At 41.1% G+C, this 111649-nt stretch overlaps 7 protein-coding genes across 7 annotated transcripts; 1 reads left to right on the top strand and 6 right to left on the bottom strand.

Moving 5' to 3' along the window:
• Positions 1-18050: 18050 nt before the first annotated feature.
• On the top strand, positions 18051-24144 carry bcl6aa (BCL6A transcription repressor a). The gene is made up of 9 exons (XM_085398771.1): positions 18051-18095; positions 19894-20065; positions 20157-20378; positions 20487-21437; positions 21713-21894; positions 21980-22147; positions 22232-22362; positions 22600-22737; positions 22826-24144. Exons 1-9 carry the CDS (start codon positions 18065-18067, stop codon positions 22967-22969), a joined length of 2139 nt encoding a protein of 712 aa, XP_085254897.1. The 5' UTR covers positions 18051-18064; the 3' UTR covers positions 22970-24144.
• Positions 24145-25468: 1324 nt separating this feature from the next.
• Positions 25469-28413, bottom strand: lsm2 (LSM2 homolog, U6 small nuclear RNA and mRNA degradation associated). Its single transcript, XM_085397660.1, has 5 exons — positions 28339-28413; positions 28080-28147; positions 26736-26766; positions 26563-26622; positions 25469-25814 (listed from the first exon to the last, which is right to left on the bottom strand). The coding sequence occupies exons 1-5, from the start codon at positions 28339-28341 to the stop codon at positions 25689-25691; spliced, it is 288 nt and encodes a 95-aa protein (XP_085253786.1). The 5' UTR covers positions 28342-28413; the 3' UTR covers positions 25469-25688.
• A 942-nt stretch (positions 28414-29355) lies between these two features.
• Positions 29356-47107, bottom strand: inpp5d (inositol polyphosphate-5-phosphatase D). Its single transcript, XM_085397657.1, has 27 exons — positions 46801-47107; positions 46249-46312; positions 44298-44433; positions 44067-44208; positions 43755-43895; positions 43578-43662; positions 43422-43496; positions 43248-43325; positions 43040-43163; positions 41450-41556; positions 41254-41356; positions 40976-41172; positions 40766-40883; positions 40575-40671; positions 38128-38266; positions 37835-37943; positions 37590-37678; positions 36919-37000; positions 34863-34952; positions 34675-34785; positions 33680-33759; positions 33503-33590; positions 33273-33419; positions 33118-33181; positions 31178-31375; positions 30625-31049; positions 29356-30529 (listed from the first exon to the last, which is right to left on the bottom strand). The coding sequence occupies exons 1-27, from the start codon at positions 46938-46940 to the stop codon at positions 30498-30500; spliced, it is 3261 nt and encodes a 1086-aa protein (XP_085253783.1). The 5' UTR covers positions 46941-47107; the 3' UTR covers positions 29356-30497.
• A 341-nt stretch (positions 47108-47448) lies between these two features.
• gpr17 (G protein-coupled receptor 17) lies at positions 47449-54536 on the bottom strand. Its single transcript, XM_085397658.1, has 2 exons — positions 54318-54536; positions 47449-51858 (listed from the first exon to the last, which is right to left on the bottom strand). The coding sequence occupies exon 2, from the start codon at positions 51848-51850 to the stop codon at positions 50840-50842; it is 1011 nt and encodes a 336-aa protein (XP_085253784.1). The 5' UTR covers positions 51851-51858; positions 54318-54536; the 3' UTR covers positions 47449-50839.
• Positions 54537-58421: 3885 nt separating this feature from the next.
• On the bottom strand, positions 58422-83759 carry myo7ba (myosin VIIBa). The gene is made up of 48 exons (XM_085397948.1): positions 83695-83759; positions 83031-83068; positions 82833-82934; positions 82557-82709; positions 81915-82099; positions 79742-79863; positions 79529-79671; positions 79324-79437; positions 78898-79051; positions 78736-78812; positions 78539-78658; positions 77427-77566; positions 77136-77346; positions 76921-77056; positions 76663-76835; positions 76432-76575; positions 76168-76326; positions 75923-76015; positions 75393-75487; positions 75183-75267; positions 74876-75094; positions 74215-74421; positions 73922-74131; positions 73665-73829; positions 72408-72707; positions 72169-72329; positions 71961-72087; positions 71767-71886; positions 70869-71042; positions 69782-70009; positions 69518-69685; positions 69304-69421; positions 68782-68908; positions 68209-68375; positions 67940-68121; positions 67289-67410; positions 67040-67194; positions 65768-65921; positions 65124-65279; positions 62743-62848; positions 62532-62645; positions 62349-62433; positions 62155-62255; positions 61770-61955; positions 60006-60122; positions 59716-59799; positions 59487-59606; positions 58422-59403 (listed from the first exon to the last, which is right to left on the bottom strand). The coding sequence occupies exons 2-48, from the start codon at positions 83046-83048 to the stop codon at positions 59308-59310; spliced, it is 6693 nt and encodes a 2230-aa protein (XP_085254074.1). The 5' UTR covers positions 83049-83068; positions 83695-83759; the 3' UTR covers positions 58422-59307.
• A 1716-nt stretch (positions 83760-85475) lies between these two features.
• Positions 85476-96672, bottom strand: sap130a (Sin3A associated protein 130 a). Its single transcript, XM_085398691.1, has 21 exons — positions 96528-96672; positions 95029-95156; positions 94677-94951; positions 94064-94231; positions 93883-93979; positions 93582-93694; positions 93354-93478; positions 93076-93223; positions 92902-92992; positions 92712-92816; positions 92362-92503; positions 91867-91982; positions 91464-91751; positions 91197-91371; positions 91002-91097; positions 90558-90919; positions 90228-90473; positions 90012-90137; positions 87840-87943; positions 87503-87616; positions 85476-86320 (listed from the first exon to the last, which is right to left on the bottom strand). The coding sequence occupies exons 2-21, from the start codon at positions 95138-95140 to the stop codon at positions 86162-86164; spliced, it is 3162 nt and encodes a 1053-aa protein (XP_085254817.1). The 5' UTR covers positions 95141-95156; positions 96528-96672; the 3' UTR covers positions 85476-86161.
• Positions 96673-103493: 6821 nt separating this feature from the next.
• Positions 103494-111431, bottom strand: amotl2a (angiomotin like 2a). Its single transcript, XM_085398602.1, has 11 exons — positions 111204-111431; positions 109479-110294; positions 109216-109366; positions 108714-108858; positions 108542-108622; positions 106967-107262; positions 106506-106696; positions 106318-106419; positions 106068-106228; positions 105607-105786; positions 103494-105115 (listed from the first exon to the last, which is right to left on the bottom strand). Exons 2-11 carry the CDS (start codon positions 110204-110206, stop codon positions 105030-105032), a joined length of 2121 nt encoding a protein of 706 aa, XP_085254728.1. The 5' UTR covers positions 110207-110294; positions 111204-111431; the 3' UTR covers positions 103494-105029.
• Positions 111432-111649: the final 218 nt, after the last annotated feature.

A 111649-nucleotide genomic window follows, 5' to 3' on the forward strand; every position in this document is an offset into this window, starting at 1 on the left:
CCCATTTTTATAGTGTCATTGTAATAACAGAATCGAATATATACTCAAACATATATTTGTGATTTTGTGCATGTGAAGCATTTGCAACAGGCCCTTTGTTATAGTGCATACTATAACAACAGCAGCTGTTATGGATACAGTATAACATACAACAGTGAATGTGGTTACAGTGCATTGTTTTGAAGTTACTGGAAGACCTTTTTTTTATTCATGACCTTTATTTCAACAGGAAGTCCCATGACTATCAAAATCTATTTTACAAGATTTAACTAACCTGCCAAATATGTTCAGTAACATTAACTTGTGACCCTGAGAGAAAGCTTTACTATTTTTCCTTTGAAATATTTTTCCTTAATATGGAAATATTAAGTTATTCTTTGCACTGTGATCTCCTAATGGTAACCTCTTTCATATTACAAAAAGTCATTTGACCTATTGTTCTCAATAAAACATTGAAACACTGAAAGCTTTGAAGCCTTTTTTGTTGCTTATTTGACAACATTTCCAGAATTTTCTTTATATCCAAATATATATCTGTCTATAGGGTCTATGGCTAAAATGCATCTGAAATATACATCCATTCACTTCTGCTTATCCATTTTCAGGGTTGCGGGGCAATAGGCGGGGTACACCGTGGACAGGTCACCAGTCTGTCGCAGGGCTAACACATAGACATAGACAATAATTTGTGCTCACATTCACACCTATGGGCAATTTAGAGATTTCAATTAACCTATCCCCACTAACTGCATGTCTTTGGACTGTGGGAGGAAGCCAGAGTTCCTGGAGAGAACCCACGCAAACACGGGGAAAACATGCAAACTCCACACAGAAAGACTGATGGTGGAACTGAACTCAGGACCTTCTTGCTATGAGGCTACTGTGCTAACCAGCGTGCCAATGCTGAAATTAAAATAACCAAATTTCACTAATTTTGGATCGCTTCAAGCAAAAACTGAAGCCTTAAATTGTTGGCTGGCTAGTTTCCGTAATATGCTCTGAGATCAGTTCTAAGGACAAAAGTTCTTCACCAAAATCGCTAATTTCCAGCGGCCCTTCATCCTAAACCATCCGGTTGGATGAAACTGGGCTACTAATTATATTATCTTTATTTGACCTTTTGACCTTTATACTGATTGAGCGTCCAAGTAGAAGGAAAATTTTAATGCTGCAAAGTAAAGTTGCATGTTTTTATAAATATATTTAAATATGCCACAAGTAAGTAAGTCTTTCACAATACTGTGACTGAGTGAAATGCGTATAACATGGCATTTCCCCTGTTGGTGCCCTACGATGTTAAATAATTCAATTAGCATGTTTGTACTGAGGCTGGGTTTTCAACACACAACTTCAGTACGGCGTTTGTGAACTGACGTTGAGAAACCTTGTTAAGCTTTCTAATATCCTTGTATAATGTCCCTTTTTTATATACCTTTTCTAAATTTTTTATTGTTAAGTAATGTAGATAAGTGAGTTATATGAAAATGAAAAGAGATGAGACATCATCATCATTATTATCCAAACTCATAAAAACATGTACATAACAGCCAAATGTTTAAAAAAAAGGTTTGCTAAAAAAACTAATATCTTTAAAGCTGGTTATGATCCACATAAGGGCCTATGTAATTATTTAATTAGCACCAGTCCTCTCGTTCTGCCACGAAAAAGGCTTCCAACTGATATTTTGTCACTAATGGCATGCCACATTTTTTTTAAACTATTCTATTAAATACTATTATTTGAATATTACTCCAGCATTGTGTAGTTCATAATGGCCGAGCACTCGTTATCCTCAGCTTCACTGAAATGAACCGCCGCCGCCTCTGATGTCCAACACGAGCCAGCCGCCACCAGGCGTCCAACAAAGGCTTCGCTTCATGTGAGCTTTGTCTGACCTCAGTGAGCTCTGCCATGCAAACTACACAATTAGTTTGCATGCTCGTGATTGCATGCAAATACAATAACTGCTTTTCACCTGACTCTGTTCTCAGAGCTGTTTCGCACTGTTGTCGAGCATAATATTGACGCTGCGTATCTGTCGTGTTTGCACATGCCAGCGCGTTCAGATAGTTTGTCTTATCTCTGTTAAAAGTAAGTCTGATGGGGTGATTCATTTCAACGAGGAGGGGTAATGAAAACATTTAAAAGAAATCTTTGTGGAAGCCAAATGCAAAATGGAATCATTCACTCTGAGCTCTATCTTTCCACCCATAATTCTTACTTCACTGCGACTGATTACATTGTGCTCCAAGCTGTGAGTATACTTTTTTCAGCGTGCATGAAGAAAGCATAAACAGCGGTTGCAGATCGAGCACGCTGATAAAAACCAAGCGATTTGAGCTATTTTAGTGTCTCACCCGTGCATCCACTCATCTCAAACTTCCAGGGGAAACTGCAAAAGGTAATCTCATTTGTAATGTGTGACAGCTTATTTGCAAGTGTGTACACTGGCAATTTTTTAATGGGCCCGCCAGTAATTCTTCTTCCACTCTTAAAGCTGATTTCACAAAGACACCCTGGAACAGTTTAGATGACACATTGCCATCGCCTGTGAACTCAAGTTATCAATCAAACCCCAATTAACATGCTTGGTTAGAGGAAATCAGGGGTTCTTTGATGTTTGGCACTTAGGGACTGGGGCTACACATGTCACAGACATGATGGGCTTCAATTTTATCCACAACATACGGGAAGAAACGCGCTCACAGGCAGAGTCCAGCACAGCAGACACATCAGACTGGAGTTTTTGATCCAACTTGGTCCTGTTTTACTCATTTTAACTAGAGACAAGAATTACAACAAACAGGGAAAACAATCTCGTGTCGAGTTTTAGCGTTTCAATTGTTCCAGCATCGGATATCCTGTTTTATCTGCTGGTTGTAACACCGTCTTCTCCCCCACACCACTTCCTCTGAAGTAGGTGAAACTCAAACATTATACCGAAGGCAGCTGCTGCACGGGCGACGTGTACTTCCTCAAAAAAGTGTGAGTGAAAGGATCTATTTAGTGCCTGCGTGCTGAATAAGAAAACAAGAAACCAACTGTCATCTAAATACTGCACCCCTAGTTTCATAAAGGCTCCGTTTTCAGGAATTAGAGGCTGACGATGAGGTCATGCAGGTTATATCCTGGCAAGTGAAACCAACACGAGTGGAGTGATGTTTTTGTACATAATGTCATTTGGTTCCCGACTGCAGTCATTATCAGAAGGCAGGGAGTGCATGTGCACAAAAACAGCACTGAGATCTTTGGAGAAAGGAAACAAAAACAACAAATGTGTCTGGGAACTATGCACGCTCTGTTAATTAGAGCTCAGATAGCAGAGATTAGTCCTCATGCACAACCATATTACAGAGTCATGCCAAATAAGGAAAAACAAAAGTAGGAGACAGGCACACTCACTACAAAAACAATGTCCCAAAGCTACTAATCAAACAACTCCCGATCTAGATCCAGACCTCAGATTACACTAATGAATTCTAATTCTTATGTTTTAGCATGTAAATATGTATTAAAATTGCAGACAGAGAAATCTCTGCCTACAGCAAAGGTTTTAGCATAAATGATGCATACTTGTGAGCCTCACGCTGCACCTTTGAAATGCGTTTAAAGCAGCCGGATTTTGTCGTCGTATCCCGAAATCATCTTTTTTGAGATTTTTACCATTTAACATGGCTTCTCCCCCCCACCCCACCCCAGTGAAAACAATTAAGCGTCTCACCCACAGCAGAGCAGTTAAGCACAATGCCTGGCTGATATTATCAACCAAAAACCTATTTTTGTTTTTACAGCATGGTGTCAGTAACAATGTGAAACACAATTATAAAACTGATTTTTAAAAACCAAAGATATAAACGAACATACGCATGCACACAAAGGAGCAATCTTACTGTTGATATAAAAGATTTTCTATTGCAGCGACTCGTGCCAAACCGTAAAATATTTACAAGTGTAGGAAGTGGAGGTGGTGGTCGGGACTGTTTCTGGCAGAAAAATCAGATATATTTGCAGGGGTGTTTAATCTGTTTTTGCTCTGTACATAGAGGGCATTTGGCTTTAAAGCAAGTTTCTTGCTTGATCACAGAAGGACGACGGCCGGAGCAAGGTTGAACAGTATCGAAATTCTGCATCTGTGATGACAGTTAGCAAGTGCTTGCCACCACAAATAATCAGTTGTGCCACACAAAAAAGTCTGTAGCAGCAAAATTATCGTGCACTTGACTGAACAAGAGAAACTTTTTTTTTCTTTTTGCCAATGAACAGCTTTTAATTTGCAAGAGGAAGAATGAGTCTTTTGTTTTTGCATAAAGTTACAACATCCAACATGCCAGCATGTTTGGAGGCTGTCAGGTGCAGAGGTGTCATGTGTGTATAATGAACATCTAAATACAGAGAAAAGAAAAGCAAACAGAGGAGAAAGTCGCACAGGCCGGACGAGTGAGACGACTGCTTGTTCCAAAAACAACTCCCAATACGCTCATCCTGTGCAGCTCCAAGTTTTTGAATTCAGCAGCTGGAGGTTTGTTTTGCTGCTCAGTTTGCAAAGATTGGAATGCCTTATTGTCTCAGATGTAATAACGATGATCCAGCATGTTCGGCCCACAAACAATGCTGTTGTTTTTGTGCTGTGAAACTCCAAACATGTAGGAATGTAACTGGGAGATTCCTAAAATCTGAGGGCATTGTGTAAAAACAACAGAACATCCAAACTAAACAACAATAGGATAGGTGAAGTTAACATTCAGGCCTGCTTAAAGATCGTAATCACTTACCTCAAAAGCAGGACAAAGCTGGATTTAATACACCAAAGTATTCTTACAACACGTCACTGTTTGTTCATTGTGTTCACTCAGAAACCCTGCAAAGCTTCACATTTTCCTCACTGCAACAGTCTCATTAATCATTCATACGCTGTTTGTCTACAGTAAAAGAATAGAAAAGCTGATAGGATAGAAAATCATGGAGGATAAAAGACAAAAAAATAAAATTTGTGAGAAACAGAAACTGACAGCGTGACATAATTTTCTAGAGGCAGTTTGAAAAACATGTAAAAAAAATTTAAGTACTTAAAATGTTAAGTTTAAAAAGATTAAGATGGCCAGAAAGAGCTGGCGTTGGCATCTGATTGGCTTGAATTTGATAAATAAATAAAATCAGGTAATGAATATGTAGATAATAAAGTGTTGGTGTTACCTGGTTAATTAGATTGTGAAATTTATTTTATAATAAGTTAAATGTTAATCATTTTGGCCATTTGAGAGTCCTGGACAGTTAAAAGAGTGCAGTATGAGTAGGCTAAGCTGTGATGTCCATGGTAAGCAAGGTCAGGGGCAGCAGTTTGAATTAATCTGATGATGCTCTTTAGTATCACTGGTCTTATTCCACATTTATAGTATAGGGGTTGGACAGCAGCCATGATAGGTCATGTAACAGCTGTACATATATTGAAAAATGCAGCGGGTTAAATCCACAGAGAGCAGCAAACCGTTAGTGCAGCAGCATCAGCAACCCAGCTCTTCTGTGCACAAAGAAAATAGGTCCACTGCAGTTCACAGCAAAAAATACATTTTAGAAATTATTTTGTGGCGATTCAGTTTCCCCTGCTGCGCAGCAGCAACAGATCCAAGGGTTCCCCCACTGGCCCAGTAACGCCTGGCTATCACACAAGGATGAACCAAGTATTCAAACTAATCAGCAGCACAGTATTTCAGTTAAACAATAGCAATTAGCATAAAAGGCTTGACTTTATAAGGTCCGTTTTATGCTTTCTGATTCCAAACAAAAACAGCAATGAACCTGAAATTTGGCCTTCTGGTCTTTTAGCCTTGTGAAGCATTTTTATTCAGTTATGTGCTAAATTATATGGCTGCTGTGTGGCACAGACCCTGTAAGAGATTTGTGCTTCAGTTTTGGTGAGTGAAATTCTACTGTTTCATCAGTCTGTTAGTTTGTAGCATCAGTGTCTGTGCAATGCACCTGTAAAGTTCAGGAATGCAGCTTGCTAATGATGCTAGCTAGTTAGCGCTAGCTTATTTTTTAAAAAAATATGGTCACTTTGAGCTTCAAAAAACCCCTACACAAATTAGAATAATACTAATGTAACAAGGTAACATTACAGTTGTGTCTTCTTCAAGTTTGTTTCTGGAATAACAGTTGTGGCCATGTTACTTTTTACTATTGTGGTCACTTTTTAGATTTAGCGATTTTGACAAATCAAAAAGGGATTTCCTTCAGAAAACACACATGTATGACCCCCTTCCCGCCCAAACCACAATAATGATCCACATCATAGATGTTCCACACTTTACCTATGGGCTGCAATTCAACTGCAGAGTAGCTGAGGTGGAAGGACATAAGGAGCTTTTCCTTGTTGGCTTTAAAACTATTATTATGATTTTCAGTTTGAACTGAAAATGCCCAAAATAAATACAGCAGCTATCCAGATGACTTTAATATGTTTCCTGTGGGATGAGGCTCGGTTTCTGCTAACAAATTATACCTCAGTCTTGGCTATTGAGGGGTAATCCCTCAAATTGTATCCCTGATACTGAAGATCACAGTGTGGTTACATCTGTTTTTAAGTGTGTTTACATGAAGAAAGACAATCCCAGACTGTCACTTCAGATCACCTGTCACACGTTGCGTGGGTCATTCACTGTATTTTCTCTTCACTCCATAAATGCCAGCTAATGCAAAGCACTATATTTGGCTCTTGTGACCTTTATTACAGCTGATAGCGACAGCCATGGATGCGATGGAAGCTCCATGTCGGCACAACAAAGGCTGCTTGCTAGTGGAGCTAGATTTCAGATGTGAAAAACGTGATAGCAGGTAAGAGAAAATGACAAGCAGGTATTTTCCTTTGCTTACGTGATAATTACCTGCAGTCGACTCCCTTTAGAAAGGTTATCTGAAACACAAACATCCTGAAACAGCTCCAGGAAACTGCACCGGTGCAATGCTGGGGACCGTTTATGGGAGATCAGACATTTCAGATCTTTAAGTGTTAAAAATGATTAATATGACAGTGACACACTTGATAGATAGGCTTGGTAATTATCTACAAATTCAAGCTGCTCTTCTCGGAGTACTAAGGGTTTTAATTAAATTGGGGGTTTTTTGGAAAATAAAGCAGGTGTAAATTTTTTCTCCAGACAGAGCAGGGTCAAAATATTTCATATAAAGTCTTGATAAGAATCACTGCGAGGCATGCTGTGGCGGGCGAGGATGATCTTATATTTCCAAGGGAAAGGCCAAGCTAGAAATATGTTATGTATAAGTTTGCCTGGATAAAAATAAACATGAAATGAATTCAAGTTTGCATCTAGAAGGTTGCAACAACAACTTAAAAAGGCCTCTTTTAAAGAATTCGGTTGATCCCTCTTTTGTTAATTTGATGCAGGCCGAAATTACATCAGATGACAGCATAATCCGACATCATTATCAGCATCAAAATGTGTTTGATGCTGTTTGGCCCGGGGCGACCGGCATGTGCAGCCTCTGTAACGGGATGATATGGATTACACTTTGCAAACCGACCTTGCCCCCCTCTCATTTTTTATGCCTGCCAGTCGAACGCAGTGATGACCGCGTGCGTTACATCGCTGCCAAATAAAACCCAAATATCCCCTATGATTAAGGTCACTCATACACTGCTCAACAGAAGCCATCCTCTTATAAGCCTCAGGGTGGAAGAAGAGGGGGGGTGACCGCTTGGACCTTAGTTAGTCTTGATGTTGTTTTATTGTTTTGTTCCTTCGATGCTGCCCAGGTTCTCTCCGCCTCACTGGGGCTGCCAGTGACAGGAAGAGGACAGTACAGTAATCAAAGTTTTCCTCTGAGTCGGTGTGACCTGTTGTTGGCTTTCATTTGTGTATCACTTAAGAGGCTTAGGCTTCTTCATGGGAAGTTTATCCCTGGATCACAGGGATCTGCAGGGCTCACCGGTCATTTGCCATCAGTATCCCAAGAGCTCAGATTGTTAGGGCTGCTTTATTCTGAAATATGATGGAAATGTGTTGGACTAATTTGGCTATAGCAGGATTGGCTGAATATTAGTCCACTCATCCAGTGGATTATCCCGTGGCTGCGATGAACGTACTGAACGTGGATAGATCTGTCAAACGCCCAATACAGTATATCTTTTGCTTTTTCTCTGATATTTAGTTTCTTCTGCTCATAGAAGTGCACATTCTGATGTAGCCACGTGACGCCTTTCCATAAAGATGATAGCATTTCTATCCAACACACTGCCTGCAGCTGACATAGTAAAGCTGTGCAGCATGTAATGCTGGTAATGGTAAGAGCTTTGGGAGTTCTTACCCGGTGAGGTGAGCTTATCTGCACAGACAGCATGTGTATTCATTTAATCTGAGTTCAACATCAGGTGTCAAGTACGATTAGAACTGATGCACATGCATTTGGCAAAATGCTTTTAACAGTATGGATTTCATGCTCACAAGTACCTCATCAAGCACCAGTTGTGTTGTGCTTTTGCCATCAAATGATTACATTTTAATGAGATGCAGATATATTAGTTGCTAGTACCTTATGACAAAAAGCAAACAAACAAACAAAAAACCAGTTTAGGATGAATATCAGGGTTTTTTTTACTCCTGTCAGGGCGTTGCTCCCTAATTTTGTCTCCTGCTGAAACATTGCTGACCTTCCTGTTGGGCGTGCCGTGTTGGAGTGACAGCTGGTGTGATGTAATAACACCCCCTCCAGTAGACAAGTTATAAAGAGCAATATCTAGTTCCATGGATTGAGATAAGCTTAGGTAGATTAATGCTCGGGACACTGAAATGTCTGTTGTATAAAAGCTCTGTTTATAAAACAATGTGTCATTGCCCTATATGAAAAACTGATCTGGCAGATGGCCCGAGTTCCTCCATGTTAAAGGCACTGCTAGTCTATGGTTTGTGCTGCTATGGCTTAATGGGATTTAAGACTCTTCATTCAAATGAAATATATATAGAAAACTGGGATTATTTTACAGGCTGTTAATCTCTCTCTCTTTTTTTTTTTTTTTTTCAAAACTGAGCCTGCCCCACGGTTTTAGCATTCGTGGAAAAGTGGAGCGACTGTGAGTGCTACAATCAATGAACGCTAGAGTGCAGGCAGCCTATCAGCTCAGAGAGCCACAGAGATGCCCTGTGGACCATTTCACTAACGTGAAGCGTGCTCAGTGGATTTGACTCACTTCAGCCCCGCTGCCGTGCCTGCCTTTCCAGAAGCGTTCCCATCCTGCTCCACAACGACAGACACGAGGCTTCGCCAGAGCTTCTCCATCACCGACAACTCACCGCTTCGGTGCCCTTTTCCAGCTTCGTCCCTTCAAGCTTTGGCTGCTTGCGACTCAGGAGCGAGGCTTTGGTACCGGTCTGCCTCAGCATCCCGGATCATCCAGCTACTTGCCAGACAAATAAAACTCTGGTGAAAACAATTCTTCAAGCTACAGCAGAGGCGCTTCCGGTTCCTTAACTGAGCGTGCAGTTCAAAAATCAGCGCTGCCACCTGATTCCCACTACACATCCCATCATGCCTCACTCCTTCCAGCAGAAAAAAGGTGAGTAAAAAATAGAAAAAACTGGGTGCTGCTGCTGGTTAATGAATGACGATTGTAGCTTTGCTGAAAAGGGAAGAAATTATCAGCAAACTTTTAATTAATTGAAATGTATTTGAAATTTCTGAATCTGTTGAATGCTAATTTACTTTTGTCCATCGTACAAGAGACAAAGATATTCCAACAGGTTAAGAAATAACATTACAAGCATATGAAATAGCATTTTAGCATTTTGCTAAGTTATCATTATAAACTAAATTCCTTTGTTGGATCTTCTAATTGTATTTAATTTGGCTTCTGAGGTAGGACGAGCTAACCTGATTGAAACTATTTCCCTTTTATTCATCATTCATAAGTCAAAGTAAGAACATCATACCTCAGCAGGATGGCAGACAGCCAAACACTTTGACAGGAAGGCCAGAAACTGTTTGCTAACACCTGTATTGATAAATTTCCATATATCTTTCATGTCAGTCAGTTAATCTCTGAGATCAAATCAATATACTGCTGAATTGTCTGCGCAGCCACAATATGAACAACCATGCAAAGTAACAAAAAAGGACATACAGTGAGTGCAGGTCATGATAAAACAACTGACATCTGATAAGCAAATGGAAGTACAGACTCCAATAAATAATGCCCTCACAGCTTTTATCTGCAATATGTAAAAACATGTAAAATAGACATTTAGCGCAAGCAAAGATGCGATATGAACAATTTCAGGGACCTTTTTGATTCACTTTTGATTTTCATGCCAAGTGTAGACTCCAAAAATCTTCTCGTGAGTGCACAAAGGACACAGAACAAAACAAAGGTGAGTGGTTTAGATAAATCTATGTTCTGCAAAAGCTAAACTCTTGGGTGTAATGTTTTGTTTTACAGTTAAAAGAACGTTAGTGCTCGGTGCAATCCACACTTTGGTTGGAAAATTTAATTTTCTGTTATGTGGTGATGTGTACTAAGAACTGTTTGTGGTCCCGTGCATGCAGAGCACAGCATCTCTGAGAGTGCAGCAGATATCAAAGGTAACTGTGTGATGTAGAGCAGATAACAATTATAAGAATGTGTCGAGCGCAGGATCTGTCACAATATGAACTTCCACCTGGCATTTCCTGGGCTGTGGAGATGCTTTTAATGAAGGCACAAAGGGATGCAGTATATGTTAGTGTTACTAACTTTGAATCAAAAATGCATTCACTGCCAAAAAAAGAGAGCCTTTATTTTGAACTCGATCAAATGGTTAATGAGGTGTGACGCTTATAGGAGCAGATTTTTTTTTCCCAGCAAAAATAATCTGTGGGAGTTTTTATTTTTTTTTTTATTTTTTAATCATTCAGAACAAAGAGCTGTCTAGTTTTATATATTAACTGGGTGTGGGTGCTGATGAGGCAGTCAGTGTTGTGAGAAAATGAAACACATTTTGAGAAAACTTGCACATACGTTTTTAAGCTTTGCCTGGAAAAAAAGAGAGTCATGGCACTTTCTTTATCTGCATATTAACATTTGAAATGTAAATGTGCATTAATAAATTATGCATGATATTTTCCTTGATATTTTATTTACATTAAATGCTGGAATTATCTTCCACTTGAATCCACGTCAGCACCCAGAGTTTTCTGATTTCTGGGGCTTGGTGGGATTGCTTTCATCCCACGTTTCCACATTGGATTTAAATCCATTTACTGCTTCGACTGGAGGATAGCACATAAAAGCTGATATAAAAATATAACTGTATACAAATACAGGCTGGCAACAATGAATGCAGATGTGGACTCTCGACCAAAACATGAGGGCTAATGTCAAAGCTCCTGTGTTTATAATGAAAGGCGTTTTATATTTGCAACCGCAGTGACTTCCCATATCTGGATTTGAGGTAGTTAAAAATGTATATTAGTCTAACAAGAATTTTACCCAGGACTGCATTCATATTTTAGGAGTTTTCTAGCACAGAAGCAGCAGAGACAAGGAGCTGAAGTGCTGGATGTGTTGAGTGCACTGTTGCTGCTTTGTACGTAGCTCTTGTTGAACTGTGGCCTAGAGCTAGGTGTGTGTAATTCCTGTTTAGCCAGCCCTGTAGACCAGTATCAGCAGTTGGCACTGGATACAGGCGGCTACTTTGACCTGGCAGTGGAAGCAGTGCAACATGTGAGAATTTGATATGGTGGAAATCAAAATTGGGCCGCAGCATGATGGAGTGTGAGGGCAAGAGAGAGGAAAAACCAGCAAAGGCAGAGCTGCAACAGTTAAATGGGGGAGGAGTGGGGGGCGACGTGAGAGCTCAGTCCCCGCTAACAAAACACACTGCTGCGACTGCATCTGTGTGGAGTGAATTTCTACAAACTCATGTTTGCAGCAGTGCTCCCACTGAGTGTTCCCCTTCAGTTTTACTTTTACTTGACAAACGCTTTAGCATCGCTGTGCAGTGGGAGTGAACATTCAGAACATTCACAAGAATTCAAACTGGTTTAGCAGCTTTGAGCCCGGACCGTTTACATCCCCGCAAACCTGTTGACAGGGGAAGATTCCATCAGCACAGTGGAAATACACTCCAAATATTACCTCTGTTGCCTAAACAGTGAGAACAGCAAGGTTGGAATTAATCGTTCTGAACCTGTGCACTCGGCATTTTCACAAAGGTCTGTTTACAGTGCATCGCTTTTAACACGAGACACTAAAATCACTGGTTGCCATTAGCTGAGACAGCGTGTTTGTGTTTTCTCACTGTGTCACCAAAGAGCTGAACAATGTCTCAATTATGTCCAATCACAGTGTGAAATTAATATGCTGAACTGCAGAAGCAGGTGTTTTCCAGAGACGCAGCACAGCAGTGCTTCCCTACCCACCGCATCCCAATCAGATAAACTTAAGTTACTTTTCATCCATGCAACATTAAATTTTAATGTGGAATTAACTAAATTGATGTAAAACAGTGGAATTCTGTGCATTTTGATGCCTTTGAGGGGAAAACATTAACCTATGTGCATGTGCAGATTTTTATGTTACAATTCAGCATTTCTTCTCTGGTGAGACTCGCATGAGCTCGACTAACTGTAAAACTTATATTCTATACAGCAGATTACCAAAAAGGTGTTCAAATAAAAACAGTTTATTAAGATCAGAACAGGAACAAAAGAAAAACAACCAAATAACTAACACTATTACATTGTAACGCTTCTGTTATATACAGCAAATTACCATACCTTAAATAAGCATTAAAATAATTGTATAATGACAACCAAACAACTGATGTTATTATACTGTACATAATAAATAACCATGACTTTACAGTAAGAAATTACAGCAATTTTATTGGAACATTGAAATGAGTTTAACAGCAACTCAACAACTAGCAGCACTTTAAAGCTTGCATTTTTACACAGCAAATTACTGTCGTTGTTTTATTGAAAGAAAACGTTTGAGATAATAATAGAAATATAGAAATGACAGATTATGATACCACAGGATTCATATTCTAGGGAGCAAATAGCTGTAACTTTCTTACAGTAAGACTCAATTGAAAATATAACAGGCCCATTAAAATAATAGTATAATGTGATCAAAACCTGACAATATTGCATGGCACAGCAAATAGTTTTTTCTCTAGTAAGAAGCTGCTTATTGAGGTTATAGTGGGAACATTAAAATAACAGAAAGCCTAAAATGGAGTAGATAACATCTTAGAAGCAGCCAAATGTTGTGTCAGTATTTAACAGGAAGATCTTCTGTTCATTTTGTCAGTGTTTAGGTCAGTTTGCATTCAAAAAGCTGATCTTTTTTATCTATCTGTTTGGGATTACAGTGGTTATAAATCCAGTGCACATGCCAGAACACACAGACAAAACAAAAATGCTGCGATACGAGAAAGGAGCCTTGAAAAATTTCCAGTGCACTTCCAGCATACCAAGATCTACAGCTTGATGCTAACTAATAGGTGTTGTGACAGTAGAGCAGGAAAGGGGGGTCGATTCAGAGAGATGGTTCTTATTGGATCATTACAGAGGGTGGTGCAAAGAAATAAGACCCACTTGTTTACCATTTGAATCCTTGTGCTAAAGCTGCCTGTCAGAATGCGGATACCTCTATTAAAATACAAAACTGAATCCACATGGAGATGCATAACAAGGCTTTGAAATGTAATGTCTGCAAAAGTTGTTTCCAAATTTAACAACTCCTCATGTGCACATGGAACTCGAACGCTTTGCAGCCCTGGGCGTGTGAAAAAAAATGCAAGCCCTCAGATTGTAAAGATAAGTGAAGATGGTAGAGATTGCCGCATGCTTCCACTATTTATTCTCATGTTCCGTGGAAGAAACTGACCCATCAACCAGCAGATGGCACACTGGCAGGAGACTGTTTTCGGTATGTGTGGAAAATTCCAACAAGTTCGACTCTGCAGACTGCATTCCTGGCTCCTCTCAGCTGGCCTTGAGAAAGTCCTGAATCTACATGCTTTGATATGACTAAATTGGAATTCTGGCCTACCATCACGCCTCTGCTCTGACTATAACCTTAGCATGTAGCTTGCTTAGTGAACTCAAGGTTATCCACATAGGCGCACTGAAGAAACTTGCTCCAAAACTTACTTTTCTTGCAAGTGGAATGATATTTTTGTTTTGGAAATAACACGACAAAAAAAATCTTTCTCAAAGCTTTTCAGGACCTCTGTTGAACAGTGTAAAAAGTACACTGATGACTATTTAGGAATCACCCTTTGAATAAAATGCATTTGCAAAAATGGTCATGATCGCTTTTTGTCATGAACATATAATAATTGTTCTCCTTTTAGATAAATGTGAACGTCTGCAAGCTCTTTATCTCTGTGATTCTGAGCTGCTGGTAATCTTCCTGTGTGTGTGTGTGTGCGCGCGCACGTGCGTTTAACCTAGTCAAGGGGCACCAAAAAGCAACGTTCAAACTCAAGCGTGTGAGTGCAGACACACGCGGCAGTATTGTTGCAAACAGACATGATTTCACGCCACAATATGACTCGTCTGTTAATTAAAAAAGCAAAAGGCAAGATTCTGAGCAACGTGAGCTCATCGTTACCTGCACAGGAAGTCTTTTGAAGTGAATTTATTTATTACACCTCATGTTGCTGTAAATCATGCATGCAGTACGGTGTGTTTAGGATCACCTCATCAGACGGAGGATCAAGGAAAACGTACAAATGCATACAATAAGATGTGGAAAACAAACCCTTTTTACTGCCACGCTGCAGTCGTGCCACAATTCAGACCTGCAGTAGTGATTGTGTTTTACAAAGAGAAACTTAGTTGTGGACAAATGCAGAAAGAAAAAAAAATGCTTCTGGGATGCATGGAGTTAAAAAAGTGAAACTCAACAATATAAAAAGAAATTCTTTTAAAGAAAGGAACTAAAAAGACCTCTGTAGCTAACAGCATTATCTGTTTGGTGTTACAGTGCGGTTGCATCATGCCTCTCAGAACAAAACTCCACACTCACATCTTTGCTGACAATGAACACTGAAGTTGGCAGAAATTTGCTGTGAAACGAGACAAAAGTGTGCAGTTTATGAAAAAAAAAGTGAGGCAACCTCCGGGCCTCAGGCTTTTGTCAGTGGGCATTTCTATTCAATGACCTATCATGCTCCAAGTATAGGCAATGATACGGCTTAGAGACGTTTCACATTGTGTCAGAAGTGTACAAGATTTTTTTTAAAATGTGCAGCTGTTACCGGTCGGTCAGACTTGAATCACTGTCACAGCCTGTTTATATTGTCTCTGAACGGCGTGGTGCTCAGACAAAGGAGCCGAGACCCAGACGTCACGAACGCTTGTTTAATTGTACAGCCTGAAAGAAGATCAAGGATTAACCGATAAACTGTTCATAACGCAATAATACACTCTCTATCAGTTCAGACGGGGGCATATTGATCAGCCACTCAGCACTGTCTCTCTGTCCTCTGTAAGTGGGTCATTTATTTTTGCTAGGAACTGGTTGAGTAAAAGTTTGCCAAGGATTTGCAGTAATTATCTCTTCCTTCTATAGCCGGGCACAGCATGGGGCCTTGGTAAATTACACATCTCTCTCCGAACTCCTGGATGGTTTATGGCCGTGCATTATGCATAACTGTGCTGGAGCGCCTTAAACATCCCCCAAGTGGATTGAAATAAAGTTGACGCTGCTCTTTGTTTGGAGCTCAACATAGTCTTTATTTGGCAATGCTGAATCGGAGATTGCTGTAAAAGCGCGCGTCTTAATTATTTTGGAGACTTTTCCCCCCCTTTCCCCAATGGTTTGTGAACACCTGGAGTGTTTTTAGTGGGATGCCGGCTCCAGATGGGTGGATGCTCGGGCAATCCACGGGGAAATGATGGTTACAGAGTGTGTCGCCATGCAAAGGGTTAATAAAAAAACAAAGAAAGAAGGAAAAGAAAAGGAAACGCAGTTTGTTGTTCGCTGAATTCAGAGGTAAAGGGCTGTGAAAAAGCAATCTGTGGTGTCAGATATTTTAAAACTATTTTCTCTCAGAAAAATTTGACCTGTGGACAGTTAGAAAAAACATGTAAAATAACTCTGAATTTTATACAAATGCATTAAATTACAAAAATGTAAGATAGACTACAAGGCTTTATAAATTAAATACAAATCCACATAACTCAGCTGTATGTTCCACTAAAATGGATCTTCAGTCACTCTTTGCCCTTTAATATTTACAGTAAATGCAGATCAGATGCATTATTTGAATATTTAATCAGTGCTACCCACTATATATCTCATAAAACACAAGAGAAACCACAAATGTGAATTACTTGGAGACTTGTGTCTCTTCTTTCGAGGAGACATAAGTCTGTTATTCATTCGACCTAATATTTCCAATAATTACTGTTATTTTGTGTTATATTCTCCAGCTCAGCAAATGCTCCTTCTGTGCCAAGGAGTGAACGGGATGAGAAAAGACGGGGAATCCGTGGTTTGGAATCACCACAAGCAAAGTTTCCAGGGTGAGTCACTGACAGTAAATGCAAGCCCACAAACTCATGAAATGAATAGTACTTTTCAGTTATTGGCATCCCCTAAACGAGACACAGAAGCCAACTATTAGCGAGTAATAAGCGCATAAATTCACACCCCTTCTACCCTCGATGTAGGGATGTAACAAATCTACACACTTGGTTCTAGTTTCACGCAGACGCCCAAGTGCTGCTGCTGGTTTCAGAGAGGAAAGCACCAAGTAAAACACACTTCCAGTAGGCTGAGGAGTTTATTCTTGCCCAACTCTGTGAAATGATGCAACAGGGAGTACACATGCCTTAAATTTGAAAAAAAAAAAAAAAAAAAGTAGAGTGGGGGGAAGAAAATCACAGCAATGCATTTAATTAATTTTCCAGGAATCTTTCACTTTGCATTTAAAGTGTGCACATCACCTGACAGGCATCCTCCCCTTCCCAATTAATCCCAGTAATCCAATCAGAAAAACAGGACAAGTACATGCAGCATGAAACAGAATACAAGTTCCCCGTCTATAACATTATAATAGCGCCAAAAACACACTACCTATGAGCCTGACATCTCACCTCCTCGCATAATTTAAAAAACGTTATTAAAAATATAAATGCATTCACTCCTGTGCAGTCTTCTTCCTCAGCTCACCTCATGCTTTCTGCAAGTTTCCTACACAATCTCAAAGTTCATTTACCGAAGCTCTCAATTACTAGCAGCTGTTTTAGCGACAATCCGCTCAGATTCACCTGCTTTCAAAGCAAAAACCAAAAGGCAGAGGCAGTGCAAGAAACCGCTATGCGCGCATGAGAATATCACAAGAAAAACTCTCAACCTACCTAGTGAAAAATCTGATTAACTGACAGAAAAAAAACACCCCAAAAACAAAACAAGTGGCATCCACACTGCTCAACAGGCTGCCTACAGTACTTGTGAATAATAAATCTATCGAAGCTTTCCTTTTGCAACAAACCCCGGTGGTGACTCGATGTATTCTCCGTCTATGTGGTCACAGCAAACCTGCAGGAAACCACAAAGAAAAAAGAACCGTGGACATAGAGAGGAGCGAGCCTGTCCGCATGGGCCTAATTAAGAGGGCTGTCTGTGTGCTGTACATGTACGGGCTGTGTGTTAAATGCGACGACGGGCAGCCAAACGATGCGCTGCTTAAGTCATGGAATATAAATTAGTTCTGAGAATTTCGGGGGCCGGGTTTAAGGAACTGGTGACGTCGCCTGCTCGACGTCCTGTGACTGCGGATCGAACCAAAAGGCGGGGGATGTGGCTGCTAAATGTTCAAATTTTTAAAATATTATACACATTTTTGTGCTTATTTAAACGCTGCTTTTAAGTTTTCTCGCCGTTAGAGCCGCCTTGCGTGAAAATCGGAGGGATATCTGCTCTGGAAACGGGTTGTTTTAACTCGCAGTTCGGGAGGTCCCTCTCCCCTGCCCCGGGAGAGTGGTACGGTCCGGGGCTCAAATTCCGAGAATTGTGCTCGTCTGATTCTTAGAACTGGGGTTCTTAGAAGTGGTGATGCAAGAAGTTTCTAGGAAAGCGCTACCAGGTGATTTTTTAAATTCCATATTATTTTTTTCTGCTTTAATTTGGCGCGAAGTTGTTATGTGTTATTTGTTGCTGCTGTTTTCGACATGTATGCCGGTGCTTTGTGTGCTTGTTGGGCTGTTTGACGGGCTGTGACAGCGCGAGCGGCTGCTGCTCTCAGCCCGGTCGCGCGCTCGCAGTGAGGCGGCGGGGCTGAGAGCGGCGGCCGCCGCTGAGCTCCGGCTCGCGACGCTCGCGCTGACAGCCCGTCCTATCAGGAGGCTGTAGCTACGGCGGGGCTGGATGAGCGTGTGCCGCCCGGAGATCGCGTGAAATCAGGTGTCCGGGCGGTTGCGATCGCTCTTGCCCGGTGATTCACTTTGAGTGGGCTCGCTGCGCTTTCACACGAACTTTGCTGGCAGCGTGGCAGCCGCAGGTTCTCAGCGTTTTTCTTTTTTCCTCCGTAATTTGCTCTAATGGAGCGCAAAGAGCTGCGCACAGCGAGCCCCGCTGTTACCGTAACACTGGAGCGGAAATATTAGAGTTGGAAGGTGTGTGTGTGTGAGTGTGAGAGAGAGAGCGATTGAGTGTGTGTGTGTGTGGTTTTTTTCCGCGGCAGAGGCTACAAGTTGTCTCTCATGTTTCCACTGTGACAGCTCGCTGCATGATAACCAAACTACGCCAAGTTGAGAGCTTTTCACCCAGACGTGCGCAGTTTCGGTTGTGCAGTAATTTACGCGCAGTCTGAGACGAGAGACCCGAGAAATGAAAATAAAACTATAGATATTTTTAGATTTAAAAATAAATACAAACGCGTCCTATCACTGAAATGAAGTTTAAAAGCTGTGATACTCCTCGGAGGTTTTCTGTTTCACGGGAGGAGGGGGGGAAGTACTGAAGAAAGTACTTCATGATTGGCCATCAGTCACTTTAAGGTGCATTCTGTTCTGGTTCTATTTTCGGACGTGTCTAGTTACACTGAAGTAAATATCCGGTTATGAGTCCCCTGCCGTCTCGTGAAGCCGATTCTTCCTTCAGTTAATTAAATGTTAGTTTTTTGCTCTCGTGCAGTAATTGACCCAGAAATGCGCTTAAAGACATGCGCTGCGCAGCGCTGCGGGGCTTCACCGGTTTTACCACAGCAAACAAGTCAAACTCTCACTTGTGTTACCCTCCCAGCTGCACCGGTGTGAGTTTAAAAAAAGTGCCATGGTGAGGACATCTTGCGGATGAATTTAAAATTTGGAGGTTATTTGTGTGCCAACAAAAAGTTTAGAGTAATAACTTAGTCAATTCGCTTTTATTTGTACAGCTGCGAATGCGCTGAAGGAGAGCCCCAACTCTGAGACCACAACGCCCATCTTACAGCTCATTAATGCGTAATGCGCAGGTGTTTGCCTTAAAAATGTACAAGTTTTAATGACCAACATGAACTTTTCTCTTTCTGTGGAGTGTATTTAAACCGTGCACATTTATATCGTCTGGAGGTCTGGATGGTCTTAAAATGCTCACGTGTGCAAAGGAGTTTGTTGCATTGAGCTGTTAACCAGAGGTTCAGAGAGAGAAAGTGAGGGGGAGAGAAATGACTCCAAAGAAGAAATTTAAATGTCTAGACAGTGTTTACTTAATAAATGGCGCCGCCTTCTGGTGATGTGCGTGCTGCCTTCGGAGGATCGTCAGTAACTTGAGCCCAAGTTCATCTACTTGAAGCACACATACTCTTTGTGGCATGGCAGCCAAATACACGAATATTTTATTTAAACTTGCTTTCTTTTTTAAAAATTAGAATAATCTTTATGCTTTTGCCCTTTTTTTTGCAGAACTTGACAAAATGGCTTGCGCAGCAGACAGCTGCATACAGTTCACGCGCCATGCAAGTGATGTTCTGCTCAACCTGAACCGGCTGCGCAGTAGAGATATCCTCACAGATGTCACTATCCTGGTCAACAGGCAGCAGTTTCGTGCACACAAGACCGTTCTCATGGCTTGCAGGTGTGTGAAACTAAAATCGGCGTTTGTGCCGTTCTATTTCTTTTGAACAAGCGACTGATCTTTGCATGTCTGCTCCTTTCGTTTGCTGCAGTGGGCTGTTTTACACTATCTTCACTGACTCCCACAAGTGCAACCTTAGTGCTATCAGTCTGGACCCAAAGGTGGACCCAGAGGGCTTTGCCATCCTGCTAGAGTTTATGTACACCTCCCGTCTCACACTAAAGGAGAGTCTGATCATGGCTATCATGAATACAGCTATCTACTTGCAGATGGACCACGTTGTAGACACCTGCCACAGATTCATCAAATCCAGGTGGGTGGAAGCCAGTTTTGTTTTGTTTGTGTTTTTTAAATTGCTGATAAGAATAAATCCATGGTTATGAATACCTCCATGTTTACGGCATCCTCGTTCTCTTCACAGTGATCCGACTGTCAAGCTGCCTAGAGACGAGTTTCTGGTCAGTCCCTTGGTTTTACCTCAGGATGTCCATGCTTACAGAGCCCATGATGTTGTTGACAGTTTGCACAGCCGTGTAGCTCCGTTCAGGGACGGGAGACACTACGGTTCAAACATGTTCAGCGGGGTCAGCACCCCCAGCAACTACCATCTCTACGGGCAGTTTCCCATGCCAGGATTCCCCTTCCCCCTCTGCAAGCTGGCCGATACCAAAAATGCTTTTGCTGACCTCTCAAAGAGCAGCATCCACCACAAGCACTGTCCTCCGCATGACAGCGGCATCAGGGCAGACTACAGCAGAGCCATTGGCACAAACTCCTCCGGCATCATTCACTCCACCACCTATGCTTCCAGGGAGGTAGTGAGAGACGATGAGATGAGGAAAGAGAGCCACGAGGGGGTCAGCCAGTCTGTCGGTTTCAGCACAAGGAAGCGTGCATTTCCCATGTTGTCCCTTGAGCACCAGAAAGACTTGGGCAAAGAGCACGCTCCTCAGGCTGAGGAAGATCTCATCCATCAGCACTATCCCCTGGGAATCTCCGCTGGACGCAAGAGCCTCATGAGCAGCCCGCAGAGCCCCCTCAAATCAGACTGCCAGCCCAACTCCCCGACAGAGTCCAGCAGCAGCAAGAACGCCAGCCTCTCCCAAGCTGCTGGAGCGCAAACGCCACAAGGCACGCAGGACCCCAAAGCTCGCAACTGGAAGAAGTACAAGTTCATTGTGCTGAATCAGAGCGCCAAGGAGGACAAGGTGGGGTTAAGGGATCCTGGGCTTCACTCACCTCAACGCCTTGCCCTGCAACCCTACCTCCACCCCAACGACTCGGAGAACCTTGACCCACAAACGACGAGCAAGAGCAACAGCGAGGATCTACCAGTACCCCAGGCTAGTCGTCTCAACAACATCATTAACAGGTGGGTTTTTGTTTGACACGTACACATCTGCATGCTTTAAACAAAACAAGGAAATGTATAGTTGAGGTGATGACACACTGGGCAGATTTTAAGATTCTTTATGAGCACATAAAATTTCTTTTTCTTATAAGAAAAAACAGGCATGAAGTGAAATTCAGTGTTTGTAAATATCAGGCAGGATAGTTGTAGGATTTTTATTTTTGTAATAAAATTTATGTTGGAAGAATCTGATTTGAAATGTCTGACTGGATTAGTTTTCGATTTTGTGTCTGCAGTGCGCTTGAGGGGTCTCTGAGGAATGGCGATGGCCACCCTCCACACTACCTGAACCGCCTCACATGCTCGTCCTGTGGCTCCCAGTCCCCGCAGCACTCGGAAGTCTGTCCCAACCACTCCAGGTCCCGTCTATCAGAGGAAATGTCAGAGCTTCATTCAGAATATTCAGACTCCAGCTGTGGTGAGTTTGAGATTTCTTTTCACCTCCAAAATGAATCTGAGCGCTTTCGGAGCACAAGTCAACATCAGCTTTTTCTCTTAAACAGAAAACGGCACGTTCTTCTGTAACGAATGCGACTCCAAATTTGCTGAAGACGAAGCTTTGAAACAACACATGCTTCAAGTACACAGCGACAAGCCATACAAGTGCGACCGCTGCCAGGCTGCTTTCCGCTACAAGGGCAACCTGGCCAGCCACAAGACTGTCCACACAGGTAAAAGCAATTCACGAGTCTCATTTATCTAACTCATCGGCTTTAGGGGCTGCTGAAATCTAAAGTGCTGCTTCTTGTTTTCAGGAGAGAAGCCGTATCGCTGTAATATCTGTGGTGCTCAGTTCAACAGACCAGCTAACCTCAAGACTCACACTCGCATCCACTCAGGAGAGAAGCCATACAAATGTGAGACGTGTGGAGCTCGTTTTGTACAGGTAATTATGCCCTTACATTATTTATTTATTTATTTATTTTTTTTAAACTCAAGAGTGTCTTACAAAAATTTTTCCCTCTCTATTGTATTATCAGCTAACCGTGCTAATGAGCTGTAATTATGGGCAGCTGTAATCATATTTAGCTCGACAGGAGTGCCCATAGACGTGCTGATATAAAACATGCGATGTCTGAAAAGTTTAATTTAAGTTTCACTCCCACTTTTTTTTTTCTTCAAGGTTGCTCATCTGCGCGCTCATGTGCTGATCCACACGGGCGAGAAGCCATACCCATGCGAGATCTGTGGAACCCGCTTCCGTCACCTGCAGACGCTGAAGAGCCACCTCCGCATACACACAGGCGAAAAGCCCTACCATGTAAGAATGATACTTCAAAGTTAGGAACCTCCTGAGTCGAGTCCAACCAAAGCGAGTGAAAATAACGCCGCTGCGCTTTCTTTTTCAGTGTGAAAAATGCAACTTGCACTTCCGCCACAAGAGCCAGCTACGGCTGCATCTTCGACAGAAGCACGGCGCCATCACTAACACAAAGATCCAGTACCGTATGTCCACAGTAGACATGCCCACTGACTTGACGAAAGCATGCTGAGCCAGATGAAGGAAGCAGCTTAAAGGAGGCAATCTTGACCTTGGCATTTATGAACCCCAACTTGTACAATCATCCAAAATTGTAGTGCCACACTGTGTTTATTAGACATGTAAATTGGCTGCGTATGCCATTCTAAACGGGTTTCCACTACATGTGAACGTAGAGCCACATGGCGTCTTAGTCACTTTATTGTTTCTATATAGATATAAATATATATATGTATGTGGGGAGTGTTTTTAAGCTTCGAAGGTACGTATATAAAAAGCTTTATTTTGTTGAGAAGGATGGAATGTAAACAATCAGTTTTTTTTGAAAAAAACAGTATTTTATATCAGAGAACTTACTTTTCTGAAAGTATTGAAAATTTTGACGGGTGGTACATATATTTTAAGATAATGGGATTTGCGGCTGTATAGAGTTGTCTATACATGATTTTTATGTAGATGTACGTACATGTTGTCAAGTTGCCATATTCACGTGAGCGGGGAATTAAAAAAATAAATAATTGGATTTGGTGTAAAACATATCAGATGTCTGCTGCTGTCTGAGGATGTGCATGAGGTACTCTCTAACCGGTGTCGGGTTCTGGCGTGCACGAAGTGGGCAACTGCATAAATATTGTGACATATTGTGTAATTATATCCGTAGGATTGCTCTCTGCGGGCAGAGCCAATCTAAGTGTTGAAATGCATTTCAAGGTACTGCTTTGTAACGACCAAGAAAAACATTTTGCTTCAAATGTATTCGTATAGGTGTGACTTCTGTTGGTTGATTTGTTTTTCATAAGTGAAGGTTTACAGTTTTGCTCATTGTTCTAGATCCTACGGTAAAAGTCGTGTAAATGTCGAGGTTTTTTGTTTTTGTAGATACACTGTGTATTCAATGTGCCTTTCTCTATGGTGACTGAATTCCTCTCCATTCAGCCCAGCTCTGTTAAGGTACAACTCAAGGACGCCACTTGTCCTAGATCCCTGTTTGTGTGTGAGCGTGTGAGTGTATATTTTTAAATGCTCGTCACCAACCTTTGAACGTGCAGACTCATCATTGTAAATCTTCAGGACTTGTTTTCGGATTGGATTTTTTTTTTTTTTTTTTTTTTTTTTTTTTTAACTGCATTAAAATTATTGTACAACGTTATAGATGTATGAATGTAAAATAAAGGTATTGGATTTCTATGTATTAACTCAAGAGTGAGCGCTTTATTTTCTTTCACTTTGTGTTCATGAGGAATGTCCCTCGATCTACGGGCACAGATTTGACTGGTGTTCCTGAAACACTGGGCTGAAATTGGATGGCGAGGGTGGCAGTAAACTTAATCGAAAGTATTCACCGTGGCTTTTTCACTCAGTTTTCATGTAACATTTCAAACGATTGTACCTTCCACTCTGGTTACAGCCACAGACTCGAACAAAGAGATTGAAGAGATGATTTCAACCTTGTTTTTGGCTTTTGAACTCTTCTAAATATCCATGTATTATTAGGGTTGGCTCAGCCAGATCTTTCCATCTAAAAGGAAAAAATAAAAGCTGTCAATAACTGAAACACTCATTTACCCCTGACACTTTCACTGTTTAACCCTGAAAGTGAACGAGTCGCTGGATGTTTCTGTGCTATAGTCATTTTTTTAAAGTTAATTTCTGCCATGAATTCATTAGTACTGTATACCTCTCGTGCAAGCTTTTACTGGAATTAGGCCGTTGGTGGTGCAAGGATCAGAGGAAGCTGTATGGGAATATGCTTTAATTTTATTGTAATTTCCCAGTTGTAATCACTAGTTTGATACTCCTATGAAAAACAGCAGACGGACAGAAACAGACGTACTGCTGCAGGAAGCTTGATGCCCAAAATGCTGAAGAAAACAGCAACAGCATGAAGGAGATCAGACAGGCCAACTCCTTTTTGCATAATTGTTTTTTTTTTGTTTTTTTTTAAATGACCATTAATGACATTTGAACATCTCACAGCATGAAAGCCATTAAAGTATTCTTCTGTAAAATGTAACAGGCTCATTTCAGTCAGCTCGGTAGCTGGAAGGACAGATCACAGCCTGCAGTAGTTTAATGTCTGCGACATGGAGTAACAGAAACAAGCACCGGTACCCTGGATGTTTGACCACTTTGATTATTCACTGGAAAAAAACTTCAAAAATTTTGGCTTTAAATTGTGCTGCTTTGAGTAGGTCTAAATTTTTTTGGCTGCGGTTTTTAAAGCAGAGCTTAAATGTGATCGTCAGCCCTGAAAATCTGACGTGGACACTCCAGTACTCAAAAATACTGGAATAGAAAAACAGTTCTTCAGCAGCAAAAACTCAAATCCTCCAACATGTCACCAAGATCATCCTAAAAAAATAAAAAATAAATCACAAATGTCATGAAAATATAAATAAAATAATGTTTATTTCCAAGAGGCATAAAAAAGCCACAACTTGATAAGCAAAGCGTGCCTGTTATCATCAACATGAACATCACAGCAGGTTTCCTCTCCGGACTCTCTGATTAGTTTATTTCTATATAAAACCAAAAAAAGGGATCAAACGACGACATCTAAACCGTCTGTGAGGTTAAAAAAAAATAACAAGAAAACAAAAACTGCAAATGATTGATCCCCAGTGTCAAACACACATTTTCAGAGACAAAGAGAGGCTGCACAAACTTAACCCAAAACCAGAACTACCCATTCATTGTTCCCCTTACCCCCCACCCCCCGTCCCGCAGCCCCGTCACTGCTTCTGCTGCATGGCTTCTTTCCGTGCAGCGTCCTGCAGCAGCTGAGTGTCCACTTCGTCTGCCGGCAGCTGAACGTAACGGACCACCGATCCACGGATGAAGCAGTTTTTCACAGACAGCTGCAGCAAATGAAAACAGTGTGAAGACAGACAGCCGTCACTCGGTGCTGGAGCTGCTGGTGAGCTTTAAGGAGTGCACATTCAAGGCCTTTCCTAATGTCCGAACTCTGATTTTATGCAACTTTTAAATAAGGAGCTAAAGTTTACACTTATGTTCTTGATGCTGTATTATAACAACAACAACAACACGGGGAAAAATATCTAACTTTAGTTTCTCCTCCTGACCTCATTAAAAACTGAGCAGCAGCAAATGGAGCTCACATACATGATGAAAACAAAGATGGAAATCTTGAAAGCTTTGTGTATAATAGATGAAAAACACAATCAATGTAAAAGATATTTGTGTAAACATATTTGTATAACTCGGGAGGAGCTGTTGTCTGTGTGTCTTTTTTGGGGGGGATAATTGAGCCCCTAATTATTTATCATGCATCATTCTGTGTGGAAAACAGAAGTCCTGTGCAAATTTTCACCGCTGGAATATTCATCTAATCAAAAGATTCATCAGGTAGAAGGGCAGCATCTCTACATTCTCACATACAGCAGCAGAGAATGTAGTTTCTTTTACTGGTTGTACAGACCTCTGTAGCAGAACCTTAAAAACCTTGTAAGTACACTGCAACAGCCTTTTTTTTCTGTACACTGTAAAACTGTAAACTCCTGTTTAGCAGCGACAGCCTAATCTGTTTCTGTAGTCTTTTTTTCCCCCCTGTATGAAATGTGGAAAGTCTCCAGAAGGAAAACTTACCATGTGTGGATATTTCTCCGGATCTGTGACGCTGATGTCTGTGAGCTTGATGTTCAGGTACTGAAACACGCAAGCAGAGGACAGCGATGTGAAAACGGCATTTTAGTGAGCAATCGTGCAGAAATTTAAAAACTGAACAGCTTCCGTTTGAAAACAAATGAATTATTTCCAACCTGGTCAACAGAATGAAGCGTTCCACAGATGCTGAGGAGAGAAACACACACATTCATGAACATGACTCTGTTCACAAATACAAACCAAAATTGCTCAATTGATCTTTAGATTATGAGGCTTGGGAACAGCTCATCGGTATTTGGGTGGAATTTACAGTCAGGTGTGCCCAGGTGAAGCAAACACGACTTCTGAGGTTTTCTTTCTGACCTCAGGATTTCCATGCCAGTTATTGATTAATTTATGGGTATTTAAACATTTATTTCCACAGGTCTGGGTGGTGAAACAATAAGAATTATCACCAAAATATAATATTCAGTAATTTGCACATATTTTAGAAGCTGTACTGGAAACGACAGGCAGCAGCACAAACCTGTTGTTTTATTTTAAAACCGTCATTACTGACAGGCATCAGGACCCTGCTCCAAAGTTTAACTCTGAGAAGGGAACAGTTTGTGTTCAAGAAAGTCTCATTGTAGTTTGTTCAATCTACTCCGTCTATGAAAGAAAGCTCTGATACCACCACTGCAACACGGAAACAAAGCAGACAGGTTTGTGACTCTGATCTCACAAAACATTTTATTCCGCTTCACTTTTATCCGACATACAGAAGTTGAAGTAATGTTAAAACAAATGTAATTATGCGGCTGTGACCTGACAGGCTGCAACCTGGATTCAAAATCTTGCTTTAAGCTACATTTAGTCCAGTTTCAATCCTGTTTGAAGACACTTCAGATTTTATTCAGAAAACCCCCCCACATCATCTCCAACAAGAAGTCAACCACGACAATCATTTCATCAGTGGTCGTCAGTGTGACCAGTTACAAGAAATAAAACGTTCTGTGTTTTATGTCGACAGTTTCATGCAGATTAGTTCCATTTAAGCAGTGACAGCTACGGTAATACGTAATAAATATTTCAGTGCTGAGCTCATAATAGAGACTCAGAGCCCACTGATCGCTGTCTAAGGCCTTTCACTGATGACTGATTGCAGAAGTGCGTAACATAACGAACTAACCTGGAACTCTAACCTCACAAACTGAACAACCACAGAGTAAAACACACAGGAAATGTTGTTAGCTTGACTTTCTGAGAATGTGTATGACTGAGAGTGAGCTGTTTGTGTTGGAATATTCTTGCAGAATTCAATAAAACGGAACTAAAGCTGAGAAGTATTAAAAACTGCTGCAATGAAATGAAAACTAATAAAAAAAAATCAATATTCGAATTGTGACTGTAGGAGCGCTGCTGCGACTATTAACGAAGCTCCAAACAGCAATCGCCGACCAAACAACACAGGCCGGAAAACAGCAGGTTATGTGAGCGAATTGAACACGAATACTAACCTCAGGTCATTTTTGAGCTCCACCACGACGTCCTTCCCCACCAGCGACTTGAAAAACGAGTAAAAAAGCTGCAGAGCAGAAACACATGCTAACGTTAGCTGCACGGTTAGCGTGGCGGTGGGTTTTTTTTTTTTTTAAAGCTGAAAGAATAAAGGTTAGAGAGAAACACCGAGGTGTGCTCGGGTCAGAGGCTCTCTCCTGCCGCACCTATCTGCTATAAACTCTACAGAAAAGTCATAATTTCATCGTGATTCCTTACCATTCTTACTGCTGCCCTCTCCTAGCGGCGCGTCGCCTGTCGATGACGTAGCAAACCCTTAATATTCCTGAGACACACCAGGGTGTAATTACTAAAGTTCGCCACACAGAGGCGACAGAGCTAAGCTCAACGTTCATGCATGGGAAACGTTGCTTGCACAGTTGTTTATCTAATTGACTTAATTTTATTGCGATTTCCCCAAAAATACATTAATAAATAAATAAAAACTTCATATGAAAATATATTTTAGTTAAATAAAATAAAATATAATTTAAAGAGACAATAATTAAAAAAAGTTTAACACTGTCAGCTGACATTAACAAAATGCTTATGAAAAATACAAAATCTTTTTTTTCTGGTGCAACCAAAGAATAAATAAATATATGTTGGAAGTTTATAATTAATGCATCCAAAGTTTCAAATTACATCTTCTAGGAGAGGGTGTGGGTCCTTAATTTAAAAAAACAAAACAAAACACGAACTTAATAAAAATGACTTTTAAATTTTATTTATTTATTTTATTTAGCAGAAAAAAATGCACAATGCAAAGACAGCTGGTACCATAGTCGCTGTAATTACATTTCTGTAATTATGAATTTGTTTGTCTGTAATTTGTTTTTTCAGAATTTATTTGTATTTTTGCTTGAACTTTGTCATTTTGGGATTTTTGTTTTCAACTACAGACAGTTACTGTATAACATGAAAGGTAAGGAAAACCATGATAGGGCCTTCTAATTCTCAAATACTCAGGGTGGAAAACACAGCAACCGCTGGTGTTATTTCAGTCATATTTTAAAGTCAACATATGTGTAAAATATTTGCAGTGGAGTACATTCACACACTTGGACTTCATCAGAGACTTTGCTCTTCTCTCCTCAGCCAGTTCCAAAAGAGTTACCAACTAAACCAACAGAACTGGCTAGGCTGTTAGCCTCAACATCTACACCAAGAAAACACAGCCAATGTACACCAACGCATGTCTTCAACCATGTCTATAACTATTGGTGACTATTCCCCAAATATGCAGCATCTTCCAGCCAAACAAATACTCAAACATGGAGCTGCACAGAAGAACTGGGGTGTGTAAACATGTGTCATGAAATAAAGATGAGTTTTAAGGTGGGTAGAACATGTAGTAAGCATGACCCTTTGATGGAAAGAGGAAGAAAGGCTGATCAGAGATGAGTGTGCTGGCTGAGCTACAATAGCTGGGTCTCTGATGGGAACAGGAGCAAAGGCAGAGGCACAAAAGCGAGATGGGTGGAGGTTACAGGCTGCAGCCTTACGACAATGAAGAGGCGTAGTAGTAGAAGCAGTTTGTACTAAAAGAGCACATCAGGAACTGTGCCACCTCACCTTTTTAGTCACAGCTGATTAAAGAGAAAATGTAGATGTATTTCCAATAACACCAAGCCAGAAAGTCCCCTTGAATAAATTGCAAGTCTCAGACTGCCTGCAGTTCCTTTAGGGACCAGCAGATGGAGGCAAATCACTGCAGTGTGACCGGTCTGGTCCTCGCAGCAGATTGTAGCAGCCTACACTCCAAGTTTTAAAAGCAGTCATTTGTGACGTGACATAAAACACACACACAACATGTAATTCAAGCTTTAATATTGGAATTCATTGGAGCATCATTTGCACATATTAAAGGCAAACATGTCTGTGCAAGATAATACTGTGCGGTAAACATTCATCAGCTACTGTATAGTGTAAAAACTCCAAATGAAATGTAACAGTTAATTTAGAAGCAGGTTTCAGGTTCAAACTTACGTTCCAATGCGAGCTTTGCAGAAATCCAAGAAACTAAAAAATGAGTTTACATACATTTGAAGGCTGAGTTAGACACTGGTACACCCATTTAATGTCTCACTAGCACTCAGATAAGTAGATAGCTAAGCTAACTACAAGCTAGTTAGCTTAGCTTAGCATAAAGACTGGAAATAAAGGGGAACTGCTAGCCCGGCTCAGTCTAACTTACAAAGTGAGTTTTTGAGGATGACAGGCAGATGAATTTTTTAGACCTTTGGACAGGTGCAAAGCTAAGCCAACTGACTTCTCTATGATGACAGCACAGATATGTGATTGTCCTCTAAAATGAGAGACAAGGGTTTTTAAAAAATATTTCCAGAAATGCAGCCAGGAAGCTGTACCTCTCAGTCTCACTTCACAGGGCGACCCGTCTTGGAAACGTCTGGATGCACAAAAAAAAGACAAAGAGATGTCATTTAGTGTATTATAGCTGTCTGGAAACCTGAGTAGGTTCCTTGCTGTCTTTGCGAGACTCACCAGGTCTTCCTGGTGGTCTGTGTTTGCTGGTGAGCTCTGAGGTGTCTCTGTAGTCTCTTGGTTTGGGGGTCTGGGGCTCTGGCACACCCGGTCGGGACTTAGCAGGCAAAGGAGGGCGGCTTAGGCCCATCCCGCCTTCTGAGCGTGAGGGCACCACTGGTTTCTTTTGTGATGGGGGATGCAGGCTGACTGGTGTTGGAGGCTGAGGTTTGTTCTCAGAGCAGGTGAAGGAGCGGTTGCGTGGGGTGGGCACCGGAGGGCGATCGGTATCTCCGTCTGCTGTTTTGGAGGATCCAAATAGCACATCTGGGGGTATGAGAAGGTCCTTCTGTTGTTGGTCTTGGTCTTTAGACCGACCATGTGATTTGGTCACTGAACCATACAACGGGTTGTCAAACATCTCTGACGTCTTTCCGTTCTCACCCCTGTCAGAGAAATCATAAGTTAATGACATCGGTTTCATTTTCTATAGAATCAGATCAGATAAAGGTTTAGAGGTATTTTTAGAAATGAAACTGAAGTGTCTTCAAACCAGAAAGAGGCTAACACTTACACAGAAGCAGGCTTTCCCGTGGGGCTGCGTGTGCTCACATCGTAACCCTTCTTTGGCTCTTTTCCGGCTTGTCCACCACAGGGAACATTTCGCGGTGGCATGCTGTAACTCCAGCCTTTATCTATCACATTCCCACCTCTGAATGACACTCCCATGTAATTGGGGTTAGAAATATCATGTGGTTGGTTGCTACAAGACCTGTTAACCAGAAAAAAGAAGAAGAAAAGAAAAGAAAAATCACACTGAGTAGTTTTGATGGTCCAAACCAGCAATCAAAATTAATCAGGCAACAGAAAAACTTGAATCGCAGTCTCATAGCTGCGATTTATGCCACCAGCATGACAGTGGATTGTTTTGCTTCTCTTAACTTTGATTCACCTTCTCCCCAGAGCACACTCCGTCTCTCCAGCATCTCTTCCACCTGCTCCCAGCTCTCACTAAAGATCACAGTCTTATCTGCAAATATCACGTATACAACGACCGCCTGACCTCATCTGTCAGCCTCTCCATCAGCACTGCAAACAAGAAGGAGCTCAGAGCTGATCTCTGATGTAATCCCACCCCCACCATGAGCCCATCAGTACCACAGTTCCTGTCTTGGCACCCTATCATCAGCCTATCATATTCTCTGATCCGCAAAGGCACAGTGCAGCTCGCCCTGACCTTCCCATCCACACTTCTCCATCAACATCTTAAAACAAACATCCCATCTGTAGAGCTCTTTCTCAGCATGAAGCTGCTGTTGTTCACTGATCATCGCCTCTTTTCTTAACTAGCTTCAACAACTTTCTCCCTTATCTTCATGGTATGGCACATCATCTTTATCCCCCTGTAGTTAGAGATCTGCACGTCACCCTTGTTCTTGAAAATTGGTGCTGGTTAACCTCTTCTCCCTTCCTCGGTCATTCTCTCACTTTGCAGGATGATGTGAAACAATCTGGTGAGAAAGTCCCCTGTCCTCCATCTTCACACCTCCACAGCTATGTCATCAGGACCAAAGGATACGTCCAACACCTTCCTAGAAGTTTCCCTCACTACTTCTTCATTACTCTACTTTTCCAGTCATTTGTAACTCTTCCCTACCACCCAGAGCCTGTCTCAACTCCAGCCTGAACTCTACGCATCATTCTTCCACCATTTAATCCCTAGCCCTGTCTTCACTTACTTCCTCTTCTTGATTTTCAAAGTCATCCTACAGCCACCCATCAGATGATTGTGAGAAAACAGCAATATATGATGTCCCGTATATCGCAAAGATTCAAAAGTATTAAACATGGATCAACTTCCGTGCAACAGGCTCATCTGTGTCACAAAACTTTCTCCCACAGTCATATTTTAACACTTGTAAGTGTGGTTTATGGCTGTAAATTCAATTTAAACTCCGGTGTGCACATGTTCCATATGATAGTCTTTACAGATGGACACTGATCAAACATTTTCAGGTTCTGAAGAGGTTTTTCAAACTCTTTGAATGACTTTAATCATAGAGGGCGATCATAAGCTACACAAAAATGTTGACCATATTAGACCTATCCCACAGGGTGATTAGAGAAATTAACCATATTACACTTTTTGAAGCTTTCTCAAAGCTTTGTCAAAGAAAGACATCGAACTGGTGATGCTCCAAGTCAGGTACAGAAAAAAAAATCTGTGCTGAATAAAACTTTGACTTTTTGCCAGTGTGCGTAAAACTCATTTGTTTGCAGAGGTTAAATATGTTTTTCAGCTGTGATGGGTTAAAAATGCTGGAAAAATCTTCACAGCAAAAAGATAAATTTCTGCATGACTTCATTCAATAAATTGAAGTTATTTTCCTGAAATAAAACAACTGATTTTGAGGGTGAGAATGTTTTTCGGATGTGGTTGATTTTATACGTAACGAGCCATGACAGAACATGAGGGAATGCATAACAGGTTCACAAAACCCCCCCAAATCTTACTTATTGAGGTCTCCAGATTTGCCTTTTGAGGCGATGGGGTCATCCCTTTCAATTTTGATGAAATCTGAAAAAACAACCAAAATGAGAACAAAGCTTCAAGAACCGAAGAAGAAAAAAATCGAACAAATACGTCCTGTGTCGAAGCTCAGCCTCACCGTATAGCTTCTCGGTGGGCTTGCCCTCAGAGGTGCGTAGCTGGATGCCACCTGTCAGTGTTCCCGTCTTCTCCCCGTGGTGAGTCAGTGTGATCTGAAACTCGGTGTAGCTGATCTCAGCGGCTCGCAGCGCGACACAGCCCTCTCCTTTAGGGATAACACACCAGCAAACTGTAAGCGCTGCTGAGCCCACCGTATCCAAATTGCAAGCTGTAATGCGAGCTCATTACCGTACGACTCGTCGCTGTCCGTCGACTTCACGCATATCAGGATGTGCTGGTCCAGAAGGTACTCAGGGTCAGAGATGATAGGGGTCAGCTTTAAAAGACAGAAACAATGACTATGAATAACGACTGACTGATGCCATAACTAAGTAGTGTGTGCTGTGAGCTGTGTCTGTGGTTTACCTCTACTTGGTTGCCAAACCAAACTTTTATAGACCCATCGGAGTGCTCGCTGTTCTCTCCCTCTGTAGTCTTTACAGTTTCTGTTGGAAATGCTTGCTTTTAGTCATTGTAGCCCGTTTGATGAGACACTTCACCCAATATTCATGCATACATACATGCATGCTCTGGCCTGCAGTGCTGTTTATTCATATTGATAGTTTTTGGTGTAACCTTTTTCCCTTTGTTTTGAGAAGTCTACTGCAAAGATCTTGGCTGTGCATGACATCAGTAAGAGTAGATAACATATAATCTCAGGCACAGCGAAGGTGGGCTTCAAGGTTAAAACAGTTCATTTCAAGCATGAATAAAATATAAATAAATAAATAAATAAAAATTTAAAAAATTAAAAGATTATTTTGCATTGTGAACAATGCAAAGCTCCTCTAGTAGAGTCCCAGAATAAGAGCATGGAACTGGAAAGGAGAGGAATTGGTCTACTTTAAATAGAGTAAGCAGTTTAATGTAGGAAGTATTTTCTCTCTAGTGTCTACACACATCGACCAGAAGAAGTGTGCAGCTAGCTGACACGGCAGTATTAATGTTTACATCCTGTCACACTGTGAGCAGCGGCTTCTCGGCACGGGTAGGTGCACACTGATTTCTGCACAGTGGTACTACGAGTGGGTGTAGCTCACCAAAGAGAAAACAACTCCCAGGAGAATTTTCTCACAGCCAGGCTTGTGGGGGATTTTTGAGTAATAAAGTTGTGGTTTCAGGAAAGTGTATTTGTCACCTGGTGGCAGGATTCTTTGTATTTTTACAGATTTGAGAGTTTAGTGTTTGCTTTTTCAATTTGTTTCCCTTTGAGTGCCATCAGTGTCCATTGCATTCTGACTGTGACTCATAGACAGCACTTACAATCCAGAGGAAGCATGATTTTTATGTGATTTTGAGGCAAACTGTTCCTTTAAAGCAGAATCTAGTGAGATGCGGTCAATCAGAAAGAGGAAACCTACTCTCCAAGAAACTGGAATGGAATTCGATGAAGAACTTGGTCTTCGATTTTGTCGACAAGATGGCCACACAGTTCATGATCTGAATTCCACCAGGAGGCGCACTGCTGGGATCTGAAAAATAAAAGCGGCATCAGACTGCGGCTATTGAGCGGACTCATCTGTGGCGTAGGTTGGGTGGGGGGTCATACCTTGTTTGGAAACGTACTGCGAGGCAACTCCAACTTCAAATGAGGCGAACACCGGGGAGTGGTCACTTGTCATGATGTTATTAGTGCACCCTGCAAGTTCACACAAACACTTATAAACACTTCTGTGCATATTTTACACATATTAAGCCTGAAAGGACGTCTCAGCTGCAGTTTCACTTCAATCTTTGGACACTTTTGCGTTCAAGGGTTTTTTTCTTATTTTCTAAGTGCGAAACAAAACGTGAAAACAAAAGAAGAAGAGCGTGAGGGCCACAGAGAATGAACATTAGAACAGTGGAAATCTGACTCTGATCAGTCAAAAATCAGAGGTTCTGAGAGATGCAGAGGAAGTAAATAGATGTTAATCTGCATTGTTCTACCTCAAAATATGGAGGAAAGGGTGTAGTTTGATGGTGGGATCATCATTTGTTTTTCAGTTGGACACAGAGTGCTGCATCAAATGTTCTGTGCTGGTTTGAGCTTAGAGTGAAACAAAAACAGCTAACAAAAGGTCAGTGTGTGTGTGTGGTCCTGGTGATGAGCTCATGAAGTTGGCTGAAGAAGTGACGAGCGTATAAACTGCATTTACATTTCATTTCATACACTTGATAGTAGCAAACTCTTGAATGAGCGGGTGTGTCAAACTTTAGTCTAGTACTGTACATTTTTATACATTATTGATCTATATATAAAATTAGTGAACGATTATTCTCTATATATTATAAAAGGTCTAACTTTAGGAAATGTTCATGGTTTTGCTACAGCTCAATGAAGACTGCAGTCAGCAGCAGCAGTTGAAAGATTAATACGATAAAATGGCTCATTATTTATTTTATGTAGGCACCAATAAGTTCATATTGGCTGCTTGGTCCAGTTAAAGACAGTTATTTGGAATTAATTAAGTGAGCTAAACTCTCTTTTTCCACACACACACACACACACACACACACACACACACACACACACACACACACACATATATATATATATATATATATATATATATATATATATATATTAGGGGTGCAACGATACACAAAATTCATGGTTCAGTTCGATACTTTGTGTCACGGTTCGATATTTTTTCGATACAAAAAAATGTTCATGCCTTTTTAATTTGTCATATAAATATATATTTTAACTCAAAAGACAGAAACAATCACTCATCTTTGGAAAAGAGTTTATTACAGAGAAATGGCTCTTTCCAAAATAAAAGCTATATTCTTTTTATACGCTTCTTCTGGGCTATATTCTCAGCAGCCTATTAAACATATCAGGTCCCCATAAGGAGAATCATGTGCTAACGGCTATCTAAATGACTCGGGTAAAGTTTGTAGCATGCGTGCTTGTTGTTTTTGTCTGCTTCCACTTGTCTTTGCACTAGGATGATGTCGGCGTAAATGTGCAGTCATATTCATTGTGTTCCCACTAGTGCTGTCAGCGTTAATGTCGTTAAAATGACATTAACGGCATAACGCGGCAAATCTCTGTTAACGAGTTACCGCTGATCGCCCCGTGCGTGGGACTGGACGGCCAACACGTTAACAAGCTGACTGCGCTAACGCACTAGTTCCCACCAATTGAGCATTGCATGGCACATCCGACATACTGTTTTTTTTACTTTTGTCCATGACACGCTTATCATCAGGGTCATGCTTCACATGAAAACCAAGATAGTTCCAAAGGCCAGATCTGAATGAGGGTGGGGGAGGTTCAATTTCGGCTAGCGTTGAGGCAGTTGCCATGTTGCAACGAGCTTAGCTTCTGTCTTGCTAGCTTGCGCTGCGCTCAGTAGATCTGCACTCGACAGTGCAGCCTAGGCGGAGTAGTCGAACGCAGATTCACTGAGCGCTCAACACAGACAGCATCGTCAGAAGAAAAGTTGATAAAACAAATAAATTTTTTTGTATTGTTCATACATATGCCTACCGAACCGAAAGCACTGTATCGAACGGTTCAATATCGATACATGTGTTGTTGCACCCCTGGTATATATATACATCCCTGTATGTATAATATAGCCGCAGAAAAAAAGGTTTAACAGAAGATTACTCACCGTATGCTTGGCAGACAACATGAACCAGAGGATATGACTTTCGTAGGACGCGATCACACCAGGATGGCAAATTGTATTTTGTCTGTAGAGTTAAAATCATCTTAATTTTAATATCAATATAAAATACTTGAATTTTCAAATTGAAGACTGTAAAACAATTCAAGTATAACTCTACATAAATAGCCCAACATATAAGAAGCATGATGGGCAGTCATTTGTGGAAGAAACATGAGCAAATAGCCCTGCTAACGTGGATCGGTTCAAGAGATCGTGCTGCATGTTCAACCGTTTGCTATCAGTAAATGTGATTTTTGACTTTTCCTAAACTGTCGATGAAAGAATAATAAGCCAACAAAAATCCAAACCAAGAATATTCAACGATAGGTAACTTAAATTAAAATTAAATTCAAAAGATGAAACCTCATTAAAATGAAATAGGCTGTAAGTACACTAAAAGTATGTAGTTAAAATTAAGAGTACGTTAAAACAAATAAAATTAAATTTTATGCATAATAAGAAACTAATAACATTCGAACATGATGAAGTGAATAAAATAATTTGGGATTAAATTTAAAAAAATTACAGCAATGAAGCAGATAAAATTAAAAGTCTCAGTGAAGTGACCGTGATGCATAGTAGGGGAACAGAGATGTGATAAAACGTGAGCTTACCCCTGTCGCTTTGGCCTTTGTGTAGGCGTACCTCTCTCGTGTGTCTCTTTCAAATCGATACGTGGGCGCGAATGTGATTTCTTCTTCAGCTACAATCAAAATAGAATAAAACCCGTATGTATGCAAACACAATTATAAGAAAAAGGACAGTGTTTTGCAGAAAATCCCAAGCATGGCAACAACAGTGAAGACACTTCTTTCTGCTGTATGCCTACATGTACTGATCAGTATTCATCAAAGCTCACCAAAATGCAAGAAGACCTTGCTCTCTTTCCTCTCCATGCTGAGCTGGTCTTTGGTGAGCAGTTCCTGGTACTGCTGCTGTTTGATCTTTGACACAATGTTTTCAGCTTCCTGTGAAGGGAACAGGGGAAAGTAGTGACTGGAAGTGTTAGCAGCTGAGAGCTCAGACACCTGACAACCAGCAGGGTTAAAAAAAAAATATATATATAACCATGCATCTGAGAGAAAAACCACAACAAAGCAAAGTCCATGAATCTGTATGTAAAGTAGATATAAAACAAGGTTTATGACTTACAGAAGATGGCATTTCAACGCGGTAGTTCAGATCTCCAAGCCAGAAGAGGTGCGTGAAGCGATGTGTGATGTCAAACGGATTAAGCTTCTTGTCTCCTAGATTCAGAAATCTCAGGATGCTGGCATAGTTTTGATTCCGTCTGCAAATACAGCAAAAAATATTGGAGTAACATCAAAAATGTGAGGAATCAGTGGAGGAAGCAATAAAGTTTTCTGTTTCTACTGCCATTTAGCAAAACGTTGACTTTTAAAGCAAGGCTTCAGAAAGAGGAGGATACATATTCATCATTTATGTTGTCCAGGTTAAATATAGGTAAATAAATAAATAAAAAACATGAATAATTTTTAAAAATCCAACATGAAAAATGACAAAGATGGTTGCCATCGTGGCCGTGTGACTAGTATAAGGGGATGATGATGAGAGTAAAAAAGATGGAAAATAAATAATTTTTTTAAAAGTATAAAGTATAAAGATGGATGTAGCTTGCTGGGTTGAAAAGTGAAGCTAACATAGAATTGTCTTAAACATGGATGTTTTTCTAAAAACCAGCAGGGGGCGACTTCTGCGGTTGCCAAAAAAAGACTTGTGATTGTGTTTAAGACAGCCGCCGCCGACTCCCACTGTAACCTCAGTGAACACTCGCCTGAAGGCTTCACAGGCTCAGTCTCTAGTTTCAGATAATATTGAATAAAACAGCTGTTTTATTTTTTAAATTAGTCAGAAAGGATGTTCATCCAGGGTAACAGCTAGGCAAATACACAGATAATATGAAGGATGGACATGGGTACTGTGATGTCACTCGCTGGTTTGTAAAGTTCCATTTTGAAACCTTGAGATGAGCGTTTTCACCAACGCCATCTTGGCTGCAAAAAACCCAGAGTGATGAAGGGCACGGTACTGATTTTGAAGCCACGCACTTGGTTAGTGACTTATAAGCCATTAGGCGATGAGCATTATTTAGTGGTTGCCTTTAAACGTTTTGCACATGTGTGTTTCACAACTCTCACTGAATCGCCCTGCAGACGATTATTTATTGGTGCTTTGCTTTAGCTGAGTGCTTAGAACTACTAGTGAGTATTTGCCGTTTCCTATTGGTAGGAGTATTTTTAGTTGAAACATTTGTTTTCAGCGCTTTTGGTTTGCTGACATCTTTATTTTGTTGTGTATTTTAAATTCTTTCATAACAAATGGTAAATGGACACCTCGGGCTCTATCTGAGCACTCATAGCGCTTTGTACAACTTGCCTCATTCACCCATATTCAAGGGCTTTTTTTCCCCCATGGTTTTTCTACTTACTCTCCAACATTCACACACACATTCAAACACATTCTCAGGGTTCGTATCTTTCCCAGGGATATTTGGTATACAGACTGGTTCAGGCAGGGATTGAACCACCAGCCTACCAATTAGTAGATGACCTGAATGGACTTTTCATTTTTACTCCCATCCTCCCCTAGTTCATTTTTGGAAAGTTAGCATTATTTTAGCAGTTCTGGATCCAGATCTGGACGAAACCCCAAATTGTTGGTCTGAGGCAAGAAAAATAACAAATGTTTCCAAAAATGCAGTAGCTAGGGCAGTAATCAAGCGTTGCGATCAAATGTTGCAACGTTAATTTCTGATAATCGTGCAAATTGTTGTGTTTGATTAGAATAACTGTGGTCTGTCCAAATAAATACATACTGCACACAGTGCACAACATGAAAATGTACTAGATTGAGTATACCTACCAAGCTGCAGCTCATTTTGTCATGCAGAATGCTTGTTAAGTTGACCATACAAGCACTCAAACCTCAAGGTTCTTTTTATAGGTTAAGGTAAAGGTCCTACAATATTTAGCAGCTAGCACAATTTAACTGCTAAGCTAATATTTAACAGATAATGTTAACTGTTTTTGCAAAGACGATTAAAAAAAGTGTTTCTGGCTACATTTTGTCAATGTCAGCAGCAGGCTAAAACCAAATTGTGCTGATTGTTAGGCACATTTACATTTCCTGCTTTCCATTTACTGAACTGCTAAGTTTCTGTTAGGAAGTAGTGAATAATTGAACAGGGGGGTATTTTGCACATGTCACTAGACAATTAGGATTTTTACCTCCCCATCCATCATTGAAATGACACCTTTGTTGATATCTGCATCGGGTTTTCCCTGAAGAGGCTATAAAAATGCTAGCGCATTTCAAAGAGATTTGTGACTTCTATCAAAGGAAAGCCGCAAAGAGTTGAGTTTAATTTGTTTAAGCCTAGATACATTTTTTGTTGATAAATGTCCGGGGTATTGCCTTAACTAAAGGCAAACCAATCATGGTTATTTGCATAGTTACCCTCAAAGGTTAATTTTGAGCCCAGGAACCCTGTGTATATGTATGTTGTATATGTTTATATGATGTTACCAATCAATTCAAACTTTTTAAAGATACTTTGAAAAGTGTAACTTTCTCCTCACCTGAGCTTCTTCTCACTTCCAGAGGTCAGATGACTGTTGACAAAGCCAAAAGATGTCCCATTGAACATGAAGGACACTCCTACTGCGCCCTTGTTTCCTGCAATTGAAACCAGTAAACACTGATGGGTCATTTTTCTGTGAACTTTTATGAGCAATCATTACAGGCCTCAAGGAGAAGTGGAACTGCTTACCCAAGGTGTTGGCGATTCCTGTCTTCACGCTGTCTGAAAAAACATGAGAGATCCTGTTTTCATGCTCAGGCTTGGCCAGGACCACGATACGAATATTCCACAGTGTGTGAATTGCCACCTGGATGTTTGGAGATGTTTAGAATATTTGATTCATTAGTGCTTTGTGTTTGCATTCAGCTACAAATTCAAAACTTTGCCACAGTTACTCACTTGTTTAAAGCTAATGTTTGTGATGTTCCTCAGGACACCTTTCACTGTATCTGCCCATTCTCGCTCACCCAAAGGATCCTCCTGAGTCCCAATGACATAAAAATCATGTGGAATATGATCTGCTGTGTCATCTTGTGTCTTCCCTTGGCCCTTACACTGAAACCAGGAGTTGATGTTCGGGGGAGGGCCGGCATTTCCTGTAGGTTTGCAGATCCGTTTTTATATTATATACAGTTAAGTTAACTGAAGCACTGAATTCTGTATGACATCACTGTTACCCATGTTCCAGGTGCCAACAAACACTGTGATCATGTCTGGTTCAGGCTTTTCTGAGTGTTTGTTTTTCATTTGCTGAAGCAGCTGACAGAAGCCCTCTCTTTTCTGGATTCACAAGACAACAAAACACATCACATTTAATGAAGTGCACATGACTGAGGTCAGAATAGGGAGCATTGCCTTTAAAAAGACGCTTACCTTTGTGTCATCAAACACAAACTCTTTCCGCAGAACTTTTTCTTTCTCCGTCTCCACCGCAATGACCAGCTTGGCGTGCATTTTCTGGGATTTCACCAACTGCAGGACTGATGGATAAGAGCAGTATTCTTATTAAGTTAAGTGCTTTTGATAGTTGAAAGTAGTTCTTGACATTTGTTTTCACACATGCTATTTGCACTTGCTGCAGAGAAGGTGCAACTTCCAGGCTGAAGAATCAAGCACAAAGTCTGCAGCTCCTTTAATGAGGCTGTCTCAAAAATCAAGGGACTCTTCATAGACACTGTTGTTAAAACATCAAGTTTCACAGCAGTAATAAACATTTTTTTCCACTTCCAATAAACAAAAATACCTCCCATCTGTTCTCTTTTACTTATCCTTATCAGGGTTGTGAGAGGACTTGAATCTTATCCCAGCTATCATAGGGCGAGAGGTGAGGTCACCCTGGGCAGATCGCCAGTCTGTCCCCCCTTCACAACAACTCCGGTGAATTGATTTTTTCAAACTCATCTATCTGCTTCTTTGATTGTGCGTTCACTATCTGTCAGGCTTCACCTTTACTAACTGTAGTCACTTAACTGGATCTCTTAGCACTCATAAAAATCTTTGCTACATCGCTTCAGTTTATGTATATGAATACAGCAAAATGAACAAACTTGCAACAGAGTCATTCTCTTCTCCAAAACTGGCCACTTCTGGCCAAAAAGCTCAACTTGAGGATTAAAAACAAAGAGTCCAAAACGAATACATAACATTAGGGTGGCTACATTCATCTTTTATACTGTCTGTAGTAGCACGCACCAGTGGTCCATGTATGACGTTTTCTACATAATGATTTTTAAGGCTTACTGACTGATTAAAACTCTTATGACTACAAGTCCCACTTTATCTGTCTATTAGCATGGAAAAATTGCTTTTGTGGCACTACTTAAAGTTCCTAATTTCTTAAGATACTGACCCGAGTCAAATGTACCACCTGAATACATTTTTCTGAACTTTACAAACTCAAAGATGTTCTTATATATAATTAGTAATTTAGAAATCAATAACTGTAACTGCTTCCTCCAATGAACCAGGCTAATGTACCTTCTCTGTGGTCTCACACGTGTAAGAGCAATCTTCTAACGATTAGCGTGTTCTTGAAATATGTCAGAATGTTTGATTCTAATAATAAATGTTTCATTCTGGTAGCTAATTACTCCAAAATAAAGACCAAGTGAAAAACATTGCTTCTTTTCTTTGCAAAACAGCAGGACAGAGCACAGGGTAAAATACAAAAGCTCTGGTGGACACTATAGGCACTGTAGCCATTTAGTCGAGTCTAGAAAATATAGCAAGATACTGTAAAATATTCCGCCAACACAGAACGCTGAGTTTAACACCTTTGTTTTTCTATTGTAACGTCAATAGAGACAAGGGATCACCAAATTTTATTAAAATCCTTCCAACAAAATTAAAAAAAGAAATCACCAAAGTGATTTTGAGATTAATCCGATTAAATTAATCATTCTGATGTTTGCATTTTGTGACAATCAATTGTTTGAGATAGAAATGAACTCCTCAAGTCCTTACTTTTATTGTGCACAAAGTATTTGTCTTCGGGTCCATCTTTTGACTTCTTAAAGTAGAGCTTCCCACTTTCAATGTCCACTTTCAGGAACATCTTTGTGGAAATACCAAGAGATTCTTGTTTGACCTACCAGTGAAAGAAGAAATCGATCAAATAAACCATACACACGTATGACAAATGTTATGTAGACATAAGTACTAAAGAAAGCACCTCAAACGTAACGATTGGTATGAGAGATTTCCGTGGGCCCGCATCAAATCCAACATACTCAAAAACAGAACCTTTAACCTGAAAAAAGGAAGCAGAGTCGTCCTTTGTAATATCTTATAACATTTTCTATTATCATATAAAAAGCTGTTGTTAAAACATATTACAGTACTTTACCTTATCTTCTATCGAGTAGAGCAGTTTTGTTAGTTGCTCAAGTCTACAGGACACAGGACCCGAATCACAGAAATTCTGAAAATAAGGAGGAAATACATGAAGAGAACAGCTTTTTAAGCGCTGATAATACTGCAAAGGATTATGGGTGCCACCAACTTGTTTTGGTCCAATCCCTGGAGAGAGCTGTTGGTCGAGCGTTCTGTGAAACACCTCCAGAGTTGGCATGACGCGGGAAATTTCACTGCCTCGCAAAAAAGTTCAGCGCGTGGGTCAATCAACCCAATCCATTCAAGTGTATGTAATATTACACATTCCATTAAATGGACACCATACCTGTTTAGGTTCTTGCAGACTGCCATTATAAGCTTCTTGAGGCCAGGCAGGTTAGGGTTACCGTTTTGAACTTGTTCAGCATCTAAGCAGACTGAAGTCCTGAAGTATTCTTGGATGGCCATTTCATGCTCTTCTGGTAAGCTGGAGACATAAGAGAAATGTAAATTAAAACACTTCTAGTCTCAGTTAGCTTCAGGAAAATTCATATTAGTAATTGTTTTGGAAAGTTTGGTGCCGAATGCCTAAATTCTACTTTTATAGTGCTGTTGTAGGTACAAGAGACATTGCAACTGTCTGTAATTGTGACCATACATGGACAAGTCCATATGCTGCAGTTTCGCCAGGTATATGTCTGATAAGGATTTGGAGGCTTGCTCTGAAGTCTTGGAGTCACCGTCCTTTACATCAAGTGGGATGTTTCTGGGTGGGAGCTGTGGAGGATGACTGTTTTGTTCTGCAGAATAGACATAAAGTGTGTTTAGGACAAACAATACTTTCTCATCCATATCAAAACCAATATAGAGACAAAGTGAAGTTTTTGACCTGGCTCCTCTTCTACCTCCTCCTCCCACTGGACAGAGTACTGCAGGTGGGTGACTAAACCCATGTTGGGGCTATAATACGCCTCCACCAGCTCAGGTAGCATTGTGAAGAACCTAATAGGCACTCCTTCAGATGCCTGCAGAGAAGATAACAGCAAACATTTTTTTTAATCACTCTTTGTAAACAAAAGGATGAATTTTGTTGTTGTTACCAAAGCAGATGACATAACCTGTAAGTGTTACTTCCCATATGATGTCAGACCTGTCTACTGTCTGCGGTATTTTCCAGTTGCATTCTAAGACATTCCTTTGTAATTTTGCAATTTATTTCATTTAAAAGAACATATTATTACCCATAAATCATCAGCTATTTTAAGGAAGTAAACATATCCCTGCTCTGTCATAAGAATTAAATCGTACACTTAAACCATTAACAGAAATAGGTTTTAAAAACTATAGTCCCTTAAATAGGTTTGGTTTCTCTATATAGCTACATTGCATTTAGTCTCTTGTGCGGCTCGTAAAACTCAATTGTGAAACTTGCAGTCATTGGGCAGTTACATTATTTTAAAGCACTTTCTTTAAACTAAACTGCACAGGTGTACATTATTACCTCATCTAACAAGTTTTTAAAAGCACGAAATGGTCACATTTTACCTGGCACGTTAGAAGGTAACAGTGCTGACTTATCGTTTCCTAGAAACCTGACACGTTGCTACTTCATACCAGTAAACTTATTTCAGGACTCAGCACATTTTGCTGTTACAGAATTTCTATCTAAGGCCACGGGTTTGCATAGCAATTATACATAGCTGTTATGTCAGTGCATAAATCAGTCATTTAGAAGCTCTCTAGCATTTTCACCTTTTTTTTAATAATTACAGTATTTAAAAAAAACATACAGATGATACTCTGTTCAATCTTTCTGTCAAGCCCAAGGTGTTTATATCCTCTCTGTGGGGCCTGTTAGTTTTCTAATCTCTTCAGACTTACACTGCAAAGCTGACACTGAACAAATACCAAGATAATGAAGCATCTGCTGATCTGCTTCTGATCAGATTGAGTCTTGCTTTTATCATTACCAACTAATTTACTGCAAAACTCTTAGTTCCTGCTTCAGTTTCTGTACTGGCTCATTGTAGGGTAGTTCGCCAATGGCAGATTAAATACAAATGAGAAGCAGGCATTTGTCATTTGCTGAACCATAAAGTCTCTTTTCTATAGATTTAAAAATCATAGTAAATAACAGAGGTATTTATGGCTTTTTTAGGGTGATGTTGTTGTGCTCCCAGTCTGTAATCCTAAGTCTGTAAATTTTACATTTTAAGGCTTTTAAATTACTATCAGTGTAGCTTTGTGAGGCAGTGATATTTAGTGTATAATAAGAGAATATGTTTTAAACTGCAGCCTTGTAAGCAGCTCTGAGTTACTGAGCTAACAGACAGTTTTGTGCTGAAATCTGTATGCCTGCATGCTAACATTCAACAGAGACTACCTGCTGATGTTTAACATGTCATCTTTATTCTTTCAGTTAATGCTCATACCTCCAAGCTGAAGCTATTAATACTTATTAATACTGGGGGTATTCGATCATCAGATTGAAATTCAACTATAATGATGCATTATTGTGTTTATTAAATTTTATTCTAATCAATCTGATAACTGGAAACGTCACACGTGCGCGGTCATACACCAAAAATACATGCGGCTTCAGATTCTAGTGATCTTGAAAGTCATTTACGCATTCATCTCGCCTGTTGTTAGGATACTTCAGTCTGGGTCAAAGTGGTGGACAGTAAATACATGTGTGGGCTTACATCTTTAATTAGGTTACAACTGAGCATTGCACTAGCAATGTGTGACTAATACTTTTGAAAATATCATTTCATCTTCACAGTACCTATAATAACTCATCTGGGTTCGGACCAGAACGATGGAAACTGTGAACCCACCTGGACAGAGAGCTTCTTGTCTTCATTTGGCAGGATTCTGTATGTGTACACACAGTTCTGATATCTGTGGATCAAATAAATGCAAATGTCTGTGGTTGGAACATGGAATGAATGTAAGGTGAAGAAACAAGCGGATTCAATGTGTTGAGTGAGCAGTTGGAATCATTTTTAAATGAAGGTTACCCAATGGAAGATGATGTGCAGAGGGGAAAGGGTGGTGCTTTGTGGCTGCACTGTATGCAAATAAAAGGGAACTAGTCTTGTGTTGCAGTGTGTATGTGCAAAAAAAGAAAAAAAAATGTAATGTGATATGGTGAGACAGTTTTAGGAACTTTAACTAATAACTGTGTTATAGCTACAGTGCACAAACGATCATGTTTGGAATTGTGTTTCTTGAACAAAATATACAGTTTGACAACCAGATCGTGTCGATTCGATACGATTCACAGCTGGTGCTGCATGTCACGAAGGTTTAATGAAGTAGAAACATGAAGTATATGCAGGCATTTTAGAATCAACCGCGAGCCATAATAAAAAGAAACAATAACTTACAAAACACAGAGGGCATAGGCTCCCTGTATGGATTCACTGTCCCGGATGAGGAAGCTTCCATCTCTTGCTGCTTTGGAAAGTAGATCCTCAGCTTTGGATCGAGTTATATTGCCATGGTACCAAGGTTGATAACTTGGCATCCTGTTTTTCACCCAAGAGCTCGATCTCAGGAGCTTTGCATGTGATCTCAAAAAAAATGATCCCAGCAAAACAAAGTAGACTCAATTTTTCTTTCTGGCTATTTTCATCTTCTCATGGTGCATACTTTTTAGTTCTTTCTTTCACTTGTTCATCCACTGCCTCCGCAAATTGTAAAAGGAAGCTGCTACTAGCTCAGCCCTGAACTTCCTCATTTGTCAAGTTAAAGAGAGGAGGGCCCTAGTGCCTTCACTCGGCCTCTTCTTTAACATAGCCGCACAGCTGTAAAATGGAAATACACACTTTTGTTTGCACAGTAGAAATCTTTATCACCTTACACGAATGATTAACCAGCATACCTAACCTCTTTGGTTTACTTGTTCATGTGAACTTTCAGAAAATAATGAAGTTATATGTAAAAAATTGAGCTACAAGAAGTGAAAAGAGGAAGTAAGAAAGAAAACATGACCATGATGATTTTTAGTAGTTACAGGAAGGGAATTTACTGGATATATTTACTTTAAAACCCACACAGTAAAAAAAGAAAAAAGAAGATAAGGACCTTGATTTGTTTTTCAAACATGATCATTTTGTTCTTTGATAAAAATAAACCAAGGTGCATCATATTCAGCCTGCATACTGCTATTCTTTAAACCACAGATGAACCAAAGGGAGCTCGGGGGTTTTCTACAATATATACATTCAGGAAATACAAGTTAAAGTAGTTGCCATGTTCATGTGATGGACAGGAAGTCTTGCAGAAATAAGGGGAGGAAAATGAGCTGCTCACAAACCACAACATGTCACATGATATGAAAAGAGAACTACATGGTGACAAGTCACTGCTGCCTTCTGTCCCCGCACTTGAAATAGTTTTACCACTTTCACGGCGAACACGTCAACGCCACAGACGCGAAGGACGTGAAATCATACTTTTGCTTTCGGGAGACAGCAGCAGACATGTTGAGTTTCTGCAGTTTTTATGTGAGGGACTGGACATGTCACACAAATGGTGCATTTTTGCTGCAGTGAATTACACAATCATTCGCACATTAAAGTCAGAGCATATTTTTAACATGTTGCATTTTATCAAACTGTAGATAGAACAATAGTTATTAGTTTGTCAAGTAACAGTGCAACAGAAATGCGTAGCATCATAGGAGAGTTAAGAAACTGAAAACCCAAAAATATTTTCACAGTGGAGATTTGTCAATCACATTTAACATATACAGTGACTCATGTCAGGAATTTATAAAAAGCTGTGACTGTGTCCACGTCATTCCTAGCTGAGCTGGAGAAACATAAATACAGGAATTTTTGCATCTATGAAAATGTGATAACAGGGAAATATCCAACAGCAGTATAATAATGGGCACATTTACACAGTCCACTCTCAATAAAATTGTCACTCCATTGTAGAGTAAATCTGGACTTAATCCAAAGGGCTACAGCCTTAATAGTATCTCTGTGAAGAACAGCGTTGCCTTGAGCTAAATATTAATACTGGCATGCTAACACACAGCTGGAATATGAAGCAAGCAAAGTTTCAAAGTTTGCAGTTCCGCTAGTGACCACATGAGGATCTAAAAGTGTCATTCCCCCATAAAGATCTGCCTTAAAATGTTACTTTACAGTAACTTTAAGTGAACATACGTACAGCATACTACTCCATGCTATTCCTTCTTAATAATAAGTCAGGGGGGACTTTCTTATAACTTCTACTTCTGGTTTTTGGAATCAGAGGTGATTTTCTTAGGTCAGTCATACCAGAGTAAAAGTAGGTTGGAATATTCAGCAGCTCATGACTGACCCAGCAGCAACTGATTGAAAGTATCTGCATCAACAACTTTGGATTGCAAGGCAATCGCAGTTTGTTTTTCTGAGACAATTTCTCTGTGACACATCTTTTTTTTTTTTACAATACAAGATTCAACTGAACTGCTTCTACTTTGGTTCTATTCTTATATAAATTGTGGTTGCATGTTACAGTTAAATCACCATCCTGTAGAAACTACATCACTGTTTGTGGTGGGTTTTCTGAATTCTGAATGCAAGTAGATAATGTGAATTTCTGTTTGTGCAGTCAAACACACGTGCCATTTTACAACAAACAGATTGCTGACTCGACCTCATTCACTTGCAAACTGTTAGCAAACTGATGTCATCTTAATGCACTAAAATTGCCTTGAAAATGGCAACTGACTGCAACCATTTCAAAGGCAACAGCACCATGCCAATGACTTTGTTCATTAACTTGACTGTAGCATAATACTGGTGATAGGAGTCACTCATCTGAACTTCTGGACTGTGTTCTTTCTTGTTGTTCTTGCTTTTTTTTAGTCTGTTACTTAATTAACACCAATAAGCACTTTTCTGTGCTTGTGGATTTCACCCATACAATTTATGGATGCAGCAAACCAACTTAGCACTTCAACTTCACCTCACACAACAGCAGCCACAGTGCTAATGGTGAGTCTTCAAAATGTGGAGTCTAGAAGCTGGTGAGTGCCTTAGTGGGTATGTCCACCAGCATGCTAACATACAGTGCTAATATTTGAAAGGTATAATGCTTACCTTACCTGTAATGCTTACCCTGTTTAACTTCCTGATTTGGTGCATTAGCATGCTAGCAATGCTAATTAGCATAAACATTTTCCAGATATTTGGCCTGAAACTAAAAATTCAAACAAATGAAAATTTAACTGGATGTTTGTACTTTAGGAGACAACACATGATCACACGAGTTTTTAAAATTCTCACATGGATCGCATCACATTTCACTTATAGTGTTAAACTATGTGCACGCACATTTGATTATCCACAAAGCAAGGACAACCTATGTCACCTTAGATGAAAAAAAAACAACAATATTATCAACTGTGACTGATGCATATTCATCACATTTGGCTTACAGTATAAAAAAACAATAGAAAATATACACTGAAAGTTTACTATGTATATAATGAATTGCTGTTTTGGATTTCCAACAAGCAGTAGGCGGAACAATTAGTACTCAAGTTTAACCCCCATTAAGTATTATATATGACAGCAGAAGCAATTAAAAACTTTGCATCATTAGTTTTTTGCTTCATCTCCAGAACAAGTGAGTTGTTATGTTGCAACAACCCTTTTCTAAAGATTATTATTAAAACCGTCAGTTGTCAAAAATTATAGCCAAACAAATTCAAATAGCTTAGCTTTTGTACAGAGAGTCCCACATTAGCAGGTATTGGGCACAGTTCTGACTGGTTTGAGAGTTGGTTTCTAACATGGACCCAAAAAACTTTTAATGGAAACGACAAGAAGCTTAAACAGAACATCAAAGGCGTCACTAACCAGTACAAATTGTCTGTCTTATGAAACCAGATCTACTACAGTAAAAAACAGGGGATCTGCTGAGCTGAAAGCAAGCCAACAGTACATTTTGAAAACTCATCAAATGTCATATTTACTTCTAATTGCAGTAATTTTGCTTTTAAACATTCTCCATTGCGTTAAATTGTTAAAGAAGAATGAGATTTACTCGAGTCTTGTGTGTGTGGGAGTTATTTTGAAGCATTATCTTCAGTGGTCACCAAGATAAACAGTCTGTGCAGAATCAGAAGTTATAACTGATTTAAAAAAGTTTGCTGACTTTGCCCCAAATTTAGGTTTTAAAGATCTTTGTTCCTCTCCTGGAAGTTAAACTTCTACCACCGTCTTTGCTGCTGAATTCAGGATTCTTTGAGTGTCAAAGTGATGTCAGTTTAATTCTCTAAGGATTTGGTGGGAATGGTGTGGGGATGACACTAGAATTGGTTCTCAAACAGCCTTTGGAAACAGCATCAATCAAAGTATCATCAACCTGAAGCTGCTTGTGATGGAAAAGTTTGCACAGGTGTCTGAGTCTAGCTGCTTTTCCTCAGAACTCAGATTTGGCACTCACAGAGCTCTCATGTGTTCCCTTTAACTCTCCGCTGGTGGCCCCTGACATCCCGCCATTATCTTTACAAAACAATCGCCGCAGTGTGCCGCGGAATTTCTCCGCCCCAAACAGGTAGACCAGCGGGTCCATAGCACCATTCAGGCAGGTGAGGGAGGAGGTGAGGCGGTTGGCCAGGCTCAGGCCTCTGCGTGTCTGGCATGAGACGTCTGGGTGGCTGTAGCCCAGGATGAAGGTGGCCCTACTCATATGATAAGGCAGAAAACAGACCACGTAGATGAGCATAACCAGGCCAATGGTGCGCAGGGCCCTTAGCTTGAGCGCCGGCTCCAACCTGGAGCCGCGATGCAAGCTGTGAATGATGAGGAGGTAACAGGAAAGAGTGGCGAGGAAAGGCGGCATGAAGGCGACGGCCAGCGAGATCAGAGCGTTGCGTGAGGCCTTCTCCCTGTATAGCTGCAAACACACCGTCATGTTGTCCACCTGTGCAGTCTGATGGGTGACAAGCAGCGGTGCCATGGAGACAGTAACTAGGACCCAAAGAGAGAAGCTGATGATCTGAGCATAGCGAGCGCGACGAATCTTCAGTGACCTCACAGCGTGAACCACAGCCAAGTATCGATCCCCTGCTACACAGGCCAGGAAGTACAGGCTGGCATACATGTTGACATAAAACAAAAAACCCACCACCCGGCAGGGCACCTCGCCCAGGGGCCAGTGGCCTCCTGTAAAGTGGTAGGTGGCCCTGAGCGGGAGGATGATGACGTACGATAAGTCTGCCACAGCCAGATGAATCAGGAAGACGTTAGCTGGAGAAGAAACGCCACGCTGGTGAGAGAAAATCCAGAGAGCCAAACTGTTACCGCTCAGCGCCAGAACAAAAACCACGAGGTAGAACCATCCAAACAGCTGGTTCTCGATCGTGGTCTCCAACACTACACAGCTCTCTGATGACTGATTGGATGGCAGATGCATTGTAGCAGACTCCATTTTGGTGACTGTGGAGACAGAAAATATTATAATTATCATTACCTTTAAACCATTTCTGTAGTATAAGCAGAAGTGCATATATTCAGGACAGTTACGACGGGTCTAATTTTGCGCTGTAGGCTGCAGGGGTGGTCAGATTTCTGACCTGAATTTGAGTACTTTTGATTTTTTTTTTTAAGTTTATACACACACATACACACACACACACAAGACAGCAAAAACAGTCCCAGTAGACTGCATATTCTTTAGATCTTACAATCACCTCTTCCTTAGAAAACCCACCCACTGCTCCATCCAACCCCGCCAAGCTCCAACTGTTCACTCTTTGTATTCTTTGCTCTCTTTTCCCTGTTGCTTTAGCTCACTCTCTACACAGAAACATCACCGGGGCGTGAACAGCAAAGTCTGACTTTAATTAATTTAAGGCAAGGCTTCCTTCACTTTGGTATTTCTATTGGATCCAAAACCAACATTTCTACCGTGTTTAGCTGGGGCTGAACTGTCAACCCACACAAAAGATGTTTCTGTAGCTGATGGAAGGTTCCCAAATGCAAAAAACCCTCCTTAAATTCAGCAAGCCTGTTTGTGAGAGAGTTCACTTTAGAAGCTAAATACATGAAAGGAAGATTTGGAAAGTGAAACAGACTCTGTTTGGTACACCTGTTCAACTGCTCATTAATGCAGTTATCAAATCAACAAATCACATGGCAGGAGCTCAGTGCATTTAGACATGTAGACGTGGTGAAGACAGCCTGTTGAAGTTCAAACTCAGCATCAGAATGGAGGAAGAAAGGTCATTTAAGTGACTTTGATTGGTTGTTGGAGCCTGATGGGATAGACTGAGTATCTCAACTGGTGATCTACTGGGATTTTCCTTCACAAAGGGTTTACAGAGGATGGTCCGAAACACGGAAAATATCCAGTGAGGAGCGTGTTGATGTCAGAGGTCGACATCAACATACAGTTCATACAGACTCACTAAAATCAGACATTAGAAAATTGGAAAACTTTGCTTGGTCTTCCACGTATCAACGGTTCAGGCTGCTGCTGGTGCTGTAACATTGTGGGGAATATTTCCTTGACACACTTTGGGCCTCTTAGTCCCAACTGAGCATCATTTAACCACCACAGCCTGTCTGAGTATTGTTGCTGACCATGCCATACCTTTATGACCACAGTGTGCCATCTTCAGATGGGATAACACAATGTCACAAAGCTCACATCATCTCAAACTGGTTTCTTGAACATGACAGTGATCTCAGTCCAACAGTACAACTTTGGGATGTGATGGAATGGGAGATCATAGAGGCAACTGACAAATCTACAGCAACTGTTTGATGCTGTCATGTCAATATGAACTAAAATCTTTGAGGAGTTTCCAGCACCTTGTTGAATCTATGCCATGAAAAATGAAGGCACTTCTGGAGGCAAATGGTAGACCTACCTGGTACCATCATGGTGTATCTAATAAAATGATTTCTGCACATGATAGCAAAGAATAAGATATACATTTAAAGATATATGTTTGTTTCCTATTACTTCAAAATAAGAACTTTCTAGACTTGTATATGGAAAAGATCCATATCCAAAGACTATCAATAACATTTCCTGATTGTTTCTGTGTTCTCTTTATGTTTTAGTGCTCATACAGTTATTTTTAGCTCAAATATATTTTTTAAAAATAGCATAGAATAGAATAGAATTCAACTTTATTGTCATTGCACATGCACAGGTACAGGGCAACGAAATGCAGTTTGCATCCATCCAGAAGTGCTTTAGTGATATAGATATATTACAATATATATTAGCAATAATATAGATATGTGAGCTTATGTGCTTAAACAATGCAGAATAACCACAATGACTCACACACACAAAAAAAACCTGACTGGGCTAAATTTCACTCCCTGACTTTTGGCCCTTTAAGAAGCAGCGTGGCTCTTTTCAGTGGGTGTTGTGGGACCCACATGCCAGGGCATTTCTCAGCCAGGGCTCAGAGTCAGAGCTTTCAGTCCCCCTGAAGAAAGAGAACTGCAGTCCCAGCAGGGATAACAAACCAGAAACGGAGCAGCTGAATGGAAAATCTTCCATAAATGCAGATAATCCTGGAGAGAGACAAAGCTGAAATACGCCTTCATCACGGCGATCTGGATAAGCAGATCTGTGCAGTGAAGAGGAGACTGAGCATCCTGGTATTGGTCCTTTACACACAGCGCTTATGGAAAAGCTGCAGCAGCTGTAATGTGTGAAATCTTCCATTGTCTAATGTGAAACAGGATTAAATGAGCCCACTTCATAGTAAGCAATGATAGAAATTTGTTGAAACAGTGCAATCAGTAAAAGATTGAGCTGTTTGGGTTTGCATGAGCAAAGTGAGAAATTTACAGAAAGGTTTATTTAGTAAATCAACGGCAGAGGCAAGTATTTAGTTTAAGTTATAAAGGAACAAATAATAAAGAGGACTTACTGGACGGGCACTCCTAAAAAGAAAAGTTTTGCTGCTGGAAGACAAAGAGGAGATGATCAGTGCAGGAGCAGGGAGCTGTACGTGAAGACAGCTAGTTCGTCTGCCGCTGTGTGGAAAAACTGGCGCTCTGACATGAGGAATGCTGTCCTATAACCCCCCTATCTCTCTCTCAAGATGTTCTCGGGAATGAGACTGTAGCTCTTTTTGTGTCTCAACAAATTTGATAACAGAAAGGGAGTCCCAATGGGAGCCTTTCGTTTGAACCCTGACCCCACCCTTTCTTTCTCCATCCCCTTCTTTTCAGAGAGCCACTTGTGCGCTTCACAATAGGCTGAGTCAGAATGAGCGGCGCATTTCAGCAGCGGAAAGAAGAATGGCATGCCTCAGTCGCAATGAGTTTTGGGGGTATGGCTCCATGGTAACCAAGGCTAGTTGTGCATTAAGTGCCTTTACCATGAACTCCCAGCCTCCCACTGACAGATAGAAGATGGACTGTGTTGTTAATTGTGTTGTTAAAAGTTTATGACTGAAGTCTCCGAGATGATCTTTTGTACATGGCCTGCTCTGTTTTGGAGGGGGCCCCAAGCCCTCACTATAGGAGAGCCAGAGAAAAACAAGCCTTGAGAGGGGGGTGCTTGGAGGAAACAGAGGCCCTTGTTGCTGTCTTGCCTCCTGGGGGCATCTTGAATTGGCATGCCCAAAATAATCAGTCGCATAGCCATCGGACAGATGTGGAGAGGGGACCCACTGACCAAGGGGAGATAATATTTCTTTCATACATGAACTTCACAGCTGTGTTTCAGACACATTGGCCCTTCTTCTCCTCTATATCATCGATATGCAAATGGTATTCTGTAGACTTGAATGAAACCACTATCTGCAGACTGTGGAGAAGCTTTGACATCACTACTCTGTTAATCTACTGCCAATTGCTAATTGGGACAGCCCCCCGCTTTTGTTCGGCTTCTCCACTTTGTCTGTTATTCGTCTTGTTACCCCGAAGCAAAAACATCCCCTTGTGCAAGAGCACAGCATCATAAATTTATCATTCTTCTTACTGCTGGGAGGGTTTAGTCAATAAAACGTGCTTTTTTCTTGCTGATGAAAGAGTTTAATAAAAACAGAGATGCTTTCATTTTAAAGGATAATTCCGTCATTGTATGTAGCTGTGGACAGCCTCCCACAAGTAAACAAACATCTAAGTTTATCAGTTAGACATGACAAATGAAAACAGAAATACATTCAGGCCGATTTAAAACATTTTAAAAGCATCAGTACCAACTTTTTTCATTTGAAGTTAATCAACTCAAGAACAAAAGTAACCTCAAACTAGAAAAATTTGCATTTCCTGCGAAAATGCTGTGTGGATGCCTTAACGCGTAAGATGTCTGCTGAAAAAAGCTGAAAAAGTTGAAATTTAAAAAAAACAAAAAACAAAACGTTGCCCTGAGCAGGATTTGAACCTGGCCCTTCTGGTCTCATGGCGGCAACTCATCTCACTGAGCCAAACTGATTCTCACAAAGAAGCGGTGAGGGACTGACAATTGTGCTGAAATGAGCAGAAGCTGCTGAGAATTGTGCTGATAAGAGGTGAAAAGGCTGAAAATTTTTCAGAAGAGGTGAATAAGCAGGATTTTGGCAGAAAAGAGGTGAAAATTCTGCTGAAAAGAGTTCAATCAGCAGAATTTCTGCTGAAAAGAGTTTTTTCTGAAAACAGCAGAAAAAACTGAAAATTTTGCTGAAAAGAGTTCAATCAGCAGAATTCTGCTGAAAAGAGGTTTTTGCTGAAAACAGCTGAAAAAGCTGGTATTTGTGCTGAAAAGAGTTTAAAAAGTCTAACTGTTAACTGAAAGAAATGTTGACTGGATTTGAACCCGGGCCTCCCAGTCTGAGAACGGATGCTCATCTCACTGACCTAAAACACAGGTCAACCCGGCAATGAAAATCAGTGAGGCCACTGATAATATGGCAGAAATGGGCAAAAAATATTGCAAAAAAAAATTCAATATCTCAAAAAGTATAGAAGTTATGAGCACCAAAAGTCATAGCACCCATTATCAGAAAGAGCAGAATTTTTAAAGATTTGAACGGAGAAAATCGGCTGAAAACTGAGGGCATCCACACAATAATCGAATGTGTATTTGAACTAACTTTAAACCTATATTGAATTCAATTCAATTCAGTTTTATTTATACAACGCCAAATCACAACAACCGTCACCTCAGTGCACTTCATATTGTAAGGTAAAGACGCTGCAATAATACAGTGAACGTATTAGCTTTGCTATTCATCCATCCATTTGCTATTCATCCATCAAACATTTAGCTGCTCCTTTTTTTTTTACAGCTATCCAAAGTTCACCATTTGATCCTTTTCACCTTGCAATGGTTAGTTCCAAAATTTTGTTTGTAATGTTGAGTAACAGCTGAGCCTGTTGGTGATGTGTGTAGGAACTGCTGACAACAGACGGTATAAAAGATGGATGCAATTTCCACATCTGAAAAAGTGAAACCAACGTTGAAAGGTCTTAAACCTGGATTCTCCTTAATGACCACCAGGGGGCCAGATCTGTTGTTGCAAAACGCTTTGCAGTCCTATAGAAGTCGATGAAAAAATAGCTCTCTGCTCTGATCTCTTTAAATACCTCCCTGCTGGGTCTATGGTTTCGCTAACTCATTTTTGGTTAAGTTGGATAAAAACAAAAAGTCTATTGTGTAAATTTTGGTTATACTCTAATAGAAAGGAAGATTATGTCTGGCTTCACAATTGTTCATCTCAAGGCTTCAGTATGGGCTCAAATTGTATGGCGTTATTTTTGTGCCACTATTCTGAAAAGCTAAATTTGAGTGAACAAAACTCATTGCTGCGTGCAAAAAATGTATTTCAGTGTTTGCTATGATCCATACACACACACAATAGCAGCCCCTCTTGCTCAGTTTTTGCATTTGCGCTCGCTCGCAATGTGTTGCTTGCGCTCTCAACATTTCCGCCCGTGCGCGTTCCACTGTTTCTATACACCATTATATTTGTGCCACAAAACCAGCCAATCACAGACTTGGATGCAAAAAAATCTGATTGGCTGTTTTGGTCTCCAATCAGCTTGAAATGATGAAATGCACTATCCCAGAATCCATTTCGTCCAAAAAGCGAGGCAGTGGCGGAGGAACACAGAGTGGCGGAGTTTGAAATATTACTCTTTCTGGGTCACAAAATAAACTTTTAAGATATTTTCATGCGAGAATGGTGCTGTGTAAACTTCAAATAGCTGCTCGATTTATCAAGACATTACATATTTGCACAAGTGCTCTAAACGTTTTCGGAGATGCCTGTTACCCACCAGCTGACCAGCTAGAATGGAAAAAGACACAAAGCTGGAGTTATTCTGTCTTTACGCTGTCAACGTGCTGCTGTTGTTTAGCGCAGTTCAAAAAAGCACCCCTCTGACAGGCAAAGCCATCTGTTCTCTGATTGGATAGTTAAATTTGTGATTGACATGACATTGGCCAATCAGATGAAAGGAAGAAAAATAGGGTCAAAATTCGTACTTGTAACTTGAAACTTGAGTGCAGACTTTCTCACGTATTTTTTGGCTAAGTCCACACACAAATCTTTTTTACACACACACAAATCTTTTTTACACACACACAAATCTTTTTTACACACACACAAATTCTTTTTACACATACAAATCCTGATTTGCAAGTACAAAACTGATTTACAAGTACAAAATATTTATGACCACAATTTGAGCCCATACTTCAGAGCATGACTTCAGAAACCAGTGAGTGATGTCATGTAGTTGTGCATCTTTTAAAAGAAGTGGAAAATTGAGATTCATCAGGGACAATGCAGGGATTCAACATCTTGCCCAAGGATGCTTCGACATGGTGATTGGAGTATTTAGGAAATCGATCCACCAATCTTCTGATCGGTAGAGCTCCTCAATCTCCTAACCCACAGTTTTCCCAAAGAAAGCTCATATTAGTTGTCCCACGATGAGCTTTATTGTACGACAGTGGACAGTTAGAAATGATCACAGGGTTATAGTTAAAAACAAATCAATCATGATAATCACCTTTTAGGTAGTTCAACTCGCCAAGACACATTAACTGGGGGGATGTTTTATTTCACAATTTTAACACAGAGTAAAAAATTTGCATCTGTAAAATTGACATAAAGGGAAAATCATTGTGGAGATTAACTTTCGATATACTTTTTGAAGATGGGCTAATTTAAAGGTTGCGTGTGCAACCTAAACACACAAATTGTGAAGTCGCTTTGACACTTGTCCAGCTTTCACTGTGATTTGAAGATTTTCCAGTGTGAGGAAAATTCAACTTTGTAACATTTTTTTGTTTTTTGAGAAACAAAATACTGAATAGAACTTTGCTTCCAAGAAAATCTTTAATGTTTTTACATCAGGTAAATTAATGTCTAATAATTGTCTGGAATTCAACTTTCTTTTAATCTAAAAAAATTGAGTACACGTGCGAAACGATGCGTCCTGTGCACATAAATGACATCTGTGACATTTTGGTGAGCAGAAACAGGTCAAATATTTTGAGCTAAAAAAAAAAATCCACAAATGTAATGAAACTGACATTTACACGAAGTTCAAGAACAAATCTTATTAGACCTAGGTCTTTAACTTTGACTCAGACTCATTCAAATTGGATTTATTTATTCATAATAACACGCTAGAATTATTTAACTTGAGACAGTTTTGGTTTTGTGTCCATCATTAAAAACACCAAAGAGACCAATAACTTCTGATTTTGTTACTCATACACAGACCAGAGCATACATGACTTTAAATAAAAACTGAGAAATCTGCAACTACTTCGTTTCATGTAATAATTCAATGTTTTTTTAAGGAAAGCACAAAAAAGTTGATTGCTAATCCAAAAACAGAGAACTACTGTGAGTACAAGTTTCAGTCTGCAGTTACAGACACACAGCATGCTTTCAGCGAGCTGTCATGCCACAGAGTTTAGATGTCAAAGCGGCGGTTCCTGGTTTGCACAGTCTTCCTGTCGCTGAGGTACATGTTAACGTAGGAGCTTATAAGATCGTCCATCTTGTAGCCCTTTTAACAGAAGAGAGTTATATAAAGAAAAGGAAATGTAGACGAAATATAAACCAAAACTTACAGAGTGTTTCACGTCTTACCAGTGACGTTTCACACAGGAACTTGCTGCCGTTGACTAAATTACCAATAGTCATGTGAAAGTAGGTGCTTCCACTGGACCAGTTAGCAATGCGGTTGAATGGATGAGTTGCCAGAGTTTCCTTCAAAGAAAAAAAAAAAAAACATGAATAAAAACATGAATAAAATGTTGATATGAGAGAAGGGCACTGAAATTTTTATTGCTCCATAGAGTTTTAGACTTTCTTTAACCTTGGTTTTTGGATGAATGATTGTGAGTCCTTGCTTGCTGATGGCAATTCGCACAATATCTGGAAATTTTTGCTCTGATGTTTGCTGAAAAGAAAGAAAGATAAGCAAATGAGGAAACTGTCAAGCTAGAGTCATGTTGCACTATTTGCAGAAACAGTGCTAAAGACCAGAGGCCCGACAAATAGTGACAGATATCAATAGCGATCAGATAAACACGCTGCCCACGCAGCCAATCTGATAGCTGATACCAAGATAACCATCGTGTGAGCTGCACTCGCTGGAGGCCTCACCTTCACATCAAAGAAAGCACAGCCAAATGTCGGCCAACGGTGAACCGCCTTCAGGAACGCCACCTTAGCTTCATCAGCTGTCATTCCAGTTTGTTTGTTAAATGAGGCGGTAATGTTCTGAAAATGAAAGTACAGATGTATCACAGAGTGAAACAACACCTTCAAGTGACCACTGCCTCTAATGAGGTTAATGGTTTTCTAGCATTAACACTGATGATTAAGAGGGAAGGAAAAAACCAAACCTACATGACCCTGTTTGTAAAAGCGAACCCTAAACCTAATAAGTGGTCGAGCCACCCTTAGCAGCAACAACTGCAACGAAGAGTTTGCGATAACTGGCAGTGAGTCTTTTGGTTCACTCATCTTTGCAGAATTGTTGTAATTCAGCCACATTGGAGGGTTTGCAAGCATGAACCACCTTTGTTTTTTCTTAAGAGACTCAGAGGTGGACTTGCTGGTGTGTTTTGGATCATTGTCCTGCTGCAGAACACAAGCATGCTTCAGTTTGAGTCACGAACAGATGGATGGACATTCTTCTTCAGGATTTTTCGGTAGACGGCAGAATTCATGGATCTGTTTATCACGGCAAGTCTTCCAGGTCCCAGCCCCAGACCGTCACACTACCACGCTACACCACAGAGTATTTTCCCAAAACTCTCAGGGATCATCAAGATGTTTTCTGGCAAAACTCAGACGAGCCTTTGTGTTCCTTTTGCTCAGCAGTGGTTTTGGTCTTGGAACTCAGTCTCTTTCATATGGTGTAGTTATGAACTCTGACATTAACCGAGGCAAATGAGGCCTGCAGTTCTTTGGATGTTGCTCTGGGGTCTTTTGTGGCCTGTTGGATGAGTTGTCAATGCGCTCTTGGAGTACTTTTGGTAGGCTGGTCATTCCTGTTTCAGGTTTTCTCCATGTGCGGATAACGGCTGTCATCGTGGTTCACTGGAGCCCCAAAGCCTCGGCTTTGTAACCCTTTCCAGACTGATAGATGTCAGCGACTTTGTTTCTCAGCTGTTTCGATGGATTGTGACAGAATTTATGGATCCACGTTGTGCTGCTTTTGGAGATCTTATGTCTTATGTTTGAGATATTATGTTGCTTTTTTTCCCCTGTGTGTCTTGCTTCCAAATTTTATTGTGCAAGCAACTGTACATTGACAATAAAAGTTGTAAGTTCTAAGATCTTTTAGCCTGCTTCAGTTTGTCGCACAGGATCTATTTAAGTGACTAGTTGATTCAGCAGGTGTGGCATTAATAAGACCTGGGTGTGTTCAGTGTAAGTGAACTCAGCTTTGTAAAAAAAATGGTTTGGACATATGCAAAAAAGGGATAGTGGATATACTGGACGAAGATAACATGTCTTTTGTCCTGTTTTCCTTCTCTCGCCACAACCAGCCATAGCAGATGGCCCCGCCCCTCCCTGAGCCTGGTTCTGCCGGAGGTTTCTTCCAGTTGAAAGGGAGTTTTTCCTTCCCACTGTCACCAGAGTACTTGCTCACAGGGGGTCATATGATTGTTGGGTTTTTCTCTGTATGTATTATTGTAGGGCCTACCTTACAATATAAAGCACTTTGAGGCTACTTTTGTTGCGATTTGGCGCTGTAAAAATAAAATTTCATTGAACTGAAGAGAACGTTTAAGATGACGCTGGCTGCAGGAGTTAAAAAGGAAGACAACAGAGATTTATTGTGGATGTAGTAAAAGAGGAAATGCAGACAGAGAAGGATGCCCTGTGATAGGGTGAGATAGAAGCAAGCCGTCCTACCTTCTTCCACTCATTTTCAGACATAGCCTTCAGCTGGTCAGTGGGCACCAGCTCCTTCAGCAACTTGGGAATCATGACTAACTGGTTCTTATCATTGTTGACCTTTATGCAGAAGAGCAGAGCCGCAATTTTGAGCATTTCCTCTTTGGTGCACACATGATAGCCTCTTAGGTATTTGGGTAACTCCTGGAAATTAGAAAGACATTTCGTTAACTTATTTTTTAACAGGTCTTGGCCAAAGTTTCACTTTTTAACCGAGTATTCAAAACGTTTTTCAGTTGCAGGCAACTGTTACTAGATTTGTGTGAGGAGGAATTGTGTTAATGGAAACATCTCGCTTCATATCAGCTGGAAAATTGGAAAATGAGACATCATTCAAATGTACCTGAGGGAAATGGAAGATAAGATCTGCTTTTGTGTCTCTGCCAGGGATCACGTTAAACCACAACTTCCTCATGAAGAACACAGTATAGTTGACCAGCCCACCTGCGGAACACACACGAGCACAGAGGTTTGTACAGGTGTATAGTAGACCATTTAAAGTCCCGCCGTCATTCTAATCAGAAGATGATTTATTACCATCAATCCTTTTCACACTCTTGGACCAGTCAGTGATTTGCCTCAGACTGTCAAAGAAGTAGTCTGTCTCATTCAAACTGAGAAACTGAAACAGAATAAAAAAAACACAACAACAGGCTGGTTTTTGTTCATCAAAGATGCCAGACCGTCTATTGTATAAATGTATAAAAATACTGAATGAACCTTGTCATTTGTTTTGACAAAAATGCTGAAGCCATCTGCTGAAGACAGTTCGAGCTTCCTGGAAATGTTCAGAATCAGATCCTTGATCCTGGTGTTGGTGGCCACTTCAAATATCTGGAGAAGGATGAGATTAATCTCAGATAACACCAAAATGCAATCTCCACCCAGCAATGGCCTTTTCTGGTTTCATTAAAAGAGTTGGTGTTTTTACCTCATCTGTGTCATTAGGGAAGTGGATTTTGTGGCGGATCTGGGTGCTGTTTTGTTGGATGGCATCTAACTCCACATGGTGAGGTGGGAGCTTCCTGGGCTCCATCCTAGAGCAGAACAACAATTATTAGGTACCTGCCTTTTTGTTCTTTTTCCTAACAGATAAGTCCAAAGGTTCAGTGTTTCTAAAGCAACTGACTTTTCTTCTTAGTACCACCTCAATTTAGGTTAAATGCTAAATATACCACCTGCCTAACAGTCTGTTGGCCCCCCTTTTGCTGCCAAAACAGCCCTGATGCATTGAGGCATGGACTCCACTAAACCCCTGAAGGCCTGCTGTGGTATCTGCACCAAGACATTAGCAATAGATCCTTCAAGTCCTGTAAGCTCTGAGGTGTGGTCTCCATTGCCCATTGCTCTGTGGTTAAGTTCAGATGCTCATGTGCCCATTTTTGGTGCTTTCGGCGGTGGAGAGGAGTCACCATGGCTACCCTGACTGGTCTGTGGAAGCCCCATATGCAACAAACTGTGATGTACTGTGTATTCTTACATTTTTCTATCAGAACCAAATTGCCAACTTTTTTTTTTTGGCAATTTGAGCTACAGTGGCTACAAGCTGGGATAGGCCAAGTGGATGGATGGATGGATGGATGAGCCAGCCTTCAGTCTCATACATCAGTGAGCCTTGGCCAGCCATGACCTTGTCGCTGGTTCACCACTGCTCCTTCCTTGGACTTGGACACTTTTACAGATACTGACCACTGCAGACTGGGAACACCCCCAAAATGTTCTGATCCTCATGCCTGCCATTTTTCCTGCTTCTACATCTACTTTGAGGACAAAATGTTTACTTCCTCCGTGATATATCCCACACAGTAACAGGTGCCACGATGAGGAGATAATCTGTGGTATTCGTTTATGCCTGATTGGTGTATATAATTAATGAGCCAAAAATGTAATGTTACTCCAGTACCAAAAAGCATGTGGTCTTGGACTTCTTGGAATATGAGTGTGAGTATATGAGAATATGAGTAATTTAGAGATATGAACATATATTTTAAGGAGGCCACAGACTCAAGTGTACCCCATAATTCCAGTCAGTTGATCTCTTTACCACCTCACATTAGCTGTTCAGCTAATGCATTCAGGACATGCTATTTAAACTGCTTTAGTCTTTCTACAGTTACTTCTCCTTTTGCAATCCTTTTTGGAACCCACCTCCAGCGCAGCTCCTCCTTTTAATGCTTTTTCTGACCTTACCATTTATACCTATAGACGTTCACTTAGACCACACCTCACCTAATAAAGTTTGACACATGCTTGTTGGGAAGGTCACAGAACAAAGAGACAAACACTTCATGGAGCTTGTTGATATTCATCAGCATTGCCTCGAAGTCACATTGACCACACTTAACAGACCTACGTCTAACATTCAAATGATGTAAACAAAGTACTGGCTGCAACACTTTGCATTTCTCCACATTTCTGACCTAGTATCTCTGCTTTGTTGCAATAGGTGACTAAAGGGAGCCCAGTACGGGCATGATTATTCAAATTCACAACTCCATATTTTCATTTTTGGATTCTACTAGAGTAGCTTTACATGACTTTTATTTCCTTTACGCCACAGTTCTTCCGATTCACTGCCCCTTGTAAATAAGACTTGCAAAGCATGTGGGCAGGTCTTCCAAATGCCTGAGATTTCAGTAACATCGTAGAAAAAAACTGTGTGAAACTGAGCATTTAGCAGTCCCCTTGCTTCCTTGTATATACCACATTATGTGAAAAAGTTTAACATGAATGTCCACCACAGCAAAATGAGACATAAGACAGGAAATCGTGTAAATCATCATGGTTGTCTTTTAACTTCACTTTCTTCTTTTGTCCTAAGAAAAAGTAGAATTATTCCCCCCTTTGTTGTGACCAGTATGCTTGTGTTTGAATGATAAATGTTTTCTTTCTGTATTTTCTGATTACTAATAAAAGCTTTAATAACAAATGAGTCTCTGCAAGCCTGTTAGCATTATGGAGGAAAGCCTGGATGCAAATCAGATATATTTATAACTGAGGTCATGCAAATTCTGAATGTGGTCCTTTCACTGTGAAGATGATGCAACACATTTGTACGAAAAGGACTGTGTTCATCACCGCAAGCAGGTTCTGCACAACTTGATCTCAGTGAATCTATAAAAAGAAGTTAAATTATTTGACATTTCCTTTTCACACCTGAGGGAGGGTGATGCAACTTTCAGTCCTTTTTTACTCTTTAAACCAACTTTAAACGAGAAGCAGACTCTATCGACGCATTCTTCCTGTCGCACACTCAAAAGCGTCTCTGTGTTTATGTGTGATACATAATACAGGCCAGCGTGCGGTACAAACCTCAGAGAGCTCTGCATGCGCTGCAAACAGTCAGAGGCAAGTGGCTCTCTGCGTCGCGACTCCAGAAATCGCTGAGCATGTTTCAGAAGAGGCTGACTGGGAGGAAACAGGCCGCAGCTTAGCCACATCAGCTGCCAGCCATGCTCCATGCTTAACCTGGGTGAAGAATAGAAAAAATAATAAAGAAAATTTCTATCCCGGTCGCTCCTGCACTGAAACAAAGAAGGGCTACCTTCAAAACCTCCAATATTTTACCCTTTAAGTGTCTGAGAAGGCACATATATATTATATTTATTTATATCTTGTGATATTTTGAACAGTTTGTCCTTCCATGAGCATCTTATGCAACATCATGGAAAGTTGTGTGGAAATGTGTACATGTATTTTTTAACATTATAGGCTTATATACTGTTTAAATTTTCCACTTCTCACTGTTTTGGAGTGATCCATGACTAACAGACCAAGAAGACTGAGAGAGAACTTAATAACCGGAGCGTGCAGAGCAGACAGGCAGGCTGTGGACAGAAACTACTCTCAGTTCATTCTTGCAACTGTGACTGTGTGATTATCTGTCAGGTGAGTTTCTGCATGCATCGCGTCTTACAAATTTTTGGATGCATGTACACAGGAAATAACATGTTTACCGGTTGTTATTGTTGGTCATCTGCTTCATGATCTGGCAGTAAATCTCATCCCTCAGAGCATCGTGTTTAGTGGCGGGGCTGAAGATTTGGTCAGTGAGTTCGAGGGGATTCTGCTGCTGCTTGGTGGGGTAATCACCCATGTACTTCAGGATTGGTACACAGCAGTCAAGGATGGCTAACAATGGTGGATTTTGAACAGCTGAGGTTACAGAAATACCTTTCTGTAACATCCCATTAGTCAGTATCTGTTTTCCCCCCTCTTATATTTCAAGACCTTGCAGCTGTCTCGTGGTTTCAGTTCTTCTTCTGTGTACTACTTATTACTACTCTGGTTTCCAACTTTCCTTGCTTACTAGGTTCTGGGCTTAAAATAAACAAAAAGAGTTAGAAGAAATATGAATATGTCCAGAGAAAGAAGCAGGTAAATTTTATGACTTCATTTTGTTTCATGTTGAGGTGTTTAGCTAATATCTGTCCACTAAGGTTTACTGCAGCCTTTATGTGACTGAATGCAGGGCCAGATGCCACTGTGAAAATGGCAGCTGAATAGCAGAAGATGATTGCAATTGTTCTATTAGGTTAGCACCACCTAGTGTGTCTGCCTTTTAGTAGCATCGTCGTCATCAAGCAGCAACCTGTGAAACGGAAAAATGAAACCAAAGAGGAAGTGCCAAAAAAACTGCAGTTTCGTGAGGCTGGCGAGTCGCAGTCCCCACAGACCGCTGTGTTAAAATGTCCACTTTACAGCAGAAATGAACATGTTACAGCCTGCCGCTGTTTCAGACTCTGTGGATAGTTTCACCCTTCATAACAAATCTTTATAACTCCACCTGGACACTAGAGTTAGGAGTATGCCCACTTTGATTGACTGGTGTGCTGATGCTGATCGCTGTGTGCTAGGCCTCGCCTGTGACTGAGAAACCTTATGCTGTTAATGACTTGACATGCCCTAAAACACAACGCACTTTAAACTAACTTAAATTAGAATCATGTTCTATAAAATAAGACTTAAATCTAGTGATAGAGACCATAAACTCATAAGGAAAGTGTTTGCTGGGGTCATAAGTCGCGTATAAAGTAAGATCATGCGCTCATAGAGCTCTGCACAATTAGACTTGTTGCCCCCTGCTGGCCATTGCAAAGAATGCAGCTTTGTTTTCCACTTTTTAGACCCAGAGGCTTTGCCCAGCTTCTTTGTTAATGGTTTACCATGTAAAAAAAAATTGGTGAAAATTTTTTTAATTATTGCATCTTCTAGTATCCAAAGGATATCAGTGAAAGCTAGACAGGCTTTGTGGGTGAACTCTGGGTGGCCTCCAAGCTTCTTGAGTAGTGGCTGTCTTATTGGCTCTCTGGAGTGGACCCACAACCTTTCGGGTGCAGCATTCCTAGCGATCACCTGACGGTTCACATCCTTAATGGGCTGCCTGGAAAGAGGAGAAAGAGTGGTGCTGTCAGTACTGTTTCACTGATCTGCTGGTGAAAAAAGCCAGCAGAAGAATGGACGAAATTTTCAGATACCTGAAATACTCGACAGAGAAATCTTTCAGTGAATAAGGAGCAATTCTCCCCACTGTGCCTGTTTCTTTCATGGTGGCCTGTATGATGTCCTTCCTCTGGTTTGGTGAGAGGTTGATGAGGTTCTGAAAAAAAAGGAAACACCCACCGCATTTAGTCTTCATGCTAGCAAAAAGGTCTATAACTGAAAAAAATGGAGGCAGGTGCTGAACTGACAGCAAGACAGTAATGAAAGTGAAAACAATGAAAAGTTATATATATATATATATATATATATATATATATATATATATATATATATATATATATATATATATATATATATATATATATATATATAGCTATATCTATATCTATATATATATATATAGATATATCTATCTATATATATATAGATATATATATATAGATATATATAGATATATATATATAGATATATAGATATATATATATAGATAGATAGATAGATAGATAGATAGATAGATAGATAGATAGATAGATAGATAGATAGATAGATAGATATGTCTTCATGTGTGTTGTGATATCATAAAAATGTTTCATATCACTAATTTCTCAGGCTTTTTTTTTTTTTCCAAAATTTGGTCAATTGTACGTTGATTCACGTTTATTCTGATTTGATTGGCTGCTCCGTACCATGACCTCGTTGGTGGGTTTGCTGAGCGTTGGCAGGATTGTGATGGCATCGATGGGGACGGCCCCGGTTTGTTTCGTGCGATCGTTTTGGCCCTTAACCCAGCCGTGGTCCTGAGAGAAATCATTGTCTTTAATGAGCATGATGAGCTCTCCTTTCTTGAAGCTGAGGAACGTGGCGTCTTCTGGAGAGGATTGAAAAACAACTGAGAAGTCAGTCAGTTAATAATCAGGAGAAATTACTTCAAAGGAAGAGGAAGTGGGGCACTGACCTTGCTTCTCGACTTCTTTCAGGGCCACGGCGTACTGCGAACGCTCCGTCAGCCCACTGACAAACATGGTAATCAGCTCGGCCATGTCCGCCGCTGAGGGGCCGCTCAGGGTGAAGTCTCCTTTCAGCGTCATCAGAGACACGGCCTGGCCAGATTTTTTAACATTCCTGAGAACCACCACCGAGCCAAAAACACGATTAAAGCATTCCTCTTTTAGCAAATTCAACAAGTTGTTAAAAAAACAAATTGTTTATGGAACAATTTTCTGAAAATATCCAATATTTCCTTCACGATTACAGTTGCAAAAAGACAAAATTGTCTTGCCTTATAATAAATATTCAAGACTGTGATTTAAAGCTAAAAAGACTTTAAAATAGGTCAAATGTTTTTATTAAAGATTTGTCCTTTAAGGAGGACAGAAGAACAAAAACAAATCTTGTTTATCTTTTATCTTGTTCATAGTTTTTGGGAGCCAGAATTTCACAGATAGCGCATCCGTGTTAACAAGAGTATACCTTCAGGTAATCTTGTTTCCCTCTTGGATTCTCCTGAACAAAGCCTAAACAGGTTTACCTCACAGCGTTGACAGCCATTACTTCTGGGAAGGAGAGTTCTGCCAGCCTCTTCTCTCGCTCATCCAGGAATGTGATTCCTGTCCAGTTTATGGCCACAATAAACTTGCTCTTTGGCAGTGGAGGGCCTGGGAACATCATGGAGAAACTGATCATTTCCTGTTCCTGAGAGTTTAATCTAAGCTGTTTAAGATATTAAAATAATGCAGAAAATGTGAAAAATATCAGTGAAAAGCAGCAGTAGTGGCCGAGTTTAACGACAATAAGGGAACTGCAACAATGAGTCAGTTTGGTGCCATTTTAAAGCAGAAAGGCTGATTGTTGCTTGCTCACAAATTTGACAATTTGCTGCTGACAATCTGAACACTCGTAAGTGTTGAGCCTCAAACAGAGCATAAAAAAATTAAAATAAACAAGAATTAAATGATAACTACCCCCCCAGCCTCAAGCAACGGTTCTTTTTTACGGTTTGATTTTAACTTAAAGGTTTACACTTTTATGTACAAGGAACAAAGACGCCTACCTGAAAGTTTGGCAACCTCAAAGAACCTGGAGAAGAAGATGGGCCACTTCTGTCGAGCGTAATCGACTATCTCCGCCTTCAGCGAATCCGTCTTTTGTTTGGAACTCACATACGAGCCCTGTGACCGGATTACAAAGACAAAAGAAATGATTCTACCCACAACATTTTTTTAACCCTCTATGTGTTACAGCATGTGATCCAGGATGCGACTGACCTGAGCATAGGCAGTGCTGACCATCTGCACCCAGTTACTCTCTGTCTTGGTCTCCAGCAGAGAGTTACTGATGCAGTCCTGCACAACATCCTTCACGTTTTCTGGGCGGCTGTCCGATCCGTGTTGGATGTACAAATGTTTTGCAGCGAGGTCGACATAGTCGTCCTCCTGGGGAAGTGAAATGTGGGAAAAACTCACGTTAGAGGTGTACGGCAGGAATGCTTAGTTGAATCCTTGGTTACAATACAAGCAATAGGAGCGCACCTTTTGACACTGGTACTCTCCAGACTTCAAGCCATGGATGATCTGCTTGTAGATGAGGTCTGTGCTGAGCTTGTCGTCACTGCAGTTATGCCAGGGGGTGAAGATCTCTTTACGGAAGATGAGACGCCAGGGGGCGTGCTGCTCCTGGCCTCCCCTCCTCTTTGTGTCCTGCTCACACCGGGAGATGGCGTCCATCACGTGCTCCCGGCCGCTGCCCAGAGCCCACACCTTCAACACAGCTTACCGTGTTAATATCTATCCATTTATTGACATACTTGTATTCATATTTAACTCGTACAATTATCAGGGAGGCATGTAACCAGTATGACCATCACTGCAAGCATCCCATCATGATTTTTTTGTTTTTACTGTGTATTCTGGGTCACCTCTGTGCTTCTTTCCCTTAGAGCCTCTTTTTTTTTTGCACGTGCTTGTATTTTTTGTGACTTCCTGCTCGCATTAGTGTTTGCACAATACGGAAATAATCAGAGCTTGGTTGAATTCTCCAAATCTAAAGAAAGATGCTTCTTTTATTACCTCCTTTACCAGAGCATGCTCTGGAGCATTGTTTATGAAAGGAAGGTAGATAAGACTGGTCCCCAATTCAGAGCATTTACAAACAGGAATAATATAAATCAATAAAAAGCTGTTTAAGTCACACCGTAAGTCGGGTTTGACTGAGTGGAAAACTAGGAAGGTTTCAGATATTCCTTTCATGTAAAAAAAACCAAAACAACAAATTTTAACTGGCTTTATTTACATTTTTTCTGTTTTTCTTTTGCTTCTTCTCGTTCCTTTCTGCCACGGAAATCAAAGGCTTAGGTCTGAGCGTTCGGCTCTGTCAACAAGTTATTTCTGGTAATGAGCGTTTTTGCACTGCAAAGTGAAAAAAATCCTCACTCACTAACGCTTTTGGGCCCTGCATCTTCACAGCTCATAGGGTTTATATTTATGAGCTGTTTATAACAAATTGAGATGAGCGGCTGATAGATGTCTATTCTGGACGCTCTGATTGCCACAGGATGCTTTCCGCATATCAGCTTCCCATTTCAGATGAAAGAATTTGGATCCGTCTGTAAACATGTACCTTTGCATACAAGGCGACGTAGATGGAAAAGCCAAAGCTGTCTTTGAGGTTGATTTTGTTGGAGATAAGCTGGCAGATCTCTTTAGATGTAGATGCTGAGTCGACGGGGAGGTTAATGGAGCGGTTGTCCATAAGCATCACAGTCACAACTATGGGCTTTTTTGTCTTGGTGGCCTGTCACGGTGCAGGAAATAAACATGTTAGTTAAGTGGAAATCACAGTTTGTGCATATTTTCTGCACCTTAAGTTAGTAGCTTACTCAACTTACACAAAAACATTTTTCAACTGTAAAGCAATATATCTAGAAACATGTGCGGTTTAATTTTTCAATGAGATTTCAGATGCCGCATAATTCCAACTGAGACCAAACCAACACTGTAAATGTGGACTGTGACGTCTCCTGGCAGCATTTTTTGAAATTCTTTTAAAAAGATGTGAGCATGTTACAGGATGTTTGTATAGCTAGTGTCAGCTGCTAATGTAGCATCTCATCAAATTTCAGCACAGAATTTCTTTTCTTTTATAACGATAATGACAGAGTCAGAGAAGTCTGCAGTCATATGCAGTTCTCTGAAAAAGTGCAGCCCTCTAACGTGATGTTTTCTGTGTGTCTTCCACGTGGTTGTGGAGTAATTTTAGCCCTTTAGCTGTTAGACAGATGGCCTCACATTTGACTTTAGAGTACTTTGGCCTAAAGAGGAGACAAAACGCTACGTCCAGATGAACAGAATCAACCTTTGGAGAGGTGCTGTGTATTATTTTTCTGGGAAGGCACCCATCAGGCTAAGGTGTAGATTTAATGCATAAAGTATTGTTGTCATTTAGAGTTACTGAGCATAGATTGAAGGAATTTTGAAAATGCTGCATTTTTCATATGAAGCTGTATAAATCTCAGCACCTGCAGCTCCAGATAGGAGGGAGGCTCCTCTCGTGTGCCGTTCATCACGGTGCGCCGCAGCCTGTCAGCGCAGTAGGACGAGTAGCCGCTCGGAGCCAAGCGGATGAAACTTTGGAGGTACTGCAAAGACAAGAGTAAAAGGTAAAACATCACAGCATTGAAATGCGCACAGCTGTTACGGCTGCTGTACTCACCTTTATAAATCGCTCACTGGGAGGAAAAACGCCCAAACAAAGCGACAGCAGGATCCAACCACGGAAGAAGCCCGTACGATTGTTGTTGTCATGAAGCTGTTTGCAGATCTGACAGTAAATCTCATCTCTGTTGCAGAAAACTGTGTATTAGCAGAAGCTCGGAAAGAGATATCAACAGCGGAGCTATGCGATTTCAAACTTCTGTAACCTGAGGTCAGGCCTGACGATGGCGTATCCAACGATGTAGTGAAGCTTTTCCAGAGAAGTCAGGGGTCTGTCCAGTGTGTCCGACTCTCCAGTCAAGACTTCGGGATCCTCCTTCACAGTCTGCAGAGTGGCAGGCTTGGAAACTTCCGTCTGATCATCTGACTGTTGGAGAAAAATGTAAATGTCCATTAGCTTGGTTAAAAAGTGAACGGCAACAAAATATTCTGGCTTCTGCCTCACCTCCTCCATGATGATCGAGGTTTTTCTGAAGTTTAAACCAGATTTGGGGATTCCATTTTCTTGAACATTTGATACTTTTCTGTTTTTGGACAGTAGGTCAGTGAATGTGGAGCCCTTTCGTCCTCGAGCGCTTGCATCTGGTACAGTGTACACCTTCTGGTTTTGAGGGGTCTGGTTGGGCACAGCAGAAGCCTTCCTGGTTCTTGTCAGGATGTCTATAAAGATGGAGCCCCTTTTGTTTTGTCCTGGTGGCTCAGGGACTGTAGAAGCTTCTGTTTCTTTTCTATTTCTCAGCACCCTCTAAAAAAATGAAAAAGTAAATGGTCAAACATCTCTGGAAACTGGCCCATGATTATCAAAATGAACACTGATTAAATTTGTCAAGTCTCTCCTGCAAGATCATCCTCTAGTGCCATTTTGGACTGCGTCTTGTGCAACAGTGTCTTAGTCCAGTTGGTTTGATGGTCTTACTTGTAATGCATTCTACCTCGCAGTTGTGTGTACTCTTTGATGATGAAAGATTCATGAGAGTGTGAGTGTGGTTAAAAAGAATTTCAAGCGAATCAAGTGTTATAATGTCACATTTAGCCAAAAAGTGCTTTGAGCAGAAAAGCATAAGTCAGACACACAGTGAAACTCACGGCCTTTCATTTATTCCTGCATGCACGCCAATATCCACGTGTAATAGAAGAACAAAAAGCCACAAATAACAGGCGAAAGATTAAGGAAAAGATTATCTACAAAAATGAGTCTACAGCAGTCTTTGAAACAAACCACAGATTAGCCGAGGAAGGCTATTGCAAAGTTTAGAAACTATAACCTCAAAAGCATGATCAGCTCTGATTTTTAATTAGGTGACTGGAACAATTAGGAGACCCTGATCAGGTGATCAGAGAGGCCGGCTGCAGCTATAAGGTATCAGTAGCAGTTTTTATGTGAAAGTTTATGTAAAGAGAAAGTTACAAGAATTGAGATGGGAGAAAATTTAAGTGCTGTCTAGTCATTCTGTACTATTATGTGTCAACGAAGGTTTTACTTTTTTGTTTTTTTTAATAAAAGAGAAAAGACTGAATGAGCTTTTAGATGTAAGACTCTGAATTCAGTTCTCAGTCAAAATAACAGCAAGACTCTTAGCAGTCTTAATTTGATGTTGCTGGGAATGACTGACCCCAGACTGAAAACGAGAACCTCCGTTTTGCCAGGATTAAGATGGAGCAAACTTAAAGACATTCCGTTTTTTGAGGTTTTGATTCCTACCTGATCCAGGCCCACCATGTTGCTGAGACGTCTGTCCTTTCTGGACATCAGCTCCTGTGGCATAAAGCGATCCTGTGAGGAGGGTACCCTAACCTGGGCCCGTTTCTTTGGCTCAGGGAGGTCTCCCATAAACCTCAGGATGATCCACCACACTGTGAGCGAAGCCTGGTGAAAGCACAAAAGAGACATGATTAAACTTTATTAAAAACAGACAGAAACACGTGGAATTATGATGTGTGGTGAACTAAGAGAAGCACCAGAACATCATCTTCATCCTCATGGTAGAGCAGGGGCTGATGAAGCCTCTGTCGGATATGGGTGTGGGTGGCTGCACCCTGGAAGTACATGGAGGCAAACTTGGCGAAGGAGTACTCATCCAGGTCATCATAGTCTTCGTTGGGAAGATCCTCCTCCATCTGGATTTTGTCAATGTCTATCTCTTCAATTATCCGTTTCCCACCAAAATTCTGCAAACACATACAAGCACGTGTGACTCATCGGCTTATATCTAAAAATCATTCAACACCTGCCAAAACATCTGGTTCCAAACCTCATATCCCATGGGTGCCTGCCCCTCCTGCCCTCCTACAGTGTTGGGCATTAAAGTAAGGAAGTCAAACATGTCATCCACCATCTCCTGGTCTGACTGCCGCTTGGCCTCCATCTCTCTCTTCTGTCTCAACACCTCCTCCAAGTGCCTCTGTTTCTCCAGAATGAGCCGCTGTTCCTCTTCTTTCTCTTTAGCAGAGAGGTACATCTGAAAGAGCAAAAACAGTGCTCTAAGCAGGGGGCAACTAACCTTGTTGCAAAAATAAGTCAGACTACATAGAAGCCTATCAGGAAATGAATCAACTGCTCATCCGTAAACACTAAGGTCACAGATCAACTAAAGTTTGGTCTCAGTCATCAGTTTAAATTGTTCCCTACTACAGCTTGATGTGCATTGTGTAAATTCTGCCCTCACACTGAGTAAACAGATGATAAAGCAGGGTATGTGGCCACTCCTCGCTGGTGACAACAACAGACAAATTACCAAACTTCACAAAGCCATAAAGATAAATGCTTTTATGGATGGAGTAAACTAAAGCAAGGAATAAATACTTGAAATTATGCTCTAACATTATAAAATAAATGTGAAATAAAAACTAAAATAACTGATAGATAGCAGCACAGTGGAAATAAGATGAAACATCGGTGGTGGTGGTACTTACGTCTCTCTTCATCTTTTCGAGAGCTTTTTTCGCCAGTATGCCCCTGGTGTGTGCCTGTAGCAGGATTACAGCCTTCCTCTTGCGCTTCCATTCCTTCCTGGCCAGGTGTCCTCGAACATGGGTCTGTAGCACGAGGGTCGCCTGCCTTCTCTTTTTATATTGGAAGTGGAGCTGGCGAGAGCGAACCTGTGCCTGCAGCCTTGCAAAGCCCAGCTGCACCTGGAATCGGAAGATGAGCGAAGGTTTAAAGCAAGCGAAGCCTCCATTTTCACTCGAGTCAATGCTGATTTTTGAAAACGCGACTTGCCACTTTGTACAGCTTCCTGCCTTTGTGTCCTCGCCAGTATTTCTGAATCACGATCGCGGCTGACCTTTTCCTCAGGAATTCTTTCCTTTAGATGGCATGAATCATGCAAATTTGAAGCAGTAATTCACATGTAAGAATACTAAATAAATAAATAAATAAATAAATAAATAAATAAATAAATAAAGCGTAATGCAGATCTAATCCTCCTACCTGTATTTGTAGCCTCTCAGGACTTTCTGGATCAAAAGGGCTTTCACATTTAGTTGTTTTATTCGCTCTACTTCAAGCATTGTGTCATGATGGTCCTGAAAGAAAACAGCAGAAATTACCATTTTATTTCCTTTTCATTTCCTGCGCTGGTTCTTGACTGCTGACGTTCAGACAGTAGTGAGATTCTTTTATGTACTTATGTATTTCTATGCTGGCAAAGCAGAGTGCTCCAATAGATTTTAGTTCTCCTCATCTGTATTGAATTTCTGCGGCACAGTTGATAAGAACAGGCCCTTCTCTGTAAAGGCCGCTTCCTATCAGCAGTGCATGTTTTCAGATTGCCGTACGTTTAAGAAAAATGTGTAGGCAACTGTGTATGTAGGGATAAATACAGACCGCAGAGGTGCACTATGAGACAACCTTGAAGGGCATGTTAGGTTTTTGGAAGTCTATGACTGCTTAGTGCACACATATTTCAGTATTTCAAACCATATACATTCAGCTAAGATTGTTCTTATAAGCTTCCAAACCTTTAGGAATATCTTTGTCTTTCCAGTCTTCCAGTCACCTTCTCCGGTAAGCAGGTTTTCACAAATACTTTCACAGCATTTCTCTTCGCTTTCCTGTTAAACCAGCATTTAAAAAAAAAAAAAGAAAGACAACAACGTAAATAACATTATATGGAAGACTTTCATTTGGATTTATGCTTACATATGAGTTGGTCATAGAAAGAATTTTGCTGATCAAAACACAGATTTTGTCAAAAACAACTCACGGTATTTGGATCACAGATGGAAGTTCTCAGAAGGACACGATATCGAGTTAGAAACTCATCAAATGTGTAGCGTACAGGATACCCAGCTTTCCGGATCCTGATGGTCTCCATCATACCGGAGTAACGGAGCTGCCGCATGCACAGCTCTCTGTCAAACAGCTGAGACAAAGAGGTACTAAATGAGATTTGAAGCAATTTCTTCTTTTTTTTCCAGTTTTCAAGCATGTTTTATTCTGTTTGAGAGGACCAAGACTGTCTCCTCACCATGGGCTTCTTGAAGTCATTGGGTTTGATGCAGCGGATGAAATACGGCTGGCATGCAGTCAACGTTTTCATCAGGGAATCCAGGGACTGGCGGAACTGACCGCTCAGTGTTGGCACACGCTTCTTGCCATCTGGTACTTGTTGCTAATACAAATAAAGTGCAAATATGTGTAAAAAATTCTATACAGTGATGGTGATGTGAATGGTCAAGTGATAAAAGGCTGCACTAACCCCGGTGTTTCCCTTGGCTGATGTTATGGTCATTTTGGCGTTGGCAATCTTGATGCTACCGGAGGTGGATTTGAGGTCATTACGAAACACCTGTTTCAGGAGTTTGTTGGTGGACTTTTCCAACATCTTAATGAGGTCTGAGCTCAGGGTGTCACGGTTTTTTTCAAGAAAACCTTAAACAAAAACAAAACATTGAGAACATCAGAGGAACATTACCAATCGGACGAAACAGGTTGGCTTTAAATGACTTAAGTGTACCTTGTGAGTCATAGAAGACCTTTCCAGCAAAATGCTCGATTCCAAACTGTGTTTCGTAGTTGTTCTTTGGGGGAAGATAGATGCCACCTTTCTCGTGATACTGGTTCATCTTTTGGAGCAGGGTGGCATCTGTGGCCTGAAAATTAAATTACACTTTTAAAACCCTTCCTTGCTTTGGTCCGTTAGAGAATTTAAAGTACGACGAGGACAAAGACCTTGGGGAAATTGCTTTCCTCGTCAATAAGCGACAGCAAGTTCATGGATTTGCTGGCCAGTACGTCCAGGGTTCGCTGGTTATCTTGGTAGTCAATGTGCTTCCAAACAATGTTTTCACGGGCGTACTCTTCCTGCTCAAGCTTGAAGACGTGCTTGACGAAGAACTGCTGCAGCTGCTCATTGGCGAAGTTGATGCACAGCTGCTCAAAGCTGCAGAAAAAGAAGAAACAAAGACAGAGGCTTAGTAAGAGTACCCACGCAGGCCTGGCCTGAGAACGGAGGACACCAACCTGTTTTTACTAAAGTTCTCAAAACCAAAGATGTCCAGAAGGCCGATGGATTGTTTGGCCTCGTTCTCCTCATCAGGCGGCTTGTAAATGGCACTGTTGATTTTCTCCACAATCCAAATGAAAAGTCTTCCGTATATACCCTGGAACAAATACACGGACACCAGCAATAAAGCTTTTTTTTAACGTGGAAACTGATCTGTGACCAGTTGCTACTGATGATGACTAAATTAACCTATCAGTATGCTGATGGCTAATCTGTAATCGTATCGGCTGGACTCTGTCTCAGAATGGAATTTCTGTGGTGAGAGGTGGCGGGCTGGGGTGGGTATTTTAGTATCCCCTCGGCTTGCTGCCTGTGCTTTAGAGTTTTCCTGGTGGACAAGAGGGTTTGTTCCCTGCACCTTTAGCCCATCGTCTGGGCTTATTCGGGAATGAGAATCTCCGAGTCTGAGGCCATGGTCCTCACCTTGGAAAAGGGTAACAACTCTGGGTCAGGGACGAGTTACTGTCCCAATTGGAGGAGTTTAAGTATCTTAAGCTCTTGTTCACGAGTGATGGGAAAGAGGAGTGGGAAATCGCTGGACTGATTGGTCCATTGCAGTGATGCTGCCACTGTACTGGTCTGTCTTGGTGAAGAAAGAGCTGAGTGTAAAAGTGAAGCTCTCGATTTACCGGTCGATCTACGTCCCTACCCTCACCTATGGTCACAAGCTTTGGTTAGTGACTGAAAGAATGAGATCACAGATTAAAAAGTGGTTGCTCCTCCACATCAAAATGAGCCGATTGAGGTGGTTCAGGCATCTCACAAGGATGCCTCGTAGGCACCTCCTAGATGAGGTGTTTCAGGCATGTCCCATCGGGAGGAGGCCCCAGGTCAGATCCCGGACATGCTGGAGAGATTATATCTCTCAGTGGATAGGGAGAGCGAGGTCTGGGATTCTCAGCTTAAGGTGCCCCCGCGACCTGGCCCAGATAAGCAGAAGAAAATGGACTGGTGGATGGATAAAATTACAATCTACACAGGAAAGTAGTATCTGATTACCTACTTTAAACCATCTAGGCCTATCTTCCTGACTGCTAAAATGAGCTGCAGCGTCACACATTCATTTTACTTTGACAAATGCGTCCCTGCTGTCCATGGCTTGAGCAGAGGTCAGACATTTGGTCACGTGTTCCCTGGCAGTCTGGAAGGAGCGCTGAGTCAGACCTTTCCCCAGTGCTTTGGGATCCACCTGAGGCAACAAGGTAGCACAATCAGACAAGATGATCTCTTAACTCTAGCTGTATCTTCAGAGAAAACGGCACATGCCTCCAAGAGCTCGCTCGCCATTTTGAAATTGGTCGACGTGTGGACGTTGCAGGCTTCCAGATTATCTACGATGGTGGCTGGAATTCCACAGGAAATCAATGTCAGTTACTTGAATGATTGCACCTGTTTCAAAATAATCTTCATTTTTAATGACTGCTTTACCCTCAAAGTCCACATTGCCCAGGTGAAGAATGGCTGCGAGCAGTTTGGAAATTTCCCACAAGTCATTTTCTGTGAATGTGAGAATCTTCAGAGCTGACTGGAAGTGAGCGTACTCCTTCACGTCGTCACGGCCCTCACAGCTGGTGCAGTTACCCTGGTGTGGTCACATGAGTTAAAACTGAATAAGCAGTGAGTTATCAGATCAAACATCCAGGGCACCAGTAATTGTTTCTGTTCAGTTTTGCTATTGAAACTATGACAAATCCCATGAAACTGATATACTGATATTATGGTTACAGAAACCATGACTATAAAGATTTTTAATTTGGTAAAATTAAAAATTAATTTGGTTGATTTTTCCCACCTGCTCCATGTATTTTCAGAAAACATAAATAAATCCAATCTTTAATCTAAACATCACAGTACCATGGTCAGATACTTGTACTCAGCGGCGTTTCCAAGGGAAAGAATCTTCTTCTTTTCTGCCGACATGCCCATCAGCATGTAGTAAAAGATGTGGTAGTTTCTTTCGTCTGGTGCCTGCACATTGATGCATGTGTTCTTTACTACAGGAAAGTTTGGCTTTAACACAATGCTGTTTCCGAAAAGTTCAGCAGACTGAAATTCCCACCTGACGACACACCCTGGACTTCTCCAGCAGGTACTGCTCAATGCGGGCACCTTCAATAGCCCCGCCCTTGGTGAAGCTGATGTCGATGTACTTCCCAAATCGACTGGAGTTGTCATTTCGAATGGTTTTGGCGTTACCGAAGGCTGAGAGGATAAGCTACAGTTAATAAAAGGCAAGTCAAATGACAAAAAGGTGCTGGATAAGACAGCGTACCCTCTAAGATGGGATTTGCTTCTAGGACCTGCTGCTCAATCCAGGAGCGCTGACCGCTCACTGCAGCCAGAAACTGCAGCATCAGCTTGGTGCTCTCGGTTTTCCCAGCTCCCGACTCTCCGCTGATAAAACACACGAGGGGGGTGTAGATGTGATGGATTTCCTGAATATTTTCATAAAGATCTCAAAAGGATTTGGCTCAAAATTAAACTTCAATACATTGATAAAGCAGTTCTGCTTGGATCAGTTCAGATCTTCTCTATTACTCAAGCAGCAAACTCAGGAATAAAATAACAAGGCATTCTAATAAGGAAGCGCATTTTATCTCCAGAAAGACCAGGACACTTAATGAGTCCTGGTCTTTCCTGTTAGAGCATACTTAAAGGATCTTTTTCATTTAGTCACCCAGACTGAATAACAAAGATTTCTGAACTGAAACTTTAGAGAAACTCCAAAACCGAATGCTAGTTTTGGTTATTTCCATTATAATAATAGAAACTGGGCCCTTTTTTGCTGTTTTAGTCTTATGTATATGATGTATTAACGCACCAGTGTCTTTTTTCTTTACATATAGTGCTTCATTTTTTTGAATTCCTAAAGCTTCCAGCATCGGGAAATATTTTCTTGTTAGGTGAATTAGACAAGGATCATGAACAGTCGGCTGAGTATAAAGGTAACAAAAGGCACCCACTATGTTCACTAATTAATATTCAATTAGGTGACAAATGTAAAGTCTGGAGAGACTGAGGACAAATTTTTAACTGGTTCTAGGTTGTAGTTTCTATTAACTGTAACAAGGTAACTGCCTGAAAGAACGCAAATTGTAGGTTATGTCCAAATATTAGTGAATATTTTTACCTTACCTTTAACCTTAGTGGTGATAATGGTGTTACCTTGTTAATACTTCACATTTATTACTTATTGGGCACTTAGGCGCTCCTGTAAAGGTAGCTCTCTCTTTTTCCCATAAACAAAAGCTCCAATTAATCATTTTACTCAGTCCAGCAATCATTTGTTATCTTTTAAAACAGACTTGATAGTAAAAAAAAAGAAAAGAAAAAAGAATGATGTGCAATAAGATGTAATAAATGTATATAATATTTGGAGTACTTAAAATTTCAGCACTAACATGATTTTTAAAGGATTTTATACCATCTCAAACAGATGCTCACTAAAGAAATTGTCAGAATTTAGCCCAGCTAGCTCACGCATGCACCACCTCCATAAAGATTGCAGTCTTAAATAATCTGAATATGTGACACAAATCTTTTCACCTTTAGCGCCTTTATCAAATACTTAGAGGTATTAATGTGAACAACACACAGATAAACAGAAATATGTGCTGGGGCAACATTTCATAACTCCAATAAATGGGCGAAATTTAAATGCTGAGATGTTTCAATGATCAAAGGAGGAAATGTGGTGGACCTACTGGTGACCATATCCATATATTTGGTCATCTTCTGAAATTAGAGGAATTGGGGGGGGGGGGGGAGGGTTTAAGGTACTTAAACAGGTATTCTACCAAACTTTCATAGAAGAATATCAGAGGGCATTGATGGAAAAACTAAAGAACAGAATTCAATTTAAACCATTCTCCTGACATATAAACACCCCATCATATCTTATAGACCCCAGAGTACCATATCACCCCAACAGAGAACGGTGCTCTCAGACTGCAGGCTTACTGAGACATTTAAAAGTGTAGTCTCTGTTTTTTCCCTGTTTCCCTATAATTTTATATTCCTTGTTCCTATTAAGAAATTTCTACAGTGTATTTGGGATGATTTCACTTAAGCCAAATAGTCTTAAATAACATCCATCAAAACATAATATAATTTAAATCTAGATGTACACGTAGTATAAACCAGTTTTATATGTTTAAACAATCTTTTTATGTGAAGTGTATGTATCTATGTATGATCACAATCTAATAATAAAATTCCAATCAAATGCTTTGATAAAGAATAAACATATTAAAGTGAATACTCTGATTTAAAGTCATCCACTTTACCTTCTCATGCTTTTTTCCTTTGCTGCTGCTGTATCATTTTTTCCTAGTCTCTACATTTATTCATTATAATTCATATAGATGCAGCTTAAAATTGAAAAACCAAGAGTCTGAACTGCATCTGTGACTATATGAGTGGTAAAACTGACATAAAAACCCAACCTGATGACACAGCACTGGTTCTTTCGGTTGCGGCGCATGTTGAAAAAGCAGCTGTCTGCGATGGAGAAGACATGAGGCGGCATTTCACCCAGCCGCCGGTCTGTGTACATGTGCACATGCTCAATAGTGTAGATGGGCAGCAGCTGGTAAGGGTTCACTGCGACCAGAATGGAGCCCGTGTATGTCTTTAAAACAGAGAGCAGCGAGTAAACACGTCGTTATCATGGTGGAAACTCAGCATGTGATACATAACTCTCACAGATTAGTCACAGTAAAAAAAAAGCAGAGATAAATGCTGAATGATTGCTCGATAAAATAACTGAGAAGTATAAGATAGAGGATATTACACTCAGTATAATTTGCCCCCAGCCTTTCACAGCAGTGTTTTTACACCACAAAAAAGGTCCAATTCATAATTAAACACACGCTCCGTTGAGTTTTGGCGTTGGGACTCATAAACACTGGGTTACTCTCTTTAAACAGAGGCTCATTGGTCTCTATGGAGACAAACAACACAGTGATAAACTGCAGGGCAAAGTCTGAGCCTGAAAGCTGTTCGCATCAAGTAAGCATTTCCATGGATGGTTATGGATGTCATAAAACTAGGCGGCTCTGCATTGAATCCAGGGAACATAAACTTACATAGATGATTCCTTCCTTGTGTCGTACCAGGATGTTCCTGAGCAGTCCGGCCTCGTTCAGGTCACCCAGCCTGATCATATCGTCTACGCCGTTCACAGAGGTCGGATGCATGGGCCGGATGCTTTTCTCATTTAACTTCTTGAGCTTGTGTTCCTGTGTGTTTGTTATTAAAGATCTCAAATTACACAGAAGGCAAATACAGCTCTTTTAAAGGCAGATTTCACATTATTGTAAAGAATCTGGCAGGAGCGCAGAGTATCGGTCGGGTTTTTGTACCTTTCCTTCGTCATCGAGCAGCTGAATCTGCCCGGTGTCTGTGACCTTAACCTCCGCCCCAATCGGCACCCCGGTGCCCGTGTCCACCCATACAAAATCTCCCTGTTTGGGTGAATTGGGAGTTATCATGAATAAAAAGGCCTTGTAATGATTTAGGATCATGAATCTTAATTATAGAAACAGAGAACTCATTCCTACCTTGCTCAGGTGCAGCATCGCTGAAATGTGAATTAAATCTGCAACGAAAACATTTTCTTTTCTACTTCTTATGAAGGAAAGGTTACAGCAATCGAACTTAAAACACAATCAATACAGATTTCCTTAGCCATGCTATAAAAATCAGTTTCCACAGTTTTGCACTTGCTCAAGGGTGTTTCAGCCACCCTCCTATTCCACCCCAAAATATTTTTGTAACCAGTTTTCCAAACATGACAAGCATTATTGTTGATATAATGATCAGAAGTAACAGGAAAATACATCAGTATCCTTAAAACAAGCTAAAAGGCTCAACAGCCTTTACTGGACTTGGACTAATCATTCTTATCTGTGGCAGTTAACCCCTAAAGACCAACTCTCAGTCAGGACAAACCCTGACTGAGAGTTGGTTTCATATCACTGCTGGAGATTTATACAACAGCCACATATTTTAGATATGTTAAAAAGCAGTCTTCTGCTACATTTACACAAACTTTAAAGGCAACTAAAATAAAGCATGGGTTTCACTTTGAAGACACGTTTGTTCAAAAGTATACACTGAATTTTATAACCTTGCTACTAAAGACCAAAAAAATACACAAAAAACATATAAATATTAAAAAAATCCATCTTTTCTAGCTACATTTTTAGAGAAATCAGCGCTTACCTGAGAACAGGTATGTGTTGCGTGGAAGCCCCTGCTACTGATGAGGGACTAGTTCCTTGAGTGGCTCTAAACCAGGAAGTTTTCCTGGCAAAGCCCCACTTTATGGTACTTTGACTTTGCTCCTGCAAACGCAGAACCAAGAGAGTAACTATTATAATGCCACATCCCAAACATTTACTTAATAGAAGCGCAAACCCCCCCCCTAAATTTATTTGTTTTTAAACACCTACTGCTGCTATTTATAAAGTGTTATTTTCACATAGTAAAAGTCAGGTTTCATGGTGGTTGATAAGGTACACAGTAGCACACAAATAGTCGTCATATTTTCATTTTTTTGGTCTTTCTGAACTTAAATGGTTCAAAAAACAAGTTAGAGTCTGAGTCAAAAGTGGAATGATGATTATATAAATGCCAGTGACAATAACTTTTCCTGATTGATAAACACGCTGTTGTCATGGGTCAAATACGTGCCAACACGTTGTGATGTATCACAGGCAATTATGTTGTAAAACAGCATGCAGTAAAAGGGAATGACTGGGCTCAGCCTGAAGATAAAAGAAGGCGAATAAAAACAGACAGGTCAGATTATTCCAGAAGCAAAAACCAAAATAAAGGAAGAAATTCAGCTGCATCAACATGTGGCCAAATTAAGTGACACGTGGGACTGAATCAGATTTTTCATGTAGTACTTGGTGACGGTGGGAAGAAAAACCCCCTGTTAACAGGAAGAAACCTCTGGCAGAAGCAGGCTCAGGGAGGGGCGGCCATCGGCTGTAATAGGCTGGGGGTGAGGTGAGGAAGGAGGTTAATAATAACTAATTACCACCTGATCCAGCCCCAACTATAAGCTTTATAAAAAATATATATATATATTTTTTTATGCCTAATGTTAAAAGTAAAGAGGGTGTCTGTCTCCCAAATCCAAACTGATAATCTGAAGGTTTATCAGGAAGTCTTTTAGGACAACCTGATAATATTGAATTACAGCATCCAGCCTACAAATAATAAATGGATGAACTAGTTTTTCAATAATATTCTGATGCAGGATGTTTCTAATTTTAGAGATTTGCAAAAATGCAAGAACATAGTCATACATATTTCTATAATGCTGCACTGAATGCTGAACATATGCTAATTAATTAATTGCATATGAATTAGTACAACAAGTATCAGTTCCTGGTTTGTAGTACAGTTTGAAGCGCAACGTTCAAACACTGGCGTACAGGCAGGGAGGGTGAGTTTCAGTTACAAACTGAAACTACATCTGTTTTACACCCACTGCAAGTCTCACTGTGTAAAGAGATCAAAATGTTCTACCTGCTTAAAACCAGGTAGAACATTTTGCTACCAGGCTCATCCTCAACCTGTGACTCCATCTGAGTCAGAATAATTTCCTAATCCAATCATATTTATATAAAGCTGTGAAATGTTTTTATATACGAACACAATTAGCAGGATGAAAACTCAAAAATAAGAGCAGAACTTGTATTGTTTTCAGTATCTTTACTATAATCACACAGACAAAAACAATGTACAAGGTCTGGATGTTTCAGGCTCACTTCAGCTCGTACACTCTGCAGCACAAAGCGGCACGTCACACAGCACACAAAACGTTTCATCAAGTACAAAACTGGAAAAGAACGAGGTCGATGGAAAAACAGAAGCACATTTACAGTGATTTACATGAATTCAGTCCGCTGTTCAAACGAGCACAGCCGCTCTCTTTATTCCAGATTAAGTGAAAGATTTGATGGCAGTTTGAAATATTTTCTCATATCCGGATTTTTAGATTACGCCTAAATTATGGCTGATAAAATATCTTTTTTTGTTTTCTCTTTAAACAAATTAAGCTGCTGGATTTTTTTTTTTTAAAAAGGAAGCAGTAGAAGTAACCTGAAACTTTTCTTTAAATGACATTTTAACAGCATCTGGAGAGCATGTGGAGCAGCTCGGCCCAGTCCATCTCATGTACACTGACAAAATAAAGGCACAGACTGATGAAAAGAGCACGACTGAGATTAGTCCGTTTACAGTTTGCTAAAGGAGTCCTTTTGAATGATTCTGACCGGCTCCGTTGGATAACTCACCTTGCACCTCTTTTTAGAGCCGAATATCACAGATACACAATGTGCCAAAAGTCTTACAAGAGGCAGAAACTAAGTTAGTAACAAGGATCTTTCGGGGGGGGTTCATACATTAAAAGAAAGGGGAAGGGGGCAAAACAAAACACGGTGGCCATCAAGTGGCCACTCTAACAACCTACAATGTTCCTGTGTTTTGAACGAGAACCAGTTCCTGTTCCTCGAAGCCGTCCTGTTGCTCTTCTCTGTGCCCACAGATATGGAGGGTGCGTGTGATTGTATGCAGCAAATCATAGCACCAAAACTCTGAGCAGCTCCTTCACCCCTACACGGAGAGAGAGGCGGTGGGAACGGCAGCGGTTTCTTGGCAGATGGGGAGGTCGCTCTTACGCCCGTTCTTTGCGCTTCAGTTTGGAGGACTTCTTGACTGTGCCGTTCTTGTTGAGCAGCTTCAGGACCTTCTCCTTGTGGTCGAGCACTTTCATCATGGTGTCTCTGGCCTCGGTCACCTGGTCCATCACTAGTTTACAGCGCTGCATGTTACCCTGAGGAGAAATGTACTGATTGAGTTTGCTAAACTCATTACTAACATTACATGTACCTGAAAGAGAGAAGTTGTGGGCCTTTTTCCAGCCTGCCTAACAAGAACAAAAAGGAACTACATGAACAAACTACAGAAGAAGAAAAAAAGCAGCAGTTTACAAAACTCAGAAGCCCAATCTGTGTTAAAGAGGATCTGCTATACTCATTTCCAGCCAATACTTCTATTCTTGGACTCCAGAGCAGCTTTGCATGATTACAGCTAAAAATAATCCTTATTTATCTTACACTGGGCCTGGTCCCGCCCCTCAGTTCATCCTCTGTCTCCTCCCCCTTAAAGCGAAGCTTAATTGGATTGGCTGGCCATTGAACAGCTGTGTTACACATAACCATATGACGGCTATCTGCTGTCACTAGGATCATAGAGAGCCAAGTCTGTGTTTATAATGAAGGTGTCAAACATAAGGCGCGGGGGCCAGAAATGGCCTGCCAAAAACTCCAGTTTGCCCCACTGTGTGATTTTAGAAGATGTCCAGGGTTTAAATTTTTGGACTTTGAAATCAATTTTACTTTAGTTTTAAACATGTTTTTGCTGCTGATGACACAGAGAGAAAAGCAGAGAGAACATTGGTTTGTTTTTAGTATAAACTTCATTTTTCAGATGCTTTACATTGTGGGTTCATAAGCTGTGGTGTTCGAAACTTTAAGGAGAAATTCAGACAAGTTGACAAAACCAAATCGCCTCTAAAAAGTGAACTGGATTCAGAGAGACACAATATTCTTCTATAACCAACTCAGCATCATCACTGGACCAGGGCAGGCGGACTCACCCAATAAGCAATAAAATTTGTATCCACATGGTTTATAACCAAATGAGTGTATTTTGGAGGGTGAAGCACTGAACTTTGCTTTGTCATTAACTTTGCTAATCACAGTGAGAGTCTGGCATTAAACACATCACAGGTATGCTGTTTTTATTCGCACCGTTCTTCATGTTTTCATTCCTGTTTAGTCTTTTTTTCTCCGCTGAGGTTTTAATTATCTATTTACTAAATATCTTAAAAGAAGTCCTGAAGTTCTTAACTCCGGCCCACCCCACATGTATAACTTAGGAAATACTGATTTTTTAAAATTTGCATAACCTGAGCAGTGAAACCTTTATTTTTAATGTGCAGCAACAACCTCACCTGTATTAGTTCGTTAATTCGGTGAAGGTCGTCATCTGCGCCGGCCCTCTTCTTTGGAATCAGACCCTCCTGAAGGGTGGAGAGGCGGCTGTACACATCATGCTCCAAACTCGACTGCAGAACAAGCGATAAAAATAAAAAAAATCTGCTTGTTAAAGAGCGTAAAAGTCTCTGAACTGAAATGCAAAGTCACACTGAAATATTGTAACAATTTTTTTAATTGATTACATTTCTTTTTAAAAACAGAAGCTCACTTTAAGCACTATTTCCCCCCAATTTAAAGACAAAACTATATTAACTGGGCCAATATAATAAAGGTCAGGAGGTCAGCACCCACCAGCTGCCTGAGCTGTGCCGCACACAGGTGAATCTTCCAGCCTTGTGCTCTGCATGCCACTCCTCTCTGATTGGCCATATCCTGCAAGGAGCCCTTCTTCTCTTCTGAAACATTAACAAAAAGCAGAATTAAACTGAGGAAAATGACAAAGAAGATTCAACATAAGCCTTTCAAACACTTCACTGATCGCTCCTCTCTGTTTTTTAATTTTAACCTCAATTACGGTTATAACATTTTATTTGAGTTTGGCTTTTTTTTTTAAATGATAAAATCAAGATTATAATACAAACAAAAGGAATTTGTTTACTCTTATTGCATATTTGGTATTATTGTAGGATCTGCCTTACAATATAAAGCGCCTTGAGGTGACTGTTGTTGTGATTTGGCGCAGTATAAATAAAACTGAATTGAACTGAATTGATTTTGTCTTGCATGATTCAGAAGCATAACAGTGCATTTTTGCTCAACCCCTCAAACTCTAAACTCACTCGATGTTTAGTTCAACTTGTGTCAAGATAAACAAATGGTTATGACTTACCTGCAATTTAAATCAGTGTCTTTTACGTGTAATGATTTATCTTTATTTATAACAGTGTTTTCACATTAATGAGCTTTTCAGGGTTTGCACGCATTTTTCAGGGTCAAATTCAAGCACTTTTTAAGCACTTTCAAGGTCAATTTTCAAGCTTTTCCAGCACATTACCAAAAAAAAAAAAAAGGAAAAAAAATGCACGTTTCCCTTAGCATCACCTCTGTAAGGCCATGTAAAAAACATTTGTTAAAACATAGAAAAATGCCCCACAGACAAATACTGAAAAATGAAACTATATGCATGTTGCACAAACTCAAAAAATATATACATTTCTCTTACAAATTAAGATTTGCAAATGTGAACAAATCAACTTGTTAGAGATATTCATCTCCACTTGAAAAAAACACAACAACAACCCCACAAAACAAGAAAACTGCACCAAACACCACAATGATACACAGCAAGGCCAAACTAATAAGTCTTTTCATTAGATATTGATGCTTCTTTCCTATGTGACACAAAAAATAGGAGACAGATGTTTGTTTGTGTTTTTTAACTAGTTAAGCACCCAGCACCCCCAAATATGGGGGAAAAAGGGAGGAGATCACGTTTACTCAGTTACAACACGAGGTCAGAAATATATGTGCCGACATGAGTGGTTTCCACAGAAACCTCTGAATCTCAGCTAAAATCTCATATAAACCATTTCTGGAAACACCAAACAAAGCAAAGACACCAAACAGTTAAAAGAGCAGTTACGTCACCATGAACCTGTGGACAGGTAATATCCATATTTTGATTTATGATTTTCTGGAGTTAAATGTGAACTGAAGCATATTTTCAAAGGTGTTATATGCTATAAAATACTTAGACGAGGGATATAAAAAAAATCAAATTTTTCTATGTTTGAGTCACAGCAACTTTGCCATAGTAACATCTGCAGTAATATTTACACGTCTGATGACATCTCACAAGTGTTAGCTTTATTTTGATACCAAGACTGTTTACACAGAGTTTGTAATTGCAGAGAAATACTCCATTTATTTTGGTCATTTCATTTTCGAGCAGAAAGCTCAGAAAACCCCTGGGGCCTAATAGCTTAAAGTTAATTTCCAATAAAACCAACTGTAAGTTGTTTAACTACATTGTTGTCTGTATTATTGTTAAAGTTGTTAAAATGCACAAGCATCTACCTAAAATCTATTTATTTAGTCTATCATCAGTGATTTTATTAAGTACAATTATAATGTAGTGTTCATCTCTGGGTGGCCTTTAGGGTCAAAAACAGTCCCTGATCATGGCCTAACTCTCCACCGGGTGACTGTGTCAGCCATCACCCTTACCTCTGTTTTTCTTTTTTTGGTTCTCATTTGAATTATAATAGTAATTAAAGTAAATACCTTTAATAGCCATGTTTTCAACTCTGTTTTTGAGTTCAGGATCTGCATGTTTGATGCATTAATGGATAATTAATTAATCATACAGCTGCACAAAAGTTTACAAAAATATCCATCAATATTTACCACACATATAGGAATCTACAGTGAAATTAAAAAGCAACCCCCCTTTGCAGTTACTGAAAAAGCTGCTGCTGGTATGAAATATTAAATGTTTGTGTTTGCAGCCAGTAAGACACTCACCTTTGACCCGGATGTCGCTGTACCTCTGGAAATGGTGATAAGCAGCTTTCCAGGGGTTACGATAGTGCCGCAAAAGTGTAATAGGTGGGCGAGGCTTCACCGGCACGTAGCGCACTCCTTCTTCATCTTCAACATAGAAACAGGTGTTACAAAACTAATAGTGCAGACAGGAAACATCACCATCATCATCCGCACCGCCATGATCAGTTTACATACCGACATACTCCCTTGGTGGAGATTCCCGTCTCTCGGCCCTGCCGGTGATGGGCCTGCCTGGGGTCTTCTCCTCATCCGTGCTGTTAGTCTCGACCATCTCGCTCTCCTCTGTGGAAATGACATGCTGCTGCTTGCGGGGCTTCTTTCTCGGGGAGGCTCCAGGGATCAGATCGCCTGTGGCTGGGGTGCTCAGGGTGGACGTCTGTGTGGTGAGGGCTGGGGCCGCTGACATACTCGTGTTGGGATCTAAGGGGAAGCCTGCATGTTAGTTTTTATTTATATTTTCTATAAAGATGACTTTAACATTTGGAGCACAAACACGTTTGTCACCTGGCTGAGAGGTGTCCATCGCCTCCACTTCCTGCTTGATTTTCACATCTGGGCAGACAGAGCTCGCGGCACATGCTGGAGTGCTGCTGGCAGCCGGCTGGGTGGGGGAAGCCACAGTGTTGGCCATCGAGGCCGGGACAGGGGGAGTCACAGCCATGGCAGCCGGCAAGGAGGACAGGACAGTGGAGGGCTGTGAGGGAGGCACGGGGCCGGGTGTAGCCAGCATGGTGGGGATGGCTTGAGCGAGGTGCTGGGTGTTCGAGGACACCGCCTGCTGCTCTCCACCCTGGGAAGGCAATGCTTCTACTGTAGCTATGACAGGAGGGGCCACTGCCATGTGCACCTCAGCTTTGGGCTTCACTCTGATGGATGAACAAAACCCGTTACATCACTGACACAGAACAGGAAATGAACACGCATGTAACAAATGAGACACAAGCTCACCCAGCGGGTCGAGGCGATCCCGCTCCTCTCACGCCGCTGTCAATTCTCCCAGTACTGGCTTCAGACTGGGCGGGGATCAGGTTCTTACGAACACACCTGAGAAAGGGGAAGTGTAGAAAAGCATTCTCCATATTTATTTTAGAAAAACAAGATGTAAGGTTTACTGCAAAACCCTGCTTCATGTGTTATACTCACGTTTCATTGGCGGGCTTCTTGCGGAGAATACTCGGTCTTGGGGAGGAGACCAGTGTGGGAGCTCCTCCCACTCCTCCCCCCTGGGTGTGCGCCTGCACCATGGTGGCTACCGGCTGGGTCGTGCTGAAGGTGCTGCTAATGGGGCTTGCTACAAAGCCATCAGCCAAAACAACCCCTGAATTTAAAAAAACAAACAAACATTAATTACAAACAAATTTCAGTAAAAGACTCAGAGACCATGCTATTTGGTATGATCTAAGTAACTACCAGGCTTTGCTTCAGACTGCGGTTGCTGCTGCTGTTGAGTGACCGGCGCCTGCTGCATTCCCTGTGTGGTGATTGACGCAGACGTGTGCAAACCCTGAACGCCTATCGATGCAGGCTGAATGCCCTGCGCTGCGATCGGTGCTTGCTGGATCCCCTGGGTGCTGATCTGTGCAGACGGCAGACCGATGCGGTCCACTGCCATCAGCTGCATGCGGTTCAATTGCACAGTGGTCGCCACGCCCACTCCAGCTTGAGCTGGCAACGCTGAAGTCGGAGCTTGAGGAGTAACTTAGAGAGCACAAAAGGGTAAAAGATTTTTCAAATCCCAGGCTCTACATTACACTAAACTAGACTTAAGTCCTTCCAATAATGAGCAGACACTCGGACTATAGCAAGTGCTTACCGGGGTACGGGCGGATGGTGGACACAGAGCTGCTAATAGGGGTGTAGGTATGTGGCAGAGGGTATGACGAAGTGTAGGCAGGCAGGAAATACTGGAACTGCACTGGTACAGAAGGTCTTAACAAGAAAGAAACAAGAATTAAAACAAGATCGGATTGGTTGTCTTCATTGTCTGTGATGTTTTATACTTTAAACTCTTGTGATCTGGATCATTGCCACATGCTGGTCCAGACTTAAAGAGATATTTAATATATTTAATACTTTTGAATTGGAAGTTTTATGGAGGGAGAACAACAAAGAGGATATGCTGAAAGGTAAAATGGAAAACACAATGTGACAACTTGTTTTCTAATTGGCCAAAAATTTCAACTGAAATTAAACTTGGATTAATTCCACAACTTTAGAGGAAATAAGAGGAAAGCGCACAGATTTTTGATACAACTGTGTAATACCCCATCATATGATCAGACTAAATTCCCCAGCACAGTGAGCTTACCTATTGTCGCTGCGGGCTTCCATGGTGACAGGGTTGGGAGAAGACCTGTGGCCAGGGATGGGGATGAGGTTGGCTCTCTCTCCTGGGTAGTCAGGCTGAACACGGGGTGAAGAATGGGCGATAGGCTGAGGGACCACTTTAGCTGTGAACAACACCCCAGAAGACTGTTAAGAAAAGCTACATGCTAATAATGAAAGGTGAGATAGCATATGTAGGGATGTGCATGCACTAGAAATAATATTTCATTACTTCCAAGTTGTAAAAACGCAGCTCGTTCTGTTCCATGTCATTTAAAAAGGCAGCAGCACAAAAATGAATGTTGCATGAACGAGGCCAAAGAGTCAACATACCAACAGGGATGGTGGAGGTGGTCACTGCTGTAGCATGAGAAGAGTGTGAGGCCATTGTCATGGTGACAATCGTGCTACTTGTCATTTGGGTGTGTGTCACAGCGCCTAAACAGAAATGAAACAAGATTTCAGCTTCTTCTTTAGTAACATTACAAAGATTTGACATGCTAATCAAGATAAAAGCTGATACCTATTGTAGTTGTTGATGGCACAGTGTTCGTGGCAACTATTGGTGCCACAGTTGCTGCAGCTACTGGTGTCACATTACTGAATATGGATTTCTGTATGGAAAAAAGGCAAGATTTTAGTTATTATGCAAAATAAATATTGCATATTTTTGCAGTGCATCATCAAGAGTAGTAACCTGTGTCATTGTGTGCGGAGGCTGGGACTTCTGAGCTCCGACTGCAGGGTGTGATGGCAAAGTGATCCGTGTGGCTGTGTCACGGGTCCCCTGAGGCCTCTGGATGCTGACAGCGGGTGGAGGGGGGTGAATGGTCATTGCTGGACGCCTGAAATAGTAAAATAAATAAATAGATAAATATGACCTCTTCAAAAATGCAAAGTAAACAAGTAGCACTAAACTGCAAACAAACTTGGCTAAGAACATACTGAACGATCTCAGACTTTATCTTTTCTTACCCATGTATCACCTCTGGAGAGTGTGAGACTGTCTGGCTGATAACTGGAGATTGAGTTCTAGTCACTGAGATGGGAGCCACCACGGTTGGGAGGACAGCTGTAGAGGTTGTTGCAGGAGATCGGGACTGTGGACAGTATGGAAAAACAAAAAACAGCAGCAGCCTTATACTCTGTGCTTCTACATAACTAACATGAATATTCTTATTTCTTTAAAGTTCTGCAGGGCACCTGAATCTGGTGAATGATGTGTGGCACTGTCGGCTGGGCAGTGCCTGCACTTGCTCCAGTGGCTGGCCGCAAGACAGTTTTGGAGCTGGACATAACAGCTGCTGCAGCAGCCCCTGCAGGACAGAAAATACAGCAATCCATCAAAATGCAAGCCTGACATACTGTCGACAACATTTAGGAGATGACTGTCCAAATCAGTTTGCATCTAACTTTTACTTTCTCTTTGACAGATCATTTACAAGTACTCGTTTCCCAAAGCTGCACTAAAGGTACTCCCACAGGAGTCTTCCTCGCTATATACCTCGAGGCAAGTGTGGTGGGAAGGACTGTTGAGGAACTGCAGCAGGGGTCCTGATGATCTGAAAGTTCGGCATCAGGTGCACGTTGCTTGAGTGACCCTTAAACACCAAGAAAGCAGTACAGGTCTTTAGTTGTCAGCAGGAAAAAGACAAACATTAAAAGCAAATGTAGAAAAGACTCACCTGCTGACCACTGATGGTTGCCACAGGGATAGACGGGGTGGTAGCGATGCTGCTCTCGATGGTGACTGTTATGTGACCAGGCACCTTGGGGGGTATGGGCATATGAGCCTGGTTGGAAGCTGGTGCTGGAGCAATAAGACGACTTGGCATTGGTGACTTCAAGACCGCCTGAAAAAGACATCAATTTAAAAAAATTAACATCTGTTTGTTTTAACAAATAATACAAGCTAGATGATCAGATTCAGACAGCCCAGGTGAAAGGTTCAAGCTCAAGTAAAAAAAGAAATATCCTATGATGAGATTCCTGTCTACAGCATTACATTTTCCCCCCACAGATCAGAGTTTTACTGAACCTTTTGGTACTTCAGAGCTAATTTTAACTTTAAGTTATTGTTGGGTAGCTTAGTCTACAATAACATACTTTTTAAAATATAAGGAAAATTGGCGTCTTATTATTTTCAGGAATTGCAAAAACTGAGACCAGGGGGGAAAATGTTACGTTGAACACTGTCTACACTCAGAAAACTTTGCCAATATAAGAGAGCAAATTATGTTCCTTTTACTTTGGAGATGGTTAAGTTTATAGAAACTCAAACAGAGACTTAAAGGTCACCTTCATCTGGCTTTCAGTAAGCACTGCAGGCTGGCCCTGTGGGAGCTGGACAGAGGGGGTCGGTAAGGTCGCAGGTGTGCCGGGCTGAATGGCCACATTTTGGGTGGCAGCTGGAGGCTGGCCGAGCTGCGTCTGTACTTGTGGGTATGGTCTGACCACCATGGTCTCTTGCTTTTCATCTCTGAAAGTTGAGGTTCCCCCGCCACCGGCAGGTGGATGATCATGCTGACCGTGGTCACCATCCCGACTGCTGTCTGCATCTCCACCACCTCCACCTGAGGAAAAACAACTTGATTAGACATCAACTACACACTTACATCTTCTCTGCCATTTTTGTGTGATTAAATGTTACCTGAAGCGCTTGACGGTTGATTGACAGGCACCAGGTTTCCAGGTGCTGGGATCTGAGGTGCTCCCCCACTGGAAGCAGGCAGCCCATGTCGGGGGAATTGCTGGGAGCTCATTTTAACTATTTATGATCTAAAACAGGATGCAAAGCAGATGCACACAGGATATGACAAAGTTAAAAACACCATCATAGGCATCATGGGAAACAGGGAGAAAAGGCTGAGGAATGCCAGATTTGCCAAATTACACAAGAAACTGACTGAGAATCTGTGACAACTGGTCTAATGGAGTTATTAATCCAAAAGTGAGATTTTTGGGGTGAAATTGTTGTGGATATAACGAGAGGTGAGGAAAGAGGTTCAAAAATGAGTTTCCACCGCCATCTGTAAAACACAATGGAGGCTCAATCATGGAGGCTATTTTGAAAATTAATGTAAATATGAATACAAAACGTTACGAATGTAAGCTCGTTAGAACTGCACAAACTCCGTTTTGGCCTTATGTACTGTATTTCCATGTATGTTTGCATGTTTCAAATAATTTCTGCACCCATTTCCCAATGTGTCAAGACTTTTTGCACAGTACAGTTCAGTTTCTAATAGGCTTTTTTCCATACAGCCGCTGTATGCCTACTACGATTTAAAAATTAAATATATTTATGACACAAATATCTTTTACGGCATAACTGTTCATTATGGACGTGCTTTGCATAGTTATGGATACAGACTATCTTCACTCTTACTGAAAATACTAAAACATCCAATTATTAAAGTTAATTATTGTAGCTACGTACAGACAACGTGAGACTGTAAGCCCCGAATACCACACAGGGTTAGCTTAAGTATCCCGGGATGGGGTTAAATTCCCGACCTGAATAGAGATTATTTTCCCCTGGTATAAATACAAGTGTGCCGTGAAATTTTAGCTCACCCTTTGGTCACAAAATATTTGAAAACCTCTGCTCTTGACGATCCAGTCCGAGGACCTCAACAACAACAAAAGCCATGTAGATTAACCCTTCACATGCAGCGCGGGAACGTAAAACGGACAGACGGAGGGCAGAGAACGTGTCCATGAAATTAAGAGCTGTTTAACATCACAGGAAAAAGCTGTATTTGAGTGTCTGAAAAGGATCGAACGTCTTCAGTACCTTTGTTTGACATTATGTAGTCGGTATCGTATGACAGGCAGCAAACTGAGTCGATGCGCACCAAATATGACGTTAACAAGCATGCACAGAAAAGGCCTTTCAACTAGAATCACACCCGTTTTCAGCTCAGTCAGATACTATCCACCGTGGTGGCTGTTTTAGCCTCTGTAACCCTAAAACCGAAAAGCTGCCTCATTAGGCAGCTATCCCACCTAGCAGCATGCTAACACTGGAAGCGCTAGCCCCGCTAACCTGCTTTTCATGCCAAATCCTGAACTTTATACAGAGTACAGCGGCACAAACTTCCTACAGCTAAAAGGACAAAAAGGCTGTTGTGTGTGCGCAGACTTTACCGTATCGATGAGTTGCTGGGCAATGCTCGTTTTGTGGATTACAATTTTTCCATTCGTCTTTTCTTTTTTTCACTCTCAAAATGCAAGCCGGAAGACCGCTGAGAAAGGACTGCACCTACTTTCTACATTCAACCAACCAGAGAAGGGACTGCTCGATCGCTAGCCAATAGAAATGTTTTTAGCGCCATAAAGCGGTACAACGGGCTGAAGGAGGTAGGCGGTTGTTAAGGGGACGCTAAGACACTCTAGTCACGTGATCGACGGACGCAATCGAGCTCACTTTGGAGCCAAGTGGGAACCTCCGAAAAAAGGAAGCCAAGGCGGAAGTGCAAAAAACTGCAGTTCCTCTAAAGGCCACTTGATGCTGCCTATGCTTCAACAGCAATGAAATATCCGCACAGAAAGTAATTAATTCAAAGAAATAAGCGACCAGACACACAATTCAAGAATTAAATGACAAAAAACACCCCAATATTTTTAAAGTAAAGGATTTCAGGCACCCCTCATAATGTACAATAGTCAAAAATCCTGTTAAAGTGTTAAGCTGTCTTTAACATGTAAATTTCCTGATTTACGGGAGAAATAAACACTGTTAATATGATCTCCACTGCCTGATTTTTGTTTTTTAATAAACAGGAGCTCAGTCTCCCTTTGCAAATCAAATAAAACATATCCCTAGGGTTTTTTTTATGTTTTCATTTTCGCTTAGATGCAAAACAAACAAAGAAAGCTTCTAAATCTTCCCTTTCACTCATGTTGCTATCCTTTTGTCACCAATCACAAGGACAGGAACAAAACTTAAAGTAAAGCTTCAAAACATTAAGATCCAAGCCCTTATTAAAGACATTTTGTTATCTTACACTTTATGCTTTCCCCACTACTGAAAAAGCTCTGGCATGAAGTTCAGTCCCAGCACACCAGGTGTCAGTTTGAGAGGAGGAGCAACTGTAATACCTTCACATAAACACTAGAGAGCAGCAGCAGGTCATCAAAACATCTTTACATTCTCTACATGTTTCCATTCCCCCCCTTTTCCCTTTTTAGTCACACTAAGTTTTTCATCTTATAGCCATTTTGGTTAGCAACTTTTTTGGTTCCTCATCAGAGCAAATCACAGTGTTGGATATTAAACCCCCCCCTCAGAAAAAAAAACTTACTTAGCTAATTTTTCTACTTAATATTTTTTCTACTGAATCTGCATAATGAGTATTTTTAATTTACATTCTAAAGTATATTTCAGTGAAAATTTGCATTAGTAGGTGGGGTTATGTTTTAAATAAAACAGCTTTTAAATATAGAATTATGCTCAAAGTCTTCTCTAGCCCCTTTTCATGTAAAACATCTGTATCACCCCAAAAGTCCAGATGTTTACTTTCCCCCCATGTATATTGCCGATCATATATCTTTTGGTTTCATGTGGGCCCCGACATGATAACCAATTTTTTAAAACATCCTCGAAGCTCCCCTGGTATATGTCAAAGTTATTAACTTCATGTAGAAGTACATGTAAAAAATATTTTAGCCAACTGACATAAAAATAAGAACTAAACTTAACGGAAAAAACGAGAACAATATTTTCTGTGATTTTCTGCTTTGGTCAAAATTATTGCTTTAGTTTATCTTTGTTTACTGAGACTAAAATTACAGTGAAACTACACAATTAATCATAACCACAAACACCATCTGGAAAAAATGTATACAACAAAGTAAAAACCATTGGAAAGATATAAAACTATGCACAACTCTGGGTCATATCGTTAGGCTATTCAGCTGCTGGATTACAAACAACATCTCATACCATCAGTGTGATCAAATAGATATATACATATTTTTTGTGGGAAACATGTGAAAAAGTTCTGTAGAAACAGCAACAGGATTAGGATATATGAAACTGTACTTTAGTTTTTAAGGGATTTATGATGCTGTTTTTGGGACTGGCTGATTTTTAGCTAACAGGTGGAAATGTCTGTTTAAAGGTCGGTTCAACAACTGTTGGATGAATTTGGCATAGATATTTCTGTTGCCCAGCGACTTTGCTGATGCCATGGCTTTTTCTTTTGCCCTGTTTTGGAAATATGCTGCCCTCCATTAGCACAATCAAAAATTGCTCTTTTATTATAAGTAAATATGTTGTAATGTATTTCAGCATTAGCGCACATCTACTTCAGTTAGTTTGCACTATTTTTTAAAGCTAAAAACTAATTGCCCCTTGGGGATAAATAAAGTCTTTCTGATTCTGATTCTGACTATCAAATTTATGGCACCTTTTCTGTTTTTTTTCATGTTTTATAATTTAGGATATTAATATTAAATTGTATTAATATTAAGTTTCATAAGATTATATACTGTTGCGTGACCGGGATTATACAAAAGAGTTAAAAGAGATGCAGGACATAGTAATTAACAACGTGTAAAAACAGTCAAGACAACCAGACCAACAGAAAGATTGAAAAAGCAGTCACAGGAAAATAAAAACTCTTTCAAAGTAAAACAGGAAATGCTAAATGCTGCTAAATATGGAAGTAGGAAAACTCCTAGTAAACACAAAGCAGAGGAACACAGGGAGGTACGAGTAATAACAAAAGTGGAACCCAAAACTAAAGAAAAATCAAAACATAAACTTCATACACCAATGATTAATTATATAAAGGAAAAGAGTATTGGTACGATAAACTAAAAGAGAACATTTTAAAAGAGTATATCTGAAGATAAAGTATAACAGTTATTTAAGTCACTACAGTATTTTCCCACTTAAGTGTTAAAACAGTATCAAGTTCTTCTTAATTTCTACATTAACATGAGTGAAAATTCACAAACGATCTTTCATCAGCGATTAGCTCTCTCCACATAGTCATCATTTATATCCACCTGGATCATAAAGGGTTATTCAACCACTGCTGCATGCTGAGGCATGCCATGGAATTCCCCAGCTGTGCCTATTCAGTTGCATACACCTGCTGGTATGTTTCTTTAAGTTGTGAAACACTCGTAAATTCTTGGGATATTATTTGTGACTGGTTTTATTTGGAACGATTAAATGAGTCCAAGGAAGTAAGCAGTAAGTTAGTAAGATCAGTGATTAAAAATCAAGGAAATGTTAACATGAGTACATGAGTACAAGCAAAAGAAAGAAACACTGTTTTTCTGTGACATACCAGTTTGACTCTTACTCATTTGTCTGCATTGTTAATTACTCATAACCATTTCAGACTTCAGTTAAGTGACTTTTCACAGCTGTACAATGTCTGATCTTAACGTTGACTCATTTTTTATTTTGGTTTTTTGGTTTTTCTCTGGCATGAAGGTTGTCCTCTGCAGCACGTCTCTCCGTGTTGCTACAGACACAGTGTGTTTTGACTCATCTAATAATTCCTTCCCTACAATGAATCGGCCTTTCTGGATTGTGCAGCACAGTTGATTCACTGGAAACCACTAGCAGACCCAGACAGCAACCAGCTAAAGCACCAAAGAGAGGTTCTCCGTGGTTAATGAAGTATACTCTCCCCAAGAACCCCTTTAAACATGGCAGCTTCATTATCTCACAACTCAATTAATTAAACAAGTCATTATGTCTGAACTCAATCAAACACTGAGGCACCACAGAGAGCTCACAAAGCTCCAGATTCTTTCAACTCAGTTTGGCTGTTCTCCCAGATGTTACAGTAAAGTTTCATGTCCAGGCATCCATGAAAAAAAAAGGATTTGTAAGGTTTAGCAGAAAGTTACTTACATTAGCCAGATGTTAACATATAATGATGTGGTAGCTGGTGGCTAGCTACAGAGATATAGTTAGGCTAATATATACACATCAACATAGAGCAGATGAAGGATCATGTTCAGATGTTCATGTTGAGGGTCCCCGATGGGCAAAGTGGAGTTGAAGTTTGAACTGGATTCAAAGTCACCATCTGGCCAGAGAGTTTGCACGTTCTCCCGTGTCTGCATGGGTTCTCTACAGGTGCTCCAGCTTCCTCCCACTATCCAAGGATATACATAGGCTTAGGTTAATTGGAGATTATAAAATGATTAATGGCACAAATGTAAGTGTGAATGGTTGTCTGTCTCTCTATGTTGGTCCTACCATCGACTGGTGGCCTGTCTAGGGTGTACCCCCCTCTCACTCTAGGCCCCAGCCCATTGGGTAAGAAGAAGAAAATAGATGGATGGAGCTTAAAGACATGCTGCACATGAACAGTGCTGATAAAACGCTGCAGAAGCTGATAATGATGACTTGGACTTTTGTCTTAAAAAAAAACCAAGACAAAACACTTTAGCAAGATAAAAAAACATCATCCTCATGAGAACGTGACAGAGAGTGACATGTCACCCAAACAATGCTCCGCTGAAATCGACAGAGCTTTGCTGTGACGTTGGGTTGAAGTAGGAGAGCAGAGTAAGCTCCTTTTCTCTAAGATGTCAGCTCCTCCCTGCTGGATGCGTCTTCTGCTGGAGTTCTTCGTCTCCACCATCACCAAGTGGTGCTCATTTGATCTAATGTTGTTGAGTCTTTACCGTACTACATAGAGGTGACTGTTATTGTAAACGGACTTTTTATAAATAAAGCTTAATTGAATTAAGTCGAGCAGTTCAGCAAATAATGTTGCAGTGGACTCAGGCCGAAAAATTTGCTTCCAGTGGCCTCCTCTGAGAGATTTGCATCGTCTCTCTAACATCCCTAAAATTAGAAGTCAGTGCCCTGATTTATGTGGAAACGCTGAGGGGGCGGGGGCACATTCCATGGCTGCTGTAGGCAGGAAGTTTTGGAATCTCCATGGAAATCAAGGCAAAACACAGAGCCCCACAGTTATTTTTCCAAATATTTCACACATGCCTTTAGTACAAAATGTGCTCAAAAGGAAAGGAGGACAAATGATTTGTTACCAACTGTCCCCTTCATTCCTCACACACACTTCGATTGTATCTCGCATTGCTTCAAATGGCGCTTGACTTTAACATTTTTCTGACTGTAGATGAAGCGTGAATTATGTGGAGTCTGCACTTTCATACCATGAAAAACAAACAAAGTCGAAATTCAGAACATTGACATCTGTTCTTGATCCACTCTGATTGAATCACGCGCACAGTTGGCAGGAGTCACAGTGGTGAAATCACGGCGATAACCTGACAACAGTCTTTGTAAGTTATGCTCCAGTCCGCATGTATGTGGAATGCATACATGAAGGTTTAACCTTTCTCCATGCAGACTGGATGAGGATGACTTTTCAGCTAAATTTCCCACTATGATGCTGTTCAAACTTAGTGCTCACGTAATCCTAACCTTTCCCCTCAGCTGAGCCTCACCTCACTCACAGTTACTGACATACGAGTCAGGAAATGTGATCTGCATTTGCACAGATAGGACCAAAATAATGGGAAATCACAGACCGCATGGTGCCAAAGCTGAAAATGGTACTCAACACATGGCGATTTATTACTGCAGCTTTTCCCCGCCTGAGAAAAGTGGCACTCGCCTATGACAAGTAAAGGCAGCGAGAGGAAAATGTCTGGCATCCGAGGAATGAAATTCCAACCTCAGCAAGGGGGAACAAGGAAGACAAAAATATTTACATTAAAATTAAAAGTTTACCGAGGAATTCCTACATGTCCCTGCACATCTTGAGAATATATAAGAAAGCACATCCACATCAAAATACAATCAATTACTTGGCATTTGATCTGATTATTTGAGGTTAAATTTGTATTTCCATTTAACTTGAGTAACATTACAGGTTCTCTTATTTTCTGAGAATTCGTGTGGATTAGTTCCTGCTGGGCAGGTTTGGAGAATCACTTTGTGTGAGATGAAATCTAAAATCCTCAAGAACTTAATTTTCTTAGGATTTGAGGTACAGCTTCTGGTATTTGTCATGCAAGATGCCTTTATCTTAACAGCAAGATAGAAAAAGATTTCTGTGAAACTAATACGGTACATTTTGTTACTTGCAGAGTTTTTGTACATCATATTGTGTCTCTGCTTGAAGAAGACCAACCACAGCTGAGCAGTCATAGAAGTCACAGAAGAATAGAGAAAATCTTGGCTCAGTTGGTGTAGTAGATTTATTGGAAGGATGACTGATGACTGAGGAGAGACATTTTAAAGAAAACTTGGAGTCAAACAGTAAGTACAAATGTTTAACCCCAACAGCCTGGTCATCCCCTAAATCCAGTATATCTAAAGAGACCAAAACTACAAAACTAGTAGATTTTTGTCACTTTGGGGATCAGCCTCAAGTGGACAGAGGATAGAGGATTTTGGCTGAATTTTTCAAACTCGAAGATTTCTGAGGTCACTGAGATGTTTGGAAAGGGTCACAGCGACAAAAAGAAATGAGGCCACTCTGGAAGTGTCTGAGCTGAAGATGTTAAGATTTTCACTGGGAGTGACTAGAAATGAGTATGTCAGAGGAGCAGTTCAAGTGTGGATATGAAGTTAGAGAGGCTAAGATGGTTTGGACTTCTGCAGAGGAGAGATATTGGATATACTGGACAAAGGACGCTGAAGATGGAGATGCCAGGCATGAAGAAAATAGAGGAGACTCATGGACGTAGTGAAGGAGGACAGGCAGACGGTTGGTGTGACAAAGGGGGTTGCTAGGGATGGAGGCAGATGATCCACTGTTGCGATCCTAAAGGGGGCAGCTAAAAGAAGAAGGCGAGGTCACCGTCTTTACAGCCTGATATAAATGGTTGCTTCTATAGCTGATATCTGCCTTCATAACAACTGCAAGAGGTGATTTTTAAACTTTTTATCTTTGAACTAATGAGGAACCGTTGGTGCACCCTATTTGGATTCAGTAAACCTAGCTAGCTGATGTTAGCGGGTGAAGTAAATCCTTCTAATTGTCCAAATATGGTCACTTGTGGTTCCAAAAAAGCTGGCAAAAGCACCAAAATTTCAGATTTAAAATGTTTACAAACCAGCGGGTGACATCTACGGCTTTACTTCGGTGAAGAGAACAGAGAGCCTTTTATCAGGAATATATTAAAACTTTATTATTGTGAAATGTTAAGGCATACATACAAATGTTTCCTTTACAAAAGTTCACAGCAACATCACGTTGGGTCAACCAGCTGAAGCGAGGCAACTTAACACAACCTTTTGTATTCATCATCAACTATAACTTAAAGATAGAGTCCATCTTTGGCACCAGGAAACAAGACCATTTAAAGTAGATATGAAAAAAATAATAATTACAAAATATATTAACTTCTCTCACTTCAAACAGCCATTTGTGTAAACATGTTGCAGAATAAGCAAAGGGCAGTAACTCTGACACACTGCACTGACCAGCAAATGCACTGTGATGGAGGATGAAGGAGAATATCGGGTAAACGTGAGGTTTCACACGCTAATATTTAAAAACTGGATAAGCTTATTGGCTTCTTCAGAAATCCACTGATGATGAGTTTTAATGTCCTTTCCCCATGGAGTGTGGCACATTCCAGTTAAATAGAAAACACATTCATTGAAAACAGAAGTGTACATTCATCAGTGTTCAGTGATCCTACATCACGCAGGGAGAAATAAATAGAAGAGTCCATATTAGGCTTACAGTATAGTCTACCCAGAAATGTGAGATACTTGAAAAACAGCTGAATATAACAGCGATGGAGTAGCAAATGTGGGCCAATTATAGTTGACCGTTTCGACGTTCGTGGTAGATCCAGCTACCACGACTCAGAAGAAATAACCACCCCAGAAAAGGAGTCATGTGGAGAATGCCTGCCATTTTAACAAGGGCGAAGGGTCAGACTTTAGATAGCCTTTTTCTTTAACGGGAGCATTCCCTCAGCGAGGAATGTGAGAAGATTAGCTCCGCTGTGGCATGGGAGGGGAGCGAAACGCTGGGTAGCCACCTTCTGAGGCCCCAAACATTAGCCGGGGATCTGGAAAACCGGACCCCAGAGAAACGGCGTCAATCCTCACAGGCTTTTTAAAGAGAGAACCGAGCAGGCATTTTGCAGGCTTCGCATTCAAAAAAATGTTTCCAAATCCCCCTCTGAGCTGCGAGCAAGGCCTCCGAATGTATTTTAAAGAGGAGGGCAACTGTTAATTTAGCTCTGTTAAATTCTGAGTCATTTTATAAATATTCCCATTACTTTCAGAGGGCATGGTAACAGGGATGCTACTGGAAAACAAAACCAAGAAGTGAGTCATGTGTATATAATTAGAAAAAGAAAGTGGTGCACATTTAGGACAAACAAAAATCACATCAATTATGAGCAGCATTTACATGTATAAATACAATACATAATTAAAAAATAAAAAGAGAAACATGCACAATATATGCACAGTCAGCAGCCCAGTTCCTGTCACGCTGAAATACTGTCCAGGTACCGTGAACGAATCCCAACTGCCCGTTTATGAGTTGTGCAGAAACAGCAGAAGGAAATCTCAGCACACACATGTTGATTTAAGCCAGACGTCGAGGAAGCCCTTTAAAGTCTCAGCCAAGAGTCTGTGTCAGAGCTGCTGTCAGTCATACGAGCCGCAGCGAGCGCTCAAATGAGGATTTCCACCACGTCTGCGCCCAAGCTGTTGAGGCTCCTTAGCATCTTCGGCGGAAGCTTTGGCTCCTCCGAGGTTTCTACAGGCAGGACAGAATTTATAGATTAGAAAAAACAACACTGGAAGGCAAACTGCCGATGCACGTGTCATTCGTTTAGATAAATATTTGTTATTTATACGTCCAGATTGTTTTGGAGTTGCTCGTTTTTGGAAATATCCTCTGTGAAGAGGTCTGCACTTGCCCTGCGGTGCTGAAAGCACCAAAAACCTGATGTGAAAACTAAGTAGCAACATCTTTTTTTTCTAGAAATCATGACCCAGTTACCACGTGGTTCCTGGAGGAACTATTTTCTCTCAACCATATTATGGTAGAAACGCAGCGTGGCCAGAGGCCTCTGTGGATCTTTTTTGATCCGAGTGTTTCAGCTGTAATATTCATGTTTGCTGATTTGACTGGAGGAAACAATGTAAAGCTACTTGTCGGAGTGATTTTTCTATTTAATTCAATGACACATTCTTAAAATGAGCTGTGAGGAGCTGACTGGGCCTTAAGCACTTCGAAAAACCCACCAGGTGTAGCCGCTGAGCTTGCTTCACACATCTTGAGCTTGCCGTGCTCTGCTGTGGCCTCAGGCTCCTGTGAGGCCTCGTCGCTCTGCGTGCTGCAGTCTCGGCTCAGGACCTTAGCAGCAGCAAGCAGCTTGGGCTGCAGCACAGCTGAACCTGTCTGGTCATCTGAGAGGCTCTTTCCTGCAGACAAAGAGAAGAAACTGCTTAATTACCCGCCTACATCCACATATACGTGCTCCTGAACATCTGCCGCGCAGAGCTCTTCCCATGACTATTCTGGATGGGGCTATTCTGGAGTGAGAGATGATATGCATTCCAGTTTAAAAACAGGGCTGTGTCCTACTTGTTTTTGTCTTTTTCAGGGTGTGCGCATTCTGTCTGGCAGTTGTCACAGGATAGCGTGTGTAATTAAAGATTCCAGATTCCTCAGCTCAGCACGAATAGTAAGGGAAGAAGCTCACCTTTGTTCTCCATGCCGCCGGTCGCTATGTTGATGGAGGGGACGGATCTGGCCGAACGAAGCCCCTGTTTCTCAGGCTTGCTCTGCTCCAACCTGGAGCGCTGCTGGAGGACTTTGATCACCGCATCCTTCTCCAGGAGCTGAGCGTGAAGAGCGCGGATCCTGAACGCACGGAGAACATCGTGAGTTTAGAAAAAACACCACAGAGCAGGCAGAAGGAAACAATGAAGTATGGATGAAAAGATGATCACCTGTTCTCCATCTCCTGACGTCTGTGATGGGACAACGGCAGGTCTTCATTAAAACTACTGTCCGGAGAGTGCCGCGGGGAGTGATTGATGATAGTTGTATCTCTGAAAATAAAATATACGGTTTTCTAAATAATCCCGCAATTTTTACGTTTTGAATCTTCACTCCATTTTGACAGATTTGTTTGTACCTCTGTGCTGCAGCTGTGGCTGCTGCATCCATTGCAAACTGCCTCATGGTGCTCTCCTCCAGGTACTTTTGCTCCCACTTGGTGATATCTGCCTCCAGGGCAAGGATACGCTCCTCCTTCTCCCTCAGATGCTGCTGCAACCTGGACGAGCTCGGCTCTGAAGCTGTGGAATCAGTGCTCTGGTTCTGGGACTGAAACGGTAGACAGAATAGATCGTTTAACACCCAAGGAAACAAAATGCTCTAAATCTGACTCTCTGAAAATGTGTTTATCCCTCAATCCACTTTTACTACTTTAACTACGCAGGAATCCTCTAGCAGACTAATGCTGGTCCCTTTCACCCTGTGAGCCAGCCAAGTGTTTCTATAGAATAAGCCGCTTGGACATGTTCACATTGTTAAAATCTGCTAACTGAACCATTGGGGGGGGGGGGGGGGGGGGGGGGGGCTTGTTTTCCTCACCTGTTGTGCCCTGAGGCTTTTTAGCTCCTGCTCCAACCTCGTGCGTAGCCGGAGCTCCAGCTCTTCCCGCTTCTCACAGGCGGCCTGCAGCTGGGCCAGCGCACTCTGCAGCCTCTCCACTTTCTTCACGTACGCCCTCTTCCTCTGAAGTTCTTCTTCCAGCTGACGGTTGCGAGTCTGCGCCGAGGCCAGAGCCTGCTCCATCAGCTCCCGTTTCCGCTGGCACTCCTCCCTGGACACTCGCAGGTGCTGAATCTGCTTCTCCAGACATTCGCGCTCCCGCTGCTGCTCTTCATCTGCAATACAGGAAACAGCAGGTTAATGAAGGTGACGAGGCTCTTAACAACTTAAAAATAAATCTTTTGAGATTCTTCCTGGCTTTTGTTTGATTTTTTAAGCCTATAAAACTATATCACTGGAAAAAAAAAAAAGAGTAAAATTGGTCTCCTCTAAAGAGAAGCTCCCATGGCCTTCGCTGGGGTCAGTGAAGCCTTCAGTCCGGGAGCATTTCAGTGCATTTTCTAAGGAATGTGACCCAACAACAGACATAAAGGCATGTGGTTCAACATCAAAACATTTGACACCTCATTTTTTGCTAAGTTTATTGCCCTCGTAAACATGGGATCAGTAAAAACAATATTTCTCATTGAATCTTTGAAAGCTAGTCTGCATTTCAATGAGCCCTTTTAGAAAGTTTAACTGATTTGCCTCTTTAAAAGGGGGCTGATTACACAACATGAGTGCATGCCTGTGGAGGGAATGCAGACTTCCTCTTATCCACTTACGCACACAGGCATAGCCTTGTACTGGTAAAAGCTCTGGAATGCCTCTGAGGACGTGAAGTAAACAAGCAGCTCAAAATATATTTCATGTGGTTCTCATAACACAAACATATAAACTACACATCCCACTATTGTACTGCTTTTCTCTGCTATGCTGAGATAACCGTTTGGGAAAGATAATCATAGACACTGACACGACTGCATTTACTGCCCAAATGTTCCAACATAAGTGTTATTCCACCTAATCCTCGCTGTAGGGATTTCTCTACAGCTCAGTTCTGCACAGAGCTAAAAGGGAGCAAAGAAATATTCACAACTGGCCGATCATCATTAAGCTATGGCATGAAAAAGAAATGCCCAAATAAGGAGAATGAGCAAGTCATGGGTCATGTAGAGTTAGGCCAGGACACCCAGACGTATTAGTTCCCCTTGAGAAGGGAGGTCATTAGTAGCGATGCAAAACTGAGCACATCAGTAAAAAAAAAAAAAAAGGGAGGGGGGGCATTCCTAGTGGCAAACACCCTGAAAGCCCTAAAAACATCTCAGGAATCCAGGCCACATTTACTGCAGCATAAAAAAAGGTCTGGAGTCTAGGTGCCAAAAGTAACTTACAGGGGAGATACACCCATTTGTGTGACAACATGTAGACAGCACCACATCACTAAAGAAGGAAACCAATCCCTGCTCAGCTATGTTCCTGCTATTGTTCAGTGTTTCACAGGGAATTGTGATTGAATCTGTGATGAACTGCAGCGTGAGAGGAGTTTGTAACAAAAGACTGATGCAGACTCACTTTGCTCCAAGAGTTTGACAAAGACGTGCTGCTTCGGGTCGGCGCAGTCCGCTCTGTGCTTGTTAGCCACGTCGAGTTGCTCTGCACAGAGATGACCAGCATACCACAATGAGCACATACGCATAAAGTAGGTTTAAAGCCAGGAGACAGACAAATAAAAATGGAAACTTACCTCGCAGGTCTCTGTTGAAGTCATGCATTCTCTTAACCTCTGCCTCTAGTTTATTCCTCATCGTTTTCTCCAGAGTTTCTCGCTTTCCAGAGCCTTTCATGAGGGTCTCATAAGCCTCAGATATCCTCTGAATCTCCAACTCCAACTGGGAAGAAAGAGAGAAAATGAGTCTCTGGGGGAGAAATTCCTGCATATTGTCTGGTTTATGTTGCAAATGTTAATATCAATGAGGCTAATTAGTCTACTGAATGCCACCCGCTGTGAAATGTCTCTTTAACACTACGTGAATGAATAATGGAATTAACATTCCAGACTGAACACTCGTGATCCCAGGTGCCAGCCATTTATCTCCTCACATGCCGACATGTTTTTAAAGACAAAAGGAGATGCGTTGTAGAGATTCCATGCTCTGAATTAGTGAGAAAACCCGTCACCTCCTGCCCCAGCTAAAAACTTTTGTTTTCTCACGACCTCAACGAACCATTCACTACCATCCTCTCACCTTCTGAAGCCTGGTGGCCTTTTCCGTGTACACCTCCAGTTCCTTCCTGAGCCGCTCGTTCTCCCGCATTAATGTGTCGCTCTGAGGGGAGTTGCAGTCTGAAGCTGCTGTGATGCTGTTGTGAGTCTCCTGCGACTGAGCAGACACAAACCTGCAGACAGGAGATAGCAACAGTGCTGAAAAGACCGCCAAAATAAAAGAACAGCAGACTTCTCTGGGGCTGTTCTTCTTTTTTTGATAGCGCATGTGTTTGTGGATGTTACCTGTGCTGTTGTGTGTAGAGGGGAGGATGGGGGTCTTGGTTGTATTGCACATATTCCTGTGAGTGGCTGAGCATGTATCCAGGAAGTCTGACACAGAAAGGATAGTCTGGGGGTGGTCCTCGCTGCTCTGCACACGGCTGAGCCCTTTGTCTGTCAGGTGTCGCAGCATTTAAAACATTATTGTGATGATTATAGAGCTGTGGGTAGCTGTGTGAGGAACTCATAGGCAGACTGTTCCTAGACCGGTTTCTCTCCAGAGAAAGCTGCATGAGTCTCTCACTGAGAGAGCGAGCGTGCTCTCTCTTCAGATCCCACTGTGCCTCACTTCCACTTCCCTCTACATCCATGCTGGGTCCATTGTGCTCCGCCTGCCCCTTCTGAGAGTTCAGGAACTGGGAGTGGGCTTTGGCTTCCTCGTAAGTAGGCAGTTCCTCCTTGTGGAGATGGTACAGGTGGCACACGGGGCTCTCAGAGTGCAAGCTGTCTCCTTGGTGCTCCTGACCTTGAGGCTCCTGCCTTGTTGACATCTGGATGTATTGAGTGTCCTCCTGAGTGAGGCTCTCCAGAGAGGAGCGGGGACTGCCGGTGCCGCCGCCGCTGCTGCCTCCACGCAGTGCCTGCTGCTGGATGGCTAGAAGCGTGCGCGTGTCCGTCAGGTTTCCGTAGCGGAGCTGTTCCTGGATGAGACGGTGCAGGACCGTTCCAGAGGACTCCTCGGCAGTTCTCATGTCAGCCAATGAAAAGACAGTTTAAAAAAAAAAACGAAACAAAAACAAGCCTCGATGTGGCAGCGTGGGCGCTTCACAAATCACACATCTGAAAGGAAAAGAACTGTGGTCAGACTCAACACTGCACAAACTTATCCACACTTCTGTTACACAATGCTGTGTGTGCACGAGCTGTAGCTGGAAATACCCCTGATAGTGATGTCACTGGAGATCCAGTTTTTATGGCCCACATGCTGCAATGCATAACTTTCTCCAGTCACACAAGCATAATACTCAACGGTCGCACAGACTCAAAAGATTCCAGTGATTCAGGATCAGATAATGCCCAAAACATGATGAAGACATATAAAGTCTTCAGAATATGAATGATGGATGCTTTAAAATGCACTGGTTACTTTATACAATTAACTCATTTTAACTTTCAACGTGAAAATCTGGATAGAGAGTAAAATTAATGCCTTATTAAACCACCACAATGTGTCCTGACCGCACAAAATAGCTACACAGCTACATGAGATCAAGAGTGAATTACGCAAAACATCATCAAGTCTAATCCTCCAAGCTGAAAAAGCAGCAGTAAAGATTATTTAAAAATCAGTTTAAAGACATTAATGTCAGGGGTGTGAAACATAGGGCCTGGTGACCAGAACCGGCCGCCACAGGGTCAATTTGGCCAAAGTAAATGTTCTTGTTTTGTTTTTACAAAGTGTGAAAAGTCTTTAAATTCTTTACTATTTGAGTTTGAATTATAAACACATAAAACACAAAATGCAAAAGCTTTATGGGTAACTCTACATTTGAATGGTTTGTGCCTTTATAGCTCCTGCATGAATGAGACTGTTTTGTAAATGGATGGATCTGTGTGTGGCTCATGAATTAAAACGGGACTCAGATGTAATCTGTTAAGTAAGTAACTCCATCCGGAGTGGACTCCGTCCACACACAAACCGACAGAAAACGTTCAGATAAACCTATTCAGATAAAATGCTAAACTCACCAATTTTTTTGTCTCATCGCACAGTGAGCGGTGCCGTCGTATCTCAAATCAATGATCTGCGCTTATTGTTCAAAATAAACGTCCACAAGTGTGCGGAGCTCCTTTCCTCCGTGCGCATGTGTGCGCGCTGACGGGTAGCAGGCAGCAGACTGAGCGGAGCGGAGCTGCGAGGCGCACTAATAAATAACTGAGAGCTGATTGTTCGCTGCGGCTGGAATGACAGGAATGCAAAGGCTCCGAGTCCCTGTGGGATCAAAAGCAGAGCAGAGGGGAGGAGGGAGAGGATGAGGAGGAGGAAGAGGAAGAGAGAGGGGCGGTGTGTTTAAAAAAATGGATTCAGAGCAGCAGAAGCAGCAGCCCCTCAGCTGGCTGCTTGTGTCATGTAAAAGAGCTCGTTGTTGTTTTTTGTTGTGCGGCTTCAGGACATTTGAATGCACAGTTTCTAT

The sequence above is a fragment of the Rhamphochromis longiceps genome, linkage group LG23, assembly GCF_057381845.1.
Source record: "Rhamphochromis longiceps isolate RC_006_pf linkage group LG23, R_longiceps_female_GT1.1, whole genome shotgun sequence".
Taxonomy (NCBI): Eukaryota; Metazoa; Chordata; class Actinopteri; order Cichliformes; family Cichlidae; genus Rhamphochromis; species Rhamphochromis longiceps.

Coding starts and splice junctions, on each gene's coding strand:
- sap130a (XM_085398691.1), bottom strand. CDS start 95,140: ATGAGCTCCCAGCAATTCCCCCGACATGGGCTGCCTGCTTCCAGTGGG. Junction 91,752..91,866: donor CACCATCCGCCCGTACCCCG/GTAAGCACTTGC, acceptor GTGCTCTCTAAG/TTACTCCTCAAGCTCCGACT. Junction 91,098..91,196: donor AAGAAGCCCGCCAATGAAAC/GTGAGTATAACA, acceptor CCCCTTTCTCAG/GTGTGTTCGTAAGAACCTGA.
- lsm2 (XM_085397660.1), bottom strand. Junction 26,767..28,079: donor GAGCTCAAAAATGACCTGAG/GTTAGTATTCGT, acceptor TTCTCTCCTCAG/CATCTGTGGAACGCTTCATT. Junction 25,815..26,562: donor CGGAGAAATATCCACACATG/GTAAGTTTTCCT, acceptor CATTTGCTGCAG/CTGTCTGTGAAAAACTGCTT.
- bcl6aa (XM_085398771.1), top strand. CDS start 18,065: ATGCAAGAAGTTTCTAGGAAAGCGCTACCAG. Junction 20,379..20,486: donor CACAGATTCATCAAATCCAG/GTGGGTGGAAGC, acceptor TTCTCTTCACAG/TGATCCGACTGTCAAGCTGC. Junction 22,148..22,231: donor CCACAAGACTGTCCACACAG/GTAAAAGCAATT, acceptor TCTTGTTTTCAG/GAGAGAAGCCGTATCGCTGT.
- gpr17 (XM_085397658.1), bottom strand. CDS start 51,850: ATGGAGTCTGCTACAATGCATCTGCCATCCAATCAGTCATCAGAGAGC.
- inpp5d (XM_085397657.1), bottom strand. CDS start 46,940: ATGCCAAGTTATCAACCTTGGTACCATGGCAATATAACTCGATCCAAA. Junction 44,434..46,248: donor ACAAGAAGCTCTCTGTCCAG/GTGGGTTCACAG, acceptor TCTTCTCTGCAG/GCATCTGAAGGAGTGCCTAT. Junction 33,591..33,679: donor GGTTTGGCAACCAAGTAGAG/GTAAACCACAGA, acceptor TGTCTTTTAAAG/CTGACCCCTATCATCTCTGA.
- amotl2a (XM_085398602.1), bottom strand. CDS start 110,206: ATGAGAACTGCCGAGGAGTCCTCTGGAACGGTCCTGCACCGTCTCATC. Junction 108,859..109,215: donor AGGCCACCAGGCTTCAGAAG/GTGAGAGGATGG, acceptor CTTTCTTCCCAG/TTGGAGTTGGAGATTCAGAG. Junction 106,697..106,966: donor AAAGCCTCAGGGCACAACAG/GTGAGGAAAACA, acceptor CTACCGTTTCAG/TCCCAGAACCAGAGCACTGA.
- myo7ba (XM_085397948.1), bottom strand. Junction 71,043..71,766: donor CCTCCTATCTGGAGCTGCAG/GTGCTGAGATTT, acceptor GCACCGTGACAG/GCCACCAAGACAAAAAAGCC. Junction 65,280..65,767: donor ATGACCAACAATAACAACCG/GTAAACATGTTA, acceptor TTCTTCACCCAG/GTTAAGCATGGAGCATGGCT.